At 40.7% G+C, this 122,141-nt stretch overlaps 9 protein-coding genes and 1 pseudogene across 13 annotated transcripts; 6 read left to right on the forward strand and 4 right to left on the reverse strand.

Moving 5' to 3' along the window:
* Window positions 1-422: 422 nt before the first annotated feature.
* On the forward strand, window positions 423-4,783 carry LOC127776406 (65-kDa microtubule-associated protein 1-like). Its single transcript, XM_052302762.1, has 10 exons — window positions 423-580; window positions 1,686-1,771; window positions 1,941-2,144; window positions 2,253-2,510; window positions 2,867-3,082; window positions 3,189-3,344; window positions 3,421-3,732; window positions 3,822-3,909; window positions 4,090-4,238; window positions 4,331-4,783. Exons 2-10 carry the CDS (start codon window positions 1,700-1,702, stop codon window positions 4,619-4,621), a joined length of 1,746 nt encoding a protein of 581 aa, XP_052158722.1. The 5' UTR covers window positions 423-580; window positions 1,686-1,699; the 3' UTR covers window positions 4,622-4,783.
* A 303-nt stretch (window positions 4,784-5,086) lies between these two features.
* LOC127776405 (protein IQ-DOMAIN 33) lies at window positions 5,087-14,139 on the reverse strand. Of its 5 annotated transcripts, XM_052302761.1 has the most exons (8): window positions 11,784-12,205; window positions 10,675-11,194; window positions 10,471-10,559; window positions 7,323-10,389; window positions 6,654-7,007; window positions 6,356-6,577; window positions 5,665-6,201; window positions 5,087-5,537 (listed from the first exon to the last, which is right to left on the reverse strand). In XM_052302761.1, exons 4-8 carry the CDS (start codon window positions 7,407-7,409, stop codon window positions 5,442-5,444), a joined length of 1,296 nt encoding a protein of 431 aa, XP_052158721.1. In that variant the 5' UTR covers window positions 7,410-10,389; window positions 10,471-10,559; window positions 10,675-11,194; window positions 11,784-12,205; the 3' UTR covers window positions 5,087-5,441. The 5 variants fall into 5 exon arrangements, 2 of the variants coding, with proteins under 2 accessions (XP_052158721.1, XP_052158720.1); XM_052302760.1 differs by lacking the exons at window positions 10,471-10,559; window positions 10,675-11,194; window positions 11,784-12,205 and having other exon boundaries at window positions 6,654-7,031; window positions 7,323-10,460; XR_008018152.1 differs by lacking the exons at window positions 5,087-5,537; window positions 5,665-6,201; window positions 6,356-6,577; window positions 6,654-7,007 and adding an exon at window positions 11,644-11,692 and having other exon boundaries at window positions 7,096-10,389; window positions 11,784-14,139.
* A 290-nt stretch (window positions 14,140-14,429) lies between these two features.
* On the reverse strand, window positions 14,430-16,457 carry LOC127777821 (acidic leucine-rich nuclear phosphoprotein 32-related protein 1-like). The gene is made up of 2 exons (XM_052304441.1): window positions 16,344-16,457; window positions 14,430-15,387 (listed from the first exon to the last, which is right to left on the reverse strand). The coding sequence occupies exons 1-2, from the start codon at window positions 16,455-16,457 to the stop codon at window positions 14,749-14,751; spliced, it is 753 nt and encodes a 250-aa protein (XP_052160401.1). The 3' UTR covers window positions 14,430-14,748.
* Window positions 16,458-21,091: 4,634 nt separating this feature from the next.
* LOC127777891 (exopolygalacturonase-like) lies at window positions 21,092-23,535 on the forward strand. The gene is made up of 4 exons (XM_052304513.1): window positions 21,092-21,235; window positions 21,381-21,716; window positions 22,154-22,681; window positions 23,021-23,535. The coding sequence occupies exons 1-4, from the start codon at window positions 21,092-21,094 to the stop codon at window positions 23,255-23,257; spliced, it is 1,245 nt and encodes a 414-aa protein (XP_052160473.1). The 3' UTR covers window positions 23,258-23,535.
* Window positions 23,536-25,307: 1,772 nt separating this feature from the next.
* LOC127775771 (exopolygalacturonase-like) lies at window positions 25,308-27,380 on the forward strand. The gene is made up of 2 exons (XM_052302067.1): window positions 25,308-25,910; window positions 26,445-27,380. Exons 1-2 carry the CDS (start codon window positions 25,380-25,382, stop codon window positions 27,189-27,191), a joined length of 1,278 nt encoding a protein of 425 aa, XP_052158027.1. The 5' UTR covers window positions 25,308-25,379; the 3' UTR covers window positions 27,192-27,380.
* Window positions 27,381-29,536: 2,156 nt separating this feature from the next.
* LOC127777015 (cytidine deaminase 1-like) lies at window positions 29,537-30,351 on the forward strand (annotated as a pseudogene).
* Window positions 30,352-31,200: 849 nt separating this feature from the next.
* Window positions 31,201-35,136, reverse strand: LOC127777016 (nucleosome assembly protein 1-like 4). The gene is given in 10 exon segments (XM_052303534.1): window positions 31,201-31,348; window positions 31,432-31,569; window positions 31,761-31,804; window positions 31,894-32,062; window positions 32,166-32,353; window positions 32,512-32,576; window positions 32,690-32,744; window positions 32,932-33,024; window positions 34,869-34,964; window positions 35,056-35,136. Coding segments are annotated over 10 exon segments (996 nt in total). The 3' UTR covers window positions 31,201-31,281.
* A 6,194-nt stretch (window positions 35,137-41,330) lies between these two features.
* LOC127776656 (glycine dehydrogenase (decarboxylating), mitochondrial-like) lies at window positions 41,331-47,711 on the reverse strand. The gene is made up of 15 exons (XM_052303149.1): window positions 46,455-47,711; window positions 46,099-46,344; window positions 45,925-46,002; window positions 45,731-45,831; window positions 45,447-45,642; window positions 45,239-45,364; window positions 44,970-45,155; window positions 44,178-44,291; window positions 43,579-43,731; window positions 42,759-42,947; window positions 42,589-42,666; window positions 42,381-42,506; window positions 42,194-42,292; window positions 41,797-41,914; window positions 41,331-41,687 (listed from the first exon to the last, which is right to left on the reverse strand). The coding sequence occupies exons 1-15, from the start codon at window positions 47,643-47,645 to the stop codon at window positions 41,593-41,595; spliced, it is 3,096 nt and encodes a 1,031-aa protein (XP_052159109.1). The 5' UTR covers window positions 47,646-47,711; the 3' UTR covers window positions 41,331-41,592.
* Window positions 47,712-58,663: 10,952 nt separating this feature from the next.
* LOC127776126 (DNA-directed RNA polymerase I subunit 1) lies at window positions 58,664-73,632 on the forward strand. Its single transcript, XM_052302469.1, has 21 exons — window positions 58,664-58,908; window positions 59,274-59,443; window positions 60,332-60,491; window positions 60,601-60,894; window positions 61,921-62,148; window positions 62,258-62,437; window positions 62,510-62,669; window positions 63,857-64,044; window positions 64,700-64,963; window positions 65,742-65,830; window positions 65,904-66,051; window positions 66,273-66,482; window positions 66,572-66,871; window positions 68,338-68,689; window positions 69,187-69,392; window positions 69,512-69,714; window positions 70,462-70,663; window positions 70,769-71,043; window positions 71,557-71,697; window positions 71,918-72,788; window positions 72,931-73,632. The coding sequence occupies exons 1-21, from the start codon at window positions 58,885-58,887 to the stop codon at window positions 73,498-73,500; spliced, it is 5,235 nt and encodes a 1,744-aa protein (XP_052158429.1). The 5' UTR covers window positions 58,664-58,884; the 3' UTR covers window positions 73,501-73,632.
* A 26,979-nt stretch (window positions 73,633-100,611) lies between these two features.
* LOC127775450 (zinc finger protein WIP2) lies at window positions 100,612-104,549 on the forward strand. The gene is made up of 2 exons (XM_052301695.1): window positions 100,612-101,634; window positions 103,052-104,549. The coding sequence occupies exons 1-2, from the start codon at window positions 100,903-100,905 to the stop codon at window positions 103,505-103,507; spliced, it is 1,188 nt and encodes a 395-aa protein (XP_052157655.1). The 5' UTR covers window positions 100,612-100,902; the 3' UTR covers window positions 103,508-104,549.
* The last annotated feature ends 17,592 nt before the right edge of the window (window positions 104,550-122,141 follow it).

The following is a 122,141-nucleotide window of genomic DNA, read 5'->3' on the forward strand; positions in this document are numbered from 1 at the left end:
AACTTAGTTCCAAGAAAAATGGAAGCCTAGCAAGCGGCCACTGTTTCCTCAGTTGTCACCAGACGTCTGACTCTTATGAGTTCTGACACAGCGAGACCGGGACGCATAGCCCTCTCTCACTGAAAGTGGGCCCGGATAGGGACAGCTCTCCAGAACCCAAGTGCACTGCACCCCCTGCAAAGACCCTAGTACTAGTACTACTCTACTACCGAGTACCGACAAACATACTACGCTCCGTAGGAATGCCACCGGAAGTACTCCTACGCCCTAACTATACCGTATCTTGTCAGAGAAAAAAACGGACGGCCCAGATGCACTGCACGCGCCACACCGGTCCCAAACCTTCCCAACGCGCGCGGCGCATCGGACGGCCAGGATTCGCCGCGGATGGACCACCGTCCGATCTTACTGCCCACCCTGTCGCTGTGTGCCCCTCTCTCTCTCTCTCTCCCGTGTCTCTCGCCGCGGCGTCCTCCGGCCACCACCCCGCGCCGCGCCGCCGTCTACGGATCCCCGCTCCTCGCTCGAGCGAGCACGAAAGCCCTAGCGCGCCGCCCCCTGCACCGGGTGGGTTCCCCAGGTGAGCACTCCATTCGCGCCGCGGCGCCCTCTCTCTCTCTCGTTTTGTTCCCACGGATTTCTGCGGGGGATCTCGTTCTTGGGTGGAAATGGGAGGAGGGGGTTGGGGTTCTAGTTCGTTTCGAGGTGGTTGTTGACTTGTTGTGGCGGATTGGGTGGGTTTTGGGAGGGTTTTGTGTAGGATTGGGGGGGGGGGGGTGAGGTGAGGTTAGGTTGGTGGCGATTCTTGATTTGTTCTTGCGCGGCGGCGCTCGGGCTGGGTTGCGTCTGTCCTCTCCCAGGTTTTTTTTTTCTCTTTTTCGCTCGTGTAGTTGGATTCTTTGGTGGGTTCTTAGCGGAAGTTTACTGTTTTTTGACGGAGCGGTCCGCAGGAATGGGGGCCAATGTTTTGATTTTGGGGTATCTCTGCACGCCCTAAAAACAAAAGAGATTTGAAGGGAGAGACTTCCCTCCAAACATTTTTTTAAGAAGAAATTGTGAGCGTTGTTGGGGATTGAACACATCTTTGTAGCGAGATGTCGGCTTTTATGTTGAAAGTCTGAATGGTACATTTTTTTGTATGAGCATACATGGTTTACTGTGGGGAAGTATAAGTGTGTTTCTAGTGCTCTAAGGCTGTATATGTTTCTTTTTTATTTCACCATTCTGATTTAGGTGGTATGGTGGATGGATTTTTTTCTACCCTTATAGGGTCTTAAATGACTATTCCGTAGAAGAAAGTTAAGTTTTTTTTTCCATAAACTTTTGTTTGTCTCTTTATTTAGGTTTTGGGGGGGGGGGGGGGGGGGGGCTCTACTAGGGAGTTTAGTTCATATAACTGTTCGTGCACTAGTTCCTCATTTATGAAGGAACTGCTGAATTTCATCCTTTCAGGTGTGGGCACCTATATGTGCGTTATATTTTACTTTATCGCAATTTATTTATCAACCAGCATTGACTTTGATTCAGAGATCATGTCGGCTTTGCAGGTTTACTTGTTTTTATTTTTAAAAATAATCCAAGGGTTTTCAGAATATAAATAATTGAATACGGTCAAATGTGCAGCTAACTAATTATCATGAAATGCCATCAATATGTTTAAAGACTTACATAGTTACGTTTAGCAGGTTGTTGAGCTAGAATGGGAGTGGCAGGGCACAATGATCCTTTGATAGGTGAAACGACATGTGGATCTTTGCTGCAGCAACTTCAGGTGCCTTTGTCTCTTCCAATGTTCTTTTGTATGTGTGCTTTATAATGACTGGAACTAAGGATAGCAGTAAGCCATTTTAGTTCCCTATCTACACCATAGCATCTGTGCAACGAAAAGTTATATGAGTAGTGCATAGGATTGGACAAGTGACTGACTAGTGTTATTTCAGTTGATATGGGATGAGGTTGGTGAAAGTGATGAAGACCGTGACAAGATGTTACTTCAGCTAGAACAAGAATGCTTGGATGTTTACAGGAGAAAGGTTGATCAGGCATCTAATTCCAGGGCACGCCTCCTTCAACAGCTTGCTAACGCCAAGTCTGAGCTTTCTAGACTCCTTTGTGCACTAGGCGAGCTTTCTATTTCTAGCATTGTAAGTATCTTGATAAATATTTTCATGAATATAATTCCTTATTTTCCCCAAAAGTACACACACACCTACAATATGCTGCATCTGGCTCATTACTGCTGACTTTTGCAGCCTGACAAGACAACCGGTACTATCAAGGAGCAACTAGAAGCAATATCACCTTTCTTGGAGAAACTCTGCAGGGAAAAAGATAAGAGGGTTAGAGAGTTTGCTGATGTACAACTTCAAATTCAAACTATACGTGGTGAAATCGCTGGGAGTCTGCAAGTTGGTGACCACATGGAAACACCCCGTGTTAATGAGGATGATCTTTCAACAAAGAAATTAAATGAATTTCTTTCTGAATTGCAAGCTCTACAAAAGGAAAAGGTTGGCACTTTGTTTTTCATTTTCACAATCTGCCAACTGCCTTTTTCTGGACCTGCTTATGGAATAATCTTCCAAATTTCATAGCCCAACCATGCTAAAGAGATTCTTTGTTTTGCATAATAAATAATAATTTCACATAATATCTGCTGGTCAAATTCTCTTGATAAGCATTGTATAACATCAAACATCCCTATGATGGATGATCTCTAAATTTTGACGTACCATATTAGTATCACAGAAGCAGGCATACGGCCACTGATATAGCTGATGATAATCTTTGCATTATACACACATTTTCGACTATTTAAAATTTATTGACTTGAAATCGTATTTCTTTCCATTTTCTTGCATTGCAGAGCAATAGACTGCACAAGATTCTTGACTTCGTGAGTTCAGTGCATGATCTCTGTTCTGTCCTTGGGATGGATTTCCTGAGCACTGTTACTGAAGTTCATCCTAGTCTCAATGACTCGGTTGGTGCCGAGTCCAAGAGCATTAGTGACGCAACATTATCCAAGCTGTCTAAGATGGTAATTCAACTTAAAGAAGAGAAATCAAAGAGACTTGAAAGGGTAATTCTACAACGAGCCTCTTGTTCTTACTCATCCAACCCTTTTTGTATCTCTGTAACATAGTACATCCTGGATATTATTTATGATTAAATGCTATGTTTCTCAGATTCAAGCTCTAGCTTCCCAGCTAACTGATCTTTGGAACCTAATGGACACCTCTGCTGATGAGCGACAACTTTTTGACCATGTCACATGCAACATTTCCTCAACATTGGATGAAGTAACAGCACCAGGAGCTCTTGATATTGATTTGATCGAACAGGTTAGGAGATTTTCTTCTCAAAGTGCTCCTAGGAGAATAGCATAATATTTTGTCTGACATGTTTTGCGCTCCAAAGGCTGAACTTGAAGTTGAAAGGCTGGATCAGCTCAAAGCTAGTAGGATGAAGGATATTGCGTTCAAAAGGCAGACTGAACTTGAAGATATATATGCCCAGGCTCACATTACGATAGATACCAGTGCTGCAAGAGATAGAATACTGACTGTTATTGATTCTAGTATCTTCGAGCCTTCGGAACTACTGGCTGATATGGAGAACCAGATACTTAAAGCAAAAGAAGAGGCACTAAGCAGAAAGGACATTCTGGAGAAGGTTGAAAGGTGGATGTCAGCATGCGAAGAAGAGAGCTGGCTTGAAGACTATAGCCAGGTAATAAAAAGTATACAGTATGTAACTTCTTCATTGTTTGATCTCATTAACAGTCATACATCTTTACATTGATATTCTGATAATGGCAGGACGACAACAGATACAGTGCAACCAGAGGTGCACATCTGAACCTCAAGCGGGCAGAAAAGGCTCGTCTTTTGGTCAGTAAAATTCCAGGTATGTCCTGAATGTTTACTTGGTTTTGTTTCCCTTGTGATTATACTACGTTACATATTCTAAAAGTAGCTTCCACTGCCTGCCTTAGACCTATGCTACATCTGGCATAATATGACATGGAAAATTGATTCTATTCCTAATCTGACTTTTTGGGTTCATCTGTGACTGTTACGAGTGTAGTCATTGTTGATACACTGATGGCAAAGACCCGGGCATGGGAACAAGAGCATGGTATGCCGTTCAGCTATGACGGTGTTCATCTTCTCGCAATGCTGGATGAGTACAAAGTACTAAGGCAGCAGAAGGAAGAAGAGAAGCGACGAATGAGGGTACCCTTCTGTCCAATCCCCATTAATCTTTCGCATGTCTGGCTCTAAAACCATATCTCATTCCATTTGCTTTCGTCCAAAACTCATTTCAGGACCAGAAGAAGATAAACGACCAGCTAGCTGCAGAGCAGGAGAAGCTCTTCGGCTCGAAACCGAGCCCAGCCCGGCCCCAATCCTCAAGGAAGGCGCCTGGCCCGCGGGCCAACGGTGGCGCAGTCAACGGCACACCGAACCGGAGGCTCTCGGCCCACCAGAACGGCGGCGGCAGGTCGGTGAGCCGGGACGGGCGGAGGGACAGTGGCCGGCCGGCTGCTCCGGTAAACTACGTCGCCATCTGCAAGGAAGAGTCCAGCAACAACAACCCGGCGGCGTCCTCCCCCTGACGATCATCCTCGCCATGATTGACCGTACATTTCTTGGTGCCAGTGGTAGAGAGATACTCCATATCTGTGCAGTAGCAAGAAAAAAAGAAAAACTATAGCAAGATACTAGTAGGACAAGTGATTCGAATGATAGTAGCAGTATTTTGGCTGTATTTGAATCGATTTGTTGCTGTCCATTTGCTGGTAGTGGATCGAATGGATCGAGTGGGTGCAGCCGTGCAGGTGCATCCGCCATGGAAGCTGAGCTCATGCCGTCGTGTCCCGTTGGAGTTTCTTTCGCCTGTCACTGTCGGTTGTTGGGCTTGAGCTTGGCGGGACGGCGAAAAACGCAATCCGTCAGTTACAGTGGTTATCGCTTGAATTTCGTCGAATCCTATCAAAGTTTACCGAGCTGTTATCGGCAGTTTTGCGGTTACTGGGCTATCAGCTGTTAGGCTATGAATTTAAATTTGAAAATTTCATGCCAGTAATCCAAAATTTCAAGTTTTGGATGATGTATATCAATTCCGTACATTATTTAAGCACTAATAACAACTTGGAGTAGATTACAACGCGACATACATACAACAGCAGCGAAACATTCGTCAGTCTTTCAGACTTCCGCACTCAATCACCAATCACTTCATCGGTTTAGGAGGTGGTTTCTCGTTTTGGATGGATAATCAACTAAAACAAAGCAATCAAAAGAAGAAAAAAAAGGGGCCAAATTTCATAGCAATTTGATTACACAACACAGCACAGCAATTCGGTGGAGGCTCCACGCAAATTGAAGAAGCATATGTACATCATCGATCTGCTCCTTCCCCGGTCAGCTGTTGTCTCAGTAATCCGTCGGTGGTTGGTTGCCGTCGTAGGCCTCCGCCGCGGCTTCTTCCCTCTCCTGCTCCTGATCTCGCCGGTGCACCTTCTTGCTCACCTTGATCCAGATTGCAAAATGTTATAGCATCGGTGAGTGGAGGAGAGATTTTTGCAAAGATTTTGATTCTTGGTTGTAAAATGTTTCATCAGTGGAGGGATTTGCAAGGATTGATTGATTGATTTACCTTGTGTGATCTTGCGTGGAGGCGGTGGTCGGAGGAAGCCACCTTCCGGCGAGGCAGGCTCCGGCCGCCGCCCCTGAGGCGGCTCTTGCTGCCGGGCTTGTAGCAGCTGAGGCTGCCGCTGGAGCCGTCGAAGCTGACGACGGACACGTCGTTGGACCCGCAGCTCTCCTCCTCGCCGGCGCCGGCGCCGAGGTCGTGCCGCCGCCGCACCACGATCACCCGCCGCCCTCCGGCCGCCGCCGCCGTCGAGCCAGCGTCCGCCGCGTTCTTGCTCATGCAGTCGTCAGCCGACGCCTCCGACGACGCCTGCCGCGTCGCCATCCACCGCTCCAGCCAGCTCCACCCCACGTTGAACTCCGCCTGGTCCGACCGCGCCGCCCGCTTCTTCGTCGTCCCGCCGCCGCCGCCGCCGCAGCTCCGCAGCTGCTGCGAGAACGCGTAGGCCAGCGCGCGCTCCCGCCGCGTCGTCGCCTCGATCCTGCTCTGCATCCGCATCCTCGACACGTTCGAGCTCACCGTGCTGTCGTCCCACTCCTCCTGCCACGCACGCATCACCATCAGTTCATCACATCCAAAATCTCGCGACACAACTCGCCGATCACATCACTGTTCCATCATCGGTTGCAGAGATTTGATCGAGATCGAAGTCTACATTGCATTGCGGACATGTTCTTGCATGGTCTGTATATACCTTCACTCTGAACGCCTGTGGCCGCGACCGCTGGCTGCTCCGGTGCTGCGCCGACGTCGCCGCGGCGGCGGCGCTGTCGTCGCTGAGGCGGAAGTTGCTCAGCGACTCGCCGACCTGGACCTCCACCGACGCCGCGATGGACGCCGTAGTAGGGCTCCTCGGCTCGTCGGTGGTGCAGCAGCCGTTTTCTGAGCATTTGAGCTTCTGCAACTGCCTCCTCGCCTGCAACACCAGTGGATCTGCATGATCGATCTTTTTTTTCTAACCTCCAATTTTTGAATTTGGATCAAGAACGCACCATGAATCCCCTGAACACGGATTGGATCATCGTCGCCGCTTCGACTTGGCTGTCGGTGGCCGGCTCGGCCGCCGTCGGAGGCGCGATGTCTTTGATGGGGATGCTCGTGCTCCCATGTTCTTCAGGGTGGCCGTCGGCGTCGGCGACGCCATCCACGCCATTCGCCCGTCGAGCAACCGTCAGCGCCGCCGCCTGCGGTTCCTGCGGCATTGCGCAGGTCTCGAAGCTCTTGACGGAGACCGTCCCATCATCGTCGTCGTCGTTCTCGTCCTCGGCGGCCGCGCTGATCTCGTCGCCGCAGAGGTAGAGCCGGAGAGAGCTCCATCTCCTCTTGTGATCAGCAGAGCCCCTCTCCTGCAAACCAAAAATCAGAACAATCTTCTCCACTCGATTAATCAAACTCGATTTTCTGTTCAGATTGTTTATGTCGCAGGCAGGCAAAAGCATCTGCAATTGTGAAGATCCATGAACCGAGGTGCCACGACAAAGTACAGAATCGAAAGTACATTGGCCTCATCGCCGGTTACTGATTGGTGTACCGAGAGATCTTCACTTTTTCTCGTACTGAACCTGAACCCGAACCCAACACCGACTGCACAGTTGCACTGCACCACCACAAACGTATGCCCTACACAAAAACAGTGGACGCAACACCAAAAGAGCACCTACATTGTGGCAACCACGGCCGCCACCGCCGGCCGACGAGCAGGGGCTCTTGGAGAAGACTCGCCGGACAATGCCGCCGGCGAGGCCCATCCCCACCGTCGCCGGAACAGAAGAAAAGCCTCTCTCAACTATCTAGGACTAGGAGGCTTCACATGTCAGTGTAGTAGAACGACGGCGATCTTGGCATCGCCATGAGCCGGCGGTGCTGAGCTAGCTGAGCTCTCACTCCACAGTGATGGCTGGCGCGCGCAGGCGAGGCTGCAATGGCTGGCTTCCCCTTATAGTAGCAAGGGAGAGGCCAACGACCGTGCAGTGGTGGTGGTGGCTAAAATCCACAAGACCACCAGAACCAGTTTGGCTTGGGTTAAAATAAAAAGAAAGGCGGTGTGCGAGATGCGCTTTGGTGCAAGTAGTAAGCTTTGTGTAAAGGCGCCGGTGGCGGGAGGCATCTCATTGGTGGATCCATGGAGGAAATGTGGAGTACACTGCACAACTGTGGTGGCACTAATGATTTAGAGTGAGAGTGAGAGTGTGAGAGTGAGGAAGAGGACCCATGTGTTAGGTTATTTTTTGGTCTGGCAGAGGAGGGGACTTTAGAGCTGGAGGCTGGAGGAGTTGGGCACTTGGGCATCTTGTTTTTTACACTGTTGGTGGAAGGAGTGTGGGGGAAAAAAATGGTGTGCTGCTAGGCTCACAGTCACACAGCTGGGATTGTTTTTGTTGCAACAAGGTATTGTGTTGAAGGTTTCCTAGTCTTATTGTAGTAATTTGTTTATATTTTTGGGGTAATGTAAGTTTCACCTTTTTACAAGGCAAGTCTAATGCATTTTTACTGTGTTACTACAGTGAGAAAAGTGAAAAAAAAAGAGAGAAAAAAAGGATAGCACTAAGGGCAATTTTGAAGGATGAGTAGAGGTTATCTTTTAGTGTCCTCTTGTCAACAAAAGAGAGCACTAAAGACAACGCATACAAGAAAGCCAAGCATTGCTCAATTGGCTAGTTTGTTGTGGAGGAAAAAGTTGGCATCCATGGATTGGATCGAACCTATGTGCCTCACTGGAAAATTTTTCCCTAGCTCCATGATCTTTGCCTTTGCCCAAGGGGTTAACCTTAGGTAGATGTATTCAGTGTGAATGTGTGTTTCCATACATTGGAGCCCTACACTTTGTGTGAAGTGAGTATGGTGTTGTGTCCTTGTGCGCATCGTGTTCATTCTTGGCTACCCTTAAAAAAAATTTTGTGTCATGGTCGACACATTTCGTTCATTACCTTATCTCTCATCCACCTCAACCATTCTCAAGATTATGACGATGGCTGAGGTGTTCTATTACGTTGGTGTGGTTGTCCACAAGTAGACATCCCATTAGTTGGTTGATTGGGTGCTAGGGCAGCCGTACTGTACATAGTACAGATTTTGGTTGTTAGACCAGACTGCAGTGTGTCGGCGAGAGATAGCAGTGGCTTACTGGCTTGTGTGAGCTTAGCATTTCGAGAGGGAAAAAAATGTCAGCAGGAAAGAATGTTGGAAGGGTCCGGAAATAAAGGTTCTAGACGTGCACCCTTTTTTTTTTTTTACTGAAGGGTCACATGGCTTGCTTCATCCCAGCCTAAAATGTTGGTTTTGCTTGCTCTTGGGTGTAAGCATCATATTCCTCCCCTCAACTTTCTAATTCCACGCCAATCCTTATCCTCACTTGTTAATCCTCCCTAACTATACTTTGTCAGATGCCACTTTTTCATCATTTCTATTCACAAGTAATAAATACTACTCTTTCGGGTGTGTTCAGCAGCCATTTTTTGGCTGCAGCTGTAGCTGTGGCTAGTGCTATTTGGCTGTGCGCCGCAGCTGCATACACGCAGTGCAGCAGCAGCAGCTGTTAGAAACTTGCAGCCGAACACACCCTTCATTTCAGAATATAGCTTAGTTCTAAAATTTTTAGAACGGACTAAGGATTATGATAAAAAGACTAAAATGCTCTTCACCAATGGTGGTCGTTTCGAGAGGGTGCTGGGGATGAGTGGAAAAGAAGTGTATTATAGGCCTTGCACCACTAAAAACACCCCATTGTATATTCTAGGATAAAATTTGAACATTAGAAATAGTTATATTTTGAGATTAGGAATTAGTTATTATCCCATATAAATAACACCCCATGGTATATTCTAGGACAAAATTTGAACGTTAGAAATAGTTATATTTTAGGATGGAAGAATTAGTTATTATCCCATATAAATAACAAACATCATATGAAAAAAAAAATCCTCACTAATTTCCCCTGGCCCCTCTCTCTCCACAACAAAGTTTGTGAGCACGTGCTTAACAGATTTTAGTGGCTCGCTAAAGACATTTTACCATCACCTGAGTGTGCATATCTTGCGAAAACGGTACACATAACAAATAAGCAAAGCACGTCAGGTTCGGTACCCAGCTAACGCTAGGTTTCCGCATCAAGGCCCACAAAGAAACCGTCCTGAGAGGCGACACAAGTACTGTGCCGGTCTCCATTTCCCAACGGCAATGGTGCAAGCCGTGTCGACTGGCCTTTCTGGCCTATCATGGTAGAAACCCCATGCCGACACGATTTGCACACAGTGACACAGGGAATCACCACGTACGGAAGCTCATGAAATCACTAGCTCAAGTAGGTATTATGTGAGAATAACATGCAAACACTTGCACGAGCCAATGAACCATCACCCCAAAAGAACAAATTATTAACAAGGCAAGCTTATTGACATAAAGATGTAACTATCAAATCATCCTGGCTGCTTTAGTTCAGTATCATCATAGAACAAACCAAGCAAGCAAAGCCTAATTAACCGCAGTATTTTATTCGTACTACAGTGAAGAATTTTTTTAATCTGTGCAAAAAGGGTCAGAGGTAAAATACTTTAGGAGCATTATTTTTTTACTCTGATGCAATGTCTGCCCGCACATGTTAAACAAAGCTTCAAGGTCTCAAATTCATAGCTACATGTACTTAAATGCGTGCAAATGCAATGCGACTGCTGATTGCTGTGGAAGTGTCGGTTCATCCACCAGCACAACAGCATGGCCTCAGATCAAGATCTGTTGAAGGTGGAAATTTCGACCTGTTCTAAATTTATGGGTTTAAGTAGGGGACCGAAAATAGAGGGGCAGAGCTCTTACCGGTTTGACTCCGCTTCATCCAATTCTGGCAGATGGATTCCTCGTGGCGCGCCTAAGATCAATCAATCCAGCACATATGGTAATACCGGCTGATCAAATGGAGAAAACCAAATGACAAAAACATGTTAGCGTGTAAAAGAGCATGGGAATGTAGGATTACAGGTAAAAGTTACAATTGTGGTAGCAGGAGAACCAAGGGTAAACCTAGGAGAAGTCTAACAGATGGAAGCATGCACTCCTGCACCAAGATGGCAAGATCTAAGATGAAGGTATGAAGCATCATTGACATAGGTAGGCCAGACGTGTGTCTCCACTGTTTCTTCAAGTACCAACATGCCAATCAACAGATAAAAGGAAATGGCAATCGGAGATCTTGGGGAAAATCCATTAATGCCAACTGCATCTGAATATGATTACATGAATACTTCCAAGGCTAGATCTTGCAAGACAGTATCATTGTCATTGTTAGTACGTACTACCAACAGATCCTCTTGTTATTGTGCTACATCATTTGGTCACAGGATTCACAGCCACGCAACGAGAGAGTGTCATATCAAATTATCAACATCATCCACTACTCCTTAGTCAAATATGTTGAGTATAAGCTCCTTATCAGCAATTCGGTAGTGGATTGTGATCAGGTCAAGCTCACAACAGATTTCCCTTAAAAGGTTATTTTGTTGACCATGAGCCAAATATCAACTCCTTGATGGTTTCATGGATCCTGACAAGAAACAAGTAATTCAGATAGGTACCCCTGAACTTACGAATATCATCATTAGCAATTAAGTGTGGAAATCATGAGATGAGCACGTGCTAAACCAAGAAATGAGTGTATAGTATGGACATCTACATCATGTCATATCAGTGTCTAAGGAGAAAAAAAAAACAGATGTCCTATTTGTGTCATAAAGCAAGTGAATGGAGAAAAACTGTGATCCTTAATATTTGGCACAAAAGGGAATTATGTACTAATTGTTGCAACAGCCAATAGTGTTTGGTTCCATGAGAATAAAAGAAACGATTGAAAGAACTGGCCAATATATCCCTGTTATCAAGACAAACATATGCCATGGAACATAGTAGTATATAAAGCTATCCTAAAAATACACCAAAAGGTCTTTGCAACGGGGTAACTAAAACTAGTTAACTTAGCCTCACATTTTTAAATACCTTTGGATCCTAAGACATCAAATTTCTTCGCAACTGTTATGCTAAATACCTGTAATTCAGGCTAGTATTTCAGATTGATAAGGCCAGAAAAAAGGGAAACATAAAAAACAGATCATCAAGCCAAGTACAGCAATACTTACCCGTGGAAGAAGCCAATAGTTGTGGACAGCTTGTCTGACAGTTCCATCTCCATGGTAGTTGAGGTCATCCTGTCCTAGCCTACCACATCTACAAAGTCTATGGTGTTGGACCAGCATTAACCAACGCTGTAAACTGGATTATACTGTTTTTTCTGAGGTGATTATTCCTGTTTCCTACCAATTGATGGGATGAATTTTGCACTGTGCAAGCTGGTGTCAGTTTTCAGTGGCAGATCATGCAGGACCTTTTCTTAGAGTAATACATGATAGTATTCATCCAGGCTCCCAGCAGTTCAGATTTCAGAAATGGCACATGAATATTAACTCAGAGCTCAGAATCACTAAGAAAAGCAAAACCATGAAAACTATATAGGCTGTCTTATTCTCTATCCATCTCATTGGAAACTAAGCAGAACCGTGAAAATTATATGGACTGTCCTAAGAAATATCCATCTCCATAGAAGTTACAAGTTCCGAAACTTCCTCATTACTATTGCATACATGCAGTTTGCTTCTGTTAGCATCAACCCAACTCATTCCAGGTTCCTTTTTCACCTTTCTCGATTCCATCAGCCTTCTAATCTCTAAAGCATCTTCCCATCGTCCTACTGTTCTGTACACATTTTCAAGAAGAATGTAGCTCAAATGATACTGCGGTTCCAATTCCATCATTTTCTTTGAAACCCTTTCTGCTACATCTGGGTTAGAATGTGTTGCAGAAGCACCAAGGATATCGGCCCACAAAGAAGAATCATTCCTAAAAGGTGACTTGTTTATCAAATCTTCAGCCTCTTCAAGAAGCTCTACTCTGCTGAAAAGGTCAACCATACAATTGTAGTGTTCAATTCCAGGGGCAATGCCATAGTCCTTGCACATAGAGTTAAAGTAGTTTCTTCCTTGCTCAACCATTCCAGTATGACTACAGGCAAAAAGAACACCAATAAAACTGATATAGTCAGGCCTGGGCCCTTCCCTGACCATCCGATTGAACAAATTGATAGCTCGTTCACCATGGCCATTCTGCGCGAAACCACCTATCATGGCATTCCAAGTAATTGTGTTACGGACAGTGCTTGCTTCAAAAACACTATATGCATAGTCCACTGCGCCACATTTTGCATATAGGTCCACAAGTGCAGATTCAACAACCACATCTCTCCACCCTGCCATCCTCAGAAACCGACAATGGATCTCTTTACCTGGCTTTACTGAAGATAGGCCAGCACATGCCCGCAGAACAGTCCCCAAGCTATACCAGTCACCGTCCTCCTTATCCATCTCCTTGAACAATGCAATGACCTTCTCGTACTCCCCATTCTGGCAATACCCTCCGAGCAGCGCGCACCGTGAAACTTCATTACTAACTTGCATCCTGTCAAACACCTTGCGAGCCTCCACCATCAACCCACACTTGGCGTACATGTCCAGCGTACTGCTTTCCACGATCACATTCCCACACAGACCACGGGTCACCACCTGAGCATGTGCCTGCCTCCCCTGACTCCCCCTCTTCGAGTTCCCCAGTGCTGTCATCATCGAACCAAAAGTGCAGCCATCTGGCCTAACCCCATTCATCATTAGCATAGATCGGAACCACCTCACGGCCTCCTCAAACCAATCATTCCGCACAAATGCGGATATCAACGACGTGTAGCATATCCCGTCCGGTGCACGCATTTCCTCGAACACCTTCCGCGCGTCACCGGGCGCGGCCACATGACCGTACATGTCGACCAGAGAGCTTAGCACGACGCTATCGTCGCCGAATCCCCGAACGAGGACGCTCCCGTGGAGGCACGCGCCGGCATTGCGGTCCCGGAGCACGGCGCAGGCCTTGACGGCGGCGGAGAGCGCGTGGGCGTTGGGCGAGACGTCGTCGTCGGCGCCGGCGAGCATGTCCCTGAGGGAGGCGAGCGCGCGGCGGGGCATCCCCGCGCGGAGGAACGCGGCGAGGATCGACGAGTGCGCGACGACGTCGCGGCGGGGCAGGTCGTCGAACGCCCTGAGCGCGTGCGGGAGGTGGCGCGGGAGGCGGACGTAGAAGGCGAGGAGGGCGTTGGCGAGGTACCGGTCCGCGAGGAGGCCCGCCCGGGCCGCGCGGCCGTGGAGGCAGCAGCCGAGGCGCGGTGGCGGGTGGCGGAGGAGCACGGCGGCGAGGGAGACCGGGGACGGGGAGGAGGAGGAGGAGGGCCCCGCTCCTGCCGCCGCCAGGCGCGCCGCGGCCGCGAGGTCCCCGGAGTCGAGGAGGCGGAGGACGGCGAGGTGCGCCGGCGCGGACGAGGGCATCGTGGCCCGAGGATGCCGCGGCGCGGGCGCGAGAGTGGCGCGCCGCGCGCGCCGTCGCCCCTTCTCCGAGTCCGAGCTTTGCGTCGCGTCGAATGCCCGTGTGCGCAAAGGGTTTCCTTTCCGTGAGGAGACCTTTTTGTGGCGGCCCATGGGCCATGTTTGCACTTAGCCCACGTCTTCCCTCTTTTTTGTAAGGCCCAAGCCCGTTGGATTTTCGGCCCACATCACCCGTTAAACAATGGTAATTTTTAGCAAAAGGCGAAGTTATTGTAAGCCACTTTAGCATGAAGAATTCAATTTCTAAGATTATCAAATGAAGCATCCCATGATAATCATCACATAGTATATAAGTAAGATTGTAACATTAGGTAAAACATCATAATGGTGTTTGAAATAGCGTCGTAGATAGTACTGCAAGAACGCTAATGATCCCTTTTACTAGTAAACACGAGTACACAGTTGACACTAAGACGCGTATATATCAACGTTACTATAGTTAACTTCATCGAATTACTTAAACTTAATGACTTTAGCAGATTAACTGCCTTATTAATTAACTTAGCTACTACTATAACGATAATATGCATATTGTGCGTGCAAAGCATTTCGACAAGTACTAAGATAACAAAGGACACGTACGTACGCGCGTGCACACCATATGATAAAAAACCCAAGCGATCTACTCCTCATGAACCTTGCTCTTCTCACACGCATCCTCCTCCTTGTCCTCCGGCGCTTCCTCCTCCTCGCCGGCCGCCGCCGCCGCCGCCTCCGCCGTCTCCTGATGCTCAGCAGCCACCGGCGCAGCGACGACGACATCCTCGTGAGCCTGATCATCGTCGTCGTCGTCGTTGACGGGGACGATCGCCGCCTTAGACGCCGCTTTCTCGGTCGTCTTCTTTGCCTGCACACGGCGTCGTCCTCCTCCTCCTTCTTCCTCGGGCTCCGCCTCCTTCGCGTCAGCAGCAGCAGGAGGGGTCTCGACGGCGAGCTTGGCTTCTACCTCATGCGCGATATCATGGCCGCCGCCGTCGCCGTCGCCGTCGCCGTCGCCGTCGCCGTCGCCGTCGCCGTCGCCGTCGCCGTCTGCGGTGTCGTCAACGACGACGGTGATGGCGGCGGCTTCCTGCTCCTTGGTGATCACGACGATCTCCTGTTCCTTGGAGTTGGGGCCGCCATTGTTGTGCAGCTCGTCCTCTGCAACTGCAAGAGGTGCTCCTTCTTCTTCCTCTCCTGCTACCTTGGTGTTGGGCGTGTCGTGGACGTCGCGGCCGTTGTTGTCGTCGTGCACGGCGGCTCCTGGAACCACTTGCTGAACCTACACATCGACAGGAAATTAGGGGATGGAATTTCACGTGATTTTGCTAGGGACATTTCAATCAGTGGCGGACACACCCGTTGGGCAGGGTGAGTCGGCCGGCCCAACTACGGTCTGTGTCGCCCCACACCCCTAAACCTCATTTTAGTCCTATTTCTAACATATTAGTCATCAGTATACTGTTGAATTAATAATCAGATAAATCAAGTATTTTAAGTAATACCATTGTGACCGTTTATGATCTTGGCCATATATAAAATTTAATTTTCTTTCTATTTCTTTAGCATATAATACAGTCAATAGTAAATAGTTAAATTGGTAAATATATAAAAAAAATCTATTTTACTCACTTGAACTATTTTGGCGAAGCACTTAAACCCCTAAATAATTTTTCATCTCGTTTCATACCCCCAAACTATTGAAAGTGGTTCCCTTTGTTGTCTAACAACATTTCTCATTTTTTTTCATCTCTCTACATACAAGTCATATACGTTTGTTCGACTACCAATATTCGTTGTTAACTTTCTCGATGTTCATTCTATACGCTATTGCGCCAATGTCGTGAACCAGCGACTATGGTTTGTGTGCGTTGTGCTATCACCTAATTAGGGCTAGCTCTGTCGCCCCATCTGTATTTTAAAGCTGCTTCTGCCACTTATTTCAATTCCGGCATTAACAGAGGCCGGTGTTGACGTGTTGTTCCCTTACAGAGTTCTGGCCGGATAACTGTTCTAATTTCTTCTCACTCGTTAACTGAGTAATATACCCCTTTTCCTTTTTTCCCGAAAAGATTTTTTTTCATGTTCCAAATAATGACCTAATTTAAAGACAAAACAGGTATGATACATCTAGCTTTTTTGACTGACATATATATGTTCGTGATTGGCACGCATGTAATATCATGTATGCTGATTGCTGACAGTAAAAAGGAAAATTTAGGGAAGAGATATTCAAACCTCAGCGGTTGCCATTGTGCAGCTGCAAAATTTAGTGCTAATGCGTGTGAGGAACAAGAGCAGTAGGTCGAAGTAGGCTAGCTGGCTAAGATTGCTCTGATACGCAAAGTGCATTTGCCACGGTTCCCTTTTATAGCTGGTGAGAGGGCGATGAGGAAGTACTAAATTAGGCTCCCAAATGATGGATCAATCAATAATCGATCAAAGAGCTGATCTAGTTAGCTAGAGAGATCAGCTCATGACTTGTTGGATCGATCGAGTTTGGGAGGAGGAGATCAGAGGAGTTGGGATGATGAACGCCTGCTGCCTCTGTCTCACTGATGGCACTGAGGTCAAGTCCCGCATGCCGGGAGGTGTGTCCTGCCAGGAGGCGACATGGCGATCCAACTCGGGATCAGATTCAGATCATATATTCAGATCGGAGCCGCCATTCAGACGCCACGTACTACATACCTGCCTACTCACCCATCTCGGCGAGGCCACAGCTGCATGCCGGCGTCGATCCGATGCGCATGATGCACCGGCGCGCCATTTTGAGGCCGGCCTCGTGCTACGCGGTGTCGGGAATGTACGAGGCAGCTAGCGCCTTTCGTTGGCTCTCCCAACCCAATGCACATGCCAGGACGTCGTCGTCGTCGATCGCCTACCTCTCCGCCCGCACACCGCCGCCGCTTTGGGCAATTGGCAGCCGCGCGAGGACACTGCCGTGCAGGGCTAAATATTTCGTTTTTGGCATTTGTATCGGGTGTGCCGATATACTGAAATTTTGAAAATTTTGGCCTGAAATTATTTGAATGTTAAACAAAATCTATCAAATTTGAATAAAAGATTATCAAATTAATAAATAAAGAATTAGACATTTCAGCCGAAATGATATTGTATTGGAGGTCCGATAGAACCAAAATTTCGGAAATCTCGCTCTGGAATTTCGAACCATACTGCCATGTCGCCCACGCCCTTGTACGGGCCAGGAACAGGTGGACCTCCAGCAGAAGAGAACAGAAATAAAGATTTTAGGTGCATTGGAAATTTCGGAAAACTTTGGCCCGGAGTTTTTGATATTTTTTTCTTAACAAGCTTTGGCAAGCTTGAATAAGTTGTGCTAAGTAGAAAAACACAAAACATAGCTTTTCGGTCAAAATAGTTTCCCCATTTTCTTTGTTAAATTTGGGTCACCTTGAATAAGTTTCGCCAAGTAGGAAAACACACAGACACACGAAGATTTTTTTTTTATCGAAATAGTTTCCCAATTTACCTCCAAATATTCAGTCGCTTATGGCTCAGATTGTATCAAGATTTATATATCACATGAACCTTACCTTTCTCTAGCCCCTCTCCTCCCCACAACACGTGTGAGGCGAGCCCCCTCTCCGCCTGTGGCCCCACTAACACTGGTGAGGCCTTCACAAATAAATCTTTTATCTTTTCATGATGTCTACTTGTGGTAAGAACTTCACCAAATCCATTAGATTTAGATCATGCCAAGTATTCTTTTGAAAAAAACTTCAGAGCTCTTTCGAATTATCGAATGAACCTTATGGCTCAGATTGTATCAAGATTTAATATATCACATGAACCTTACCTTTCTCTAGCCCCTCTCTTCGGTTTCTTCGGTTTACCAGAATCTCGGTTTCTCAAAACTGGCAGCCGAATTACCCTTTTAAAAAATAAAAACCAAGGAAAATCAAGAATGCTTGATGTCAGGCACCCGACGTGGGGGGAGCCGGATCGGGCGCTCCCCCCGTGCCCCTCCCTCCATGGGCCTATACAGGGCCCACTCACTTCTCTCTCCCCTTTTTTCACAAAAATATTTCATCTAGTGTATTTACAATGTTTCACTATTTATAAATCTAATATTGCAGTGAATTAAAATACTCTTTTGCAACAAAAAAACCTACATATTTAGAAACTCTCTATTAAGGGAATTTGGTTTATTTTTTGTTCCACCAAAAATGTTTCACCCACTGTACTCACAATGTTTCATTATGTATAGATCTAATGTTGCAGTGAACGAAACATTCTATTGCAACAAAAAACCCACATATTTTGGAAACCCCCTATTAAGGGAATTTGGTTTATTTTTTGTTCAATCGAAAAATGTTTCACCCAGTGTACTCACAATGTTTCACTATGTATAGATCTAATGTTGTAGTGAATTGAAACATTCTTTCGCTATTTACTAAAACATTGTTTTTATATAAGGTGAAACAACACCCGATTTAAACGAGTGAAACATTTTCAATCTACTTAGTGAAACAATTCCAATATACCTAGTGGAACATTGTGCAAACAATTTTAAAATAATACAATAATAAGCTAAAAAAAATTCGTCGGAATATATCCATGTGTGGTCTTGTTTTGAAAATTTAATTGCAACGAGTTTAATGGTACAATCAAATCATGATTTGGACAAATAATTTAAGAGAAAAATCAGTTTAAAATAGTTTTGCACGTAAATCGGACGCTGACGTCAATTTTTGAAGTTTTCGATCGGACGACCGATCCCAGTCACTCCCAAGGAAAATAAACCAAAAACAATTCGGTGCGGTTTATTCGGTTACCGGTATACACCGAAGTTGATTTTGATCCATTCATCAGTTCATATCGCACTAGGAGATTTAGCCAGGAAGCAACAACAGTGACGTTGTTCGTGAACGTATTCCTTCCCATGGCAATACCAATACATGGCTTAATTGCCATCGGACAACAAAAAGAAAAAGAAATCAACAGCAAAGACTAGAAACGCCAAATCAAAGATTACTCAAAGCATGTGCTTGCCGCTGAGATTGCTCGATCGCCAAGACTTCTGTCCCAAGCAGTGGTATCCATCTGATTAATTAGAGCCGCCGCGGTGATTCACTGGTGGAGACTGGAGACCAACGGGGATGATTCGTATCATACGAGTCGTCGTATGCAACGAGCGCGTTCGGCACTTCGTCGCTGATACGTGATCAGCCGCGCGCGCCTCCCGCGCGGGGTCAGTCACCCCCTCTAGTCTATATATATATATACATATATATATATATATATATATATATATATATATTAATGCATAAAAAATATATACACACATACACAAAGTTTGTATACGCACTAAAAAAATAAAAAAATAGAAAATACATCACATATAGAAAGTTTGTATGCGCGTACAGAAAGTTCTATACGTACGAATACAAACTTGGTATATATGTGAATACAAACTTTGTATTTATACATCTTAAAAAAAAGAGAAAAAAGCGAAAGAAGATAAACCGGGAAAAAACAAACCGACCAGAAAAAACCGGAGGAAAAAATCCAAACAGAGAAGAAAAAACCGGAGAAAAAACAAAACAAACAGAAACGAAAAAAAAAGGGAAAAAACAAAAAAACGAATAACTCGCTCGCGGCGCGTCGCCGCCCCCTCTCCACGCGCGACACGTGTCCAGTCGCACGGGGAGGGAGGCGTGCGACTGATCGCCCAATAGCAATCTCGCCATAGCCAGTGCGGCAGTGCGTCCAGCGGTGCAAGGGTTAGGAGCAACAGGGGTAAGACTGGAGTAACAAAGGACTGGATGGATAAGGTAAAGTTGGGCCTTATGAGTGTATGTTGGGCCATGGGTTCACAGGAGAAAACAAATGAGTACTTGTCTGCTCGGTTTTGGTGTGTATAGTTTTCGGCCTTCGGTTTTTGACCTTAAAAAAAAGAGAAAATCGAAGGCCGAAAAAACCGATAATTTGGTGCGGTTCGACCTTCGATTTTAGGTATTTTTTTTGCACCCCTATTCCCCGCAACACGTGTGAGGCGAGCTCCTCACAAAGCACTGCCACCTCCGCCTCCCCGATCGAGCGCTCCACCTGTGGCCCCACTAACACTGCTAAGGCCTTCACAAAATAAACCTTTTGTCTTTTTATAATGTCTACTTGTGGCAAGAACTTCACCAAATCCATTAGATTTAGATCATGCCAAATATTCTTTTGAAAAAACTTCAGAGCTCTTTCGAATTATCGAATTCGAAATGGATGAACAAGAAAAACATAGAAATAGATTGCCACATGCTATGGCTATGCATGTACTACATGATTTTAAAACAAAGAAATACAAGAAATAATGTTTGAATGATTCACCGGCCTGTGGAAACAGAGAGAAGAAATCTAGGGAATTGAACGTTGGACTTATAGCAAAGAAAAGTAAAATAAGAGGCATGAGCTCACGCTAGAATTCCTGTAGAATGAGGATACAGGAAAGCAATTATTAGGCCTGTTCCTTTATTCGAAAGGATGTCATACGGTTTTTGCAGAAGATTTTAGTCCTTCGAAAATCCTATGTTTTTCCTCTGTTCTAAAAAGCCCTCAAAATGTGGCAAATTAATGAAAAATCTTTGGCAGTTATGATCGCCATCAGACAGCATTGCTGTGTTTCTACCTGCCTGACAAAGTGACCACCATCATGGTGTGTTAACTAACTGCTAGCCCCTGCTAGAAGTTGGCAGTGTGTGAGACAATCTAGCCATGAAAGAAGGTTAAAAACCCATAAAAACTTGGGGATCATGGCAAGAGCAGTAGCCTAACAAACACTAGTATTCAATCACCCAGTTCCAAGAATGCGTTACAGGGAAGGCCATCATAATGCATGACAAGTTCCTCACCGGCCTTGCAAATATATATTACTAGCTGTTAGCTAGATTAGCCCTGTTAATTAGATGCTCATATAAATATGGTGAAACCTGCATGCAGAAACCTTTGCTTCTCAGTTTTGACACACAAACAGTATGACACCTCTGTTACAAATTACCATGTCTTCTCTGATCATCACTAGCTGGTGGTGGCTACAGGCTACTTGTACTGCTCGCCAATTAGTCTTCGATGTCAGAGACTTCGGCGCTGTCGCCGACGGACAGACAGATAATTCCAAGGTAATTAATCGCTGCAACTTGGTTGCTAATTTGCTCAAATTGTTCAAACCAAATCTGAATTGTCAACATTTTGAAAGATTTGCATTAATTTTGCAATGCTGTAGTGATCGCGCTTGCGTTTTTTTTTTTTTTTTTTTTTGTGTAGGCGTTCGAGAGGGCGTGGGCGAAGGCGTGCGCGGCGCCGGGGAGGGCGGCGGTCGTCGTGCCCGCCGGCGGCGGCGGCGGCGGTGGCGGCGGTGGCTACCTGCTCCACCCGGTGGTGTTCCGGGGACCCTGCAAGGGGTTCGTCGAGGTGCGGGTCGCCGGCGTCGTCCGCGCGCCGGCCGGCCTCGACGCGTTCCGGGGGTACCACGAGTGGATCAACTTCGCCGGCATCGACGGCCTGCTCGTCACCGGCGGCGGCACGTTCGACGGCCGCGGCGCGTCGTCGTGGCACCTCAATGACTGTCCCTGGAAACCGGACTGCGTGCCTCCTCCCTCAGTAAGTTTTGAAGTTACGCGGTGCCGGGTGTCGAAAATTCAATCTGAACAATGTAATAAGAACCTCGTGTTTCAAACAGGTTTTGACTGATCATATAAGTACACAATGAAATTATCATGTACGTGTAAATTTTTTTCTTTTCAAATTATATTAAAATGGATTATTTGCTTTATGCTTCAAAAAATATATTTTTTAAAAATAAAACTTTCTTCTATTGTATTACTTACAACACTTGTTTTATTATTTATGAAAAAAATTAATTTATCTTGATGGTGTAGATAATCCATAACAACGACCCGCTGAATAAATCAGACAAGACGCGCGCACTCACTCACACGCCACATATATGGTTTTATTTATTTTTCTTTCGAGTATTGTGAGCGTTTGGCTTAAAATATATTTTTTTTATGACTCAAATTTACTATGTGTGTGCTTAGTCCATCAAGCTGGGGAGCGTGAGGAACGCGACCATCACGGGTGTGACGTCACTGGACAGCAAGTTCTTCCACGTCACCATCGTCGGGAGCCACGACGTGGAGGTGAGCCACGTCAGCATCCGGGCCCCGCGCGACAGCCCCAACACGGACGGCGTCCACATCCAGGGCTCCACGGGCGTCCGGATCACCGACACGGCGGTCGCCACCGGCGACGACTGCGTCTCCGTCGGCCCCGGCAGCGCCGACGTGACGGTGTCCGGCGTGTCGTGCGGCCCCGGGCACGGCATCAGCGTGGGGAGCCTCGGCCGGAGCCCCGGCGAGGCCGACGTGCGGCGGCTGCGCGTGTCCAACTGCACCATCGCCGGCACGGCCAACGGCGTGCGGATCAAGACGTGGCGCGGCGGCCAGCGGAGCTCCGCCGCCGTCGTTTCCGGCCTCGTCTTCGAGGACATCGTCATGAGGAGAGTCCGCAACCCCATCATCATCGACCAGGAGTACTGCCCCTATCTCTCTTGCCACCATCAATCGGTCAGAGAACACACACAAAGATCTTTTTAAATACTCCCTCCGTTTCATGTCATAAACGTTTTGACTTTGGTTAAAGTCAAACTGTTTTAATTTTGACTTTGTTTGTAGAAAAAAATAGTAAAATTTTCAACCAAAAAAATTTAGTATGGAAATATATTTAATTATTGATTTAATGAAACTAATTTAATATTATAAATATTACTATACTTATCTATAAACTTAGTTAAACTTGAAATAATTTGACTTCGACTAAAGTCAAAATAACCTGAAATGGAGGGAGTAAATCTTAAGCTTTTGTCTATGGCTGGGCTCACCGGAGGAATTCATTGACATGCACAGGAGCGGCGGCCGTCGGTGGTGAGGATCAGCGACGTGAAGTTCAGGAACATCAGGGGGGTGTCGGCGACGCAGGTGGCGGTGAAGCTGTCGTGCAGCGCGGCGAGCCCGTGCCGCGGGGTGGAGCTCAGGGACATCGACCTCAGATACGTCAGGCGAGGGGTGGCCACCGTGTCGCGGTGCGCCAACGTCGCCGGAGGCGTCGCCGGCGGGACGCTTGTGCCGCCCCCTTGCATATGAAAATCTGTTTTCTGTTTTTTTTTTCTTTTTTCACTTTCTTGTTTTCTTTCTATATAGCGTACAGTCACAGAGAGTTGGCGTGGACGAAATTTTGGTTCTTGTAAACGACCGATGACGAGATTGATCCTTAATTATGGGGACATCTTGTTCTCCCCTGTAATGGAACATCTGAAGTATTCCATCCATCTCTAAAAATCGAACCTAAAACGTAACATAATGGGTTGGTTTTTTAAGGACGGAGGGATTTTGCTATTCCCCTCACCTTCTTTTTTTTCTTGACAAATCTGCATTGATGTTCTCAACAGTGTCATGGAAATATATCATATGTGCACATAAGCTTTGGGTGTACTCACTGTTCACACCAATAAATAAATATCACAAGAATTCTATAAATTCCTACATAATTTTTTAACATAGTGTACATATAATTCTATAAAATTATGTACTTTTAACATAACATGCACGTACATATAAAGTTTTCACTTCAGATACATTATACATATTGTATAAAGTAGGGGAAAAATGATTAGTACCCCATCTGTCAAAAAAAAAATCTATTCCTAGATCCCCGAGGCAAGTTTAGTATTAACGTGAAATTACCAAAGTACCATCCTTAACTGCATTCATCCATCAACACTACCATTCTCTGCACACGCATTAAAATTTAGTACTATACAACTACTCCAACTCCAGTACTTTGGAGGTGGAAAGGCCAAAAATTGAGTTGCATTTGCCCAAGAAAAGATTATATTTGCCGTTAGAAAGGGAACAACCTACAAGAACTACACCAAGAACGAAGAACAGAGAAGAACCAAGAATAGAGGGGAAAAAATGAAATCAAGTTCTTGAATCAGATCTGCCACATATAGGCCTGCAAACTTTTGCCTTCACCTCCTGCATCACAACAATATGCCCCTACCGTCGCCACCGCATCCATCCGCCACCGCATCTATCTCCCGTTGTTGCCGCTGCATCGATCTGCCACCGTCGTCACCGCGGCATCGATCTGCCACCGTCGTCACCGCGGCATTGATCTGCCACCGCCTTCACCGCCACCATCATCGCCGCATCCATCTCCTGTCGTCGCCGCCATCCCTGCAGAGAGGAGTGGAAAGAGGGGCAAATTTGAAGGGAGAGATTGAGTTGAACAACTGAGGAGGCAGAGGGAGAGAGAAGCCAAATGAGAGGGAGGGGAAAAGATTGCCGTGTGAACCGGAGAAAAGAAAAGTTGAGGCCCTCTGACTCCTTCTCGAGCACCCATGCGGTATTGAATGTATATCTTTTTTTTTACAGGAATTGGTTTTTTGGGACAACCACACCCCGCCCCAGGAATCGATTTTTTTGCGGACAGAGAGAGTAGTATACTAGTATGGGAAGTAATTGTATAATTTTTAATAGTTGATGTGTATAGCGAGATCACCCAAAACTTTATATGTATAAGTTGTGTTTTTGTTGTCGGCCCTAGTTTTCCGAAAGTTGCAAAGAGTTCTAATAACTTATTCATTGATATTTCCTTAACATCAACTTTTCATACTAGAATGCTAACGATCTTCATCCCCCAATTTGAATTCCAGCATCTTCAAGGTCCGGAGGCCACAAGAGATCTACACCCTACAACACATTTATTAATAGTGCGAAATTGAACCGAGTCTTTTTTTTTCTCTAAAACTAAAATCAGGTATAAATTGAAATAGCATGCTATAAATACAATCTTTAAATACCAATTTGCATAAATTGATGAGCCACACCTTTTGAGTGGACTGAAACTAAGATTAGGCAACATGGGGACGCCAAGAGACGAAATTCCTCTGAAGTAAAGTAAAAAAAACGTGGATCCCTGATAGGTGGACCTCACCTTCATGAACGTCAGTGGCTCATATCCCTCTAGGGTATGTAAGAGGAGCCTCTTCCGATATGGGGAACCATAGCAATGCTCAACCGCCAGCCAACCAAGCCATGGCCTGAAAATAGCAAAAGGCCAACACATGCATGCATGCCACAAACATAGCAAAATCTTGTTGTCGCCACCACCACTATATATATGTGCATGCCGGCCGGCGTTCAAGTTCGCCGGAGAGAGAAGCACCGGCGGTCAATAATTAAAAAAAAAAAAAAGAAAAAAATGGCTTTCAGAAACCATGACGCTGCCATGGTCCTTTTCTTCTTCCTCCTCATGGTGACTACCTACGCCAACGCGCACGGACACAGCAAGAAGCCCGAGGAGATCACTGAGGGCGTTTACGGGGCGGCGGCGGCGGTGGCGGCCGGCCCCGGCGGCACGTTCGACATCACCAAGCTCGGCGCCGTCGGCAACGGCAGGGCGGACAGCACCGGCGCGGTGATGGCGGCGTGGAGGTCGGCGTGCGCCGGCGCCGGGAAGCAGACGATCCTGATCCCCAAGGGGGATTTCATGACGGGGGCGATGGAGCTCAGGGGCCCCTGCAATGGCGCCGTGACCATCCAGCTCGACGGCAACCTGCTGGGCTCCAACGACCTCAGCAAGTACCCGGGCAAGAAGATGCCCAACTGGGTCGAGGTCCGCCATGTCGACAACTTCGTCATCTCCGGCAAGGGCAAGCTCGACGGCCAGGGCCCCGGCGTCTGGAGCAAGAACTCCTGCGCCAAGAACTACAACTGCAAGCTCCTCCCCAACGTACGTGTTACACCATGCATATGGATCAATAGATCATGAAACATATAATAGGCCCTGTCTTTTCTGATCATGATACATATTTCGGTTACCTCGGTTTCATTAGCACACTTTTTAAATTGCTAAATGGTACTCCCTCCGTTTCAGATTATAAGTCGTTTTGACTTTGGACAAAATCAAACTGCTCTAAGTTTAACCAAGTTTATAGAAAAAAGTAGTAGCATTTTCAACTCAGGACAAATATATTATGAAAATATATTCAATTATTAATTTAATAAAACTAATTTAGTATTATAAATATTGTTATATTTGTCTATAAACTCAATCAAATTTAAAGTAGTTTGACTTTAACCAAAGTAAAACCGACTTATAATCTGAAACGGAGGGAGTAATATATTTTTCGTACGAAAACTTTCGAATATTGACGTTGATTTAAAATACCAGGTAGAATCATTTTAAAACTCAATTAATCATACGCTAATGATTTTCTCATTTTACGTGCCCTTGAACCATTTTTGGTGCGTTTGATGGATGCAGACGCTGGTGCTGAACACGGTGAACAACGGGGTGGTGAGCGGGATCACGCTGCTGAACGCCAAGTTCTTCCACATGAACATCTACCGGTGCAAGGACATAAAGATCAGCGGCGTGACCATCAGCGCCCCGGGGGACAGCCCCAACACCGACGGCATCCACATGGGCGACTCCTCCAAGATCACCATCGCCGCCACCACCATCGGCACCGGCGACGACTGCATCTCCATCGGCCCCGGCACCGACGGCGTCAACATCACCGGCGTCACCTGCGGCCCCGGCCACGGCATCAGCATCGGCAGCCTCGGCCGGTACAAGGACGAGCGGGACGTCCGGGACGTCTCCGTCACCCGCTGCGTCCTCCGCAAGACCACCAATGGCCTCCGGATCAAGTCGTACGAGGACTCCGTGTCGCCGGTGACCGTGTCCAAGGTGTCCTACGACGGCGTCGTCATGGACCACGTCGACAACCCCATCATCATCGACCAGAAGTACTGCCCCAACAGCATCTGCACCAGCAAGGGCGACTCCAAGGTGTCCGTCAGGGACGTCACCTTCAGGAACATCACCGGGTCGTCCAACACGCCGGCGGTCGTCCAGCTGCTCTGCTCCGGCAAGCTGCCGTGCAGCGGCGTCGCGATGCAGGACGTCAGGGTGCTGTACGGCGGCAGCGACAAGAAGACCACGGCCGTCTGCGACCACGCGCTGGGGAAGTCCATCGGGTGCCTCAAGGAGCTCGCTTGCCTCTAATGGATTATTAATTCGATCATCATCGATCTCTTTGTGTGTGTTCATCGTGTTTAAGAGACAGATTGAGGTTTGGAGAGCATATGGATGTATCCGCGTGTGTTCCTTGATTTTGATCTTCCAAGTTAATGTCCATATCCTTTCTTTCTGTAAAATTAAGACCCAAAGCTGCCTCCTCGATTCGTCACGTCATCAACATTATATCAGCCGTTAGGTTCTCTGTAGGTCTCCGGATCGATGGTTCGGTAATATTGGGCCATCGCATTCTACTCATGCGCCTCTCATAAATCCTTCCTTCTGTTGGCCCAAACCCATAGCAATAGTCTATGACCAAAGCGATGATCGCTTCTTCTCTGTATTTATTGCCGCTTCAGCTTGGCCTCCTTTCACCAACGGAGGAATTACGAGTAATAAAAAGAATTATAAGCTACCAAAGGAGGAATTACGAGCAATAAAAGAGATAGTACATGAAGGGTCATCCCAAATGATTTATACTACTCCCTCTTAAGTTTCATCCGCGATTTAACCATAATCGGTCACAACCCATGGTCTTTCATCTCGTCAGACAGCGTAATGCAAGAAGCACACCGGCCATGGATGATAGGGGTGAAAACGGAGCGGATATTATCCGATCCGATCCGCTCCGAATCCGATCGGAGTAAGGATACGGTAAGAGTTTTTAGATATCTGTCGTATACGGATGCGGATGTGGTATCATCGATATCCGACGGATGTGGATTATCCGATTTTTTAATTGGATTATCCGATAGACGATTGGCAGATAATCTGCATATTTCAGGCCACACAACTACACAATTGAGCCCATTTTACATCGGCCGGCCTATCTAGCCCATTTCTGTTAACCTAAACCCTCAATCTTCTGATCTCTTCACCTCCTATCCAGCTATCCCTATCCCTTCGATTAATCCCTTCGGCTCTCCCACTCACGTGCGCTGGCGCCGCCACAGGCCCGTCCACTGTCGATCGACTACCATCCACCGTCACTATTGTTTTGCCATCATGTTCAGATGTTGTTTTGCCATCGTATTGCTGCTTATTGTATTGTTGTTCTCTTGTTGTATGGATTGAATACAAACTTAACATATGATAATTTTGTTCCGTTTCCGAACCGAATCCAACGTTCGAAATAATCCGCTTCGTATCCGCATCTGCACGTCATCCGCACCTGCTCGGCATCCACTTTGAAAAAATGGTATATGATATGGTATGACCACTATCTATCCGAATCCGCTCCGTTTTCACCCTAATGGATGATCTTATAATTTTTCAGGTTTGGAGTTTTGTAATCATTTTCTTCAGTGCCTCTAAGAAACACAGGTCTGCTCCCCATTCATATGCTGCATGATCATCTTCTTTCCTGATTTTTTATTTCAAATACTCTTTCCCGTGTAGTATTTGTTCCTATTATGGTTTGGTGCAGCTAAATCCATCTCTCATAATATGTACGATTCGGATAACTTTTTTGTTATTTGATTTATCATCATTATCCTGATTGTTGCATACATATGATATATAACATATGTTTGATCTCTCAATAAAGAAAATGACATTTTCCGACCACGGGAGGAAGGAGAGGAGATATTAGGACCAGAATATCCCTATCTCAGTGTTATTGGAGCACTTATGTACCTTGCTAATAGTACCAGGCCAGATATTGCAATTGCGATAAATCTATTGGCAAGACATAGTGCTGCTCCAACTAAGCGTCATTGGACCGGAGGAAAACAAATCCTCAGGTACCTAAATGGCACTAAGGATCTTGGCTTATTCTTTCAGAAAACTGTTGATCCTAGCTTGGTTGGGTACACTGATGCTGGCTACATGTCTGATCCCCACAACGCTAGATCACAAACAAGTTTTGTATTCCTCCATGGAGGAACGGCCATATTGTGGAAGTCATCTAAACAAATATTAGTGGCTACCTCCACAAATCATTCTGAAATCACCGCATTGTTTGAGGCATCACGTGAATGCGTGTGGCTTCGCAGGATGATAAACCACATTGAACAATCTTGTGGTATTGGTTCCTCAGAATCACCTACCATTATCTATGAAGACAATGCTGCTTGTATCACATAGATGCAAACAGGTTACATCAAGAGCAATATCACCAAGCATATTGCCCCTAAGTTGTTTTATCCCCATGAGCTTCAGCAAAGTGGAGAAATAAACATCTTACCGACAAAGTCTTATGATAATCTATTAGATATCTTCACTAAATCCCTACCTACTTCCTCATTCGAGAGATGTATTAAGGGAATTGGTATGAGACTGCTCAGAGACTTGCAAGCTTCAGGGGGAGACTCTCTAAATGATGGACCCTGTTAAAACGCTTCACATTGCTTGTCCCTTCCGCGATGCGGCGCGCGCGGGTCCCGATCTCACGGTTCCCCGTGGGTGCCGTGGGTCTCGGCACGAGTGGCTGCGTCTACGCCAGCGTCAACCTCGAGTTCTAGGGCCTCCCGTTGTCCCATTCTGTCCATGCCGAGTAGTTCCTCGTCGTCAACGCTGCCGCAGTGGGGGAGTCGAAGCTTTGCGCCATCGCCATCTCCCACATGCCCTGCGGTCAATGCCGCCAGTTCCTCCAGGAGATCCGCGGCACCGGTGGGATCCGCATCATTGTCACCTCCTCCGACGCCAAGTGGCGCACGGTGTCGTCCCTCCTCCCGCGTCCCTTCGGGCCCCATGATCTCCTCCCCAAGCATGTCCCCCTCGTCCTCAAACCACACGACAGCCCTCTCGTCGGCAACCCCGCTACCGCTGTCATCACCAATGGCTTCGCCAACGGTGACCTAGAGGCATGCTTGAGGGAGGCAGCGGAGGCGGCCGCGCGGGCGGCGCACGCGCTATACAGTGAGTGCCCGTCTAGATTCGCCGTGGCGGATGGCGAAGGTAGGGTGTACGCCGGAGGATATGCCTGGAGTCCGTGGCGTATAATCCGACACTAGGCCCTGTGCAGGCAGCCATCATAGGGATGGTGGCCGCTGGGGGCGCCGCCGCCGCCGGAGACGTGGTGGCAGCGGCGCTTGTTGTGAAGGAAGCGGCGTTGGTGTCACGGGAAGCGACGGCCAGGATCTTCCTGGCCGTGGTGGCCCCACAGGCCAGCTTTCACGTGTACAATTTTGGACTGTCCGATGCATGATGCGCATCCCTGATCCTCGTGGTGGGTGAGGAGGGAGGGTAGGAGGTGAGATTTGGAACGAGATAATGTTTATAAAAAAAAGATGTTAAGAATAAAACGAGAAGAAAATAACCTTTGTGTATTAGTTGGTGGACGCTGACATCAGACCCACTTGTTCAGAGTGATTAATACTCTTCTGTTCTCATGTGTATTTAAGTGGAAAAATAAAAGAGGATCTAAATTGCCAATGTACAAGTAGAACTGTACTAGAGTGACGCATGCATTTATCTTGGAAGCAATTTGTTTGTCTTTCGCCGTCTCTTGCTAGAAGTTTACTTATTTTTTTCTGCATGAATTACACAAGATAGGCTAATAATTATCATGAGAAAAAATGGCTCGACCTATATTGGGACATGCTGTGGTCACTACTGATTATCCAATCATGCAAGCTGGTTCTTCTTTCTTACAAGCCTCAAACACACATCAGTGATAGCTTTATGAACTTTTCTAGTGGGGCTGAATTTAAAGTAGTCAGTTGCCCACGGAATAAAGCAATGGTGGACATTTAACCTATTCTGGACAAGATATTGCCCCTAAAAAATCATTTAGTCAAAAACAATGAAACCTATTCTTCTCTTTTAATTAGATAATGCAAGTGCAATTACGAAATTATGGTCAAGACTGTCTTATATAAGCATTTTCTTGCGTTATTTTCTTGGCAGGAAATTTCTTGTGCATGCCAACCTAGATTTATGCTGGCCCTCTTGCTTCTTAAATGAAGAGTACCAGGGAAAACAACAATCTAGACATAGAAAATAAAAAAGCACATAGAAAAGTTGAAAAATCAACTTTTAGTATTCTTTAAAAGAAAATCAACTTTTAGTAGTTACATATCCTTCACTCCATCTGACTTCGGAGTACTAAGATTAAAAAGAAAAAGAAAAAGAAAAACTACTGCTGCTTGCACTCCGCAGGTCGCTCACCCTGCTGTCCAGCAACTCTGCCAGCCTTCCGTTCAAAATAGAAGGATAACAATGGAGATAAAAGCATCTAACGTTCTAATACCCTAGTAGAACAAACGACACTCGAATGTCTTATGCTTCTTCATCACTATATTCATCGTCGTCGTCATCCTCTTCTTCATCATCCACCCAAGAAGCTCCATAATCCTCATCTTGAACAGCCTCTCTAGTAAACCAAGAAACAGCGTGTGGTATAATCTTATCCCTGATAGTAGATCTGGCAACATGGGCAAGCTAATTTATAACCATATAATATATACAGGAAGTATGTTGTTCATAAATAATTTAAAGAATTGTGTGTTTCAGTATACATCATGCATAATAACACAATAGTAATCGCTTCTCCTTTCCAAAAATAAAAAAACCAATTCTAATCGGTTAAGAATGCAATGGAGCATAATAGCTTACGCGATGTCATAATCTCGTTCCATTTGGTTCTGCAATTCTTCAGCCTGTTAAGAAGCAGCAACCAAAAAGGCCATAAGTTGGGCATAATGTTTTAGGAATCAATGTATATAGAATAATTACTTGTTCAACTTACGGTATTTTCATCAATTTTTGCATCATCATCTGGAACTTGAGGGGGGCTAAAGAAATTAAAGAAGCTCTCACATTCTTCAGTCTTTGTTATAGGTTTAGTGCTCTCTGAACTCTCCTTTGTTAGCACCTCTTGTGTCAAACAATATCCTGGATGCCATTCGATTTCAGTCCTAAAAAATAAAGCAGTCAGGGAATAATTCAAATAGGAAATGCAAGAGATATTTTTTTCATCCTAACAAATACACAAATTTGCAGGAACAAAATGATATATACCCAATTGCTTTCTCTAGGATGGGTTCATCATCTTCATCGATCATGTGGTATGTTTTAGTCAGCACTTGATTTTTAAAGAAGGGATTTGTATAGAAGAAGAATTCGAACTTAAAACCCTTTGGATCATCAATTCTGCACCATTTGATGTCCTTAAGGTACTTTAGAGCTTCCTCATCGCTCTCATGGATCTGTGGCAGCGGAAAAGGAAAAAATATTCATTACAAAAATCATCAGCACTAAGCAAATCGGGACACTGAACAAATATATTAGCTCAAGTTCTAATGACAGCATAAAAACATTGATAACTTTGGAAAGTGGGAATTTACAAACTAGAAAAGCCTCTCACCTCCTCAGCAAGAATCTCATTGTTCTTCATTGCATTGAGCCAGAAATCTGGAACACCCTTTTCCTCTGCATGGAAGCATCGTGACAAGATTATAGAAAAAACTAAAAAGGTACCCAATCTATCAATAACCCAAAACGTGCCCAAAACACCTATAGTATGAACAAGAATGATATATCACCTCTTTCTTCGGTCTTGCCCTCTACTTCAAGAACACCACTCACAATTTTAAAACGCTGGAAATTTGCAAGCACAAAAAAGGTCACTAGAACAGCACATCATATTGAAAACTCATAAACATAATTCAAGATATGTTTCTTAGAGGAGAGTTGCCTGTACACAAAACATGCATCTCTTTTTGAAAAGAAAGATAGGTGAGGTAAGGCCAGATTGCATTACATTGCAACAAAAAGTATGTGTTACCTTTGAATACAATGGTCCATAAAGCTTCTGATATTTAGCTTCTAGAGCAGCTTTTTCCTCGAAGAACTTCGCTTCTAGTTCATCATATTGGCTCTGAAACATTTAACATGTTTTAGAAACTTTTAAGTATGTGGAATAAAGTTTGTAGCAAATATAACACAATCAATAACATTAAAAGGCTAAGGTAAAAAAAATCTATTTACGAAATCAATGGATACCGCTGGCATACGAGAGCATAATTTGTAATTTCTTAGAGTATCTTTACTTATACTGATTGGGTACTTTTTAGAAGCTCTCATGTTAACCAGAAATATCTGACCATTGATTAGACGGGTCGTAAAATTAGAACCGTAGATCTACAATGATATTTAGCATGGTGGGCTCTAAAGATTTAATTAACGTGGTGGGCTAATCTTCCTTCCAAAGCCCATCAAAACTACCTCCAGCTGTAGTAGTCTATCACGCAAACGGCAGATCGAATACAATCTAGACTCCACCAACACGATCAAGCGGAGAGATTAATGCAGCATCCACGCCACAACTCCATTGAGATATCCCCTGCTCGCTATATTTTCTCGGTCAAAAGACTAATTGCTTATCTCAATGAGAAATAATTAGAGGAAGCTGTACTAAACCAATATCGCCAAGCGTGCTGTCAGGCCATTGGCACGTCGATGCAACCGCGCAACCCCGCAAGTCTGGTATAGCTTTCCAAATTTGTTAGTGTTCTAATCATGAACACTCGATTGATTAATTATTTGTTGAACTTGCCTGCTATTGCAGGAGCTTTTTGGTGTACTGTTAAACTACTGCTAGCGTATAATTTACTAAAAAGACTAAATTGTGACTCTAAGATGAATTAAAATTCCAGGAGATTAAAATTATAGTGTTTATAATATCAGTCCTAACATTACAGGGGCTGATGATTCGTGGGTCTCAAGGAACTCCCGCCTTAATTAATTAGAATGATTCCAGGTGGATTGTAATATCATTACCATAGATCATCTCAAGTGTTTGTGTTAATAAAACAAGCCATAGGTGATAGCATGGACTCTTTAGAAACATTTTTTTCCCCAAAATATGGCACTATTCACATATTGATTTCTTAATTTATCCCTTTATTAATTTGGCTCATCAATTCAAAAATAATTACCAAGTTGCAGCGGGTGTGGATTTTATTTTTAATATAAGAGGTTTTCTCCTATCTTTGAAAAGATATATACCTCAGTATGAGATATATCATTCTTATAAATGGGGTTACCGAAACTAATTCTAAAGGTTACAAGGTTGAAAACTCATGTTTGTAAATATTCTTTAATTTTTATTTTTGTTTTTAAGATATAAGCACATATATTACCCAGGAGGTATATACCTCATAACAAACAATATTGGCATGTATACCCTATATATATACTTCCCGAGATTCACGAGATTCAAAAAAGTTTCATCATTGTCAATCATAAATTTATTTATCTTATAATCAGTTCAATCAATTTATTCTTTAAGGAGGTACATACCTCTCCAAGGAAATATAGGAGAACCTCTGTAAGGGTCTTTACTTGGGTACAGTTAATATGTGCACAACGCTCAGTATATCGTAGTTTAAATAATCATACAATTTTAATATTTAGAGCGTCATTAAAAATAACCCGTGCAACACACAGGTTGGCTACTAGTAGAAGCAACAACGGATAATAAAGGATAAAGCATATAATCCAACCGTTTTATACTCACGAACATAACAATACTAAAATATGCATAAGGAAGCCTCTGGAAAAGAGGGAATTAAACCATACAAAAACTCGTAGTCAATCTCACGTTTCATTGACGATATTGTCACTATGTGCGCCACAATGGGTTTGCATAATAAACAGTACGATGAACGAAAATATGCCGCGAATTGAAGCTCTCTCTAGTCTTAGCAGTTTTGTCTTTACCTGAATCTCCATGAGCACATCGACGCGCTTCCTGACCGAGGGCGCCAGGCTCTCGAGCACGTCAACATGTTGCTCCGCCAACGCCTACAGCTTGTTCTGCACAAGCACATCACTGAATCAACAAAACATCATTGCACGATCGCTCCAATTGAAGCAATCATCACAGCGAGAGAGGAAGAGGTTATACCTTGAGCGTCTCCACGAGGATAGCCTTGTCCTCCGATGAGAGCTCTGCATAAGAAACCCGCCGCCGCAAACAGTAAGCCATAAACCCAATCACGGAATCACCCAAAAAAACAGCAAGAGCGCGACAAAAAAGCGAAGTAGGGGAGAGGCGAATGCTCACCGATCCCGTTCATGGTGCTGCGGTGGGAGATGGCGGTGATGATACCCTCCGGCGTGATGAGGCGGCAAGTTTTCGAGCAAGGAGAACTTGGGCTTCGGATTAGGCGAGCAAGACGGGGAGGACGGAAGCCGCGGAAGGTGATGGTAATGTAGGATCGAACAAGACCAAACGAACCTACAAAAGTCGATATGCTTCTCACCTCAACATATCATCTATTTATACCCAAAAATCTCCTATTCAAGCTAGGAGTAGAGCTCCTATTTTCAATAGGATTCGTCCCTCGATTTCGAAAACCAAAATTGGGCCCATATCTGCTGGCAGCGTTAATTGAACCCGTTACATTTGTTTGTTTTGGGTGGCCTGGAATCGAATACTCCAGATCCGGGCCCAGTACAAATCCGTTACCGCTCCAAATCGAATACGGAGCGGAAGTAGCGCTTGTGTTGTCGTGACTCGTGAGTCTTGTCGTGACCTAGCCTAAGCGCCGCCGCCGCCGCTTCGCCTTCTCCTCACCCAGGCGGGTCGCCGGCGCCGCTCGCCCTATCCTGCGCGCCCCACCACCGCTGCTCCCCAGCCTCACCGGTGTTGCTCCCTCTCCACGCGCTGGCCACCACCGCCGCTCCCCGAGCCCCGTGTCGACACCGGAGCTTGGCCACCTCTCCAGGAGTTTCGTCCATGGATTCGACCCTACCCAGCGGCTTGACTTCGCCATCTTCAACCTCTTCGTTCATCAACATCTCTTCAAGGAGGCCCCGCTCCCCTAGCCGAAGATCCTGAGGTTCTCTCACCATTTTCTCGTTTCCACGGTCAAGCACTACTCCTTGTTGGTGAGAACCCCCGCTGAAACCATCTTTTTTTTGTCCAACTCTGCAACCTCTCTGAAATTTTCTAATAACATCTTGGGCCAATCCATTCTTTTAATCAGTAGTGCTCAAGATTTGTGATGATATGCTTTAATTTGATGCAATTTTCTTGTGATTGATCTTCAAGTAAGAATTAAGGAAAAAAGGAAAAAGAAAAAAACTACGGCCGCAAATAAAAAATAAATCTGTCCGATTTCAAAAAATAGGAAACAAACTCCCGTCCGTTTCCGTTTGGGCTGGATAAGAGTTGGTTTAAATTATACCAAGTCCTATTCGGTTAGCATCACCAGGAGAACAAGTGCATATATATACATACATCTCTACTACTTAAAAAATTACAAAAAATAATTTCCGTCGGCCGTAAAAAAGAAAGTCCGACTCAAAATAAAAAGCAAGAAAAAAAACTACGGTCGCAAATAAAAAAAGAAAAAAAAACTACGGTCGCAAATAAAAAAAAGAAAAAAAAGTACCGTCCGTTCAAAGAAAGGGCCTGTTTACTTTGATGCCAAAAAAAACCTTAACAAATTTTGGCAACTATGCCAAAATTTGCATTTATTATATAGTTAAAAAATTTGGCAGCAAACTAAATGTAGCCAATTTTTTGACAACTTTAACAAAATTTGGTAAGGTTAAAAATGGCATCAAAGTGAACAGGCAAAAAAACGTCCGACTCCTTTAAAATAGGAAAAACAAAGTCCGGCCGTTAAAAAAAAGTCCGGCTGCTGTTAAAAAAAAACTTCTCACGTCGACTCCCTAAAAAAAGGAAAATATTCGTCCGTAAAAAATATTGACTCCCATAAAATAAGAGATAAAATTTCGTCCGTAAAAAAAAAATTGACTCCCGTAAGATAAGAGATAGAGAACTCTCACGTCTGACTTTAAAAAAAAAAAGAAAACATTGCTTCCTCTGTAAAAAACAAAAAAAGCCCAACTCCCATAAAAAATAATAAATGAGAAAAAAATCCGGTTCGAGAAACCATCCAAACTCAAAACACGAGAAAATAATATACCACCCGACACAACACGAGAAAAAATAACCGTCGTTTGTAAAAAACGGTTTGAAAAAGGTCCGACTCAATGTGAGATAAAAAACCACTCCAAAATAAACCGTTAAAAAATGTTGTTTGTAAAAAAGGCGAATCGGAAAAAACTGACTGAATCCATGCGAGAAAAACCGGATCGAAAAAATTGTCTGACTCTACCCGAGAAAAAAAACACCGTTTATTATAAAAAGTATTGCTCCGAAAAAATTGTCCAACCCAACGCAAGAAAATACGTGCATTTATAAAAAAATTCGGTTCGGCACCGTGCAATGCGAAAAAAATTTGTCCAATTTCAGAAAAAAAAATCCTATTCCATGAGAAAGATTCATATCATTTGTGCCATCTACCACGTTGGTTTGGTTTTTCCAAAGCATTTGTTGAATATTTTTATGTGCGGATGCATGGGCTTGGGCTTGGTTTCATCGGAACAAGATCAAATTGATCTGAGGCTTGGGTAGGATAGGATCCTTGATTTTTTTTTCCATCTCCTATATACATGGCTTGTGTTGCTCTTGCTCCTGTACTGGAGACCCCGCACGACTCTCTATGCAATTATCAGACTACTTTGATAAGTATAGCTAATAGTCTTGATAGCGTATCATATAAAAATAATAATAGTAAATAATTTTTAATTGTTGTTAAGAGAAGAGTGCACAATGACTATATTTTGTCTAGACTTGACCATGCGAGACAATGTAGGATTTGATTGATCCTATTATTAGTTGCAAGAATGAGATTGAAAGAGTATTTCAGATTATATGTATACAACCACATAAATAATACAACTCTTTTTGGTAAAGCATGCATTGGTAGGTTGCCATCGTCGAGGTTAAACCATTACATTGAAGATGTTCCAATTTTCCTTAGGGTATGTCTTAGCTACAACGATTGATACCAACATTATCATTGAGATGATTATGCATGAAAAGCGTATATTGTAATCGAAAATTTTTCACCCATTACAACACACGGGCATTTTTCTAGTACATACATATATATGCTTCCTGGACCATGGACCATGTCGACAAGCACCTGCAGTACACATGTACAACACATACGTGCATACTGCATACTACACACACTACAGTACCTCGAGTACTGTAGCAACCATATGCTTCACTCCAATTCTTCTTCCAATTTTCTTCGCAAACACCAACGCTTGCACACATACCTCGTGAAGTTCGTTGCAAAGATCTCTCCCACACCGTCACACAGTGTTCATTCACCGTGTGCCATCTCGTATCCAACTTCGTCACCCGGTATCCTTGATTGTCTGGACCTCAACTCATCCCTGAGTCTAGTCCCGATCCCCATCGTTGGCCGAAGTTGACCTCCAAGAATCTAGACTCTAGTTATCTTCTCACATGGTATCTCGACCGCACTAAACCTCTGCTCCTCCCTAAGCATAGTTCTGGAGCTCACCATTGACCAAAACTGATCTCAAGTCACCTGCACACAATCAGACAAAACAACTGTTCTAAGCACAGATATCACAACATATGAACCCAATTAGTCACACAAACTCACACCAACATCCACACATCTTTTCAAACCAATTCATTAATTAAATCATTTGTAAAGCAAATTTGTTCATCACAAATATTAATTATGACGATAAAGGGTGGGGGAAGCGATAGAGCGGACGGCCCAGGTTTCACGGGAGGGAGACGTGGCCGAACAGGATGCGGATTCGCGCTCGTGTGGAGTTTGGACTTGCCCCGCCAGTCGCCGCGAGTCCGATTCAGACTTCAGGGCCGTGATCGGCTCCTCTGCTCTGTTTTTTTTTTCTTTTTTCACGGGAGAACTTGTGCTCGAAACTTCTCATGCCCAGTTGCAGAGCGTCGTCCCAGGATATTGCCGTTACTGCTTCAGCATGCTTGCACGACCGCTCACATACATGTGTCGCGAGATTAACAGGAAAGCAACACTAGTCAATAGAAAAAAAAAAGAACATACTGCGTGTCAAGAAAACTAACATATTTGAAAGGAAACTACTATTTTTTTAATGAAATGACAATTGACAAGAAGTTTATTTATGGATTAAGACGATACAAAATCATCTTATGCAACTTCAGCACATATTTGACGTTTTTGACAAGTTATTTATAAATAACACACTAACACTGCTATCATTAAATGAACATGGGAATTGATCAACAGATTTTCATGAGCAAACGCTAGTAATATTCAGCCTCTGCCCAATTGTCCTTCTTCTAGCCGTGTACTGTCATGATCAGTCTGTGATAGCTGGCTCTGCCGGAAGCCCCAGGTTCAGTGTCCCCAACTCATAATATTTATTTTTCTTTCACTTTTTTCTCAAACATGGAAATTTTAAAGCATGTTTTATCATTACTTAAATAGCACACTGTTTAAAGAATTCTATATCTAGGAATTAGCTTGGAAAATGTTCTCTTTAAAGAGCAGTAAGATCATGAAAAATTGTTTCATGCAACTTAAGTAGAGAGGAAGGAAGTTCGGAATGTTTTCTGGCAACAGCAACATAAATCATTTTGAAGCTATTGACACAGAAAGTAAATGTAAAAATAACATACTAATAGTTTTTTCCTAAGTCAACAAGGATTTATACCAGTTTCATCGATCCTATAGCTATGAGGGTGGCCATTTTGGATGAATAAACTACTATTGAGTCGAATCAGAAAGAGGATGTGGATGCTCACCAGGATACCCTCCCCTGCTCTGCTTGAGATCGGCAGCCGCGACGCGACTCGTCTTGGCGGCGGCGCGAGGAGCGGAGGAGACAACGGGGGGCGCGCTATTACGATTGATGCACCTGCCCGCCGTCTCTCTTCCTCTACAGCTTCGCCGCGTGGACGACACCGACATCCCTTTGCCGGCGCTGGGGAGGAGAACTGTGAATCCGTCGACACTTTGAATGCTCTTTCCGCAAGAAGGATAGGAGTTGGCTTACCGCATCTACCTTCTCATCGCGGGATAAGGGCTGGGGCTAACTTAAGTACTAAAGCTGCGGGAGCGGCTGCCTTCGTTGATTCCCCACGAAGGAATCGGAATATCGCTACTTCCCCTTACTGTCCTAAGCGGGGGAGATGGATTAAAAACCTTGTGTGAAGGAAAGGCTGTCAAAGTCGTTGACCATTAATCCGGTTGAAGGACAAATAGACAGTGAATCAACAGAATCGAGTCATGGTGTTGGATCCCAAGTTTTTATGGATTCCTTTTTTGTTACCGGGGTCGACGGGGGGCAATCCGAGCATTTCGAAAAAAAATCTCACCACTTTATCCTGAAAACGAAAAAAATAATACTTCCGGTGTGCTACTGCCAATTACACAACTTTTGCAGTATACATAGACAGTGTCACATTTTTTGTGGTATCCAACAGCCAATTACATGTTTTTTGTGTGTCCTATTGTAAATTTTACCATAATATTTAATGAACTTTTCACCTCTGGCGCATTTCCATCTTTTGTGTGCCTAGATGTAATGAACTTTTCACCTCTGTTTCAGGTTACAAAACTTTCTAGCATTGTCCACATTTATACATTTATATAGATGTTAATGAATCTAGTTACATATATGTATGTCTAGATTTATTAACATCTATATGAATCATATAAGCAATACTAGAAAGTCTTATAATATGAAACGGAACAAGTATGACCAAGTTTAAATCTCAAAACATATGAAACGTCTTAAATCAGATTGTAGGTGATAGGAGACGTCTAGTGCTATCACTGTACACAACTACTCAGTAACACAATCCTGCTGTTTCGTACTAACACTTCTGCTTCTTCTGTGAAGATGAAGCATAAATAGGCCCATTTGACAGAACTGCCTCAACTGGTGCCACTCATTCTCCGTTCAAAATGAAATGTCATCACTCATCCCTGAATATTCATAAATATTCTTATGTATGAATACAAAAGCTAATAGAGTGTGAAAGGGCATGTAATCTAGTAGTTGCAATGACCTGAATAGCATCCTAAGATTCTGAGTTCAAATATCTATATGAGCAAATTTTAGATTGAGTTATTTGTTAAGGGCTAAGTTTCCTATTTGATAGGCTAAGTTCCTAATTTAAAAATGTTGCATATATCCGGTTGGACGTAAAGACCAGGTAAAAAAATATCCTTCTCTAAAAAAACAATACTCCTAGCTAATAGAGTAATAGCCACCATTTTCTTTCCTATTTTTCTTTTTATTTCCCTATATGGATAGAGCGCATGCGCAAGATGAATCATAACTTCTTTTCCTGTACTCAGCAGTGTAGCAATGCTAGTCAATAAAGCTAATTTCACCTTTGAACGGGAATGGGGAAGCAATGGAGTAGAGAATTACAGGAGAAGGTGGCAGCTGAGGAGAGAATCAGGAGCTGTCACAAAGCTATATACAAGTTGGGAAGCTGAACGAGAAGAGAGCATATGCTTCCCTCCTACAGGAAGCATTATGACTTGTTGGTGCTGTTTTACAAATCTGGGTGATTATCGGAAGATCGTCATGCGGTAGCAGCTGCAGCTTCTTCTGCGACTTGGGATCCCTGTTGCAGAGTGCAGATGAGGTTGCGATCCCCGTACACATTGTCCACGCGACCTGGTAAGAGCACACAGACACGGCAGAATACAGATTAGGTTGGTGTCAAATTGTGTTGAGCAAATTAAGAGCGATCTTTTGGAGACACAGAAAGCAAGCAAGTAGGTACATGTTGTTGGCCAGAACTTGGCGCCCCGAAGCCACGCTGCAGGGAACGCAGCATACTCCCTGGAGTACGGCTTAGTCCATGAGTCGCTCATCAGAAGTTGGGGCGGGTGAGGAGCACTCTGCACAACAACGGAACAAAACAAGAATCACATGTCAACATCCTGGTGATGCAAGAGCTATGCAGCCGCCTCATGTTTGAACTTTTGAGTTTGGACCATGCTAATGTATCTCCAAAATTGCATACAGCATGAGGACTAGGATTGAACGGGGTCTACTAACATCTTATATAACCTATAAGAATTGGGGGTAAGAACATAATTGCCCGTATATAGATAGATAGGTGTTACGAACTTACAATCTAATATATGAAAACAGATAGCGGTATAGTAGTATTTTACCTTGAGGACGTTGTTGTTCACATCTGCTTTGCCACTTTCTATCTCTGCAATTTCTTCCCTGATTGAGATTAGAGCATCACAGAACCTATCTAGTTCGGCCTGCGAGATAATTGATGTGACATTAAGCTCATATAAAAGAATGGTTGGTACAATGCTAAGGAATATAGTATGTGTTTTAGTGTTTTACCTTGCTTTCACTTTCAGTTGGTTCAATCATAAGTGTGCCTGGAACAGGCCATGACATAGTAGGTGCATGGAATCCATAGTCCATCAAACGCTTTGCAACATCCTCTGGCTCTATACCAGCAGTCGTCTGCAAAAGGTTGCGATATCCAATTAAGAAAATTGAAATGCATAACTCAAGGTCCAAATGCCAAAATAACTATGATAGATACCTTAAATCCTCTTAAATCAATAATGAACTCATGGGCAACAGTTCCATTGACTCCACGGAAAAGAACTGGGTAGTGTTTCTGTACAGGTAACATGGTAAAACTTAGAAAACTAGTTCAAACACAATCAAACTAGGTAGCAATGGGTAAGTGATCACGAGTAACAAATATACCTCCAGACGCTTTGTCATGTAGTTTGCATTCAAGATTGCAATCTTTGAAGCATCAGTGAGACCCTTAGAACCCATCATGGCTATGTATGTGTAGGAAATTGGTAGAATCAACGCTGATCCCCATGGGGCAGCAGAAATGGTACCAAGAGGGTCGGTTTTCTCAGGGAGAGGGAAGCCACCGGTGGTGATCTGATAATTACAGAATTAATCTGGTTAATGAAGTAGCATCTGCTTTTTTTTGTTAAAAAGAATGATGGGATTATGAACGAACACTTCTGGTTTTAGTACCGAATGTGGTTTAGTAGTTTTATCATCAACAAAAACTTCTACAGCATTTTTTTACATAATATCACCGTACTATGCTTTTGATATGAAAAATGATGCAGGCAAGTCTTGCTTCAGGAGTTTAGGTTAATATAAAATGAAAATAAGGTGTCACTTAGCATACCCACCTAAGCTAATGTGGCACCAAGAAAGCGAGAAAATAAAACCAGCAATAATTCTCGAGTTGAAGGAGTTAGGATTACAAGGAAACTAGTTTTTAAAAATCAACACAGCATTGTTGATGACATAGAGAAATGTATGTTTGTGTGGAATCCTCTGAAATATACTCAGTCCAACACATCATAAAAGACTAGTTATAGAGTGTAACATGATTTCGTATAATTTGCCTAATTCTGTAGAAGAGTAAAGATGGAAATTTTCTAAGGTCGTCTAGCATTCTGTGTTATATCAATCTTGTCTAATATTTCAAGGTAAGTGTTGGGCATTGAGCATTAATCTGTTTAGATTATCAGCACATTGAATTCAGAGCACCTACCACTGGATGAGATGGTAAAAATGGTGCTAAGTGCTTCTTAACACCAATAGGACCCATTCCAGGACCACCCCCACCATGTGGAATGCAGAATGTCTTGTGAAGGTTAAGGTGGCAAACATCTGCTCCAATAAAGCCAGGGCTTGTCAATCCGACCTGTAAAAAGACAACTTCTGTTAGTTAGGGAGTGTATTGAATATTTTTGGCTCGACAGATGGGGTTTTTTGAAATTACGATAACAGAAGTTCTCAATTGGGATCAGATGAACTTGGAGAAAGCTTATCATATTTTATTGAAGATAGCATATCTCAGCATAATTAATTGGATAAGGGTCATTGAAAGATAAACATGCAAATGAAAGTTGGTACTTCTGTGTTTGTTTCAAAACAAGGTATACTTGTGTTTGGAACTGAATTAAAATAGACTTGTTACATAAACATGTTTAGTATAATTCATAGGCACAACTAATTGTTTTTTTAATCATCGCCATGCCAAAAGGCCATCTGTACGATTTATAGAGCCTCACCCCAATGCGTTCCAATCCATCAAGACTTGAAGAGAGCATGCTAGACTGATGGCATGATAAACTGCAAACAACTAACCTGAGCATTCATGTTAGCTCCATCCATGTAGACCTGCCCACCGTTCTCATGAATTATCATGCATATCTCATCAATGCCTTCTTCATAGACTCCATGGGTCGAAGGATAGGTAACCTGGTGAACAGAGCAACCACGCAATATTCTGTTACTTTACGCATAAGGCCAACATATTTCAAAATCTTGTTTTATAAATCAAATCAACCTGAGTGAACTATTATGTTTCTATGCCCATAATAAAAAAAAATCTTATTCACAAATCACCCGCGGGCTATAGCCTATATGGAAAAGAGCAATTTTACAATCCTTGAGAAGATACCATGAGGTACTAAAAATTTAGTGTAAAATTTGATACCTCCTAGTAATTAGATACCAGGAGGTATCAACTTTACAATGGAAAAAGTGGTATCTCATGGTACCTTCTCAAAGACTATAAAATTGCTCATATGGAAAAAGATTAACTAAACTAACTGGGGATTTGTTTCTATTATATATGTCGATTAACTTCAAATTATTGAATGTATACAAATACAGCCACTATAGGGATCATGTTATGGAGCAGCTATCTGGTTTCTATCCTAATATATATTAGAAACAACAAAAAGTACAGAAATAGCCTTATGACTTTAAGCAACACGCTAAATATAGCGAAAAGGTGATGCAGTGATAGTACAGTATTAGAAAACTAGCTCTAAATTTAACAGTGAATAGTTGACCAGAGAGACCATAGGCATTCCACAGTACTACCAGAAGACCAGATAAATGATAACATTTACAGAGCAAAAAGAACAGTACCATAAGAGCAGCCAAGTTGTCCTTGTTTGCTTCAGCAGCTTTCCTCAACTCCTCGATGTTAATGTTACCTTTGGAATCAGTTCCAACAGCAACAATCTTCATTCCACACATAGCAGCACTTGCAGGATTTGTACCATGGGCTGACACAGGAATGATACAGACATCCCGGTGGTAGTCTCCTCTTGCCTGCAGTTTTTATAACATGGTTTGTAAATATAAAATGTGAAACAAAACAGGAGAGCTATGCCAACTTATTTATGATGACATACCCTGTGGTAAGCACGGATAACCATCAATCCGGCATACTCCCCTGAAGCACCAGCATTTGGTTGCAAAGAGAAAGAATCAAAGCCAGTGATCTTGCACAGCAGATCGCCCAAGTCATCAAACATTTCCTTCATCACAAAACAAGCCATTTCAGATCATCTGATGAACAGTTTGCATTTAGAAACTAAACAAATGCTGAATTCCCCTCACATGATATCCTGCGGCTTGGTCAGTAGGTGCAAATGGGTGCATGTTTGCAAAGTTGGGGTAGGTGACAGGCATCATCTCCACTGTAGCATTTAGTTTCATAGTGCAAGAACCAAGAGGGATCATACTGTGGCACAGTGAAAGGTCCTTGGATTGCAACTTGTACAGGTAGCGGAGAAGCTCATGCTCTGTATGGTACCTGGAAGCCCACAACATAAGTTCAGTTTTATCTTTAACACTGCAAGAAATTAGTGAAGAAAAGCAGCATGCCTTTTAACATCACATACATGTTAAAGATCGGGTGGGTTAAGTAGGGGCTCTTGCGCACAAGGCTACTCGGAATTGAGCTTGAGACCTCTGGTGCGAGGGATTCAGCAGTGAAGTTCACCTAAAAATGATTGTAACGACACATCATTTTAATATCACGATCCAATTTCACTATCAAGCACACAAATTTTGCGCCGATTGAATGACTACTTACTGGCTTGCCACCATTGAACACCTTGAACAGCTTGTCGACATCCTCCAAGGTTGTGGTCTCATCAAAGGCAACGGTTATCTGCAACACATCACAACTTGAATTGAATGCTCAACACTCAACATCAACAAACTCACTCGGTTGCAATACAAGGGAAACATAAACAGAAAAGCGAACCGTGGTTGCATCAACGACACGAAGGTTCATCTCGTTCTTGCAGGCCTCCTGGGCAATCGCATTCGCGTCAGCGACCTTGACCTTGACAGTGTCAAAGAAGGGCAGCTCCTGCACCGTCACTGTTCCGAGCTTCTTCAATCCTTGGGCAAATGTACCAGCCAGTCCATGTACACGGTCGGCAATTGCCTTTAGCCCCTCGGGACCATGGTAGACAGCATACATCGCTGCCATGTTGGCGAGCAAGGCCTACACCACAGCCAATCTTTATCACTACCGACTAGTAAATTCATCGTATCTCTTATCGCCTCTGTCGCTGTCAGGCATTTTGGTGAACGGGTGGCGTGCGTGTAGTGTACCTGGGCAGTGCAGATGTTGCTGGTGGCCTTGTCGCGGCGGATGTGCTGCTCCCGGGTCTGCATCGCCATCCGGAGCGCGGGCTTGCCGCTGGAATCGACGCTGACGCCGATGATGCGGCCGGGCATGAGGCGCTTGTACTCCTGGGACGTGGCGAGGAACGCGGCGTGCGGGCCGCCGTACCCCATGGGCACGCCGAACCGCTGCGCGGAGCCGACGGCGATGTCGGCGCCGATCTCGCCGGGCGGGCGCAGCGAGGTGAGCGCGAGCAGGTCGGTGGCCATGACCACCTTGACGCCGTGCGCGTGCGCGTCCCTGACGAACTCCGCGTAGTCCAGCACCTCCCCCTCCGTGCCGGGGTACTGCACGAGCACCCCGCACACGTCGCCGCTGCCGTAGTCGAAGTCCTTGGCGTCCGCGACGACGACGTTGAGGTCGAACCCGGCGGCGCGCGTCTGGCACACGTCGATGGTCTGCGGGTGGCAGTTGGAGGCGATGAGGAAGGTCTTCTTCTTGGACTTGAGGATGCCGTTGCACATGGCCATGGCCTCGGCGGCGGCGGTGGCCTCGTCGAGCAGCGAGGCGTTGGACATGGGGAGGCCGGTGAGGTCGGCGACCATGGTCTGGTAGTTGAGCAGCGACTCGAGGCGGCCCTGCGCGATCTCCGCCTGGTACGGCGTGTACTGCGTGTACCACGCCGGGTTCTCCATGAGGTTGCGCAGGATCACCGCGGGGACGTGGGTGTTGTAGTACCCCATCCCGATGAAGGACTTGTAGGCCCTGTTCATGGCGGCGAGGCGCTGCATGTGCTCGATCATCTCGGACTCGGTGAACCCGGCGTCGAACCTCCCGGAGAAGCGCATCTCCGGCGCGCGGATGGCGGCCGGGACGGTGGCGTCGATGAGCGCGTCGACGGTGCCGAACCCGCACTCCGACGCCATCGCCGCCTGCTCCGCCGGCGTCGCCGAGTTGTGCCGCCGCGGGAACGTGTCGCTCGGCTGCAGCGCCGACGCCGACACGGGCCGCCGCCCCGTGGTGTACTGGTGGGGCGCCGGGCGTGGGGGGGCGCGCGGGCGCGACCCCTTGGCCAGGGTCGAGATGCCGCGGGACGGGGCCGCCGGGGACTCCGCCGTCGCCGCCGCGAGGAGGCGGCGCAGCAGCGCGCGGTTGGCGAGGCGGCGTGCGCGCTCCATCCTGAGATTGGAGGACGACGGTTTAGGTGAGGGCCTCCTCCACTCTCCTGCCGATAAGAGCGGCTGTGTGGTTTGGGTGCTCCACTGCCTTTTCTACCGGCAGCGGCTGGCCTCCTCGTCCATGCAAACGCCATCCGCTTCCTCCGCCTCCCGTTGCTGATCACTGTGTCAGCGCCCACGTCATCTCCCGTGCTCTCCACCTCACTCCACAATAACTTGGCGGCTGCTCCTCACCGGAGTAGAGGGAGAAAGAAAGAAAGAAGAAATAATAATACTTTCTCTGTCGCTAAATATTTTTAAAGCCACTAATTTTTTTACATTTATTTAACCGTACATCTTATTAAGTTAATTAAAAACTTAAGTAATTATTATTTTTTTTCATATCATTTAATTTATTGTTAAATATACTTTTATTTATATATATATAGTTTTACATATTTAAAAAGAAATTAAATAAAACGAATAATCAAATATATTTAAAAAGTTAACTGTATGAGTAAAAAAAATGCCATGTGTGGTTTGGTGGATATTGGGGGTAGGGCCAGGACGACGTTGGTTGGGACCACCAACCGCCAAAGAATCTCCCGTGCGGGTGGGAGGCCGGATGTCGCTGTTCCACTCCTTCCGGCGAGTGGCCTGGCTCGTCCATAGAAAAAACCGTTCTTCTTTGCTGAATTTGATAGGCAAGAGCTGCATATAAAAGTGGATATTGGTATGACTGTGGCCAAGCCAACCCTACTTGTATACGGGCGTAGTTGCAATCATCTCTCCACATGAATTCCTTCCTAGGCTACAAAGCAAAAAGGAGGACAATTTAACCACACCACAATAGTGCAGTTTAATAATGGAAAGATCTCTAGGTTGCATTTGTAGAGTTCTTTTTCTCAAAGAAGTTTGTCGATTCTCGGGTGGTGTTTGGATGGGACTAAAAACTTTTAGTCCCGGTCACATCGTATATTTGACACTAATTAAAAGTATTAAATATAGACTAATGATAAAACCCATTTCATAACCCTAGACTAATTCGTGAGACGAATCTATTGAGCCTAATTAATCCATGATTAATCTATATGATGCTACAGTAAACATTCTTTAATTATGGATTAATTAGGCTTAAAAATTTATCTCGTGAATTAACTCTCATTTGTGTAATCAGTTTTGTAAATAGTCTATATTTAATACTCCAAATTAGTGTCCAAACATCCAATGTAATAGGGACTAAAGTTTATTCCCTAGATCCAAACACCACCTCAGTACATGCACTAAAAGGCAAGGATAACCAACATCGTGTGCTCCTCGCACATAAAAAAGAACGATCCATTAGTACGTGACTAAATAAATATTAGCTAATATATTTTTTAAAAATAGATTAATATGATTTTTTAAAGTGACTTTCGTATGGAATTTTTTTTTGCAAAAGAAGCTCATTTTTACAGTTTGAAAAGTGTGTACGTGAAAAACGAGGTAGGGAAGTCGGTAACTCAACACACGAACAAAAATGCAAGTGGGTTGTGCACATAGCATGTCCCTTTGTTTATGAAACAAACAATACTGGCAGTGGGACTAGGGGTATCAAGTGCTGCCACAGAGTTGTTTATGGAACAAACGGACAACTTTGCCCAGTGTTACCACAATGGGGGAGGCTAATGGGCGATCGATCGCCATGGGGTGATTGGTTTGCCCCCCCCCCCCCCCCTCCCTCCCTCTTCTCCCCTTCCTCCTCCCTTTCTTCTCTTTCTACTACAGTACACCACATAAATTTTTTTAAAAAACAAAAGTTAGAAAAATTTATGTATAGAAATACTATATATATAAAAATTTGAATTCAAATTCAAATTTGAATCTCGGGTATGTAAACTTTTGACTTATAAACTTTGGGTCTATAAATTGTAGGTGTATAAACTTTAGATGTATAGAAATACTATATATAGAGAATATTTGAATTCAAATTCAAATTTGAATCAGATAAAATTCAAATTCATATTTGAATCGGGTATATAAACTTTTGACTTATAAACTTTAGGTCTATAAACTTTAGGTATATAAACTTTAGATGTATAGAAATACTATATATACAAAATATTTGAATTCAAATTCAAATTTGAATCAGATATAATTCAAATTTGAATCAGATATAATTCAAATTCAAATTTGAAACGGGTATATAAACTTTTGACTTATAAACTTTAGGTGTATAAACTTTAGATGTATAGAAATACTATATATACAAAATATTTGAATTCAAATTCAAATTTGAATCAGATATTATTCAAATTCAAATTTGAAACGGGCATATAAACTTTTGACTTATAAACTTTAGGTCTATAAACTTTATATGTATAGAAATACTATATATACAAAATATTTAAATTCAAATTCAAATTTGAATCGGATATATAAACTTTTGACTTATAAACTTTTGGTCTCTAAACTTTAGATGTGTAAACTTGAGGTGTATAAATTTTAGGTATATAAATTTACTAAAATAGGAAAATAATGCGGTGCCAAAAAAGGAAACCAGGTGGAGGGGTGGAGCCGTAGAGGGAGGGAGGGGGGAGGGGATCGATTGCCAAACAACATTTCCGACCACAATGTATCAAGTGGTGTCACAAAGCGAGCATCCACCCCCACAAAAAAAAAGAAAAAAAATCATAAATAGTAACAAGAAAAGATTGCACTAACCAAGTGGAGTGATATGATTCTCAATAAAAACGAGGAAGGGGGAAAAATAGTGATTGGCCTCAGATAATTATGGACGAGATGAAAACAACATGTATGGTAACCACACTTCCTGGGAAGATTTTTCTTCGTTTAGTATATGTGGAATACTGGAATCTACACAAATACTATTTGGCTAGATTTCCCTGTAGTCTTATCATGTCAAAGAGGATTATTTTTTTCAGGTTCAAGTGTTCTCTACTGAGTTTTATGTGTCAAATATCATTTTCTCAAATATCCCATACGTATCTTCAGCTACTCAGTAAGGTCTAATCGTCAAAGATATGGATCAAATTAATGATCAATGCGAGTGAATCCTATTCCACACCGAGGGACAAAATATTCTGTATATGCATGAATTTATCGAGTTCATCAAAACTTGAAGAAACTGAATAGAGAACTGAATGTTCATAGATTACAAATCGAACAGATCAGTTTATAAGAAGTTCGGCTGAATTCTGTTGCAACATACTACTACCATCTTGAGACAGATAATTTCTCTTCTTCCCTCTGCATTTGCTCGAGCTGCTAGCAAAACACAAGGCGGTCAAGCTATGAAAAAATGTAAGTTCATAAGGGTGTGTTTGATTGGACTGTGGCTTTTAAAAAAGTAGTTGTGGGCTGTGGCTTTTTGAAAAGTAGTTGTGGAATATGGGCTGTAACTTTTGAAAAAGCTCGTTTGGTTCAACAGCTGTGGCTTTTGATATAACTAGTCCCGTTGACAAGCGGGCCCAACATGTCATACACACGTGAAAAAAAAAAGAAAAGGGAGATGGCCATGGCAAAGAGGAGCGGCGGCGGCAGTTCGGCGAGGAGGACGCGCGGCGAGCAGGACGTGCGGCGGGGAGGCAGACGCGGCGGCGAGGAGGACGCGCGGCGGGGCGGCAAGGAGGACGTGCGGCAGGGAGGCAGACGCGCGGCGGCTCGGCGAGGAGGAGCGGCGGCGGCGGCTCCTCAGCTCGGCGAGGAGGACGCGCGCGCCGCTTTGCCGGGATGTTGCTACCTTGCCAGGAGGAGAAGGGGCGGCGCCACCGTCGAGCGGGGAGGGGGCGGAGTGGGCCGGCGGGGACGAGAGGAGGAGCGGCGGCGTCTTGGCGAGGAGGAGGAGCGACGGTGGCGGCAGCTCATTGAGGCGACGCAGCGTCGGGCGGGGAGGGCGGCGACCAGTGTCAGGCGGGGAGGGCAAGGAGGGCGGCGGCCGGCGTCGGGCGGGGAGAGCGGCGGTAGGCGTCAGGAGGGGACGGCGGCCGCTGGCTGGCCGGAGGGCAGATGCGCCGCTCCATCCCCGCGTCGGGCGCGTGTGACGAAGCGAGAGGAGATAGGAATAGAATGTTGAACCGTTTTTTCATAATGGCAGAGATGGGTAATTTTTTCCCCCAAAAGCAGGTGAAAACAGGGGTAGAGGTGCTTTTTATTTATACTACACCAAAAGCTGGCTTTGAGCAAAAGTAGCTATGGCTTTTGGACTCTTTAGTTGGCTTTTAGCTTTTGCAAAAGTAAAAGCAGGTTAAAAAGCCTAACCAAACACACCCTAAATCATACTAATTGTTGAGGCCTGAGGAGATTCTGAGGCTGTTTTTGTTGCCACCGTAAGGAGGATAAGGGGCTGTTTGGATGGTTGCCTCAACCTGCCAAGCCACATATTAGGCATGCCACACCTGCTTAGCCTACCGTTTGTTTAGAGACCAGATTTTTGGCTGCCACAAAAAGTCTGCCACAACTCAGTTGCTTTGCCATTGGTTTTTTGGCCAAAGACGCGGCGAGCAAATCGTTCGCCACGCTTGCGGCACGACTGTCGTGTGCGGAGAGAGCGCGCGCTACGCTCACCTTCATGAATAGCACGAAACATCTGACGTTTTGGTGCGAACAATCTGGAAAAAAATCTGGCTACCATGTTTATTATCCTCTGTTGTGCCCCTTTTCTCTCTCCAATTCATTCTCCCGTGCAGCTCCAAACAACAGGAAACTATTCCCCTCTTTCTTCCGTTAGCTTTTTTCATCTTCTGCTCCATCCCTTTCAGATCCTCTTCTTTTTCTTCAAATCACACAAGTAATCTGCTTCACTGATGAGTGCTCAAGCCATGGGGCAGTCTGTTTTTTTTCCTAAATCATCTCCATCCCCTTCATCTTATTTAGATCCATATGTTCCTTCCTTTCCTTCAAATCCAGATTCTAATTAATTTGTTCCTTTCATTAGGGCTTGAGTCATGGAGTAGGCTGGTGAAGAGGAGTAACTAGTGTGGCTAGAGCAAAGATCTGGCCGTGATTCCTCGCCAGCGTCCGCCATCGAAGCCAACGAGCCAACAAGTTTTATCACGGTAAGCACACTGCACACAGCCCTATTTGTTTTTTTAGGGATTTGGTGTTTGGATACTTGAACTTTATTTTGACTTCTGAAAAAAAAAAGATAGACATTTTCTGTTTTGTCCTAGATGCTTATACTCAATGGTTGCAAAATCATGTTAGCTGGTATATATATTCTTTTTTGCTAGATGTGTTATGCAAGTAGTCCCATTATGTCCTTGAAAAAAAAGTATTCCCATTATGAGATTGAAATATTTACTGCAAATTGTCATAAGGAAAATATGTCGGTTATTCTATCTAATTATTGTGCATCAGTAATGTTTTGTCCTGAATATTTATTAATTACACACTTTTAATTACTTAGATGGACCAAAGGAAGCAAATGTATTTACAATACTACTTCAACTACTACTACCAATACTATATATGGAGGAGAAGGTTGCTTTCTGCTATTGGCCTATGCATAGCTAGTTACTCTTATTTGCTTAACGTGAGAAAAAGGCTACGAGAAGGTGTGACATATTCTCCCATGGCTCTTAGAGATGTCGAGCGAGATGCACGGTTAAAACGTTTGTTTAATGGTACTGAGGCCAATTGTGTTTCTGAGTTACGCATGCAAAAGGCCATTTTCATAAGCTTTGTGGCCATTTCAGATCGTGTGGGCTTTTAGTAGATACCCTGCATGTAACAGTAGAAGAACAGATTACAATGTTCATGCATATAGTAGGACATAAATGGTCCAATAGATCAGTTGGTTTTGAGTTTTACCGATCAGGTGAGACGGTCAGTAGGTACTTCAATGCTGTTCTAAATTCACTTGTCTCAATTTCTAAAGAACTGATATACATCAGAAGTACTAAAACCCATCCAAAGATCACAAGTAGCCCAGGAAGATTTCACCCATATTTTGAGGTACACAACACAAAGTTATTTTCACTAGAATGCTTATCGTTAAATCGATTTGCATGCTAGACTAATGGGACATTCGTTTTTCTTTTCTTAGGGATGCATAGGAGCCTTGGATGGTACTCATGTACCAGCAACTGTCCCTGCACATATGCAGAACAGATTTAGGGGTAGAAAGACTATTCCCACTCAAAATGTCCTTGCGGCTGTTGATTTCGACTTGCGATTCACTTATGTCCTTGCTGGATGGGAGGGATCAGCCCATGATTCACATGTGCTCCAAGATGCTCTAAGCCGTCCAAGTGGCCTAAAAATACCGGAAGGTAGGAATTTAATTAGATCATGTGAGTACATCGACCATAACTTTAATTTGCGACTAACTATAAAACACATGTTTGTGTTATAGGAAAATTTTTCTTAGCTGATGCTGGATATGCAGCAAGACCCGGTATTGTACCCCCATACCGCGGTGTTCGTTATCATCTTAAAGAATACAAAGGTGCTAGAGAACCTGAAGATTATAAAGAACTTTACAACCATCGTCATTCCTCCTGTAGGACAACGAGCATTTGGTACCTTGAAAAATAGATTTAATATCCTCAAGAGTCAACCAAATCTCCCTTTGAAAACACAAGTGAAGACTGTGATTGCTTGTTGTGCATTGAAATTGGATACTAGAAAATGGAGATGATGAATATGTCTTTGACGATGATTCCTGGTATAGGGTCTTGCCAAGAAGCAATAGGGTATATCGTGACATACGGGAAGAGAATGCGGCTTGGGTGCTCAAACGAGATCAGATAGCACAAGCTATGTGGCAAGATAAAGTTGGTCAATCAATGTCAGCAACTAATCAAGATATAGAAAATGAGAACATTGATGCTAGCATATAGTTGTGGTTATATTATTATCTTTGTAAAGTATTATTTAGTATGTGTGTTTCCCTGATGCTTGGCATGTAAGAAGTTTCAGTCCAGTACTCTGTGTCATTTTGTGGAATTGATGTAGGAAATATCTATTAATATAACTATAACTATTGTCTATCCATGCTATATATTCTGTCTTACTGATTATATCACTTTATTACCAATTTATCATAGCTTAGGAAAAAAATGGGGAAGGGGAAGGGGAAGGGGAAGGTGGAGGGTGAAGGTTCTACCCGTGAGAGATCCATCAGCTGGGATGATGACCAAACTAAGTTCATGCTTGATTGGTACATTGAGTACAAGAAAGAACAACATGCAGGCTTCATATAGAAAACTCAGCACCATCTGAAATGTGCTGATGCCTTAAATAGAGAGTTTGCTATGGGTGTAACATCTACCCAAGTAACCCGTCACTACAGGCACTACAAAGAGAACTGGTAGATAGTTGAGAGGGCTTTAAACAATAGTGGCAATGGTTTTGATGCTAGTAAATGCAAATTGACTATATCAGAGTCTGAAAAAGCTAAGCTCAGAGTAAGTATCCTTCATCTGAAGTCATCTCATTATTGCCACTAGTTCTATAAGATTTGTTGTTAGCAAGTTTTGATTGCTCCTGGAGAAATGAATAGTTTTGACTAGTCATGAATCTGTACTAATATGTAGTAAAAAAAACTCTACAAATTTATCACACATTGCAATGCTTTTGTACCTATATAAGTTAGCAATCACATTACATCATAATTCTTATTTTCAAATTTAAATTTAGCTATGTTTGGAGTTATATTGGCTCCATTTTTTTTACTAAATTATATTGTTGTACCAACATGCAGGATAAGGATAGACGTTTGCTTGCTAAGCCAATCAAGTACTTTCATGAGATGCAAGAGCTTTTCTCAGGCAGTAATGCGAATGGCTCTCTTGCCATAGACCAGCAAACATGCTGCGACATTGATAACAAATCTGGTAGTAGTGACCATGAAGGATTGAATGATGTGTCTACCTATGCACATCCTATTGACATTGCTGAAGAAGACTCTGACACATTACCATCGCCTACTGGTCATGATAGTTGCTCTCCTGGAACATCTGGAGTTAGTAAAAAGAGACCAAGAGGTGTAAAGTTCCCAAGTAAAAGGCAACCAAAGCCTAAGAGTCGTTTCACAGATGCCACCGAGAAAATTGGCAATACAATGGACCGTTTGGTGGACCAGCTTGCCAGTCCTCCTCCACCCCCAATGCCACAACTTGACCCTTATGCTACAATGTGGAAGAGGATAGATGCATTACCCATTGGTCCTAAAGATAAGGTTGCTGTTGAAAATTATTTGGGACGCTAGGAGAATGAGGGGGTGCGAGGATTTCTTGCTGCTTCTTGTGACACAACTTTGGAGACTTGAGTGTACCAGTTCATATGCGACCGAGATGGTGTGTAGGATAAATGGATCTAGTTGCCAGCATTCGAGTATGTTGCTGACCTTTTGCTAAGTTGCAATAGATGTACTAATCAATTATATTGGAACCTTATGAAATATCTTAGCTCCAAACAAGTAGTTACTTTTGGGAAAGGATTAGACTAGATATGTGCAAACTAATTAGCTTATAATGAAATGATGTGAATATGTCAGGTTCAAGCTGGTAGCTACTTTTGGTTATTAGAACAATTATCACTATACAACAGTGATGCAAAAGGATGGACCTTATGCTGTGTGTTATGAAAATTTCTCCAGTGACTGAGTATTGCTCTTCACCCATGATATTTTAATTTATGTGGTTTGCTATGTACATTTGTGTAGTGTCTGAGTACTGTTATCCACCTGTAATATTTTGATTTTTTTCATTATGCTTTTGGTCTTATTGGTCAAGGGAATATCTATTATTAAAAAATGAGTGTGTTTAACTAGAATATATCTATATCATAATCTGGTTTTTAAAATCAATAGTTTTAATTTAAAAGACACCTGATGAATAGAACATGCAACAATAATATTTTTACACACACATCTTAGGATGGTATTCTCACCATCTAATTGATTGGAGGTAACCATATTCAATTTTGACACCAACCAAATAGCTACCACATACTTTTGCCAAACTTGTGGTATGTTATGCGGTAGTCATCCAAACAATACCCTTAACAAATTTGCCACACTTGTGTTTATCAAACAAACACCTCTATTTTGCCACAAAGTTAGGCATGCCATAATATCGGCAAACGCCTAACCTTAGGCGTGGCAACCTTAGTTACTCAACCAAACAACCCCTAAGCCTGGCCGGACGTGCGCCTGTGTCACACCGGAACCTGGCAGGAAAAGCAGGCGGAGCCGGGCTTCTCGTCACGTCTCTCTCCCTGACAGCCCTGCCGCGCAAGTCCCTGAGCGGCGCAGCATAACCTTTTTGGGCTTAGGGTTGAAACTGATACTCTGGACGAATCGCTCGCGCGCACGCGTTGCCACTCCTGTCTTGTCTTCGCTAATGCACGGGCACGCCCGGCGGAGCGAAGGTTCAACCAGACTACTGGGAGCAGACGTAGGCATAGGGGTGGGCAGAAAAAGACCGAACCAAAAAGATCGAGACCGAGAAATTCGGTCCTAGGTAGTGAAAGACCGAATTTTGTTCGGTCAATTCGGTTAGTCTCCTCGGATAACCGAATAGACCGAATTATCAAAAAATGTCTAAATACATCTTACAATCCACTATGTTTAATAGGATTAAACTCTAACTTTCACATCCCTACTTCTTCTAGGCATACAACCTAATAAGAGTCTTTACTCATAAGTGCTTACGAATTTTTTTATGATTTTTGTGTTGAAAATTTCCATTATTTTTTTGCATATATGAAAATGTTGTTGAGTTTCGGTCAGGACCGAGACGACCGAGACCGAATTTGTCGGTCTTGACATTTTTTCATTGAAATTCGGTCTTCACTTTTCAAAGACCGAAAGACCGAAGACCGAGACCAAAATTTTCGGTTAGACCGAATGCCCACCCCTACCCTGTTTAGTTCCTAAAACAAAAAAATTTCACGCCGTCACATCAAAAGTTTGGACATATGCATGGAGTATTAAATGTATAAAAAAACAATTATACAGACTGCGTGTAAATTGCGAGATGAATCTTTTAAGCCTAATTACGCCATGATTGGACAATGTGGTGCTACAGTAATATTTGCTAATAACAGATTAATTTGGCTTAATAAATTCGTCTCGCAGTTTCCTGGCGTAATGTGTAATTTGTTTTGTATTAGACTATGTACGTTTAATACTTTAAATGTGTGTCCGTTTATCCGATGTGACGACTAAACCTAAAAATTTTCCCCATCTAAACAAGGCAGTAGGTTGGGCCATTTCACCGAAGGCATTCAAAGAAGAACTTCTATTCCCCGGTCTCGGAGGGCTTAGTTTTTTTTTTTAACACCACGGAGGGCTTAGTTGAAATGGCTCTGGTGATCAGGGGAGAGGTGGCAATTCTTCAAGTAGGTGCCGTCAAAGTAGCTCACTGGGAGGCATGTTGTCGTCAAAATCAGGAGATCGTCGCGCTCGGGCAAGATAAGCATCGCGTCATGGGCCAGCTCGGAGGAGGAGGAGGAGGAGCTCGTCGCTGCTGGTGCCTCGCTGAGAAGAGGCCGAGGCTTTTCACCCTAGTGGCGAGGACAACTTCGGTGATGGCAACGATGAAGTCAAGAGGCACAAGTTCGAGGCGTATGCCGTGGCGTGGCTTCCTGCCCCTGCGCTGTTGCTCACCGTTGTCGTCCTCTACGACTATGACACCCCTGGAGCCGACACAGACATGGGCCGCTGCCTGCTTTTGGATATGGTCTCTATCATCCACTTCCCCCTAGATCCACGAGGTTGACAACTGGGCCTTAGCAAGGGTGGGGTCAGCCACATGATGACTCAGCGCAGTCGAAACACCACGTCAATTAAAAAAGCTTCTAAAACCATCAAGGAAGTCGGTTTTAGAAATTGGAGGATGCTCCATATCTGATTTTGGGGTTAAAGGATGCAAATCAAACTCGGGCTATACCTGAGGGACGTCAATTATACTTTGTTCCAGGAGTATTTCGGCTCTCTACGTCGAAATCTGGCCCGGCCCAAAAGCACAAGCGATCCAATCGAGCGGACTCGTGGGGCTACAGCCCGAGAAACACGCCGCCGGGCAAGTCGACTCTCTTGCTTCTCAACCTTAAACCCTAGCGCCGCTTGAAACCCCTCCTCCTCCCTTCTCCCTCCACACTGCGCGGCGGTGGCCCAAGGCCGGCGAATCCCCACCTTCTCCTCCCCCCTCTCGCCTCCGCCGCGCGGGGGGCGGCCGCCGCCTCCTCTCCTCGCCCGCCGCCACCTCCCCCCACTTGTTTCTGGGCAGAGCGCGCGCTCGCGAGCTCGAGGATGGCCGACGTGCGGCCCGACGAGGTTTGGTTGCCGGATCATTCCCAGTGATTTTGCAAGTCGTAGCATATATTCCCTTTGCTTCTCAGTGCTAGAAATTTCATCTCGTTGCGTTTGTTTTGGTGTGTTAGAACGCGTACCGATATGCTTACGATTAAGGTTGGGGCGCTTCAGTCCTGAAAGGTTTTCAGGAAAAGCATGGCCTATTTGTGTCTTGTCACTTTTCACTGACTGTCTTATTTTTTTTTCTTTTGGTTTCGAGTTAGTGGGGGATAAATCGCATGATTCTAATTGGACTTTTAGTGTGTACATATGTATATTGCAGTTTGAGCCTTATTCCTAGGTGATCATTTACGGTCTGCTGTTAAATGGTTTTGCTTCTTGCGCAGGCCGCATCAGAGGAAGTGAATTCTATCCACTTCAGCTTCTACAATGATGATGAAATTAAGAGGATCAGTGTTAAACAGATAACAAAGTCGGATCGTGTCGATGCCAAGAACTGTCCTGTGCCAGGTGGATTACTTGACCCAGCAATGGGACCCACGAATGATACTGACACGTGAGTACCTATCCAACTATTGAAATCGCGCTTCGAGTGAACACTTGTTAATTACACTTAATCCTAGAGATCAGCTCACATGGAACTGATACAATCTTTGACTTCAGAACAATCATGGGTAGCATGTGTTTTATTTTGCAACATTAGGGTCATCAAGATTTAGCAGATTTCCGGTTCTTTTGGATATCAATTTGTACCTCAGTAGTTAGCCTAGAAAATTTAGATTAAGGGTCTGTTTGGCAGAGCTCTAACTCCTAAATTTAGCTCCAAGAGTTGAGTTTGGAGTGGAGTTGACTAAACCCAGCTCCACCTCTCCAGTTCATTTTGTGAGAGCGCTCCACCCAGCTCTGCTCCCATTTTAGGTGGAGCTAAAACTGTTTGGCTAGGCTCCAGCTCCAGGAGAGGTGGAGCTGGAGCTGTGCCAAACTGACCCTAACATACTAAACAGATCTTTAATTTATTTTTTAAAAGTTAGTTTAATTTGTCCTGCACTTTCAAACAAATTACAGTATTGACCATTCATGCATTGGATGTCTTATCATAGCATTTCAAATAGATTTTATGCATGATAGAATCAATTCTAAGAGGTCATTTGAAAATGGATTATCACTGATCAAGGATTAACTTTTGTCAGTGCTTACAACGTGAGGATTACCTCATGTCTGTCTGCTTTTTTTTTTGGGATCATTATAAAAGATAAGTTTTATTAGGTACTAAGTTTATTTGAATCTATAATGCTACATGTTTTGAGGGACTATTTTTGTTTTCATTTACTTTAACTCGGGGGTATATTTGATGCAACCCTTGAAGTTTCTTTTTGCATGTATCTTTTTTTTTTGGGAAAAATAGAATTTTCAGTTTCTGACCATGTCTAAATTTTATGTACAGCTGCAAGAGTTGTGGTCAGCAGTCCATTCGCTGCCCCGGCCATTTTGGCCATATCGAATTGGCGAAACCACTATTTAATCCATTGCTTTTTATGAGTCTTAAAAACCTTCTCCAGGTTACGTGCTTCCATTGTCACAAGTTCCGGTTGAACAAGGAACAGGTGTGCCCATGTTCATCTTATCTATTTTGTTTTTCAATTTTCTTTATCTTGGAGCATTCAAGGTTCTGTCGCTTCACTAAAATATTTGATTTTCTGTTTACTTTATTAGGTAGACAGATACACAAATGAGCTTGAACTATTAGTAAGAGGTGATATTGCTCATGCTAAAAATTTGGAAGACTTGGGTGGCAAAGTACTTTCAAAAGAAGATGATGAAACTGAGGCCACTTCAGGTGATAAATCGGCTCGTTCGGAGAGGGAGAATAAAACTTGGACATCGATCCAACTGAAGGAGGCTCTTTCGATTTTCTCGAAGCTAATGAAGAAAAGACAGAAGAAATGTGCACACTGTGAAAAAAAGAATCCAATTATCAAAAATCCTATATATGGTTGGTTGATCAAGGTAGCCGTGATGATTTTAATGGCTTAAATCTTTTAGGCAGTACCATCTAACCCACAGGTTACATTGATTTTTTAAAGATGCACACGTGTCTTCCTAAACCATGGATAGGGTGCTGGTTGACGTCAGCCTTACGATACACGCTTCTCAGGCAGTGCAATGTAGAGGCACTTCTGTAAAAGGATTTTTTTTTTTTGGGGGGGGGGGTGTAATTCCTTTTTAATGATGGGTGGGAAGTATCCCAACAAAATTCCAATCTAGTGGCATGACAGCAATTAGCCTAACAGGAGTGATAGAACGGTGCCGTTAAACCATAGTGGCAGAAATGCAATTGGCCCATGTTATCACCCGGTGGTGTAAATATGAACATCAAATATAATCTAGCAAATTTTGGATGTTGTAGTATGTTATAATTCCACACAATATTTTATGATTAGATTCAGTGGCATATTAGAGTAAACAACAGAGATAAAGTTTGGTATAGGTTGCGATTTTGTACTGTCCACCAGTACTCTTTATATATATATATATATATTTAAAAATCGCTTCTCAGTCGATTTTAGCCTTTTTTTGGTAAGGTTTTATAACATCTCTTTCCTTGCATTAAGCTTATCCTTCTCTTTTCCATTCACCCTCTGGAAAGGGGAGGGTAAGCTATGGGTAGGGGGGGGGGGGTGGATGCCACTCTGTGGGAACCTGTTTATCAACTAAATGAATATAAAATTCATAGTATGCATTAGAAAAAGCAAAGTGATTTCCCCTTATTTTATTGCACTACACTAGGTCAAATGGTACTGACAGAGTGACCGGTGTGTTTGCAATTTTTTACGCTATATTTATGGGTAGGTCAGGTTGGTTGAGTAAGTAGGCATGCTCTTTGCCGAGGTCGTGTACCTTTGCATGGCATGATTTAGCATCCGTCAGCAGCATTAGCAATTTCGCTTTTTCCTTGATGATATCTTATACTTCTTGGAACTGATATGTCTGTTGCATTATAGTTCTTCACTATTCACTACATGTGGTTTGTAGGATACAACTTCTTCCTCTGTAAGAGCAAATGCGATTGCCAATGCTAAACTGAGTGGAGATGGTCATGTTAATGACTCAAGAGAAACTGGTGTTTCCGGTCTTGATGAAGAACTAACTTCACCTGGTACTTTGTCCAGAAGATCAACCAATGAAACAAGACACATTTCTGATGATACAATCAAAGAAATGGTGGCATCATCAGGAAAGAAACATCTCTTGACTACAGAGGTTATAATACTGCTATCTGTTTGAGTTTAAAGGAAGCCTTCATCAATGCAGTACCTTATGCAAGTTTTTGTTCCACACTACTGAGCATGTCCTTTCTCAAATGCTTCAGGTTGAATCTATTCTGAAAGATTTGTGGAAAAAGGAAGCAAGGTTCTGCATGTTACTATGTGATTTCCAACAGAATACATTGAGTGTATCAGAAAAGAGAAGGGGCTATGAGATGTTTTTCTTGAAGAATCTGCTAGTGGCACCGAACAGATTCCGCCCCTCAATTAGCTCTAGTCTTGGAGTAAGTACATCCTGCTGGTATAACTGACTAAATCCTGTTCTGAAGTAACTAACCGCTTCTGTTATGTGACAGATCATGGAACATCCACAAAATATTCTGCTCAGCAAAGTGCAAGAGTCCAATCTTGCGCTTCAGCAGAGTATTGCTGCTTCTAATCATATGGAAGTTCTTAGAAGATGGATGGATCTGCAAAGAAATGTAAATGTGCTGTATGATAGTAGTAAAGGCCTTTGTAAGTATATCTCCTTCTAATGTAGACCACTCCCCTTTATTTTCGTTGCTAACACATAAAAAGCTAAGGTGCATCTTTTCACATAACTACCTGGTTTCCCTGCAAAAAAAAAGACATAACTACCTGGTTAACTTCTTGAAATTTGACCTCAGAGCAGCGAAGTCTTATGTGCTTTTGTTGCATAAAATTGTTGTTGGACATAATTGTAAACAACTTACGCTCTTATAAGACGGAATTCATCTCAGAAGAATATATTCAATTCAAACCAATGAACTTCCTGGATCATTGGCCCATGTGCTAGTTGGAGCAAGATCATGATTCATGAATGCATGTTACGTTCTCTCTTTTGTAGATGCATTCATGCATCCCTTAAAAGAAGGTAGTGGTGGTGGCAGTGAATCTGCCACCCTACCTATTTTCATTGCAAATTACCCCCTTGAACTTCTTTATATTAAGAAACAATCAGATCTAAATGGATATACACATATAAATCAAATCGATACTCCTTTTAAAAGAAAAAGTAGTGGTGGTGGCAGTGAATCTGCCATCCCACCTACTTCCATTGCAAATTACCCCTTGAACTTCTTTATATTAAGAAACAATCAAATCTAAATGGATAGCCACATATAAAATCGAATTAAGGTGAACATTCCCTATAGAGAAAAATGTGGAACACAATATTATAATAAATTTTCTTTTAGTAAAAGATTGTCTCACTCTTTTACATTTTCGAAAGTGAGAGACAATCTTGACTCTGACCGTGCTTGTATATATGGGTTCTAGTGGTTTCTCTGTAGATGTTGTTGAGTTGATTATCTACTTTATCATTTCAGTTTCTGGGTTACATATGTTTTTCCAGACGAGAAGGGATTGTTAAAAAAAAAAAAACCCCACCAACAATGAATTATGCTCCCTTTTTATGAATTGTGATTTAATCTAAAAATGTGCCTAGTTCTATTTGGTAGTGTTGAGATGAACTATTAATTTATTAGGTAATGCTTAGGAACGATCTTTTGTGTGCATTTTGTTTTGATTAATGAAGTTTGTGTTCCATTTTGGAAATAAAGAACAGGTGAGATATAATATTATCTTCACTACTGGCTTGGTGTTACAAGCATAAATATGCCACTATTTGCTTTCCCATAACTAAAAAGTTAAGAGTGGCCTCTAATGTTTATGCCTGACAGCAAAAAATGAGAAGAATGCAAATGGTATAAGGCAGTTGTTGGAAAAGAAAGAAGGGATTCTTCGACAGAAGATGATGGGTAAAAGAGTTAATTATGCATGCCGGTCCGTTATATCTCCAGATCCATATTTGGCTGTTAATGAAATTGGAATTCCTCCCGTTTTTGCCACACGATTGACATATCCCGAGGTACCTGCATTGACCTATAATTGTTCATTACTATCAATTTTTAAGCATTGACCTATAATTGTTCGTTACTATCAATTGTTAAAGTAACAATGTATATGTTTATGCTTGTTATATGATTATTTCAAATGTATTATATGTCAATTATCACCTTTTTGTTCATTGCTGTAGATCCTTGTTATGTTACTTTACTATTACTATGATGATAGATTGATACTATACACTGAAGTCCTAAAAAAGTCCAAACTCCTTACAGTCCAAATTACTTTACTATGATGTTATCTTTGTTCTTTGAAGCTCAAATTATATTTAAGCTGGTTACATATGAAATTACATGCACCATCTTTTACATGAGTGAACATACAGTTGCATATGACTGTTTCTTAATGATCTATATTTTTATATTGAGTCATCTGTAACAATTGATTGGTTATACTTCCTAGCTTCTCTATTTCCATTTAGAGATCTTGTAATATATAGGGGTAGGTGCCTGAGATATGTGTATGAAAGTCATCTAACTGAAAACTACATATCTACTTTGGAAACCAGATTTCTTATACCCATAAACTATAGGGGATGGAACCATTTGAACCGTGAATTAATTACTTTTCCTTCTTGGAGCAGCTTTTACATCATTTCTATATTGTTTCACGTGCAGAAAGTGACACCCTGGAATGCCAGAAAGCTACAAGAAGCTATAAATAATGGTGCTGACATTCATCCTGGCGCAACCCATTACAGGGATAACAACAACATGTACAAGCTACAAGCTGCCCCTCCCAAACGCCGTGCGATTGCTAAGATGCTACCTGCTTCTAGAGGATCCATTTCTCAACCAGGGAAAGATCCCAAGTGTGAATTTGAGAGCAAAGTGGTATATCGACACCTTCAAGATGGTGATGTTGTACTAGTCAATCGGCAGGTATAACTATTTGCTAGTTAGTAAGCTTGTGTTTTCTTCAGCAGTAATACATGAAAACAATACTAGTCTCATTTAATAGTTATTTTCTGCTTGGTAATCTTGATATTTCAAGGCAATTTCCCTCCAAATTAGTATTGTAAAGGTGTCTACCTAGCCCAATTCCCCCCCTCTCTCTCCCCCCTAGGGTGCCACCTTGATCTGTCTAATTGATGGTATGGCGCTGGTCTACCACTTGAATAGCACCTAGAGCCTTGTTGAGCACTTCTCCAAATACCCATACTTGTTACTTGATGCACAATAGTTCAGTAGACAGGCTCACAGGCAGCATTTGTGAAATTGTACTAACATCCTACATCCTTATATTATTCTATTTGACAACCAAAATAGGCCATGGGAATAACATGTGAAATAAAGATTTTTAACTCTTATGACTGAATTTGAATTTTGAGATGACATAAATAATTAGACTAGATCTACTACATAAATCCATTTGTGTAGGTCCATCAGTTGTAACAACTAGCAATACTGGTCAGATCAGTCAGAATGGTGCACATGTCTCAGTTTGATTAAGTACTTCACTTTGTTTCTAGAAAGGATACCCAGTTCTAAGAGCAAATTGGAAGTTTGATTTACAACCACCAACTACTACACTATAAGCATACTTTACTAAGATGTCGTGCAGCGAGGTTATGAGAGTATATCGCTATCACCCGTTTTATCTGTCTGCAATGTTGTATCTCTGCAATGTCTCTAATTTCATTTTTCTTGCGATGTGAAGCCTACTCTTCACAAGCCCAGCATGATGGCACATGTTGTTCGTGTGCTACCTGGAGAGAAGACAATTCGAATGCACTATGCTAATTGCAGGTATTACAACATATCTTCAGCAACACTGCCTATTTGTCTACTTCTGTTGATCAAACACTGTATTTCTTTTTAGCACATACAATGCTGATTTTGATGGAGATGAAATGAATGTGCACTTTCCACAAGATGAAATATCTCGTGCTGAGGCCATCAACATTGTTGATGCAAATAAGCAGTACATTGGTCCAAGGAGTGGGGATGCTGTCAGAGGCCTCATTCAGGTAACACTGTGCATATGCAGTTGGGATGTTTCGGTTCTTCCACACTGTTGCTGTTGAGCACATTCAGTGGTGTATAATCAGGCTTCCCCTTTCCTGTGCATCTATCTATTTAAATCAGTGAACTCATCCTGTCAGTAATATATTAAAAATCACACTATTTTTATTAATGCTGTAACGGTTATTTTTATATTATAAGCTCGTTATATTCCACTTTTTTGTAGGACCACATTATTGGTGCTGTACTCCTGACAAAGCTGGACACCTTTCTAAGCCGTGAGGAATATAATCAGCTTGTATATGGGTCTGTGCTCTCTTCAACTCGTAGATCTGGTCAGTTTGGTAAAAAGATATCTATTATTATGGATGATGATGCACTCGAACCTGTACCTCCTGCTATTTGGAAGCCAAAGCCCCTATGGACAGGAAAACAGGTTGGATGTTTTGAAGTTACCATTGGCTTCAATCTCCAGTTCTTCACAATTTCTTTAATTTTAGGTGCGCACCTCTTCTGTTTATACAGGTTATAACAACCATCTTGAACCATGTAACAAAAGGTCGCCCTCCATTTACTGTGGAGAAGAAGGGGAGAATCGAAAAAGAATATCTAATCCCTGAAGAACGCAATGGTGATAAAGTTAAAACTATAAATCCTTCAGAGCAAGTTTTGTATGTTCATGACAATGAGCTCATAAAAGGCATGATAGATAAGGCCCAGTTTGGGAACTATGGGATAGTTCATACGGTTCATGAACTATATGGTCCAGAGACAGCTGGAGTACTACTCTCATCATTCAGTCGCTTGTTTACGATGGTCCTGCAGGTGAGTTTCAACTCGTTATTTCCATATTTTCATTGTTCATGGCTCGTCAGAATCAACTGAAAAGCTCGTATCTGGTCAATTACTTGTAACGAAAAATGTTATTCCTCATCACTCCTTGAATTTATTGAGACAACTAAAACATCGTTTGCATTTGATTTGTTGGCAGCAGAGCCAAACTATTCTTCCTTGGAATTTTGCATTTCATTTGTTGGCTGAAACATGGTTATACAATATCACACTTTTGAACATGTAGAGGGACTAAGGATGCTAAATGAAGGAAAATAAAATACTGGGTTGAACCAATAGTTAAGACTCTTTGAACAGGCTAATCCACTTTGTTGAGCTGACTTTTTATTTTTATTTTGGGCTAAAGGGCTGTTTGTTTCATTGCCATTTTTTTTGGGGGCTAAGGGGCTTTTTGGTTCTTTGCCATAGCTTGCAATGCCCCTTTTTTTTTTTTGGCAACGGTAAGATTTAGCCATTGCCAAAATTTTGGCAATTTGTTTAGATCGCTTCCAAAGTATTACCCATAGCCTATGCCAAACTAATAATTTGGCAATGACAAATATTTGGCATGGTCGAGTTTGACTAAGAACCAAACAAACCCTAAATGACTCAATGAAACTGGCTGAACTTTGGGCCATATCTCCCTTGTCAAGTGGCAAGCACAGAAAGTTTAGTTCTATGGTAATGCGTACCCAATATCTATGGGCAGTGGATGATGTGAGAAGTACTCAGCTGCTGAGTAACTGGATAGAGCTTTTGTTTTGCCCATGGAAACACTTTCTATTTCATTTACATGTAGTGGCTGCTTTCTATATTTTTTTTCGTACATTAACAATATAGTGTAAGAGAACTCAATGGACAAGCAAAATACCCTCTCAAAGTTTTTAAAACCAATTTTTTGGACTAGTGAACCTTAGCCTTCCGAACTTGTTTGGGACTAAAGAGCAGTGTTGATTGGGTCCCATCCAGATAGTTGTGATCTACACTGAAATAGTATGTTGATCCACCTTTTTCACTTAAAGTTATTCTTTAGTTGGCATATGAAAGTTCAGTTGTAATCAAGTCTTTTGTCTTAAATACCACCGAATTGATCTTTGCTGAGTAGTGTCATCATATTTTATGAATTGTACTGGGCTTAATGAATCAATATATCCAAATATAGTTGTGGATTTCATTGTAATTGTCTGGCCCCACTATTGTGGCTGACATTGTTATGTTAGTTTTGAATTTGAATCTGACTAAACTTGCTCTGATCAACAACCATAAGCTGCTATGCCATATAAGATCCAGTGTCTCAAAATATAGTCTACTTATTATCACCTTTTTTTTTTCAAGCTGTTCTATTGTTTTGCATTTGACTTTCTTTTATTTTATAGTTTTATTTTCTTGTTATTTTGGGTGTGATTATTCTTATTTGTGATATTGTAATTGTAAAATTAAGAACATTTATTTTCTTTCAGTTGCATGGATTTACATGTGGAGTAGATGATCTGTTACTATCCCAAGAGTCAGATATGACGAGAGAGGAAATTCTTGGAAAAAGTGAAAAACACAGTAAAATAGTGCATATAAATTTTACACGTCCCAAAAAGGATGATAAAGCTGAAGCTAAAGCTGAAGATATACGCCCCAAAGAGGGTGATGAAGCTGAAGATACACGCCCCAAAGAGGGTGATGAAGCTGAAGATACACGTCCCAAGGAGGATCATGAAGCTGAAGATAGTACACATCCCAAAGAGGATCATGAAGCTGAAGATAGTACACATCCCAAAGAGGATCATGAAGCTGAAGGTGATGATGGTGATGATGAAGGTTTGTGGAATATCATCGTTACTGAAAACACTTTCTACCATTTTTTGAGAATGTTGAATCTCTTTCCCTCTTACTCTATTACTCACACGCACTCATGCGCACAGACATTAGATAGCTCTATGGAAGTTAAAGGCAAATAGATAACTAAAGCACTTAACTAACTTTGAGCAATGCGAGCTAAAGAATACTACCTTGATTGATTTTATAAGGCATACCTTACTTCCAAAGAGACTTCAAGATTAGGCCATTAATTTCTCATAAAGTATTTTCTTAATATCTGCAAAAACCAATATTGTGTAAACTTGAAATATGGTATGATATAGTTTTATATAGTAAATGTACTTGTACTAATTATCGGTCAAAACATGAAAATGTGGCCTTTCGAATCAAAATAGAGGCTCTAAGGATCAAGGGGAGAGTTGTTTACGACTTCATATGCTTCTCTATAATGCCACCATCAGTTGCATGCTGATTGTTTAATTTCTAAAATTACACAGATCAAATGAAATTGCAAATGGAAGTCGAAAAAATTATACGGAGGAATGGAGAATCTGCGACTGTTATATTGGATAGAAATATGTCAAGTGAACTGAATACTTTAACATCTAAAGTCAATAAAAAAGTGTTTCCTTATGGTCTACGGAAGCCTTTTCCTGGAAATTGTCTCTCTCTTATGACTCAAACTGGAGCTAAAGGTGGTTTGGTAAGTTTTTTTTTTCCCCTGTAGGGGCTTACTGCATATGGTACTTTTCTTTGGATGAGCATGCTTAGATTTACTTCACCTGCTTGGGTTAATGTGCTTCCATTTCATTTTGTTGCTAGGTCAACATGACACAAATTTCATCATTGCTAGGCCAGCAAGAATTAGAAGGAAAGCGTGTTCCACGAATGATTTCTGGGAAGACGTTACCTTGCTTTCCACCGTGGGATACTTCTTCAAGAGCTGGTGGTTTCATCGGTGATCGATTTTTAACTGGTCTCCGTCCTCAAGAGTACTATTTTCACTGCATGGCTGGCAGAGAGGGGTAAACTTTTCTGATGTTTGAAACAGTTTTCCTTGAGTGCTCAACCTGCTATGAGTGGAGTGGAAAATAGCCTTCAAAATTTCCTGCCATGAATTACTCACTCTTGTGAGTTTATTGGGGATCTCAGAATCCCCCTTTTCTTTGTTTGGTACACACAAATAGCGTTATTTTTTAAATATTTTTGAATGGCATTTTATGCGCTCATGCGTACACCAGCCGCTTTCCACTTTGGCAGGCGGCATTGGTGAAAGGCAGGCAATTTATGTTTTGAACAGCTCTGGGATATCCATGTTTTAGTTGGATTGGATAACTGTTTGGGTATAGATTTGTTGACTACAAAATATTTTTATTTGAACAGGATAGTTTGCCCTTTTTAAGTCTGCTGGACCTATAGATATCTAATCCATATTCATCAATTGCCTACTCCAGTGCATGCATGACTTTGCATCTGTATTTTAGTATGCCTTTTGATGTTCATAAACAGGAAGTTTATGTTTCTCCTCTTGAAAAAAAAATCATGTAATATAAACTGTGATGATACGTCTTTTACTCCTGGATTTGGATGGTTAACCTTATCTGTTAACTGAGACATGGAATTCTGTTACATATAACTGGATGTGTAGTCGTGTTTGTGAGGTAATATGCTATTTAGTGTAATACATCGTTACAATCTTACTGGCTTTAGATGTTGGTTGATTATGCATATTTACTGTAGGTTGGTATTTAGCTTATGAATATTTACTGCAGGTTGGTTGACACAGCAGTCAAAACTTCTCGTAGTGGTTATCTTCAGCGTTGTCTTATCAAAAGTCTCGAATCATTAAAAGTCTCATATGATCACACAGTACGTGATGTTGATGGATCAATCATACAGTTTTGCTATGGAGAAGATGGAGTTGATGTGCTCAAAACTAGCTTTCTAGACGACAAATTCAGGGAGCTTTCTGATGTAAAACACTAAGTCCTGATGAAATTATGTCTGCCTTAATTATATGGTGTGCCTTTTGTCCATGCAATTGTTGATGCAATTATTTATCGTTTTCCCAACTTACAGAATAGAAGAGCTCTCCTTGGCAAGCTTGATAGCCACAATGACAAGCACCTGTTATTAAATCCAAATGGATACATTTCTGAATTGCCTGAGAAGCTGATTGAAAATGCAATGGAGTTTCTAAAATCCAAAAGAAATGAGAAAGGTCGTTATGACATTAAAGAGAAAGAGCTAATGAAGTTACTGAAAGTCAAGTACATATCTAGTCTTGTAGATCCTGGGGAAGCTGTTGGTGTGGTTGCTGCTCAATCCATAGGAGAACCGTCAACACAGATGACGTAAGATCTTCTATGGACTTTCTCTCTGTGGTTTTTGATTCACTATGTATTCCAAGTATGTACTTGGTGTATTCTAGATAGGTTATTTATGTATCCAGTGCCTGGTTAGTTTCTTGAGAAAAAAACAGTTTTGGCTACTTTTTGAACCATAGTCTAAGTAAAATATAATGACTATACATACCACAGAATGCATAGATATTTCTGTGATGGTACTTGATTATGAGAACTAAAATGAGCTATATCTAAAAATTAGTTTGTGTGCGAAGATTAAATGAAGATGAGATGCATAAATAAAAGCTAGATTTGTAGCTAATCTCTCGGAAAATATACACGTTATTTCAAATTTCTTTGAACTAATTTTTGTTTGACCAAAGGCCACCCAATAGGCATCTTCCATTGTTGCCGTAGTGACTACACTTTATTTGATCACTCGTCTTTATTACGCTCTTATCTAAGAACTTGTTCAACATTTCTGTGATAAGATGACTAACTTTGTTTGCCTCGCCCCTTCAGGCTCAACACTTTTCATCTCGCTGGACGGGGTGAGATGAATGTTACGCTTGGTATTCCTCGTTTGAAAGAACTTCTAATGACTGCATCGGCTAAAATTAGTACACCTTTTATGAAGTGTCCTCTGCTTGAAGATAAGACTTGGTGAGCTTTATTTGTTTTTTACTTTGAAGATGGTTCATGCTAGTATTCTCTTAGGTTGATTTATGTAATTTACGTGAGTCTGTACACATGTTTCCTGCATTTCTCATTGCCTGCTGAATACGATACGGGGCAAATAGAGATCTTGATCAAACTATACTTAAACTTTTGCACCACACTAGCATGATATAAAGGGACTAATTTTCTGCATATGAATATCTAGGGATGATGAAGAAGAAGAAATGGATGATAAATTAAAGAAGGCCCGTGATGCTGAACGATTGGCTGCTAAATTAAGGACGATTGATGATGCTGAACGAATTGCTGCTAAATTAAGGAGGGTTCGTGTAGCTGACATTGTAGAGAGAATTGAAGTATGCACAGTTCCTTTTCACAACAATAATGGTTGTGTTTCAACCCTGTATAAGTTACAGTTGAAACTCTACCCACAAGGGCTATATCCACGTCAGTCAGAACTTACAGTAGAAGAGTGCCATGAAACCTTGAGAACTGTTTTTATTGATGCAATGGATCTTGCTATCAGCAAACATTTAGATTTGCTACACAAAATTAATGAGATCCAGGCAGTTAAGTCAAATGATATGGAGAGTCAACGGTCTGATGGAGTCGAAGAATCTGAAAATGGACCTACTGATGAAGACAATGGTGTGAGCGATGGTGAAAATGAGGATGATTTGGGAGCTGATGCAGAAAAATGGAAACGGCAAGAGATAGATGAGATGGAGTATGATGATGATGCTGAAAAGGAAGAGGGTTTTGATATGGATAGTGAATCTGAAGAAGATACCAAATCTAAACCTGAGAGTGAAGATCATCAAGCAAAATTAGATGAAGAGTTAGAAGAGTCTGAGGAAGGACATGTGCTAGATTCTAGCAACAAGGGGGAAAATTCAAAAGCTAAGCAAGCAACAGCCAGACTCGAAGATGAAATAAATGAAGCTGAGGATGAAAAGGCGCAAGTGACCATAAAGTTCAAGAAAAACATAAAATGGACTATTCATTATGAATCAACAGGTTTAAATTTTGAGGTTCACTACGCTTTGCAAGAGCAACCTCATATTCTGTTAGCCCAGGTACTTCTTTATATACAGTACAACTTACATTTTGCACCTCACATTGTAACATAGGTTGAATCATCTTAATAGTTCGCCCTGTGCATATAATTATGCTTTGCTTTGTACTATATTGATGGCTTGTTTGAATTTTCTTTTCCAGATTGCTCAGAGAACAGCTAGGTCTGTTTTTGTCAAGGCCTGTAAGAATATTGATCGATGTGAAGTGAATAAACCAAAGAAGATAGATAATAATACGATAAATACTCCCATCACTCTACAAACAGCAGGGGTGAACTTTGAAGTATTCCATAAGTTAGTGGACTATCTCGATATCAATGAGGTCAGATCCAATGATATACACGCTATGTTGAACACATATGGGGTAGAGGCTGCAAGGGCAACCATCATTGAGGAAGTGAAGGGCGTATTCGGTGCTTATGGTATCCATGTTGACATGAGGCATCTGAACTTGATTGCGGATTTCATGACCTTCGACGGCGGTTACCGACCGATGAGCAGGCTAGGGATGGGCCAGTTCAGCACCTCGCCATTTGGTAAGATGACTTTTGAGACGGCAACCAAGTTTATTGTGGAAGCAGCTTCTCATGGAGAGTCTGACACACTGGACGGCCCTTCGGCAAGCGTCTGTCTGGGGAAACCTGTTAAGGTGGGGACGGGTTCCTTTGGCTTGCTGCAGAATTTTTCCCTGGAGCAACCTGTTGCGATGTAAGCATACATGTAGCATCATCAGCCTGTTTGCTTTACTGGACTAGTCCAATTTTGATGGAGGCTGCCATAGAGCAGTAGGAATGTGTGTTACATATACGGTACTTTTTGCTAGCAAGTGCAGCAAGTTATGTCAGTTCTCAGTTGTGTTTGTGTAGCAGGAAACGAACATGTGAACCCTGATACTCCCTTCGGTAGTAGTATGGACATTAGTCTCTGTGTAGACTGTGTGGAGTATCAGGCTGGCAGCAGCAGTAGCAGCATGATCTTGGTTTCTTTGCCATTTTAGATGCATTTCAGCACCCTTGTTTTTTCTGCCTTTAAACCCAAATCCGATAGCCACTTTGCCGTTGCTGTCTGCATGAGGTCAAGATGGCAGCTGAGGGGGATTATATCTAGGACTCCAGCTGCAATATCTTTTCTATAATTGAGTGTGCAAGACAGCATCCTCTGATTCAGGGCCTGTTTATCCCTCGCAAAATTTTTCACCATGTCACATCGAATGTTTAGACATATGCATGAAGTATTAAATATATGGAAAAAAACTAATTACATATATTATGTATAAATTGCGAGACGAATCTTTAGTGTCCTGCCCAACGGATCCCTCGAAGCGACACGTTGCAGGCTTTCTGTCCTGGCCCATCCCACTTTGGGCTTCACGGAAGCTCCCGCTGCCGATCACAATTTCGTTCTCTCTAATAAAAAAAAGCAGACCACGAGCATCGCAAATACACCCGTTTATCAATTAATGCTAGCTGCTGCATTGCTTGCATCGCAAATTCGCATGGATGGACGGATGCTGCATTGCTTGCATGGGGTGAAAACGATAGGAAACGGTCGGAATTTACGATACCCAAAAAGGGTAATGGTCAGAAACAACGGTACTCCTTATACGAAAACGGTGCTCAATCGATCGAGAATTTCCGTGACCATTTACACCCCTTTCATCGCATATATCCTTCTGGACTATCCTTTAAAAAACATCCATCTCTATAAATATAGTGAAGAAAAAAATAACTTTTATACACGTGTTCTACATACATATGAGTCGATGGATCTCCTTCTCCCTTGTGGTTCTCCATCTCTACCCTCTTTATGGCGGACGAGCTGTGCCTTTTATAGGCGGTAGCGGCGTACGCGAGACCCGGCGCCGCCAGCCTCTATACGGTTGCGTGATCCGATATCTCCGCATAGCCGCGCGCGATGGATATATACTATCCGGCAGTTTGTTTGGATGGATAGAGCTTGACCGTGCTTATCTTCCGATCGGTTTGTTGCTTCGATCAACTTGTAGATGAGGCATAGCCGCGTACACTACGCACTTTTTGAAGTAGTTGGTGGTGCGTCAGGATGCAATCGACGTTGGTGATGAAAGATGGGGTCGATGCAACCGTTGACCTTATTGAAGTAGACAAACTCGTGCCGGGATGCCGTCGGCGCCGTAGTAGGATGAGGGCGCCAAGTTGCCCTCGATCTTGCCGGAGTAGATGATGTCATGTCGAGAAGCCATCGACAATGTAGAGGGACGGTGGGATTGGTGTAGACCTAGTTTGGATAGAGCAGGTGATGAAGTGCCGGAAAGCCGTCGGCGATGTAGATGGAAGACAGGTTGGTTCTGCTGAAGTAAATGATGACATGCCGAAATGTCGTCAGCGATGTAAATGGAAGACTTGGTGATGCGGCCTCCAATCTGGTTGAAGTAGATGATGTCATGCCAGAATGACGTCGACAATGTAAATTGGGTATGGGTGGCATTGCCCCCAATCACGTTGAAGCAGATGATGAAGTGTCGTGAAGCCATCAATGGTGTAGACGGAAGACGGGTAGGTGTTACTCCCTGTCTTTATGAGGTAGGTGACGTCACGTCAGGATGTCGTCAGTATTGTAAACGGAATATTGGGTGGCGTTGCCCCCAATTTTGTAGGTGAGTGCTGGTAAGCCGTTAGCAGTATAGGTTGGCAATATTATGCCAAGGTGCGTCGGTGTTGTAGTACATCATGAATATGGACTATTCGGATTTGGAGACACAGGAATTAAAGTACTAAATTCACATGGATTGGATGCGCCAACCGTTGTCGTTCGGTTACTGCAGAGCGAGTACCCTCGACGTCACACACACACACGGCGACGGACAGCGACGGCACGGCGCGTACCGCCCGGCCGGCAGCGGCCACGGCGGGGCAGAGCGCGGTGGCTGTCACGGCCGGCCGGCCATGGACGCAACGCACGAGATCCGACAGCTATCATCAGCTGAGCTGAGCTAGCTAGCCGGTCTGCACCAATGCACATGCAATCATATCTCACCCGGCCCTGGATCGTTCGATCACATTCTCCGATTCGCAATTTTGCAATGAATTTCATGAACGCACAAAAGCAAAAGGATTGCACGTCACTATATTAGAAGAAAAAAAGTTATAGTTACACAACGCAATCAGCTAGACCAATTTATGTTAGAAAAGGAAAAAAACTTAGAAAATTACGACGGCTAAACATAAACTCTAAGTAATGGGAAGAATTAATCGATAATGGATGGATATAGGTGTGAGGATACGTACGGGCTGGCGATCGATGCATTATGCCATCCTTTGCTGCTTCTGATGCTGGCATGACTCCACTGTTGTTCGCCATGAGAAAGATCTGTCCTTTTGCTAAGTACTACCACAACTCCATCGTATCATTCACCAGCAAAACGACACGCACCGCACTCATCATAATCATATGGAGTATATCTATATCTCACTGGAGGTGTGTGTTCTAGCTTAGCTAGCTAGCAAGAGCTGGATTCTGTGCACAACGCAACAAACTAACCAAACCAAAATGTAGCCCGTATAATATACATATATGTATGTACACCGATCATGTAGACATCGATCGAGTACAATTAATTAATATTCCGTTAAATTTGCCGCTTTGCTGGCCCTCTGCATGCAGATTCTTCTCCAGATCGGTCGATGGAGACTGTGGAATTAATCTGACGCAAGTAAATGCTTCCACCTGCCGCGATCTAATTAATAAACTAAAAAATATATATACATATATCATCGATCGTCGTCGTTTTGTTCGTACCCACAACTGCAAATATAGCAAGCAAAGCACATGCATGATCGATCAAGCATCCAAGCCTCTCTCACATGCTCGTCAGATCATATATACTGTGCCCTGAGATCGATATTGACAGAGAGAGAAACCCAATTATAATCAAGAACAGAGACTGATATATTACTGTGCATTAATCGTACTAGCAGCTAGTGTATGTGTTCAATTCGATTTCGCCGTCGCCGACGGCGATCAAGGCGATCGAATCGATCGATCGAACGACCCCACCAACACATAACCACGCATCCTGTTCATCCACAGTCCTTGCATTACATCGCATTGCATTATGCATGGTAGCTGCATCCACTATACTCATCATCATCATTCCGCTCCATCGCGTGCGTGTGTGTACGTACGTGCAGCTACCTAGCTAGATTAATTATCTCGACATGGATGCAGATTTGCAGAGCGAGAGGCAAGAGGGCAAACAGTCTCTAGTCTCTACACCTGCATAAGCTCAGGAAGAGAGTAATTGTGCTGTCCCCGGCTGGTCGATCGATCGACGACGACGACGCAGCTAGCAGAAGAAGTACTGTATCTTGCTGTGTTGGCGTCTGAATTCGATCTGATCGATCGAGGTGAAGAGTGATCAGGGCTAATTGCGAGCTAGGCGATTTATTCTGGGATATGGTGATAGATATGCAGAAATTAATTGAAGATTCAGACACGGAGCCGTATGTATATATCGATATCAACAGTTTCCTCGATCTGATGCTGCGTGGCTGCACTACCTGCATATTGCATCATTGCATGGATGCATATATAATGATGAGTTTATGACCGGCTGGTCCGGTTGGGTTTTCGATCTAGGTCATATCGATCGATCTCTGTGGGTCATGGTGTCTACCCAGATGCATGCTCTGCATGCAGGTGGCCACTTTTGAGAGATGCAGGAGATTGTTGACTACAACCTTTCCTTTTTCAGTCTGGAATTTTGTTGCTGTTAAAATTAATTTTCTCCAAGATTCTTGCTCCGACGAACTTCAGCTTACGAGTCGCACTCGGTTTAACGTAGTTCTTGTTTTGACGTACTGTACCCCCCACCTTCCAGTAACCGCGCACTTCGGCAGGTTGCTGATGTATGCTACTTCCTCCATCCCCAAAATATAATAATTTTTAGCCTTTAGGATTTATCTCAAAATATAACAATTTTTTCATCAAGATTCTATTCCCAACCAATTACAACCCTAGCTTCACCATTCAATTTTCCTAACTACCTCCACTTATCATCCAATCATAACCTTTCTTATTTAATTCTATCAACTTTCTTAATAACTGTGTTCAACCCTAAAAATCCTTATAATCTAGGACGGAGGTAGTACTTTTATTTTCTCGTACAAGACTTTTAAGCTTCCAAAGAAAAAAAATTCTTGCTCCGGTGAACTCCACCGAGCTAGTCAATTAAATTCCCCTCTACTTTGCGGGCAACAATGTTATACTTCTCCGTTTTATATTATAAGTCGTTTGATTTTTTGTTAGTTATTTTTTAAGTATAAGCATATTCGTAGAAAAATATACTAACATTTTCAACATAAAATAAAAATATTACTAAAATATATTTAATGCTAAATTTAATGAAACTAATTTGGTGTTGTACTTGATGTTGCTAAATTTTTCTATAAATTTGATCAAACCTAAAGAACTAGCTAGGTGGCCTGCGCAATTGCGCGGCTAGCACCCAAACAAAATCATATATTTTTTGTATGATTTTTACTTAAAATTTATTAAATAGTTATCTCATTGTCTTAAGACTTTAAAAGACGAAACCTTATCATCCTCATGTTTCTAATTATATAGTTTTTAAAAGTCACACCAATTGCTACCCCTTATATCATCTCCTTCTTTATTTGCTTGCTCGATCTACCATTATTTCTATTCATTCTTTTTGGAACCTTTAAAAATTGGATTTTATAGTTTTTAGAGTTTATTGTCACATTGGGTTTCATTTTTATAATTTCAAAATGTCCCGTCAAACGTTGCCATTATACTCCTCTACGGCCCGTCCACTGTCTCTTCTCTTTATTATCATTGAGATTTTAAAAATCGAACATAATTATTGTTTGGGTTCATTTTTACTTTCTAAAAGTCCCGCCAAACCGTCAGCGGCTTTGCCATTGTACTCCTCTACGGCTCGCCCGCTGCCTCCCTTCTTTATTGTCATTGAGATTTTAAAATCGGACATGATTATCATTGGTTTTTTTTTATTTTTTCGAAGTTCCAAACCTTTAAAAATTGGACTTGTAGTTTCATTTTTTATAACTTTTAGAAGTACCATCAAACGATGCCACTATGCCCCTCTACAGTCCGTCCGCCGCCAACTCTTTATTGTTATTATGATTCTAAAAATCGAACATAACTATCATTTGAATTTATTTTTTATTTTCTAGAAGTCCCGTCAACCGTTAGCGGCTCTGCAACTATACTCTTATACACCCCGCCCGCTGCTTCTCCTTTTTATTGTCATTGAGATTTTAAAAATTGAATATGATTATCAATGGTTTTTTTTTTACTTTCTAGAAGTCCCGGCAACCGTCTTACTCGTTTGCTTCACGGCATGCCTGACGTCCCTCCTTTTAATTGTCATTAGGATTCTATTTGGTGTTTTATTAACAATTTTTATATCTCGTATCAACCGCCACCACTCTACTCCTTTATAGGCAAGTTACTTAATTTATCTCGTCATGTGTTTAAGATGGTTTTTTCTTTCAATAATCTTTATTTTTATCACAAATTTTAGTTATTTATAAATTGTATTCCTACTTGAAATCTTATTTTTCTTTTTCAAATTTCAGAATTTATTTTAAAAAATTAGTTAATATCGTATTGTGTTCTTTTAATGTTTTTATTTTTTATTTTCAATTTCAGTTGTTTTAAAATTGTATTCCTACTTGAATTTTCTTTTAATTTTTTCTAATTTTAGATATTATTTTATTTTTATTCTCAATTTTAATTAATCTCGTATTGGGTTCTTATATGGATTCTTCTTTCAATATTGCTTATTTTTAATTCTGAATTTCAGTTAATTTTAAATTGTATTCCTTCATGAACTCTTCTTTTATTTTCTTTTGCTAATTTCGGATTTATTTATTTTTATTTCGAATTTTAATTAATCTCGTATTGGGTTCTTATATGGACTCTTCTTTTATTATTCCTTATTTTTAATTCCGAATTTCAGTTATTTTTAAATTGTATTCCTACTTGGACTCTTATTTCCTTTTCTAATTTTGGATTTTATATTATTTTTGTTTTTAATTTTGATTAATCTCGTATTAGATTCTTATATGGAAACTTATTTCAATATTCCTTATTTTTAATTCCGAATTTTAGCTATTTTAAATTGTACTTCTACTTGGACTCTCCTTTTCTTTTTTCTTTTCTTTTTCTCTGATTAATGTGGGAATTTCTAGCTCCCACAGCGAACGTGGTACCTCCTTTCAAAGCTGTTTTAATAATATAATAGATTTTGACTAAAAAAAATCAAACGAACTATAATATGAAACGGGGGAGTAGACAATTAGTACATATATATTTGCCTGGTCAAAAGTCTAAACCAATGCTATAGAGTTTGATCGCCCATTTCCTTGTATATATTCGACCGAGCAGTTGATTATCATAATTGAGCCCATTTAGCAGTTGTGACAACTGGCCCACTATCAGCCCAACTTAGGTGATCTTAATTAATTAGAGTCTTTCTTAGTTGTTTCCATAGAGCAGATCATGGAGTGTGCCGGCCCTACTGATTAAATTTAATTATACAGTAGAAATGTCAAATTGTACACATAATTCTGATTAATCGATTGCAATTCGCAGTCCAATAATGACCGACTTGTTTTGATCTTCTTGTCCTACTGATTAAATTTACACAGTAAAAATGCCAAATTGTTCACATAATTCTGATTAATCGATCGCAGTCCAATAATTACCCACTTGTTTTGACCTTCTTGTCCATCTGACAACTGCAATTTTCTTTTCCGTCCCTGAACACTGATCAAAACAGGTATATATAGTGCTTACTTTGGAGCTAGCTAGCGCATTCTAGGACATCACTTTTTGGGAGTACATATGATGTGACCATGGCTACCATGGATGTAATCATTGCTCACATCATGGATGAACAAGAAGATATTGAGATCAAGTACTCTAAGTGCTGGAATCCGATTCGGCCACCTACTACACTGCTGACTTCAAACGGCCACCGAATCTGCATACGACCTCCGTTTTCGGCCCGTGAGTACTTGATGGAAAGCTCTCGGAGCCCTCTTTCTAACGGATCTAGCCTCTTCTCTAAATTCCATCTCGTGTGGCTGGAATCACAGGAACAAGGTGCTGCGTCACCTATAATGGGCCTATGGGCTTGTAACTTCATTTGGGACCCCGGCCCAGGTGGGGCCCATGTGGGGTGCGCCCCAAGCTGGTGGAGCATGACCCTAGGCATCCCTAGGTCGTCCTCCCACCCCTATATATAGCTAGTTACCCCTTCAGGGTTTCTCGGGTTTTGATAGATTGAAGTTTAGCCATTGCTACTTGCTTGCAGCGCACGTGTCGGCTAGACCGTCCGTCTGCTTGTTCTTCGGAACCCCAACTTATCATTCGTATTTAACTCCTATTTGCAATTCAGATTGCTTTTATCTTGTTCTTGCTTGTTTCTTCGATTTGCTTGCAGGAATAAGGTTGATTTGCACCGGCAAGATCAACAAACCATGGAGAGGTGTATCGATCGCTAAGGCGCAACGCAACGTCTTGTACGGTTGTAGTCGGGTCGTCAACGTTTCTCCCAAATCGTAGTTATCATCAACTCACCGAAAGATCGGGCCAAGAACAGCCTTGAGTGTCGAGAGGAACTCAGGGTGCATCAACATAAATTCCACAAAATTTCGTATATGTAAACCAAAACATAATAATAAGAACTCTAGCTTTGCATAATAGTTTCCAAATTGAGAAAATTGTTGTTTTCTACTAGAACAGTACAACTCTATAGAATTTGAAGTGCCGTGAACTGAAATTTGATTATTCTTTTTATTTTCCACTGAAAGAAAAATGACAAACCTAACTAGTAGAGGACTATTTGGACAGGACGAAGAAGTTGACACATACACATATAGGATAAAAAACCATCATAAGCTCTTGGATAAAAAAATAAAAATCTCTTAATTAATTAATTAAATTTTGTTATACCTGGTGCATATGTGTACAACGAGATGCTACTGTTGAGTAGAGAGGGAAGGCAGATGAGGCACACGGCATGGGCCTGATCGATCGATGTTTTGGGCCACCGCTACAGTGCATCCGATCATAAGATTCTTTTTGCATGGATGGACCACTTCCATTGGCATCAGATCACTGTGCTCCAACTCCTTACCTCTCCCTCCCTGTATCTCCATGTCTCCATCTCTCTCTATCTATCTATTTCTCTCTCTAGATATATAAATAGAGAGAGAAGATAATAGTCTTCTCCATATGCAGTAGTCGCCGGCGGCAAGGTCGGCATGATAGATAGATATACGTACAATGTGGCTGTTGGCTTCTTCCTTGATCCAAATTTAAAACTAGCTGCAATTTGCAGTAGATATATATTTAGGCTGTGCTCGGGAGGAAGAGTTAGGAACCCCTCCTCTCCAGCACGCAAAACGAAGCTCGAATTATTGTATGATTAATCAAGTATTAATTTTTTTTTGAAAAATGGATTAATATGATTTTTTTAAAATAACTTTCAGATAGAATTTTTTTGCATAAATCACACTGTTTAGTAGTTTGAAAAGCATATGCGTGGAAAATGAGAAAGGTGGGTTGGGAAAATGAGGGGAAGAACACACCCTTACCCACATACTCTCTCCATTTTATATTTTAAGTTATTTTAGGTTTATCCTAAGTTAAATCACTGATCAACAAGTTTATTTAGTAAAAAATGATATATGAAACACCGGATTAGTTTAATTAAGTGTACTATTAAACATATTTAATTTAATAGTATATTTATTTTGTATTAGAAATGTTGCTATATTTTTTAATAAACTTGATTAAATTCAAAGAGGTTGGCTTAGGATAAATTAATTATTTAAATTAAGTGACTTATAATAATATAAAAAGGGAGGGAGTATATGTGGCAGCTATAGCACTGTTCATGCAAGAAGAAAGGAGAATGGACTCATGCATGCATGGAAGACATTGGAATTTAAGATGGTTTGGTGAAACGGTAATTAAGTGATGCCTAGCTGTGTGCCGGGGACATGCCGTCCTGTTGCTACTGTAGCGCGCAAGCATGCATCGCATGGTCGTTGCACCTCTAACATTGATGGAGGAGGACGAAGAACAATTACTGGATGAACTGATGAACAAAAGGAATAAACAACATATATCGACATTTAATATCTCCATCTGTGAGTATTTGTACTGGGTTCATGAATGGAAAAAAAAGTACTACCTCCAAACCCACCCTCCCTCTCCCCCCCCCCCCGGGCCTTGTTCGGTTACACCCGAATTCAATCCGGGTCGGGAATGACAAGTATAGTAAGAAATTTATATAGATACAATGAGAGACCGGAACCAATTTACTCATGATATGTACAATAAGAGACCGGGAATCAATCCACTAGTCAAGAGGTGTGGAACTAATCCGGATGTTTTGTTGTCCCTATAATGAGTAAATTGGTTCCTGGCCCGGAATAAATCCCGGTCTTTCATTACATCTGTCATAAATTATTTGTTACTATACTTCTCATTCCTGGCCCGGATTGAATCCAGGTGTAACCGAACAAGGCCGGAAAAAAAAGATCTGGTTTTTTTAAAGAGATTATATTCGTACATATGGTTTTTTATATAGTGTTTTATGACCACTGATGTGTCGTACTATAATTAAATTTAGAATTCATATAACTACTATCTAGTTAAATAAAAGACAAGAACTTTATTTATAGGAGTTTTTAAGTACATGCCAGGTAATTAATTTTGTAAATTGCAATCTTAACTTTATAACAATATATGCAATTTTTTAGAAACATAGTACAAACATAGGCGCTCACAACACGCACGCACTCATCCTTATGAACGCACGCACGCACGCACACTCTATCCCTATGAACACCTCTGGAAGACTGTGCTGGCATATCTTGAGATTGATGAAGTGACCATGAGCGTCTCGCTATCGATGGATACGTCACCCACCACTGAAAAAACAATTAGCCGTTTTTGCGAGCACCCGTGTCAAATCTAAAATTTAAATCCGAGTAGGCTGGTTCCACCACAAGGAATCTACAATTGAGCTACGCTGACTTCACACAATATATGAATGCTAGCTGTGATGTTATGAACAATTTTTAAACAAATAGGTCATAATTTTAAACTTGAAGAGTTGTGTATTATTAAAAAACAGATATAATTTATAGTATAACATCAGCTAGAAAATATTATACAAACCATATGTAATGCAAATTATCGTAATTTTCTACGTGAAATTTCACCAAATAGATTTTTTTGTGGGTCACCAAATAGAGTTTTTTTTGGTGGTACGTTGGTTAGACTTATTTTTACTACCATTGCCGCCGATGCCTCTATTTTTATGTATAGCGATTAGAATAGAAATTCCATAATAAATTAATATAAGTCACATGAAGTTAATTTTACCCAAATTTAGATCTGAATCAGTCTAGAACAATTCTCCTGCACATAGATGGGACATTATATTAAGCCCTGCAGGAGGAACATGTGCCACCTACATCTACAAGGCATGACTAAACATGCATAGCGCATATATAATTAACACGGCCATATTGGTTATTCGTTGCAGCAAACCGGCGTGCAAGCCCTGTAATATGAATATATATATCCATGAAACAATATTGGCGTTTAAGGCGATCCTGGCTCAAGATGGGATACCATCGCAACATCATACATGATTTTATTTCTTTTTTTATATATAGAATATCATATGATTTTCTTTCTCTTTTTTTTAGAATATTGATATTCTCTTTTCAAGAAAAAAAATACTCCTTTCTCTTTTAATACATGTGATCATTAATCTTATTTAAAAAATTATGATTTGATTTATTATTAAAAGTTCTTTAAGCATGTCTTATATTTCTTTTATGTTTCTACAAAAGTTTTCAACAAGACAAATGATTAAAGATATGTTAAAAAGTCAGTTATGTCATATATTAACTTGGTAGATAGCATGGTTTTATTTGTCGATAACCAGAAACATTATGATCTTTTCGAACGAATTTTCGATCGCCATCACGAATTCACGCTGGATCGAATTCTGGTAGCTAGAGTGACTATATATGCGAATATAATGATATGAATTTCTTAACTCAGATAACAATATCAAAAATCAGGCTGCCTGCATTATCTAGGTCGATCGTCGAAGCAACTAAAAATGTGACCCAGTACGGTATTAATTTGGCGTACGGCCGGCATATAGCTAACAGTTTGCAGCTGCAATACAAGCATAACAGCTGCATGAATGCAATGCGGCGAATTAATGGCACGAGAGATATATATATACTGCTAGCATTTGCATTTTCTCTGAATTAAATTTACATCGCACCATATGACTGCACCATATGATCATCTGCCGTTAACGATCAGAGCAGAGCTGCAACAAACAGTATCGACACTGAATCCGGGCCGGCCACATAAAAGGAGAAACATATGCCGTCAGGCTAGAGGCTTTATTGGTGTGGTTCAGTACTTGATAATTGATCATAGACAGAGTTCGGGGGAGAAAAATGAACTTCATTTATTTTTCTTCAGGGTACGTACGATTATTAGTAATCAATTTATAAAACGTAGTGATACTATACTATTTGTACTTTGTGTTTGCGATCGACTTCTACGTGGAAATTATACCGTACAGTTGAAATGATCTATATATCCGATCAACCCTCGTGCGTGGATGTGTGGAATAATTGTCTTGTACCATATATATGTACTAAAATAGCTCAGGAGACATTTCTGTCCAAAGCATAGGTTGAATTTAAGAAAAAAAACATAAATTTAAGTTCGGTAGTGAGATGTAGTGAATTTTAGATTCACATAGGTACGTAATTTGATTAATCACAATATTAATTAATTTAATATAAAAAAGCAAATGAAATGATTTTCAAATAACTAATTAATTCAATTTGTTTTCCTTCAACTAACATATTAATAGCTAATTTCTGTAAAGTTTGGTCAGCCTGGATTTTGGAAAAGGAAGTAAAAAAAAAAGATGGAATATAGTCATGGTAGGTACTTCATGTCCTATTTCGCTTTCGCTAGGTTATATACACACAGAACTTTACCAAGATATGGGCCTCAAGAGGGTACTAAAAGTGTTGGAATATAAATGAATCACACATCTTCTTTTCGTAAATTTAAACTTAGATGAATTAATCGGTACATGCAACTTAATATAGTCTTATAGCTGGAAGTACTAAGTTTTAATCCTAGTTGGCACGTGATAAAATAAAAAAAATATATAGCCTACTTCTATTCTGCGCTTGAGACTAGAGATCCTTACGTGAGGATGAGTGTTAAGAGTTTAATTTGGATTGAACTGATTGGTACGTGCAACTTAAGAAATTAAAAAGCATGACATGAACAACATGTGCAAAGGGCTACATATAAAATGGAAAAAAAGGAGAAAAGGAACAAAGCTAGCTATCCTTACCGATAAAGCAGTACTTTCTCTTCTTTTTATTGGCACAGATAGTTGCATTTGCATAGCTGCTAATTAATAGCTGGTTGTAATTTCGTCGAACTATACAGTGTAAAGGATATGCATGGATCTGTCAGGATATGAGCTGCCTGCCTGTCTCCGCCTGGATCAGCTTTAAACCCGGCCGGTGCCAAAATTCGTCGTACAGAAAAAATAAAGCAAAGGTACACAGTCCTGTTATCTGGTCCAGGAAATTGCACTGCAGAATTTATGTCATGGATCTGTCACTTATTTTCTTGCTACATTTATCTAAGTAATTTGCATTGTTAAGACCGGTATGATAATGACCTAACAATTTAGAAGGAAAATTCCTCGTGAAATAAGAGAAAAATATTAATGAGAATTAGGATGTCGATAATTCTACCAACTACTTACCTCTTCTTAAATTAAAACATACTAGCCTAGAGCTTGTACATTGCAACGGAAAACAAATTGAGTTTCTACCTTATTAAATCAATTGATAAGCATTTATTTAGCCCAAGTAATACTATGATTTTCTTTATTGAATCAATATGTGATTTTGAAATTTAAGGACAGCCAATAGTGAAACGGGAGGACTCGTTGAAAGTGGTATAATAGTATGGATTATGGGGTTCACATGTCAGTTGTACAATTAATGTGAAAATGGACACCACCATTACTAACATTTTAAGTAGCATAGATATATTTGATGTTAGTTATTATAACGTACACCAACTACAAATGACTAGAGAGCTACAGTAATTAAAATAGGGGCAAATTAATGATCTATCCATCTAAAAATATAAGATACTACCTCCTTTCCTAAATGTTTGACACCGTTGACTTTTTTAAACATGTTTGACCGTTCGTCTTATTCAAAAATTTTTGTGAAATATGTAAAACTATATGTATACATAAAAGTATATTTAACAATGAATCAAATGGTAGGAAAAGAATTAATAATTGCTTAAATTTTTTGAATAAGACAAACGGTCAAACATATTTTAAAAAGTCAACGGTGTCAAACATTTAGGGATGGAGGGAGTATTTTTTTTACCAGGCTTTGATCAGGAATTGATTGACTAATTTATCATTTATGTGATACATGATCAATTAACATTAATTTCACTACTAGAGATTGGAAGTCTTCTGTGTGCTAGAAACACCCGGGAACAGGCAAAATCCACACGGTAATGACGTTGTCACAAAAAAATTGTGTCAAAAAATTGTACGTACTTTGATAAGTATCGTCTGAACAGAACAAAATAAACGTGACAACAATATTTTTTTTATATGCACAAGAACATTATTAATTTAGTAATGAGGCAAATATTATGAAATGACAATTCCGATCGAAGACGATGCATGGAGACGTGCCTATTATTGGGTCTTGAGAATAGCGTGTGAAAGATGTTTTTACATGTCCGTCTCTACGCGCCATGCACACCATACACACCACAGCCATCTTTATGTCGTTGGCCGCCACGTTTGAATAAAGATAGATATGATGAGACATAAGGCAAAACATAGTTTGTGTTTGTCCCTCAATACATAAGGTGACTATATATGCATGATTGACTACCGTTATATATAATTAAGGGTGTGTTATTCTTTTTGTCTGAATTACGTGTTTTTTCCTTTTTGAAGAAGTCTATTTTAATGCTCCGGGTTATTTTATCAGAGCACTTAACACTGTAAATATTTTCCAGCTCACTTTATACCTCAAACTAGTTCACCTTACTTTTAACCATATTTCTCTTTTTTGTATTTTGTTTGTCACAGTTTAAATAGGTTGGAAACGCTAAGACTAAGTTAAACATTGAGGTTTTAAATTTCAAATAAATAGCTATAAAATTTTTTGAAACTTTGATAATGGTTAATTTTATATATTTATTTATTTATTTAGCTTGAAATATGACTCGTATAAATAGAAGCAAATAAACGGAAATGTTGTTAAAGCAGTGATTGAAGAAGAGGGTAAAATAAGAAAAAAAAAAGGTGTTAAGTAGCCAGTGAAATAGTTTGGGAAAGTAAAATGTTCTTTTTTTAACGAAATATCATCGTACGTGTTGTTTGCACTTTGCGGTGCCGTATATATTTTGCATATGTACATGGAGGACACTAATAATTAACCTTGTTGCCTTAAAGAGATTATGTGGTGCTGATGATGTGTGGTAGGAGTATATCTATCTATCTATCTATTATATTATTAAAACAGATTTAAAAGGAGACACCACGTTCGCTGTGGGGGCTAGAAAATCCCACATTAATCGGAGAAAAAGAAAAGAAGAGTATAAGTAGAAATACAATTCAAAAATAGCTGAAATTCGGAATTACAAATAAACAATATTGAAATAAGTGTCCATATAAGAACCCAATACGAGATTAATCGAAATTCAAAATAAAAATAAAATAAAATAAAATCCGAAATTAGAAAATAAAAGGAGAGTACAAGTAGAAATATAATTTAAAAATAACTGAAATTCGGAATTAAAAATAAGGAATATTGAGAGAAGCGCCCATATAAGAACCCAATACGAGATTAGTTAATATTCGGAATAAAACTAAAAAATAAAATCCGAAATTAGCAAAAAGAAAAGAAGAGTTCAACTAGGAATACAATTTAAAATCAACTGAAATTCGGAATTAAAATAAGCATATTGAAAGAAAAATTCATATAAGAACCCAATACAAGATTAATTAAAATTCAGAATAAAAAATAAAATAATATCCAAAACTGAAAAAATTAAAAGAGAGTTCAAGTAGGAATATAATTTTGAAACAACTGAAATTCAAAAAATAAAAAATAAAAATATTAAAAGAACACTATACAGTATTAATTAAAATTTGAAAAAATAATAAATTATGAAATTAGAAAAAGAAAAAAGATTTCAATTAGGAATAAAATTTATAGATAACAAAAATTGATGATAAAAAATAAAGACTATTGAAAAAAAAACCATCGAAGACACATGACGAGATAAATTAAGTAACAGGCCTATAAAAGAGTAGAGTGGTGACGGTTGATACGACATATAAAAACTGTTAGTAAAACACCAAATAGAATCATAATGATGATTAAAAGGAGGGATGACAGGCAGGCCGTGAAGCAAATGGGCAAGGCGGTTGCCAGGACTTCTAGAAAGTAAAAAAAAAAACCCCATTGATAATCATATTTGATTTTTAAAATCTCAATGACAATAAAAAGGAGAAGCAGCGTGCGGGGTGTATAGGCAGTTGCAAAGCTGCCGGCGGTTGGCGGGACTTCTAGAAAATAAAAAATGAATTCCAATAGTAGTTATGTTTGATTTTTAGAATCCCAATGACAATAAAGAATAGGCGGTGGATGGGCCGTAGAGGAGTATAGTTGCATTATTCGACGAGACTTCTAAAAATTATAAAAACGAAACCCAACGAGATAATAAACTCAAAAAACTATAAGATCCAATTTTTAAAGGTTTCGAGGAGAATGAATAGAAATAGTGGTAGACCGAGCAAGCAAATAAAGAAGGATATGCCAGAAGTAAGGGGTAGGCAGCTGGTGTGACTTTTAAAAACTATATAATTAGAAATACGGGGATAGTTATTTAATAAATCTTAAGTAAAATCATATTGAAAAATATATGATTTTGTTTAGGTGCTAGCCGCACAATTGCGTGGGCCACCAGCTAGTTTGTATAAAACAAAGTAGCGGGCTGTATTTACGTACGTCTATCGACATTTGCATTGGCAACATCCCAACCTTTTGCCTCATTATTTGCCTAGTACATCTGATTAATTTCTGACTACATGACTTATATATAGATGATTAATTGTAGTATTAAATTGTGTGTAATATACTCTATAGCTAGTTAATTAATACATCCAGTTTGCCCTATTGTTTAGTAACACAGGTACAAGCATATTGTTGTTACCCGTTATTTTTTCTTATTACTTTTAGGGTATTGCTAGATTTCACGCAAGCACCTAAAATTGCACATTACTAAACCTAAAATTGCAATGGTATATATGTAATATGCAAATTTACATCTCTTTTCAACTGCAATTTGGTTGTTATATATGGTTTTACTTTATTTTTATTCTAGTTTGAATATTTTTTATATGTAATTCTGTAAATATTTATTAACGGTAAGTTTCTTTTATGTAGTTCGGTAAGTTTTTAAATTTTATACATAGGCTAGAATAGTTTATTGCTTAACCATTTATCTAAGAAAAAGAGAGGAGTGATAAGAACCATTAGATTGGCATTCAAGGGATAAGAGAAGTGACTGAATTTTCTTCACCTGAAATCTAGACACTCCCGTATATACTTTTATTAGCATTGTATTTGTTGGATTGAATTTTGGGAAGAAGGGAGTATAAGAGAAATACATACGCATAAGTTGAGATGATCATAAAACCGTTTTACTTTAGCCATTACACCCTCCGTCATAGTATAAGCTTATTTTTAGCTTCTTCCATTTGACCCGAAATATGTTTATTTTTAAGTAAATATTGCATCGATATCAGAGTTTATGGAAATAGTGAATAAATGCATTGGGAATAGATAAAGAGAGAAATATAATTGCACTGGGATTGGAGAAAGTGAGGGTATTCTGATCATTTTAGTTTTGTATTGGTATGTATGAGATGGATGAAAAATAAACTTATTTTAGGATGGAGGAAGTAGGTGGCAATGTGAAGAATATATAGATGATGTACATCATGTGAAACATATATATACAAGACGGTTTAACACAAATATATTTTTTAAAACATATAATCAAAGTATGTCAACGGATAGACTATTACAAGCAAAGGAACGAACGCTTGAAACAAAATACGTGGGCCATGCATTTGTTGATACATAATGTAGTGATCATTCACGCTAAGTAACATATAAAAACTAACTAAACAACAAATTTGGCACTGTACCTGACAGTACTATAACTTGCCGGTGAAAGGCTGGAGCTATTCCAGCACATTGTTAGCTATATAGTCTCGTTCGATCAAAGGCTAATTGATTCCTCCATGAAAAGGACCAGCCATAATGTCTAGCTTGCCTACAGTTAATTAATTTGGAATAGAAAATAAAATCGCCAGGCAGTTTAACTAGGTAATTATATGAGAGAATCCCTTATATGCCACTAAAAATTGGTCTGATCTCTTATATACCATTGAAAATTGGCTCTTTCCTTATATGCCATTGATCCAAATTTGCACACCCTCTCATGCCACTCCTGTCAGTTGACCGTGTGTTGACCGTTAATTCTTAGGGAAAAAAGACATATTTACCCTTCTGAGTATAGACATGCCTAACAACTCAGAGAGGGCAAATATGTCTTTTTTACTTGAGAGTTAACGGTCAACCCACGGTCAACTAACGGTAGTGGTATGAGAGGGTGCACAAATTTAGACCAATGGCATATAAGGGAAGAGCCAATTTTCAGTGGCATATAAGGGATCAGACCAATTTTCAGTGGCATATAAGGGATTATCTCTAATTGTATATAGGAATACTGTGCCAAGATTAGTAACTAATTAAATTAAATCAAGTAAAATACATTTTGATAAGGACTAAAGGGATAATTAATATCATATTTTATCCTACTCCCTTCCCTCATTCTTTTTTTTTGTCTTTCAACATGAATATTATCTCCAATTAATACTCGTGCTTTACTATTTTTTAATCACATATTTATACCAATTATAAGCAATATAGCTACATATAACGTATTTTCATGATAAAATCCAATATCATTTTTACATGTCAATTTCTAGTTATTATTTTCATATTAATGTTTTAAGATTTTATGATTTGATTTCATGGACCTAAAAGGCTAAAACAGCAGAACATAAGTATGATGTGTACACACATCATGCATGTTTCCCTGTACAGTGTGCCATCAGTGAACACAAGTATTTGACTCTTCCCCATTTTAGACAGAGAATTAGACTAATTAACCTACCGATTAAATCTTATTGACAAATTTACAAATTATAAAAATAATAAACGAGACATTAATTCATGCTAGGCTTAATTCTAGAGTGGTCTCGTAGACACTGGCTCTGCCATATCAATTTAAATTTTAGAATTTGATTTATGATTAATTTAGGTATTCGACCTTTATCTCTTTCGCTCTCCAATACTGTTTATTTAATTTCTAAGAAAACAAGTAAAAATTACCAAAAATATTCTTAAAATTTATAATAAAAATATATTCATCCTCATAAAAAAACATGAAATTCAAAAATCGCTTTGGATTATCATCTTCCACACAACCGAAAGCAGCCATATATGGTCTGAGTACATAGTCTCACGCACCAAATAATTAATAATTAACCTCCTGATGGATACACATTTATCATGAATAAATTAAATTTGTTTGCGTGCTTGCAAATGCCTGATATACATATATGCATCTATTAATTTAGTTAGATTTATTAGTTGGCATACACCTAATTTTCTCTCCGCGGTTCTTTTTGACGCCGCATGGCCTTTTTGAAAAAGCTCTATCACGCTCATTTGGACAAGTAGTACAATAATTAAGTAACTGATCTATATGTATTATACTGTAAACGCGTTGATTAATTTCCAAAAAATATCTGCATGTACGTACTGCATCATCCAGTACTATATATATATACACGTATGTAGTGGAGTAGTGGACAGCAAAAAGTTTTAAATATATGATCGAGTTTTCACATAAATAAGTTAACCAACTTGTTTCTGTAGGAAGAAGGGGAGAAAATACTTTCACATGTTTCACCAGCTACTGTAATTAATTACTCTGAAGAGAGATGATAAGTAATAAGTAGCTAGTGTTTGCTGTGAGGTCCTGTTCAGGATCGATGAAGAGAGATGATAAGCTGATTAGCTGGAACTGGAAGACTAATATAAATGAATCAAGTAAATGGTATATACTACCCCCCTCCAGTCCTTATTTATACCCTGTCACCAATCACTATTCATATTTAAACTACTTTGACCATTTATCCTTTTTTTTCAAAAATTTTGTGAATACTTAAATAGATATCATCTTATTAAATTGTATTACATACTAATCATAAGAATTAAAAATTCATTCATCACAATCTAACCATTTAAAAATTAAATTATTAATGGTCAAAGTTGCAACAATGTTGATCAATTGTGACAAAATTATAAAGGAACAAAAGGAATATAAAGATAATAATATCCTTAAAAGCAATCTAAACAATTTTGTTGACATTTAAAAAAAACAAATTTTAGAAATGTGACACAAATTATCCGCTAATGGATTATCAACCATTAGCCATATCTAAGGGATGGGGATTGTACTCATTGTGCCCACACAGGGAGAGAGTACTGTGTGGACATAGAGGTATATGCCAATGTATTCATATGCAACAACAATATGGCATATATTTTGTATATATAACTAATTAAATTGGAAAAGAAATGGTATATATGGATGAAATTGTGAAAATATATATAGGAGAATGGTGAGGCAAGCTAGCTAGGTACGAAAAGATGCGGCCGAAGAGTCCCATTCAAGCCCATGAATGCTTGATCGGAGGGGCACAATTAATCTATCTATTGCGAAATTTGCGATCGATATGATGCATCCTCTTTCCTGCACCTACTGTTCACATTTAAGCCTCTCACTGTTCATCTGCCTGGCCTTCCATCGCAAGTAGTTGATCCCCTCTTAGACCAGCTACTCCATATGTATTTCCTTTTTCCCAAAATATAAGACGTATTACGAGACTTTGAACAACAAATACTCTATTAAATTTTTTTTACACAAAATTAAATCGATGTTACTAGCTTCATATTCAAAAGTATTTATTTATGATTATAATGCTTTTATATCACAAAAATGATATAGTAATAAAGCAATTGTTAGTCCAAATCTCCTCCTAACTAAAAAAAATATGCCTAAAATAATTAATTACCAGCTTAGTTATTTAATTTTCTGTTATCTCATCAGCACGGTAAAATTGCCTTATTAATATTAACACTATGGAGAGAGGTACTACTCTCTAACTGTAAGTAAATAACATTTCTAGCATATACACGGGGTATGCAGTCTTAATTAATTTGCTCATTAATTTTTCCATAGATAGACTTCAAATAAACTTTATTCATATATACTTCATCTGTTTCATAATGTAAGTCATTCTAACATTTCCCATATTTATAGAGATGTCAATGAATCTAGACATATAGATTCACTAACATCTCTGTGAATGTGAGAAATGCTAGAACGACTTACATTATGAAACGGAGGGAGTATGTCTAATTAATGGTTCTTAATTTGGTCGTAGAAATGTGAGAACAGTGTGCTTGGACAAGTGATCACGCATAGGCTGATGATCCAATATATGCATGCTATACAATTGCAAAGAAGCAACCACACATGTACCAATTCTAGCTAGCTTGTAGAATACTAATAGGCTGGCCACGCTGCAGTGAGAAAACACCATAAGAATTAAGTCATATTGTTTGGCATTCAAGATCAAGGCAAGCGAGTAGTTCCAACTGTAAATGTCTAGGGGTTTTTTTTGCCCCCATTTTCACCATGCGTTGTTCATATAGCCTCGCCGAGATCTCGTTATCCTTGGACCCTTTAGATTTTTTTTCCCATGATCGAATAGGATATACGTGTGCATACACACCACTACAGACACATACCACGTGCATACTCATAGGAGTGCATTCTTAATACGACACAGACACATGCATTATTCAAAAAAATGCATGGTAGCATCAAATTAATTGATCTTGATCTTACTAAATTTTTATCGAAGATAGATCCATGTATGTAATACTTGTCGGCATAAGGATTTTCATATCGATGTATGATTGTTTAAAATTTGATTAATAATTTTTGCTTCAAAATTGCTTCTTAATTCAGAACATGTTCTCCGAAAATATAAATGTATATCTCGTGATATTTTGCCCGAGACCGCGACCATCAGTGCTCTCCTAGCTTTTTCCCCCAAAATTAACGACCGAGATATTATATCGAACATATATAATCTGTTCCATACACGTGTGCATGACAACATGGACCCATCTGTCTGTGGGACTACCTTGTGGGCTTTAGGCCCAGATGGGGGCCCAAGATGTCAGCCCTAGCTATGGGCTTAGGTAAGCTAGCTAGCTCGGGCACAGGCGCTGGATGTTGGTCGCAGCAGCTGTGTTTAGCTGGTCCAACCATCTACTGTTCAGTTGAGTCAGGGAGAAATTGATTGATTGTGCTGTTCATCCTCCCCTTTTGCTGGTTTGATTTTTGATCTAATTACTGCTCCTACCACACTGCAGCCTGCAGATGGCTATAGCTAGCTCTAGATAGCCCTGATCATATTTTTAAACTCAGTCTATCATGTGTGGGATCAAATATAGAGTACACTCATTATTGAGGAAAATGTAATCTTTTCCTTGATTATATTAGTACTTAATTTGTCAACAACAATTTTTATCTGCTTCTTGTGAAAATATTCCTATTGTATCCAGCATACTTTGCATACTTCTTGTACAATTAATGTTTCCAAGAGTACGTACAAGAAGTAAAATAATGCAATTAAATAAAAAAATGGTATGGGTCATATATATACCCGTAAATAATACTACCACACACATGCAGTTTATTGGCTCTTTTATAACGCAGGAATTTTGCAAAAAATCTTATAAATTTTTCATCCCAAAAGAGATGCATATATCTTACTAGCTATAGTAGCTTAGGAATATCGATATACATGCATATATGTATATATCCTGAAAAGCGATTATAAGAAATTTCCAAGATAGCGAATTAAGAAATGGCATAGACAGATTTTGCTATATGCGTCAATACTGTACATATATACAGTGAATTTTAATTAGAGTTTCTTTTTTTTTGCAGGGAAATTTTAGAGTTTCAGATGAACGATTTGACCAACTCTCACGAATTAGGAGACTGTACATACAGTAGTGTCCCTACTTGGATAAGGTGTGTACCAAGAAATTAACAAATACGACAAGCATGCGCAATGACATGTAAAAATTAAATTAATTAAATATTGACGTATATTGTCCACATACGTCGATTTCCTCAAACTAAAAAGAAGGTCTTTGTTTGGGCATGGTTTGACTAGAATTAACTATATAACTAGTCTCTAATTTCTGATGAATTATTGATATCTCTTAATTAATCCAAAGTGTCACCGCTAATGCATGAGTGGTGCCGCCTGACATTAACATGTGAGCCCACATGTTGGTGCACCGACAATATACATACTCATGGCATTGAGGACTTTCTTTTTGCTCTCTAGCTTTTGCATGCATGACTAGTTTGACACTCTGTTCAGAGTTTTGTTCCCTAGCTCTCGTTGCTGTGGCTAAATTACGAATCAGCAGCTTAATGTGTGTTAGCTTTATATATGTAATTAAAAAATAGATATATATGCTCGTCAATTATACATCTATAAATAATATGAAGCTTGTAGCCCTCACTATATGTATCATTTTGTTAGCGGCAAATCATGAGTTAAATCTCACAATAACTAAATGTCATGACAAATATATTATACCGCAATTGGGACGTGGTTTTATATATATCACTAAAAAACCAGAATTTCCTTAGCAGCCAAAAACCACCAAGAATAGCATCAAAACCGTCAAGGGAATATGTTTTGTCGGTCAATCGCCAAGTCTAGATCAACAAGAAAAATCCAGTTTTCTTGGGTGCTAATCGTAAGGGAAAGTTTTCTGCGCACTCCTACATAATGTCCTACATCTACTTCAAGTATATTTTGTGGGAAAAAAATAAAATTAACAAGTATTCACTTTTGTTCGATTAACAGAGTATATATATTTTCATGTATATATCATTTACAGCAAAAACCTATGTTTGCTAGTTAGTTGACGGGTCGATTATATATTATACCATATCTTTCTGACAGATATATATATATATGCTAGAATTGTTCAATCTCACTAAGTCTAACCATACATATATATTACATATGTATAGTCCACAATATTTTTCCACAATAATATAATGACGAATTAATATAATTTGTGTAGTATTTGTCAATGTTTTCTTTTATAACTCTGTTTTTAATGTTTAGAACATTAAAAACATGATCTCCTGTGCACATCTCTTATTAATCATATACTATCTTTTTTTAATATAAAACAATGTTAAATTTTGGACCTATTAGCCATGTTTAATTTTATATAACAAATGGAATGCCATGGTGTTAAATTGTAGTTTTCTACATAGTGAGACGTCCAAGTATGTGCGAGGTTTATCCCCACTAGGGAAACATTGGCATCTGTTTCTTCCTCCTTGTCATCTTTGTTCTAATATGTAGAATCCAAAAAAACAAATCGCAAATCAATCTAAGAAAACAGAAGAATTATAGTGGTTAATTAATGCAAAGAATGGCCAATGTACTACATAGTTGTTAGTACAGAAAGATAGATCCTCTGGTGAAATGTAAAGTATAACTGATTTGATAAATAGTATGATTGGTAATACAACAAATATTAGTGGGGAAATATAGTATTCCTGGTGATAAAGAATAAAATATTATTATTTGCAATATGTCTTTTCAGAAATTAAGGGCATCAAGAAAAAAAGTCAACATCAAAGTGCCTTTCACCCCTATCTACACCACAAACATCCACTTCTTAGCTCGATTCAAATATGCGTTGGCTCACTCAACTCCCAACCCTACTAACATGGTGTGAGTGCCGACATCACTATTCCTTCAATGTCGCGTTATACGATCCTTATCACCCCATTATTATATATCTACAATATTTATGAAATGGTTATATAGATAAAACTGTCCCTACATTTCTACTTATCGGTGTTACGGATTAAGTATACCTCCTATACTTGTATTTGTAACCGTCAGGAATACCGCATATCTGGTATTATACATATATAAAGGAATGTTCAAATATGAGAATATAGCATATAAGAATGGAAGCTCCTTCATAAAAAAGAGAAGATATATTAAATAGTTATATAGATAAAAACTATTTTCCCTACATCTCTACTACTTAACATAATTACTGATGAAGTGGTCTCTAGTGAAATTACTGTAGATGGGCCGGCTTATATAGAAGTGTGTGTTATTTGCAACATTTTCCAAAACAATTGATATTATATGTTGATAGCCATTGATATTATTTTTTGTCCACTTTTAGCTTTGGAGAAAAGTATAGTAAAATTTATTAAATGATAGTATATGATACATATTAATTTTAAAATCAATGATAGTATAATTTTAAATTAGGTAAACAAAAATTACGTTATTATATTTTTCAAAAATAATTATCCTATAGTATTACAATTTTTGTACTATGTGTAGTCCTCACATAATTAAAATATAAAATGTGAATTTCAACAAGCATCTCATAGACTAAAAAAAATAGAAAGGTCGAACAAAATGTACTACGAAAGTATCTTTTGTGTAAAATATACTCATGTTATATTTTCCTATGTATCCAACCAGTTAACCCATGCAGATCTATACATGTATATATAGCCAAAAAAAAATTGCATATATTCTCCAGGGTGTCGGACCACCAAAAGGAGACTGTTCTGATGTTTGCAACTAGATATATATCCAGTTCACACAACATATATATGGCTGTGTTTAGTTCAGCGCAAAGTTTAGATTTTGGTTGAAATTGAAGATGATGTGACTGAAAAATTATGTGTGTATGATAGGTTGATGTGATGAAAAAGAACTAAAGTTTGGATCTAAACACAGCCATATGTACTGAGCTATTGCCAGAAATTAAATTATCTAGGGGTCCCACTACTTGCATAAATAGTTGCATATACTGCCACTATTTCTTTTCTTTTTTCCTGCGGCCAGTAGCTCTCATCGAGCACACCGAGTTATATACACATGTAGCATTTTCCAGGATTAATTATATTCTCTCAAGCCAGCCGTAACAACAAGTTAGCTCGCCCGTCAAGGTGCATCAACTGTTCCCTGCCCAGAAGAATTGCAGATTTAATTAATCATGACATGCCACATGTTAATTGAATTTAACACACAAAGATATATATAAAAACAAACCAACAGCCACACACACCCATCATTAATTAATCACCAATGCAATCTATGACTTAACTTGCAAAAGCTGTAGGCCCAAAAGGTTTTTGCTTTAGTATTCCACTACACAAAGCAAAAGTTGCTGGATAGCTAGCTAGGCAGGCATACGACAGCACAATGCAAAATTAGTTGTTTCTTTTATAGTTTGCGTGATACTATATTACCTCTATTCTTTTAGTCGACGTTTTATTTGAACATTGGCACAAATACATATTGTATATATATATATACCACCTTCTTGTGTGTAAAAAAATGTTATATTCATACAAGTGTATTCATGCCGAATTTGATACCAAATTATGATATTGTTTTCCTTAAGAGTTCAATATATTTTTATCTATTATAGTGATTTAATTAAAGTTTGGAGATTTAACTGCATATATTAGTATTATAGGGCGTCATCATTATAAGAGTAGTATAGTACTCCAAACAATTTGCAGCTATTGATGATGGACACGGTAGAATAGTAGTGGGTGTTGTTTGTTGGTACTAGTAGTAGCTCTATATACATATCTCTCTCTCTAACCCTTTTCTCTAGGTGGGGGCCGAGCATGCAATATATGCAAGGATCTCTTGTCTTGGTGCCATCTAGTCTCTTCTTCTCTGTGATTCTCTCTGTTTACGACATGGTGCATGCATGTCATGGCATGTGCGCGTTGTACTGAATAATTCAGCATTCAAATATATACATTTTTGAGTAATATTTTTTGTGATAATTCCTATTTGATGTTATATTTTTTTGTTCTTTGATATTACACAAATTAACCCGGCCTGAATATCGATAAATTAAATGATCGATGCTATATATACTTCTATTCCTGCATTGCATGGTATCCTCTCGCTGCAGGGTTTTTTTTTTTTTTTGGGATGAAATGTATGCAGAGGTAGTATAATTTAATATAGGACGTATGGTCACTGAACTATTGCAGGGTATACGGGTGTAGCAAGCAGAAAATATAATTTTAATGAGTAAAATAATGAATAACTTTTTTGTCTGCTGCCAACAAATAATTGCAGGGGATATATATTTGGCGCCCATACTTCCATGATGAACATGGATAAATACAAGAGGTAATGTTTCTTCATGGCTCCCAATTCCCAAAAAATATTATCATCACCATTTACTGAGCACAGACATGCATGCTACTATATGGTGTTGTGTGTGGGCATCTGAGAGACTCTTCCAAAACCAGCCTCTTCCTTTTGTTCCCTCTTCATTCTCACCACCACCATCAACCTTTTTCAATTCCTCTCTATGATGTCAGCCCAGGTGTGAGATGATATGCATGATCCTCATCTCTTTCTCTCTCACTCTCTCTCTCTCTAGTGAAGTTGCCTTCCCTCTCTCTCTCACTCTCTCTCTAGTGAACTTGCCTTTCTTTCTTCCTCCACAACCTCATTTACACCTTTAGGGCTAGATGCACACACACACACAAGACACAACTACTTTACCTCTCCATCTCTCTATTTATAACTGTAGTTTGCCTTCTTCTCCATCCATTATGCTATCTCCTCTTCTCCTTCTCCTCCTACCTTGAGCTAGCTCCATACTACCAATCCTCTTCCATGGGAGATCCCTACACCAACTTCTTGAGAGGCTACCACCACCACCACCGCTCCCACCACCCCCTCCACTTCCCTCCGCCGCCGCCGCCGCCGCCTCCGCCCTACGCCGCCTCCTTCTCTGGCCTCTACTCCTCCTACCTCCACCCACCACCTCCCCCTTCCTCCCCTCCGATCAGGGAAGCCCTCCCCCTCCTCAGCCTCACTCCCTCCACCACCCACGACGACGATCACCACCACCGCCGCCATGATCAAGATCATCACCACCATCACAAGCAAGGCCAAGAAAAGAACAGCCATGGCGGCGGCGGCGCCGCTTCTGGCAGCAACAACGACGACAAGCGAGAATCACCATCAGCAGCAGCAGCAGCCGATGATCAGGCGGCGGAGGTGACCGTGGCCCTGCACATCGGCCTCCCGAGCCCGAGCCCCTCCGACGCCGCCGCCGCCGCCGGCAACCAAGCTGCAGCAGTAGCAGCAGCAGAAGCATCGGCAGCAGGTGGAGGAAGCAGCAGGATGCAAGTGGAGGAGGAAGGAGGAGAGGAGGAGGATGAAGACGAGGCGGCGGCGGCGGCGGCGACGGCGACGCTGCCGCTGGGTTGCGCGTCCATAGGGATAGGGAAGCTGACCAAGGGGCAGTACTGGATCCCCACACCGTCCCAGATCCTCATTGGCCCTACCCAGTTCTCCTGCCCCGTCTGCTACAAGACCTTCAACCGATACAACAACATGCAGGTTAATCTAATCTCAACCATGAACAATCCTTGCTTTATCCTTTCTTTCCTTTGCATCCATCTGGTAATCAATTATCTTAGCTTTAATTGCTGTTCTCTGATTAACTCTTCTCCTCTTGCTGTGTTCTCATGCGGTTTTAATTTTCTTTTTTTTTTTGGGTTAATAGTGGTTCTTGGTGTTTAAATTTGAGTTGATCATTAGTCGTGAACGATCGAATTGGAGCTAGCAGTGCATGCATCGATCGATCTGTATGCAAAGCTTCTTGCGTCTTCTTGTGTTTGTACATGTGTGACACTGTCTGGATCAGTAGTTGACTAAAATCGGAGGAGTAGCTTGAGTGTGTATATCTGGTGGTGGATCTGGGAGGAAGAGCCGCTAGCTGCTCGGCTCGAGTACGTACTACCAACTGTACTCGCCGTGTGGAGTAGCTTTGATAGTATCTGATGCCTCTCTCTTCTTCCTCTCGCCGTGTCCGGCGCTGGATCTCTGATGATTTGATTGAACCGGGCAGAGAGAGTAGACAGACAGAGAGGCATGCAGTAATGGCTACTGCTACCTCCCAAACGGCCATTGACATATGGAGATCGATCCATCGATCGATTCAGTATTACTGGTACTACTGGGAGTAGTGTTCTTGGAGTTTGAGCCGGCTATGCTCGTTGTGCCTTTTCAATTCGGAAGCAGTGAGAGATCTGATGAAAGGAGGAGGAGGGGAGTAGTAGCAAAAAGGCATCTTTATATATCTCTTTCCCTGCAGATTGATCAGTTCCTTCAAGCTTACACACACACAAACGCACAGATGTGCATCTCAAGCAACAGCTCCTCTCCTTCCTCCTTCTCCTCTCCCTGACGTCTCTCCTAGCTTCTCTCTCTCTCATCTGTCTCTCTCTCGCTGTTTTGTCAGTGCAACAAACCCCACCACGAGCAGTGCCATTCAGACCTTCACACACACACACCACCTTGCTGATGCCACTGTCCATCTCTGCATGCTCTGACCCTCTCCCCCTCTCCTAGCTTCGTAACATCCCTTTTGCAGCTTGCTTCTCTCTCTCCCTCTCCCTCTTCTTGGATGCCATCTCTGCATAGATCCATCAATCAAGGAGAGAGGGAGAGAGAGATAGAGTGTGAGCTCCTCTCTGATACATCCAGCTGGTCCCTCTCTGCAAACTTAACTTATTCCTCCCATCTTGAAACACATCCACACACACTTCACTTGCACCGTTCTAGCTCCAACCTATGCATCAACAACAAGCTTGTAAATAAACAACCATATTATCAATGGAGGATCTTTAAAACTCAAACTCATTCACCATTCTAGCTAGTCGCTAGCTTTGCAAACACAGCCTTATATGTTATCAATAGAGGATGTATCATTGATTGATGATAATGGTAGGACTAATATGTTGATAATTTGCAGATGCATATGTGGGGGCACGGGTCGCAGTACAGGAAGGGGCCGGAGTCGCTGCGGGGGACGCAGCCGACGGCGATGCTGCGGCTGCCGTGCTACTGCTGCGCGGCGGGGTGCCGGAACAACATCGACCACCCGCGGGCGCGGCCGCTCAAGGACTTCCGGACGCTGCAGACGCACTACAAGCGGAAGCACGGGATCAAGCCCTTCATGTGCCGCAAGTGCGGCAAGGCGTTCGCCGTCCGCGGCGACTGGCGCACCCACGAGAAGAACTGCGGCAAGCTCTGGTACTGCGCCTGCGGCTCCGACTTCAAGCACAAGCGCTCCCTCAAGGACCACATCCGCGCCTTCGGCCGCGGCCACGCCGCCTGCGGCATCGACTCCTTCGACGACCTCGACGCCGATGACGACCCCTCCTCCGACCTCGACCACGCCTCCGCCTCCGCTTCGCGAGTAGGGTGAGTGTTTGATCGATATCGAGATCGAGATCGAGATCGAGCTGAGCTAATTAATTTCCATGATAATTAGTTAACCGTGCTGCTACTTCTACTATGTCTGTGATTCTGTGTACACCACGGGATTGGAATGGAGAGGATATGGGGGTATAGATGATGCATGATAGTGCGAATTTTCAAGGGTTTTTTTTTTAAAATTTTGGGGGTATATTAATGAATTAGTTGATGATGAGGAACAAATTAATTACTACATTTGCAGCAAGCTAGCAGATGTGTGTGTACGTACTTTGTTCTCTAGAAAGTACTACGTACGACTTGAGTTCTAATCGTTTGGTTGGTGGAGATACAGAACCCTATAGCGGCTTCATTGTATGTGCAGACTTTTCATTTGATTTGGTATATGGTCAAATTGGTGATACGGGTTAATTAAGATTAATTATCTGTCTCATTTTGAGAAGATTTATATCTATACATATATATATTAGAGCACTATATATGCATGCATTCAAGTAAGCAGGGTTTTTGTACTGCTCTATAGCTCTAGCTTGATTTCTATTGATATACTGCTGTAGATTGGCGCCATCGCATGTGTTCCTTTATATATGTTTTGAAACAATATATGTTAATTTCTTTAATTATATATGAAAGCTAAGAGGTTAATTTGTTTCTCTACTTGTACTATATGTTTGTACTCTCATAATGTTGCGTTTGACTGGGGAAGGAAGTGGGAATAGGAGTAATTAAATAATTACTAGCTAGCTAATTAACAATGTTGAATTGATTAATTTCAAATCTGCCAGTTTAAATTTACCAGGGAAACAATTAGATGGCCAATGCAAGCTAATTACAAGCTCTAACTAGCTACTACGTGCTACTCCTTACGTGAGCCATTACTGTTTTGTTTCTCTTGTTCTGTGATGCACAAAATAGAAATCCAACACTCATTGCCATGCATGCAAGAGGTTGATGTGTGTTATTCTTTGGCAGAACGCATGTACAAAGGGTTTTAATTTTTAGCCTTATGCAGTCTTAAATTTTAAACGGTTATATATTATCTTATAAAAAGGGTTTTTTTTTTTTTGGTGTGTTCAAATGTGTATGACACTAACACTAGAAAAACATCGACCTGGTGTATGACTGGAAAAAAAAAATCATGTAGTAGAATATGTATGTGCGCCCATTTTCTTTAATTTTGTAACATCAACCTAGCTATTTGTGAAACTCGATTCTGCAACTATTGGACAGTACACATTGTTTTCCTGAATTTGTATATTTTGTTCAAAATAATAAATTGAAAATGGATATAAACTAATTAAGAACATTTTTATGATAACAGTGTCCGAGCTATGATGCACAATAAAAACTGAGATTTCTTTCTGAAATGTAACAGATCTGTGGGTGCATGCATGCATGTATCTTCATGCATGTAATTGAAAAAAAATAATTAAACAAACATAGTTGAGAGTTTCGTTTGCAAGTGTTTTCTGCATTGCAAATTTTTCAAATAATGAAATCTCTATGCTGTTTGCTCTGGATAGCTGAACTCAACTGTTTTTTTTTTACTGGAAAGACTACCGGGGCTTTGCCTAGTAGTATGAACTCAACTGTATTGGCCCGTCTATATGTTTAGGGTGTGTAGATGTTTGAAGCTGCAGAGAGATCTCTCTACCATTTGAATCCAACTGCATCGTGTATAACAATAAAGGCTAGTCAGCATGAATGCAAACATTTCCTAATTTGCTTTAATTAGATCCGTGCAGAGATCAAATAGCTTACTCCCTCCGTCCCAAAATAAACAAGCATATATAGTACGAGATATATAAGCTAACTAAAATAAATAAACCTAATACGGGATTAAAGATGGATTTTCTTCTTTTGGGATGGAGGGAGTATATATTGATGTGTTATCTTTGATTTGCATACTGATATATATTAATTGGACAAGCTAATTAATTCATCAATTTTTCTGATACAGTAAATATTATTCATGTAAGCAATTAATGGGAGGAAAAACTTGTCTTGAAGAAGTATGATGACTTAAGCCTTCACCGTTTGCCTATGGAAATTTAAATTTTAAATGTTAATTTTGGTGTTGAATTTGAGGTGGTTTCATCATAGTTTACTTTTACATTAGCTTTTAAATTGCTTAAGACATAGTACTCCCTCTGTCCCATAAAAAATCAACCTAGTACCGGATATGAGGTATCCAGCTTCATAGTAATAGAATATACCACATCTGATCTTAGATTCGTTTTTATAGGATGGAGGGAGTAGATATTAAAGTTTTATCCATAAGTTATTTTTTGGTTGCTAAAACGGCTCATCAGGAGACTGAAATGGCATGTAGTAGAAAAATGGTGGAATCTTTTATTAATTTAGTACTCCCTTCGTCTCAAAATATGGTAATTTTTAGCTTTATATAAATCTGGAGATACGCTTGTCTAGATTCAGATTATATTTTAGGACAGAGTTAGTATAATATTACAAGGATTGATTAGTGGAGTAAAACAGTCGTGCATGCAAGATGTGAACAATATAAGTGGAAAAGAATAGGGTTTTGTTGAAAAGAAAAAAGAACAGATGGGAATTGGAGGAGCTGTGTATATGCTTCATGTAGCTCTTTCAGTATGCATGCCTGCATGCAACACACACCCTGGTGGATCCCAATCCATGAGAATCTCATAGCTAGTTTTGCTTTAATGGTCTCATCTTTTGCATAAAGATATGTGCTTTGCTAGGCTTTATCTCTTTGAGAGACCTCCCCTAACCTAATAGCCCTGACAGAACCCTTTCAACAGTGTGAAGCCCATCCATGCAAGCTAGCTTTGCCCCAATGGCAAATGCAATGTGCTTTCAGCTAGTTATAAGAATCACGAGACATGGGTCAATATATCCCTGTCCAATTTGCATGGGTTAATTGAAAAAAAAGGAGTGATAAAAGGTAAAGGTAAATGATTGCACAAAATCTAATGGCCTATATCTGATGAACTATGCCCTGTCCTCTACAGTTTGTTTTATCTTTATCCGCCGCTGATTACACCCTGCAATGATCAAAGCTATAAAAGAGGGCTTAAAGTATTTTTCTTTTCCTCCTGCCTGATACCTTGAGCTAGCTTTTCTTCTTTTCTTAGCCTTTAGCTTTGCTACCTTTTTCAGGTTTATTTAAAGGAAAATCGATCCCAAACAAAAAAAAGGAAGAAGAAATCAACTATTATTTACTATATCCCATTTTTAAAAGTTTAATTAATCACACAAGCTAGATTTCCATTTTCCATCTGTCAATAAAAAGTTCATCATATATAACCTTCAATGTGTATATAGTGGTAGTAGTGAATGCATGCATGCTATGTACAATTAGTAATAAAAAAATAGCATGTCAACATTAACTGTTTCATATTGTGCAAGCCTAATTAATTATTAAGCAGTTAATTGATTTAAGTTGGCAATTAGCTAATGAATTTTGAAAGGAAATGCGCGTGATAGTGCCAGGTTAACTGTAGATTTCCACAGTGGAGAGCTGTTTACCTGTCAGTCATATGACGCAGCAAGCGCCAACATACAGTTTTAAGCGTCATGTAGAAAATGTGTCATGATAGCGTTTTGTTTGTTAGCTTTTGGTTTCTTTTTCATGACTGCCGGCAGCCTGCGTACCGGGCTCTACTAGCTGTCTACCTCTACAAAACTGTAGCTCTGTCATTCAATTCTGAAGATAAATAAAGCCGACGCAGCCGTTAACTTCTTCGATCGATCGTGTTCTCATCTTTCATTTGGTCCGAGAGAGAAGGAGCTAGCAGATCTATATTTTCTCTGTTCCCAAATATAAATATTTTTAACAGAGACTAAAGTAATGAAGAAAAGACCATTGAGCTTATCTTTAAATGAGGGGGTGATTGGCTAACGAGAGAAATAGCGCTCTAAGAAAAATACTTATATTCGACTACAAGATTTAAGTCATAAAAAATATTTTTTATATATTTAGGAACTGACGGGTAGTAGCAGACCATGACAGTCGGGATAAATGAATAATTTTATGATCATATCGGAGCTAATTAACTGATGAAATGCATTTTTTTCTTGAATTATTTGAATTAACTGCTTTGTTGAATTATATATCATCATATAATATGCTTTGTTGAGACTTGATGTTGGAGTTAATTTTGTGATTTCTTCTCGTAGTTTATTTTCTACCACTTGCTTTTATATATACTGCACTAATAACATAAATTTAATTTTTTTTACCTTTAATTTTTTTATTACGCTGTTCATTTTTCTAGGATTTATTGGCTTAGGTTATTTTAGTTAAGCTAAGCTTTTGGCTTTTATGGTATATAATCAAGTGGCTTTCAAGGCTTACCTCTAGTCCATATTAGCCAAAAGAAAGCTACTGAAACTTAGCTTTTGGCTTAAACAAAAGCTAAATAGTTCAAGAGCGGGGTTTATGTACGGCTATAGAAAAAAACCTAAGTAAAGCATGTCTATTTGTTTGGCTTCTACCTTTCGCCTTATAAGTTGCTCAAACAAGGAGAGACCATAGTGTAGTAGCCCATTTTCCTGTGTAAAAATGTTAGTAGATTTTGTTAATTACACACGTACTTGTGGGTTACGTGTGAAACGGTTATACCATTGTAAATCCATGGCAATGCATGGTTCAGGCATCAATGAAAAAAGAGGTGCTTAATTCCCATGCATGTAGGAGTATGCCAACTTGCCAAGTGCATTATTAATTTGCTGTTGTTTGATAACAGTGAAAAAAAAATTAAAAAAAGAGATATATACTTAATATATATAGGGTATATCCTAAAAAAAATCATATGTATATAATAATTGATTTCCATCTGGATAATTTTTAAACCCTTTTTAACAAGAAAATATCGTGTGCAATTTATTTTCATATAATCGGAGCCTTTCGTTTGTGGCAAGATAACTCTAGAACGAAATTGATAATGCGACGTTAGACACAGCACTCGCATGCGTGGTATGGCTGGCCACACTTATTTGTTGCTATTCCATAGCTGGAGGCGTTGAACACTATATTTATTTTATTAGAAAAAAAATACTAAACTACTAATGTTTTATTCTTATTTGAAAAAAAGGTTTTAAAAATCATAACATTCATTTTCCCTCTCCTATTGCTCTTTTGTGGACTGAAAAAAGCCCCTTCTTTTGCTCTACTCCCTCTGTTAAAGAAAACCTCAAGGAATGTGACTACTTCCAGTGTAATAAATTTGGATAACGCTTTATCTAAATTTATATATAGTACTAGAATGAGTCACATCTTCTCCTAGGTTAAGTTTTTATGCCACGGAGAGGTATCTACTTCTCTACTTGTCCCTTTCATGCTAGCTTCTTCCGTGACCGGTCACTAAGATTCTTTCACATAAGGCCAAGCACATGTCATAATTGACTGCAGCAAATATACTCTAGGAGAGTAGTAGTACTGGTAGTATTTTTCATGATAAGAAAGAAAGATACCCTCTAGCTACTCATTTATCCCTGTCACGATTTGCTTTTTCTTGAGCACAACAATTGAGCACTTTCACCTGCTCCATGTACACTCCATTCTGTTCCTATGCTTTGTTTCTTCCAGGATCAGCCCATACTGTACACCATGGACTCTCACTGTACAGTGATGTCAGATGTGTTAGGGAGAGAGAGAAGTGAAGTCTAGTCCCAAGGGAGTACAGGCCTTCCCAAAACAAAAATTTCCACACTCTCACGTCGAATGTTTGGACACATACATAGAATATTAAATATAGGAAAAAACCAATTATATAGATTGCGTGTAAATTGCGAGACGAATCTTTTAATCCAAATTGCGTCATGATTTGACAATATGGTGCTACACTAAACATTTGCTAATGACAGATTAATTAGGCTTAATAAATTCGTCTCGCAGTTTCCTGGCGGAATCTGTAATTTTTTTTTGTTATTGGACTATATTCAATACTTCAAATATGTGCTGGTATATCCGATGTTACAACCAAGTCCAAAAATTTTCCCCGACGATTGGAAGTTTAGTTCACGCCAAAATTGGAAATTTGATTGAAATTGGAATAATGTGATGAAAAAGTTGAAAGTTTATGTGTGTAGGAAAGTTTTGATGTGATGGAAAAGTTGAAAGTTTGAAGAAAAAGTTGGGAAATAAACTAGGCCTAAACAAGGCCATATAGTAGTTCTCCTGGCTCTCACTGCAACAAATTCACAGTTGGATGTGGCTTTTGAAACCTTCTGCCTCAGCATTGATGCAAGGCAAAATGGCAGCGAAGGAACAGCTTTACAGTATTTAATATTCGTGCTGCTGCTATCCCTGCTTCATGATAGCTTCTGCAGAGTGCGAAGTTGCTTGGGACGGTATTTTGAGGCCAAATTTGAATTTAAAATTTTCAAATTAACTTAGGTTTATATTTGTGTTATACGGAGTTTTTTTTTAATCTTGGTTTCTTTACGACTAAAAAAATAAAAGTCTTATGCCACTTTGTTTAAAAAATCATTGTTTAAGTACGTTTTCAGTTTATATATAAGCCTTAGCTGAATAAATCATTCGCCGAGCAACCAGTTAGACTGTGTTTAGTTCCTTCCAAAGTTGAAAATTTAGGTTAAAATTGGTACGATGTAACTGAAAAGTTGTGTGTGTATGACGGGTTGATGTGATGGAAAAAGTTGGAAGTTTGGATCTAAACACAGCCTTACTATATAATGCTTTCTCTATCCCCGTTTGATCATAGTTTAAAAACTTTTAGTCTTTCCCCGTTGATCAATGTCTGATTGACATCTATTTGTTCATTTATGCACGAGCAAATGGCATCGCTGCCTGTCTCCTCGTTTATTTGTGTACGAGTATATATGCATCCGCGCGCGTTTTGCATTTTACTCCTTCACCTTCACCTTTGCATGCACGCAACACTTAAACAGCATCACATCTCTTGATCTATATATGAGGTTTACTGTGGGAACAAAGGGGGTTTTGTTGTCTTGGTCTCAGCATCTTTTGCAGATTTGATTGTCAAATAGGGATAGAGGGATTGGAGTAGTATTTAATTTTTTTAAGAAAAGAATATTTTTTATATGCATAAAGTACTAGTATGTAGTAATGGTAGGTTTTTAAGGTACCCTTAAAATGTTTGTGAGCCATTCATTTCTTTAAATCTAGTGAATCTGATTCTATTATACTACATCCGATTCTATGTGTAGTAGAAACTTCATAGGACTAAAATTAAAGGAAAAATTACGAATTACCCCCTTGAACTATCGCGGTCGACCGAATTACACCCCTGAACTCGAAAACCAGATACAGATATTGTTCACCATGAACTTTTAATACCGGACGAATTACCCCCCTCGATCCAATTCAGAGCGGTTTTGTCCTACGTGGCGTACACGTGGCAATCCAGTCAGCATTTTCTATTTTTTTAAAAATGTGGGACCTACATGCCCTTCCCCTCTTCCTCTCTCTCTTCACTCTCTTTCTCTCTCACGGTCACTGGGTGGTGCAGGGGAGGATGTGGGCGGCGGCGCGAGCGGCAGCGGCGGGCGCGGCGGCGGATGGGCGGAGGGCGGCGGTGCCCGGGGGCGGTGGGCGGTGGTGCACGGGGGTGGACGGGGCGGAGGCGCGAGGCGAGGCGGTGTCGCCGAAGGAACGGCGGCCCGTGGCTCGCGGTCGGCCCATGGCTCGTGGCCCGTGCTGGCGGTCGAGTACACGCAGAGCCCCGAGGAGGAGGACGCCGAGGAGACCAACGATGACGAGGAGGCGGCGGCGGAGCTGGAGCTCACACTCGCCGTGGGCACCGCCGCCAGTGTCAAGAAGAGGTACAACCGCAACGAGCACCAATCCCCCGGGCAGAGCTTCTCGTCGTCGTCGTCGACGGAGTACGACGTGCTCGTCACTAGCGTCCGGGATTGGCAGGCGCATCACAGCGGCACGACCACGGACGCTGACGCGGCCTCGCCGCCGCCGGCCTCGAGTCCACTCTCTCGACGGTACCAGAGAGAGTGAGAGAGAGAGAGGAAGAGCCGCTTGCCTCGCTCGCCGCCGTCCGCTCCTCGCCCGCCCGCCGCCCGAAGACGCCTCCGTGCCCGCCCGCCGCTCGCAGCTATCCCCGCTGCCGTCCTCGGCTCCTTGCTCGCCGCCCGCACCCGCCTTCGCCCCCACCGACTGCCGTCATCGGTTTCTCACCCGCCGCCTGCAGCTGCCTCAGCGCCCGCCAGCCGCCGGCCTCGGCTCCTCGCCCGCCACCCGCCATCACCGACTGCCGTCGTCGGTTCCTCACCCGCCGCCTCCACGCCCGCTAGTCGCCGGCCTCGGCTCCTGGCCCGCCGCCTCCGCGCCCGCCCGCCGCCGGCCTTGGAGCCGCGGCTGCCTCCGCGCCTGCCAGCCGCCTCCTATGTTCACTAAGAGAGAGGCAAAGGAGAGAAAAGAAAAGCGCTGACAGGTGGACCCCACCAGCTTTTATTTGTTTTTTCTGACTGTATCGCCACGTGTGTGTTACGTAGGCTGAAAACCGCTTATAATCGAGCTATGGTGGTAATTTATCCGGTTTTAAGAGTTTGGGGTGTTAAATGTCCGGTATTGTAGTTTTAGGGGGTAAATCGTACTACCGCAATACTTCAGTGGGGTAATTCGTACTTTTTCCAAAATTAAAATTAAAATATATAACGCCATGATAAATTTGTATGACATATAGCATGTTTAGATAAATTAGTAAATATATTTTAGTGCAGTTTTGAATAAAACATTTTTATACTCATGAAAATTCATAGTTAGATTTAATTTCTACTACACCCAACTACCACTATTAGTAGAATATGCTGCCCTAATTAATAATTAGTATGACCGTACATGACAGTTTCATTGTTCTCAGCGGCCGTGAACTCGATATAAACTGATGTGTATTGCTTGTCTTTGGATTTCCTTTTGCGTAGTACTTGTTATACAGTGTAGAAAGCTAGACGCTGAGGCCGGTCGCTGCAGGGATATGCTATGCATCATCAGTTTTGGTTTTGTGTGGAACTGTGGACTGTGAGTGAGAGTCAAATACCAGTAGTATTCGTTTGAGAGGTCATATCATATCTAGAATCCATCCATAGAACAGGATGTGGATCAGTGAGTGTCATTGTCCAGGACAAAGAATAGAAAGAGCATCAAAATGACTTTTAAATTAGCTAGCTTCTTGTACTATTTGGCACCAACCATCTTCTGTCTTCATATAATGATCCCAAAGAAATCACAAATTGGATTTGGATCCCACTATACCTTTTTATCATGCATGTATGCTTGAAGGTAGGCACTAAACTATATAGTACTACATAGTATATGGTAGGGATGTGATATATACCTCCCACATTATGATATTAATTGGTATCTTTTGGGTACTTTTTTTTACCGACACTAAAGAAGTATGAATATCCTTTTAAAAATGAAATATTGCTCCAACATAATTCATCAGTCGTTGGACGGTCACTTCTTAACTTGAAAGTTGCTTTCAAGGTTACAACTTAAGCAGCTTTGTCGTGTTTGAACAAATTATAATAGAGATAGCCTGTCAAAAAACCACTTTACGGGGCAGCAAAGTTGTGATCGAGGTTTATGCCTTTCTCTCTTTAACTATATTATACAAAATAGATTTTATAGCCTTAGATTTGACAAAGACCCTTGAGTGAACATGCATTCTTGTTTCTTCAAGCGATCTAGAAGTTTTAATATATGGCGACAATAGTCTCACAACTTACATCTAAGTTATCTATCTTTATTTTTCTGAGAAACATATATAGTACAAACGTATGTGCTAACAACACGCACATATTCTTTTTGTTTGAATTAAACCAAGTATCTCTGCTTTCTATAAACAACAATAAGACTGATCACTGCATACCACATTACCAATCCATTTCTTTTTTTATCTGTAACGAAAATATCAATCCTTTTATATGCAACTTAAACAGTACTCAGAAATTGTTTAACTTAAAATATCAAGTAACCCAGCAGCTAGCTAGCTTCAAAGGAAGATATTAATTTTTGAATGGGTATTGAATATTCTTTAATACTAGATGATGCCCCGTGCGCTTTACTGCGGGATATATACTAGATAATAGAGAAATGATGAAATGATTTGGATTGAAATATTATGAAAATGATTTTAGAATGATAATCTAGCATGTGTATGTTTAGTTTTAGAATGAAGTAAATTGTAGATATAATTATTATATGTTTGCATGTTGAGCTTTGTGTGCTTAATGTGTTGATGTGGCATGCTTGCATGTAGATTTTAGGAGTGCTAATAAATACTATGCTTGTATGTTGAGCTTTAGTTATTTAGTGGGGCATTAGCTTTATTAAGAAATAATGGAAAAAAGTTCATTAAGAAATAAAAATACACCCAACCTGTGCAGTGATCCATCAAGGATGTACATAGCTTAAAGGGAAGATAAAAAAGAAAAAAACAACTAAGACAATCAGGCTGCCTTATTAATGTTATAGATCGAACTAACTCTATAGCATAGCGAACGAATATACCTACAAAACCATGTCTAGATTCTCATCGAAAACATAAAACAACGCTCTAATAAGGAGTAACAAACAAATGCTATGCTGTCGAATCCGAATGATCAGATCATGGGTTTTCACTCTTGGAGTCTTCGCCGTTGTAATCCATCTCCATGCCACCATTTTATTTGAGAAACACGTACAAACATAGGTAAACATAGGTGCTCATAACACGTACACCCTCATCTCTATAAACATGCAAGCATACACCTGATCCCTATGAAAGTCATGCCACCATTTGGTTCTGAAGAGCTCATCGATAACAATTTAGGCGATCCATTCACTGAATCGACTTCATCTGTCGTTGAAGAATCTTCCCAATCCAAATGGCAGCCACCTTATGGTTATTGGACATACTGCATTGATTTAATAATAACAGACATACATATATACACTATATTTAAGTATATATTTAATTTAAATAGTATCCTTATTAATTAATTTAGATATCAGAAGTGCACCCTAGGTCCCTAATACGACAGTTGGATAGATTTGCTCATATATATCATCACGCACGCGTACGGTGACTGCGGTCTCGGGAGAAGAACAGCTACAGTATATAGCTAATATTCGGCACAGGCAGGAGCGGCGGATCTGTTGAGATTATAGGCATATAATGATTTAATATATTCCATAAATAAATCATGGCATTACAGATGTATACTAGCATTAACGTATCATTAGATCTACACATGTAAACTAAGCAGTAAAACATGAACAGATCAAATATGCGCAACATATTGAACACGTACCGAGGTGGTAGAAAGACCGGCTGCTCGGCAGGAACTTTTCGCGATTGCAGGCGTCTACGAAGGCGTGCAGCATGCGAGCGAAGAGGAAGACGAGCCGTCGCGGACGAACAGGGAGCAGTCGCGCTAAGCGCTTCCCAAAAACCTTATTGCCGCCTTCTCCCGGTGCAGGACGTCGAAGGCAGAGGTTCCGGAGACCTACTCTCCCGATCGCCGGTGCACGCCGGTGAGCGGGATGGAGTAATCTACGAGCGACGGCGCAGCACAGAGTAGGAGGCAAACCCTAGATTGATTTTTTTTCGTGTGTTGCGTGAAGACGGCAGGTCGGTTTATATAGAGAAGGGTCGCTTGATCAGGGCACCCGCACGATCTCCACTGCGCGTAACCGAACCGGATAAGTCGCGCGTAACTTATCCGGACTCCATGCCGTTTTCACGCACCGAATTTTTCGGAACGTTTCCAAAACAAAAACGAATCCGAATTTGCAGCAAAACAAAACTGCAAAAGGAGGCTGCATCTGCGCAAGGTGAGGAACCAATTTTTGGCGAACCATTCGACGCGTACATTGTGCACGCGCGCCGCCTGCTAGGCCAAGCGAGCGAGTACGCGCGTGTGTTCCCCCTCTTCTCTCCACCACACATGCTTCAAGTGGCTAGGAGGGCATCCTCCCTTTTAAGGAGGTCCCCCTCTCCTAGAATAAGCAAGGTGGTACTAAACTCCACATGCATGCCATCCCATGAGGTGGGCTTTTGTGATTTTCCAAAGAATTAATCTTCGAGTGGGCTAAGGCCCATCCATTAATTCCAACAGGATCTACGGCCCGCGGCTACACGAATCAACCGGCTTTTGCTCCCTCGATCGCACGTACGCTGCCGTGCCGGTTGCATATATTGCCTGCTTATTTTAAAGTATACTCCGGCCGTGCCCTGCAGCCGGCCGGCATGGCCCGGAACAGTTTGCTCGCGATCGCGTGCACGAGTATGGATTGTTCCATCATCAATCGAGATAGTACTATGGCTGTGTTTAGTTCAGCGCAAAGTTTAGATTTTGGTTGAAATTGGAGATGATGTGACTGAAAAGTTGTGTGTGTATGACAAGTTGATGTGATGAAAAAGGGCTGAAGTTTGGATCCAAACTTTAGATCTAAACACAGCCTATATATAATTAATTAAGCTGATGATTTGTTGGTCTAGAGAGGTCAATCATGCAGCTAATCTCTTAATTTTATTTGTCAGTAGTTAACCTGTTGTGTGTAATACGGCATTTTTATATATAGAGGTGGAGATCAGTATCCCTATGACCCTAATATATATATTCGACATTTTGCGGTGTTGCTTCTGTTTGATATATACTACCAGAGGATGTATAGACTTCATATATATCCCTTGAATATTATCGATAGTCACTACTAAAAAAATATTTTCTTTTATAGGTAGCTAAAATTGGTTTGTTTATTGGGTGTTTTTTAGAATTGTTCTGTTTGGCGTATGGATGCCCCTGCTTGTATTATGGAGCTATTGAACCGTGAATCTCAACAAGTTGTTGAGTAATCAATAAAGCTTTCTCTTTCTCGAAAAAAAAATAAACAGATGTACCGTATGTTAAGAGAGAATATTTTTCTCATTTCTTAATAGAGGAAATTGCACGCCCCCAAACCCTTACATCCCTCGCCAACCATCCTTTCATTTCCACCAGTCCTATAATCGAACACTATGCATATGAGCATTTCCTGGATGTACAACCCCACCCTCTAAATACAATGTAAGTTGAACTAGTTCATATGAAAATCCTATAAAATTATTGTATTTTGAATGAACCCTAAAGTTATCATAGCTGCCTTCCCACTTTCCCTAGAACAATACTCTTACTCTGTCCTAAAATAAACATACCTTGTACAGGATGTGGCACATCCTAGTACAGTAAATCTAGACATATTTATATGTGCTAGAATATGTGTTACATCCCGTACGAGGTTAGTTTATAGTAGATTTTCAGCTGGATCTGAGGTTTTCACAATCTTTTTTTTTTCACTCCAGAAAAACACTGTACTTAATATTAGTTGTTTTAAAAAAAATTCCAAAACGTGCCATTCCGTGATTTTAGCAGGAGGCTTGAAGGAGAAGAAAGCGGATAGACATGGGGATCAAAGAGAAAAGCAAAAGATAAGGAAAGAGAAGGAAAAGATCATTTCTTGGCCTCTTCCCTTTCCCCCCTTTACATCAAAGGACAATGAATTGAAGGCAAAGAAAGCTAGCCAAGGTACGTGGCACACACGGCCAAGATCCTATACTAACAGCAAATCAAATCAAAGGATCCCATAGATACAATAGATAGATATGTCATAGATATATACTCCCTCCGATTTTTTAATAGATGACGCCGTTGACTTTTTCTCACATGTTTAACCATTCGTCTTATTCAAAAATTTTATGCAAATGTATAAGATATAAATCACACTTAAAGTACTATAAGTGATAAAACAACTTATAACAAAATAAATTATAATTACGTAAATTTTTTGAATAAGACGAATAGTCAAACATGTGAGAAAAAGTCAACGGCATTATCTATTAAAAAACGGAGGTAGTATATATAGCTATAGGTTTTGTAGGATAATAGAAGAGAATTGAAGTAGCATCACTATATGCATAGATTGGAGAGGCCACCAAAAGGAAAACATCGAGGCTTATATGCCCTGTGGTCGTGCCCACGAAAGTGAGCCCATGTTTAAAGCAAAAGCAATACCAGCATCTCCTTGAAAAGACCTGAGCTTAGCTAGTGGGATTTATACATACTTTGGGTTAAATTCCCCTGCATGATTCCTGAATTTTTTTTCCCTTTTCTCTGCCATGCTAATTTCATAATTAGTGTGTAGTTTGACGTCCAATGTACGTATAGATCAATACCCTGAATATAATCTTTGTACTTAAGTCCCATTTTGTGAGAAAATTGTGACCTGGAAAAAACATCACCTTAATTAATTGACCGGCTTGTAGTTAAGCTAGGAACAGACAAGCTTGCATTGCATTGTCTTTTTGTGATGCTGTGCCACAGTGCTAGGCCGTAAGCAACTTGGTTCATCATGCATGCTGCACTTGACCACTGCCCGTACCACACAGCTCAGCTGTGAATTATTGAAAGCATGCATGCATGCACACTAATTTTTAATTTCTGTTCTTCAGAATTTGTATCTAGTATATTGTCAAGAGAGTTTGGAAATGGGCCACCATGTTTGCTTTGAAGTCTAGAAATTAATTAATTAATTACCATATCAATTAAAGAAAAATAGAAAGATATATACAGTTGGATCATGATAAGGTATAATTAAATTATGACTCTGTAGATCGTTGATATATATATAGTTGTTTAGAAAATATAAATTATATTTATGAAAATAGAAGTAATTAATAGTTGTAAACAAAACATGATAGAAACAATTAAAAATATGGAAAGAGAAGCAAGATTTATATATCAAATCAAATTATTATCTTGATGGTTATAGCTCAATGCATGCAAAAATGGGCAGAAAATCCATTAGTTTTATATTAAAAAAGTTTCAAGGCAGCTATAGCTACTTAACAAAGATAACTACTTCAAGCATCAGTTTAACGAGATTTCAATTAAGCACATCAGAGAGTAAAAACTGAAACTCAAATTTGAAATCACACACAAAAAAGACAGGCTTTTAGGCCGGCCGATAAATCATAAATGGATGGTACAAACAGCTCTTCCAAAATACTAAGCATTAATCTGTTTCCAATATTATGAATTCACTATGGCTATATATGCTTAAAAACCGTGTCTAGACACATTAATTTTCGTTGTACTATATTAGGTGGACAGAGAATATGAGAAGTACGCGTACCCATAAATACTCTAAACATCAATTGTATAGTACTCATCCGGTATAAATCTACTCGATGCGTCGTATATACACTCCTATCATGCACATGCGTCTGCCAGCAACGAACTCGATCAATTGGCGTCTGCTATATATATGTAGCTATCATACTGTAGCACGAGCATTAATTATATACTCCGTTCAATAGATTGCTTATTAATATTATGCCTGCCAACCCATCTCGCACGCGGTACATAATACATTACTCCCCCGTCTTATTCCGAGCGCAGCCATGAGTTTTCGTATTCAAATTTAATCATCCGTCTTATTTGAAAGATTTGTATAAAAAATTTAAAAAACATAAGTTCTGCATAAAAGTATTATTCATGTTTTATCATCTAATAACAATAAAAATACTAATAAAAAAATTCAAATAAGACGGATGATCAAAGTTAGGCACAGAAACTCATGGTTGCGCTTAAAATGAGACGGAGGGAGTATATATTTGTTATCGACGATGATACAAGGTACAAATAAACAGTGCCCGTCTCATTGCATCCCGGTAGTAGTTTCATCTCCTTTTCATTTTTCGATCTTAATTATCTTGTGATGGTTGTTGTATCAATGCAAACTACATATGCTTATTGTTTGGCCAAATATGCAGGGGGTCATTAGCCTTTAAAAGGCATCTTTCTTCGTTCCAAAATATATCTCTTCCTCTCCTCCTAGCAGATCTACGATGATGAGGATGCACTAGAGGGTTTGTGGCTGCCTGATTTAGGTGCAACGAGCTCGAGGCAAGGTTGATAGTCAGCAGCCACCAGCAGCTCTTTCTGTCCACTTGGAAAGCGCAGATGCAGAGGGCGCAAGCTGCATGCATGGCCATACCCACATTGTGTTTTTTGAAAGAGCTTAAGACTCTAAAAAGGAGCTAATTGGTAGCCAACTTTTAATAATCTAGAAAAGCTGGGTTTTCCTAGTTTCTTAATTATAGTTAATTTTCTAGATGCTATAGCTACATATTCTCATAATCTGGATAAAAATATGCACTATTTGAGGAAGTTGGAGATTCTGGGAGAAGCTATACATCTGCTAGAAGCTCGTCTTAGCGTCCTAGGAGAGCTAGATCATCTCCAAGGTTCTGCTTGATGCTTCAATAGTTCTGCCTAGTGAAGTTGTTGATTGATGCAAATTTGTTTGTGGTTGTGTGATCCGCTTGATGTGCAAATCTTTTGATACGTGTGTATGGAGTTCAACATGTGTATGATGTTGTTGAACTTGTATATGCAATTTGTTTGATGTTGAAGTTGTGATCTGTTTTTGTTGTTGCTGATTTGGATGCAAAGCTTGTGATTCATTGTTGCATTAGGAATAACTATCGTACAGGAGTATAACAATTTTCTTTAGGGGTTGAAATTAACATCAATGTCGGTAAAAAAAAAACCGACAGTGATGGCTAAGGCTATTACTGTTGCCTTCATACTACTAGCTAGTTCAAAAACCATCAGCAATGTCATGTTTGAACCGACAATAATAGGATTTTTTTAAGTTGTGATCAATCATTAATTAATACTAGATATTAAGATTGATTAGTGAAAATAATGGCATTGATAGTTTTGTGAAAAACACATTTATATGTTTTTTAATAAATGTTTAAATATATAACTAGAAAAGGAAATAACGAGATATATTCGTTGGAGACCTAATGTCCAAAACGTTAAAAAAAAATGGCGACTACTGTTAATGAGCTATGGATAGCCTGGAGATGATGAGATAAATCAGCCAGCCTTTTTTTTCTGGCTAGTCATGTATAGAGGCCAACATGTCATGATGATGGTCCATGGAACAACAATGCAAACAGTCAATAGAATCCTTTTACACATTCATTATGTACATACTGAATAGTGACAATTACTCCATATACTTCCTCCGTTATAAAATGTAAGAACGCAAAATCGGATAGGATATATTCTAGCTAATACTACGAATCGATCGAATCTAAATAGAGAATTGTCCATATTTTAATATTAAAATATGTTTCATCCGATTCTAAATTTTTATATTTTGAGACGAAGGTAGACGAAAGTATAGTACTACTAGTAGTATATATATTATTTACTGACAGTTATTTTTATATTGCCGGTGGGTGTATACGTAATATTTGTGGATGGATGAAAATCCTATGTCTAGATTGTGTCAGGAGTGTGTATTCTATGTTTTTCTTTTTCTACTTTATAAATATGATAACATAAATTAATTACTGGTAAAAGTCTGTATAAATGCTACTGGTGATGTGTCTCTCAACGTACCTCTATCATAGAAAAAAAAATCCAATTTCTAAGGGGTGATGTGTCTCTCAACGTAACTCTATGATAGAAAAAAAAATCTAATTTTTAAGCACAAATCTAGACAAATATTTATCTACATTCATCCGTAATTTTTTAAAGGAAGGGGGTAAATGGTCATCGATAGGGTGCAAAAGGAACAAAATTATTAATTACTCCTGCCTCAACATATGCACGTACTAGGCAGTACGCTAGCGTAGTGAGAAGGGTGAGCAATAACTTACTCCCTCCGCTTAAAGAAAAACAATCATAACAATATCTAGAATTGTAGTTAGAGATTGAGGTATTATAGGACGGAGGATGTAAGGTCGCTAGCTTTATATTAATGGATTACTTTGAAGATAGTACTAGCTAGGGTAGCTATAGCTTTCCTCTACGATCGCTGGCACGTCAATGTCGGATCCATTTGCAAATGATATTGGAGAAGAGAGATCTGCATGAAACTTAAAATTTCCTAAGCTAGCAACCAGTGTGTAAACTAAATTATGCACGATAGCTTAAATTAGTACATGCATGTTTTGTTAGACAAATACTTCTTTTGTCTCAAAAAACCAACTTCTGGTTATAAATCTAGATATAGCATATGTTTAAATTCAAAGCATTTAAACGCTGTGAGGGACCAGAAAGTTCAGACAACTAATGTAGCCTAGATGGGACACTTTCCTGGCATGGTCCTAATTGACATGTTGGTTTGCCTGGGTTGGGAACCCATTCCTCTGGCATGAAAAACGGAGCAGTCCATTAATGCGTGATTAATTAATTATTTGCTAATTTTTTTAAAAAAATGGATCAATATAACTTTTTTAAGCAACTTTCGTATATAAATTTTTTTTCAAAAAATACACTTTTTAGCAGTTTGAAAAACGTGCGCGTGGAAAACGAGTAGGGGGAGTTGGGAACCTTGACATACGAACAGAACCTAAGTCTGAGTTCTAAACTTTAACTCCAGCTTATAGTAACTTCTTTGGTTTTATTCCCCTCAAAAAAACTTCTTTGGTTTTTGTTAACAAGTTTTTAACTGCTAAACACCGTATTTTGTGCAAAAAATTTCTATATAAAAGTCTTAAAACATATCAAATAAATCTATTTTCAAATTCATAATAGTTAATTGAGTACCTAATTAATCATGCACTAATGAGACGCTCCGTTTTGTGTGCTGCTAATAT

This window comes from Oryza glaberrima, chromosome 6, assembly GCF_000147395.1.
Source record: "Oryza glaberrima chromosome 6, OglaRS2, whole genome shotgun sequence".
Taxonomy (NCBI): domain Eukaryota; kingdom Viridiplantae; phylum Streptophyta; class Magnoliopsida; order Poales; family Poaceae; genus Oryza; species Oryza glaberrima.

Excerpts from the sequence above, each read along its gene's own strand:
- LOC127775771 (XM_052302067.1), top strand. The coding sequence starts at position 25,380 with ATGGCTTTCAGAAACCATGACGCTGCCATGGTCCTTTTCTTCTTCCTC. Across the intron at positions 25,911-26,444 it reads ACTGCAAGCTCCTCCCCAAC|ACGCTGGTGCTGAACACGGT; the intron begins GTACGTGTTACA and ends TGATGGATGCAG.
- LOC127776405 (XM_052302760.1), bottom strand. The coding sequence starts at position 7,409 with ATGGGCCTCGCCGGCGGCATTGTCCGGCGAGTCTTCTCCAAGAGCCCC. Across the intron at positions 7,032-7,322 it reads GCGGCCGTGGTTGCCACAAT|ATTGTTCTGATTTTTGGTTT; the intron begins GTAGGTGCTCTT and ends CGAGTGGAGAAG. Across the intron at positions 6,202-6,355 it reads CACAGGCGTTCAGAGTGAAG|GAGGAGTGGGACGACAGCAC; the intron begins GTATATACAGAC and ends CGTGCGTGGCAG.
- LOC127775450 (XM_052301695.1), top strand. The coding sequence starts at position 100,903 with ATGGGAGATCCCTACACCAACTTCTTGAGAGGCTACCACCACCACCAC. Across the intron at positions 101,635-103,051 it reads ACCGATACAACAACATGCAG|ATGCATATGTGGGGGCACGG; the intron begins GTTAATCTAATC and ends GATAATTTGCAG.
- LOC127776126 (XM_052302469.1), top strand. The coding sequence starts at position 58,885 with ATGGCCGACGTGCGGCCCGACGAG. Across the intron at positions 65,831-65,903 it reads ATGCACTATGCTAATTGCAG|CACATACAATGCTGATTTTG; the intron begins GTATTACAACAT and ends ATTTCTTTTTAG. Across the intron at positions 66,872-68,337 it reads TGTTTACGATGGTCCTGCAG|TTGCATGGATTTACATGTGG; the intron begins GTGAGTTTCAAC and ends ATTTTCTTTCAG.
- LOC127776656 (XM_052303149.1), bottom strand. The coding sequence starts at position 47,645 with ATGGAGCGCGCACGCCGCCTCGCCAACCGCGCGCTGCTGCGCCGCCTC. Across the intron at positions 45,156-45,238 it reads TTATCCGTGCTTACCACAGG|GCAAGAGGAGACTACCACCG; the intron begins GTATGTCATCAT and ends TAAAAACTGCAG. Across the intron at positions 44,292-44,969 it reads ACAACTTGGCTGCTCTTATG|GTTACCTATCCTTCGACCCA; the intron begins GTACTGTTCTTT and ends TCTGTTCACCAG.
- LOC127776406 (XM_052302762.1), top strand. The coding sequence starts at position 1,700 with ATGGGAGTGGCAGGGCACAATGATCCTTTGATAGGTGAAACGACATGT. Across the intron at positions 3,083-3,188 it reads AATCAAAGAGACTTGAAAGG|ATTCAAGCTCTAGCTTCCCA; the intron begins GTAATTCTACAA and ends TATGTTTCTCAG. Across the intron at positions 3,345-3,420 it reads ATATTGATTTGATCGAACAG|GCTGAACTTGAAGTTGAAAG; the intron begins GTTAGGAGATTT and ends TGCGCTCCAAAG.
- LOC127777821 (XM_052304441.1), bottom strand. The coding sequence starts at position 16,457 with ATGCACTTTGCGTATCAGAGCAATCTTAGCCAGCTAGCCTACTTCGAC. Across the intron at positions 15,388-16,343 it reads GCACAATGGCAACCGCTGAG|GTTCAGCAAGTGGTTCCAGG; the intron begins GTTTGAATATCT and ends GTCGATGTGTAG.
- LOC127777891 (XM_052304513.1), top strand. The coding sequence starts at position 21,092 with ATGACACCTCTGTTACAAATTACCATGTCTTCTCTGATCATCACTAGC. Across the intron at positions 21,717-22,153 it reads ACTGCGTGCCTCCTCCCTCA|TCCATCAAGCTGGGGAGCGT; the intron begins GTAAGTTTTGAA and ends GTGTGTGCTTAG. Across the intron at positions 22,682-23,020 it reads TCTCTTGCCACCATCAATCG|GAGCGGCGGCCGTCGGTGGT; the intron begins GTCAGAGAACAC and ends TGACATGCACAG.